This window comes from Haliotis asinina, chromosome 5, assembly GCF_037392515.1.
Source record: "Haliotis asinina isolate JCU_RB_2024 chromosome 5, JCU_Hal_asi_v2, whole genome shotgun sequence".
Lineage (NCBI taxonomy): Eukaryota > Metazoa > Mollusca > Gastropoda > Lepetellida > Haliotidae > Haliotis > Haliotis asinina.
In genome coordinates, this window is record NC_090284.1 from 66,194,275 (window position 1) to 66,338,453 (window position 144,179).

General features: G+C 39.9%; 7 protein-coding genes across 9 annotated transcripts; 4 read left to right on the forward strand and 3 right to left on the reverse strand.

Moving 5' to 3' along the window:
* Positions 1–2,714: 2,714 nt before the first annotated feature.
* Positions 2,715–31,379, forward strand: LOC137285082 (sodium-coupled monocarboxylate transporter 1-like). Its single transcript, XM_067817289.1, has 16 exons — positions 2,715–2,807; positions 3,171–3,770; positions 15,023–15,088; positions 15,380–15,431; positions 16,073–16,140; positions 18,532–18,686; positions 19,266–19,406; positions 20,302–20,431; positions 20,930–21,018; positions 23,934–24,049; positions 24,441–24,508; positions 25,292–25,378; positions 25,797–26,014; positions 26,738–26,838; positions 28,094–28,215; positions 28,861–31,379. The coding sequence occupies exons 2-16, from the start codon at positions 3,399–3,401 to the stop codon at positions 29,059–29,061; spliced, it is 1,986 nt and encodes a 661-aa protein (XP_067673390.1). The 5' UTR covers positions 2,715–2,807; positions 3,171–3,398; the 3' UTR covers positions 29,062–31,379.
* A 2,533-nt stretch (positions 31,380–33,912) lies between these two features.
* LOC137285085 (alpha-2-macroglobulin receptor-associated protein-like) lies at positions 33,913–43,694 on the reverse strand. Its single transcript, XM_067817291.1, has 7 exons — positions 43,436–43,694; positions 40,849–40,990; positions 39,917–40,075; positions 39,501–39,587; positions 38,789–39,021; positions 37,693–37,851; positions 33,913–36,622 (listed from the first exon to the last, which is right to left on the reverse strand). Exons 1-7 carry the CDS (start codon positions 43,595–43,597, stop codon positions 36,554–36,556), a joined length of 1,011 nt encoding a protein of 336 aa, XP_067673392.1. The 5' UTR covers positions 43,598–43,694; the 3' UTR covers positions 33,913–36,553.
* Positions 43,695–48,196: 4,502 nt separating this feature from the next.
* LOC137285089 (uncharacterized) lies at positions 48,197–52,580 on the forward strand. 2 transcript variants are annotated; one of them, XM_067817296.1, is made up of 6 exons: positions 48,197–48,319; positions 48,671–48,734; positions 49,260–49,291; positions 50,081–50,185; positions 51,011–51,116; positions 51,379–52,580. In XM_067817296.1, exons 1-6 carry the CDS (start codon positions 48,296–48,298, stop codon positions 51,519–51,521), a joined length of 474 nt encoding a protein of 157 aa, XP_067673397.1. In that variant the 5' UTR covers positions 48,197–48,295; the 3' UTR covers positions 51,522–52,580. The 2 variants fall into 2 exon arrangements, with proteins under 2 accessions (XP_067673397.1, XP_067673398.1); XM_067817297.1 differs by having other exon boundaries at positions 48,209–48,319; positions 50,081–50,158.
* A 1,775-nt stretch (positions 52,581–54,355) lies between these two features.
* On the forward strand, positions 54,356–59,172 carry LOC137285086 (uncharacterized). The gene is made up of 6 exons (XM_067817292.1): positions 54,356–54,462; positions 54,808–54,871; positions 55,394–55,425; positions 56,567–56,644; positions 57,496–57,601; positions 57,868–59,172. The coding sequence occupies exons 1-6, from the start codon at positions 54,439–54,441 to the stop codon at positions 58,008–58,010; spliced, it is 447 nt and encodes a 148-aa protein (XP_067673393.1). The 5' UTR covers positions 54,356–54,438; the 3' UTR covers positions 58,011–59,172.
* Positions 59,173–61,093: 1,921 nt separating this feature from the next.
* On the forward strand, positions 61,094–67,451 carry LOC137285091 (uncharacterized). Of its 2 annotated transcripts, none has more exons than XM_067817299.1 (6): positions 61,094–61,193; positions 61,529–61,592; positions 62,166–62,197; positions 63,293–63,370; positions 66,301–66,406; positions 66,683–67,451. In XM_067817299.1, the coding sequence occupies exons 1-6, from the start codon at positions 61,170–61,172 to the stop codon at positions 66,823–66,825; spliced, it is 447 nt and encodes a 148-aa protein (XP_067673400.1). In that variant the 5' UTR covers positions 61,094–61,169; the 3' UTR covers positions 66,826–67,451. The 2 variants fall into 2 exon arrangements, with proteins under 2 accessions (XP_067673400.1, XP_067673401.1); XM_067817300.1 differs by having other exon boundaries at positions 61,115–61,193; positions 62,149–62,197.
* Positions 67,452–136,680: 69,229 nt separating this feature from the next.
* Positions 136,681–137,097, reverse strand: LOC137283986 (uncharacterized). Its single transcript, XM_067815652.1, has one exon. The coding sequence runs from the start codon at positions 137,095–137,097 to the stop codon at positions 136,681–136,683; it is 417 nt and encodes a 138-aa protein (XP_067671753.1).
* Positions 137,098–137,253: 156 nt separating this feature from the next.
* On the reverse strand, positions 137,254–139,959 carry LOC137283987 (uncharacterized). The gene is made up of 4 exons (XM_067815653.1): positions 139,871–139,959; positions 138,983–139,175; positions 138,044–138,743; positions 137,254–137,687 (listed from the first exon to the last, which is right to left on the reverse strand). The coding sequence occupies exons 1-4, from the start codon at positions 139,957–139,959 to the stop codon at positions 137,254–137,256; spliced, it is 1,416 nt and encodes a 471-aa protein (XP_067671754.1).
* Positions 139,960–144,179: the final 4,220 nt, after the last annotated feature.

Below are 144,179 nucleotides of genomic sequence, written 5' to 3' on the forward strand. Positions count from 1 at the left end.
ATAGCACACCTGGCAACTAATTGCATAATGTGCGTCATTCTTTTTAACAAGTTATTTACTTAGACAATAATGAGCTAACAATCAATGTTAATTCTTTGAAAGAAGGGGGTTGTTTTACATAGACACAGACACGACAGAGTGTATTCAGTATAGAATAGTAAATGTACATACATAGACACTATCGTTTGACAAATCCCCCATTTAAATCCCCATAAAACTAATTAATCAATCAGCGTGTTAATTCTTTGAATGTCATTTAGAAGCGTGTTATCGGTTAATCCTTTGATCGATCCAGACAAAAGAAATGCCAAATGGGGGCCTTTTGTCGGGTAATCTAAGTGGCGTTACCACTAATTATACCTGTTATAAATTCATTAACTGAGCATCAAGTGAATAATGACAAATAACGTGTAGGTTTATACCACCTAACACGGATTACAACCTAGCGACACCAAGTGATTTTGACAGAATCGTCTATGAAAACAAGGGTTGTAACTCGAAAACTAGGCAAAGCAGGAGACAAAACTAAATGATAGTAGATTGTGAGAACAGGTAGCTTTCATTTTTCTCAACAGCTTTCGCGATTTCAGGTTTGTACAAACCTGTAAACGAAATAGTTTAACCCCTGAAATGTAGATGTATACTGCACAGACCCTCATTTCTATACCCTATTACGTCACGCCGCTCTGATTGGTTGAAATTTCGTTTGCGGTTGAGAATTGTGCACTGTTGACAAAAAGGTCGAGTTAAGGTAATTAAAGATCGAAATGAGCATTTTTAATGACGGGGTTTCATTTATAACGATGTCAGCAAATGATTTTGCATTTGTACCCTATTAGAGTATATGTGACCTTTAAATATGGGGATTACAGCGATGCGATGTGACAGTATTGATTGAGTTCATTTACATCAGTGCAAAAGTTTTCTTGATGTGAAATCGAACACATGTAACACAAAAAATGTTAAGATACGATGAAATTGTAACTATTGAACACTCCAATTTTCAGTAAATGAGAGACAGGCATTGATATGTAAGATGCGATCAATACCGGTCAATGTTCTGATTTTACAGTGCTTCCAAAGATTTAACAGCTTATGTTTTGAATACCATACAATGGAATGTAGTGCAAAACCATCCATAGCCACACTGATACGATGCGTCAATACGATGATGCCAACGTCCATAAAAAGACGAGAAGGTCAAACCTAATTTTTATGAAAATCAAATGTTTTTTTTACATTGCAGCAGTCAAAATTCAAATGAATGTCTTTTCAATGTAAGTAATATAGTTTCTTGCGTTTATATTTGAACTATTCCATTGTAATGTGTAGGTAAACAGGTCGTGAACGTAACGTTTGTTTTAAAGCGTCTACGAACTGCCTGTCTGCGTAATGGGAGGACACCGTGGAGATTTATCGGGAGGTAAACCCTGGAGATATCGAGGACGAGAAATTTCAGACCAGTGTCCATCCTGTCATTCGTGTCAAAATTGGTAGAGAAAGCTGTCTGACACTTTTTATATTTTCATATTTTCAGAACATCAAGAAAATGCAATGTCTATGGGTATTACAGTCAGCCTATAGGCCCAGCAAAAGAAGACACTACCATGCTCACAGTGCCGACACTGGAAATGTTGCACCCTTGGCTCTTCTTGATCTCAGAGCAGCCGCTGATACAACCGACAATAAAAGCTGAATATACACATAATGGCCGAAGCTCAGACATAAGAATCTCTTTTCGTGATTACATACAAATAAAAATAATTTTGCATTAAAAATTAGGGAACATGTTTCTGATAACTTTCACCCAGGCATTTATTGCAACCTTTTGCTGTCTAATTGTCTGGAATTATTTGTTGGCATCAGGGAAACTAAATGCCATTCAAATGCCATTCAAAGACCTGCTTTGATGGACTGAATCACGTCCTCCTTGAGGGATCAAAGGTTAGTCAGTAGTCAGCTTGGATGTGGAGTTCCTCAGGGCTGTGTTCTTGGTTCAGCCGTCTTCACGCTCAGGGTGAGTGAGTTAAAATTTAACGCCACATCGGCAACATTTCAGTCATATCGTGACGACTTCACCCTATACACAAGACCCACCGTGAGGACATTCAGACCTTGTGGCAAGCAAAGGTTTATATGTGTCAGATAAAGATGTGAATGCGTCGGACAAAAGGTCTGATTGGGTCAGACAAAGGAGTGAATGCATTAGGCAAAGGTCTGAATGGATCTGATAAAGGTTGGGTGATGGTCTGAATGTGTCATGTGAAGGCCTGAATGAGTGAGGGGATGGTCTGAATGTATCAGGTTACATCTGAATGTACCAGGTGAGGGCCTGAATGTGTCCGATTATATCTGAATGTGACACGTGAAGGCCTGAATGCCTGAGACAAAGATCGGAATGTGTCACATCACACAACAAGAATATGACAGGGGAATGACTGCCAGTGCGTTCATGCCATGTGAAAGGGACGCAACGAAAGCTTACTAGAATAAACTTGTCGGAAACGAGGACATACAATGATTTAATATAAACAGGCTGCCACATCATTCAAGAGGTGAATTCGATAGCTGGGACCCACTGGCTCCGATACTTCTCGGCTTGTTCCGCCGAAACCGTCACTGGAACGTATGTCTATAATTAGAGAGCGAGAAAAACAAGCCTAAAATGAGGTCACGAAGAGGGAGCTCACAGCAGGTTAATGTGTACAAGCGACATTATTCATTGGACTTACCAAACCACGTGCACGTACAATTGTCAGTGTGCTGGTGAATACATTGGACATAAAACGAAGACTTTCAGGGGCACAGTGAGTACTCATATGTTCCACTCTACTAATAAATAAACATTGCTTGTCACAGTGGTGTTAGCTCTTAAGGAACCATCTGCACCATATTGTTGCTGTGGTTAGGTTAAGGTTCTTTGTGTATAATGATTGTCGATCTGAAAATGTTTTTCTAACGTAATCCAGAATTGTTACATATATACATGCAAGCAGACATTTCAATTCATCGCAACACGCTTGAAAGCGACGCTGTGATTATACATTCGTGTACAACTGAAGGATTGTGATGACAGATTCTACATGGTCGGTTACGTTTATCAAGCCTTGGCAGTTTATATATACACGGTGCATTGAGTGTTAACCCATCGTTCTTTGTGTACCTTCCAGAGGAGTTTATATAACAGGCCAAGATGACCGTTTGACCGCTACCGCATCAGAACGCATTGGACATGCGAAATATCCCCACCCAGCGTTTGATGTCAGTGAACTCGTAGACCGTTCGTGATAAGACGCTCAAAGGGTTTAAATCTTTTCTCTGACCCCTGACACTTATTCACGGACAGTGGCCATTGAAGCACCACATGTGGAGTTGACTGTATACAGGAAACACACAACATGGACGAGGAAAGAAAATACAGCTATCAAACTGGCGAGAAAAGTACGTTCGGTATCATTGACTATGTGCTGTTTGGAGGATTACTGCTTGTTTCGGCGAGTATTGGTTTGTTTTATGCCATTAAGGACAGAAAGAAACACACAACGAAAGATTTCCTTCTTGCTGGAGGGGACATGCACGTTGTGCCAGTTGCCCTTTCCTTGCTGGCCAGCTTCATGTCAGCCATCACCATCCTCGGGACGCCATCCGAAATGTACAAATACGGCACCATGTACGGCTGGATCGGATTGTCGTACCTGTTCGCTGTGTTCCTGTCAGCTCACATCTACATCCCAATCTTTTACAGAATTGGCATCACAAGTTCCTATGAGGTAACACAAGACAGGTGTTATATATAGATGGTGGAAGTATTGTTTTTTGCATGTGTTTGTCAGTGATTGACAGATGGGACAGTGTCAGAATTCATGCTGTCGACATGGGAAGTAAGTGCTGCTACTTGACAGCATGCTTGTTTATCTATTATTATATGCTGCAAACATCTGTGCTATCATACATGCGAGGAAATAGTTATAAACTTCAAATAACGCATATATTGGAAAGTAAGCAGAAACTCTGTAAATATTGTCAAAGCTATACATAATATATTACATTACCATTCTTCTAAGGACGGACCTTATCAAACATGAGTTTCAGTTATCATACATAACGATATCAGTTCATGATAACACTACACTTTATTACTCTATAAGCGCAAACCCTATTTCTGAAACAAGATATACCGTAGGAAACAAATAAAGGAACATCACCTCATGGTAGTGTTGCTTTATGTATTCTCAGATTTCCTCCCACAGCAAGGCTGGTGATGAAAACGTGAAAAATAAAGGAACGCTTGAATTTCCATGTGTTCCTCTATTTGTTTCTTTCAGTATATAGCCAAACCGGTAATTGATGTTTCTATCAGCATTTATTGTCAATATGTTTTGTAACGTGGTACCGATTCTTCCATTACTACAATTCTCATTGAAACGTGAAGTGTGCCAGTTGTTGCTAATACCTAAAGACATGAGCACTTGGAGCATGTGGCATTAGTGAACGACTCCTTTGTATCTGGTCCCTACGAGAGACCAGAGGGGTCAAAATAGTTTTTTGAATTTTGTGAAACTGGTAATTACAACTTTTGAAACTGGTAATAACCACTTTTTCTGCTAATTACCAATTTTTGAAACTGGTAATTACCACATTTGAGTATCCCAGAGTATTTAAGAGAATGATTTAGAATTTGGTTGGAGAAGATTTTCCAGGTTCCAGTTTCAAAAGTGGTAATTTCCTGTTTTAAAAATGCTAAATACTAGTTTCAGAAGTGGTAATTTCCAGTTTTAAAAGTGCTAATTACTAGTTTCAAAAGTGGTAATTACGAGAAAAAAAGTGGTTATTACCAGGTTTAAAACAGAAAATTAAAAACCCCAACATTTTGACCCCTCTGGGCTTTCGTAGGTCCCAGTCGTAACTGTTCAACGGCAACTCGTGTTGTTCAACCGTTCAGGCACAGCTTGTGTTAAATTGTTATATCAGCTGGCGAAAGAAATAGTAGTCAAATGTTGAAATATGAAACCACCAAAATATTGAAATCGCAACATTTTAAAGGCTGAACTTTTTTAACGAAACGAAACTGTCTCTGCAATTAATGTTGCCTTTCATGGATGTAATACAGGGTGCATTCGTCGAGGTTTGGGTCGCCCTGAGGATTGAGGCCCTGCGCGTAAAACGATTTTCAAAGAGGGTGTTACCTAATTTATGAGATAATTGCCTCCTGTGCATATGTTTTAGTATTTTGCATAGTTGACTTTGATATTGTCACACGACAGTATGGAGACCATGTAACAATATTAACTATTACATTTATCCTTGATGAAAGTAAATAGCTGTAAACGATCAGCTGACTATTGGTACTAAGCAACAGTGCACAGCATTTCCGTGTTGTGTAAACGCGATGCCTCATGTGAAACATGTTGAGTGAGCGAATTCACTATAACGCCGATCAGTTCCGTGATATGCCAGCATGTCAGCTGGACGTGGGAGGTGATATAGGGTCGAGACAAGTCTGTCTTACGATCCCCGAATCATATTATTTTCCCAGATGACTAGTTCTGTTTGCAATGCCAAAGCCCTAAATGAAGCAAGTCTAAATTTCTCCAAGTTCAGGCTGATACTTTGGCCTCCCTGTCTTTTCATTTGAAATGGGTTTATGTGTTACAATCAAAATTATGCATACTCTGAAAAAAGAAGGGATAATGAACTTTCAATTTGGATAGGAAGTGTAAACGTTAACAAACGTTTCAAGGACAGACATCTTATGAACGCACCACCAATTTCCCTCTGTTACCACCCCTAAACGCAACGAATGATATGCACGTGCACAACCCAGTAGCCTCATACACGTGCATGGGTCCCATTTTTGATTTTGACGAAGGTCGGGATATCACTTATAACATTAATTTTGACAATCATCTTGCATCACACATTTGTTAGTGTTTGTTTATAGTCGTTTGTTTTAAAATGAAAATCGTACATATGCAAATCACATGCCATACACCAATCATCTTTCAAAAGCGACTGCATATTCTTAATCGTAAATAAAAAAAAAGACGAAGATCCCCTGCTTTTTTTAAGAGTAAATATTCACAGACTAAGCGTTAGTCTAAACCTAGACGGTTAGCTCTAGTTTAACCCACGAACGATTACATGCTTCTGACATAAGCGCATGATAACATGTATACATAGTGGAGTTACTGTACAAGCAGATGCAGTCTGACAATCTGAAATGAACATGAGTGTACATTTGTGTTTCCTCATCGCTTTCCTTTATTAGTCCTACACTTCGACCGTCTTTTTTCGACATTAAAATGAATTCGAACCAGCTCAGTTGGTAAGAACGAGGACAACTCTATTGATAACAATAACCGCGTAATGCACGTGTATTCCAGGCGATGCGTACTACGTGTGACTGTTAAGGACCGCGTAGTGCACGTGTATTCCAGGCGAGGCGTGGTGCTAGTGTTTGTACAAGGACCGCGCAATGCACGTGTATGCCATGCTAGGCGTGACACTTGTGATTGTTTAGGACAGCGTAATGCACGTGTATTCCATGCAATGCGTGGTACGTGTGATTGTTCAAGGACCGCGTAATGCATGTGCATTCCATGCTAGGCGTGACTCTTGTGATTGTTCAAGGACAGCGTAATGCACGTGTATTCTTTGCAAGCCGTGGCACTAGTGATTTTTCAAGAACCATGTTCTCTGTATATATTACTTATTGCAAACCATTTCATAAACAATACGTCAGTCTGTTCCATTATATTCTGTATTGTCACAATACGTCGGTGTTATATACGTGTCCTTCCCAACTGAATATACATATCAATCTTTGTATCGAATACATGCGCACAGTCCTTCAAACATGGGATCTGTGATGCATATTTGTTATTCAAATGATCCCCGCGTGTTAAAAAGAGGATATACCAGTTGACAAGAGGTTCCAGCTGTTCTTGGACTATCGGAAACCAGTTGAACAAACATAAAAAAAACTGTCGTTGCGTGGTTTCCCCGACAACTGACTGAGAATCGTGAACGAGGTCATGGGCAGGATTTTTGAACTAATTCTGAATGTTGTCTGGCTTGTTTGTCAGAGTGTTTGTGTAAAGACTGCACGAATCTGTGACAAATACGAGCACGGCACCACGTTACATCGTTAATCACATTATGCATTGTGTCGATTATCCTTGAAGAAGTTTCTTATGGTTGCCATAGAAACAAATATTACGTTTGACCCAAACCTAGTTGCTAACTGAACTGAAGCTGTGAAGCAACTCTTTCCATTTAATCACTGTTTGAACTCTTTTAACCGCTTTTAATCTGCGTGCATGCAGTTCATGCAAAGCAAGGTCAAGGCCGCATCGCGTCGTGAGGTATTATATGACGCTAGTAGAGGACGTGGAAGCCGATATGGTCTCGAGGAGGGGGTGTTTTTCATGCACGACGGACTCTGTACCATATGGGACACTGCCATGGAAAATAATCATGATTTAGTTTGTTGATATAACCCACGTGTCTGTCTTTACATTAGCGTAAAATTCCATAAAACCCCGCACCATCGTGTTATCTATACATATATGTTCATGAACTCATACACATAAGCGCTCACAAAATACTCTTTCATTCTTTGGCGCCCTGTCTGTCATTAACGGAACTGAATGTTGAGCAGCGACACTGAAAAGAGTTGCGTCCCTTTGGTTTGTAAGTTCGGATACCAATATTTCTTCGAATATGATCCGCTTTCCGCGTTTTGTTCCCAACAAAATAGCTACCCACAACATATACTGGTCATTTGTGATATTACCTTAATGCTTTCAGATAAATATATGATCTCAACACTGTACGTCCCTTATATAATGGAGACACTTTTGATGAAGGACCCCGTTGTTCCGAGTTACTCAACTTCACTATGACATGATCCGAAGTGTTGCCCTATCGTAACTTTGGGCTTATCAGCACCGGCGGGTTAGGGTCTGGGTTAGAATTGATTGTCAGCAATCCCACAGGGTTGGGTAGTCAAGCTCGCTGACCTGGTTCAACTGGATTTATCGATGTTCGTGATGTCGGTCACTGTATTGTCTGGTATTGACTTGATTATACAGACTGCCGTCAAATAGATGGAACATTGATGAGTGTGGCGTTAAAAAAGCAAAAGCATTTCCTTTCTCTAGTGCTGAGATCCTGTCAGTGACAATATATGCCTTGGTGCCAGGCTATGTTTGCGTTACAAGCCACTTTGAAACAAGTCTTTGAATGTCATTTAGAAGTGAAAATACATAAGAATGAAGATTTTTATGGATATCAACTTCTTTATGAGAGAACACAACGTTTCGGAGTTAATGCTTACTCCTTCATCAGGTGATTGAGAAAAATTGATAAATTAATAAATTTAATTGATAAATTAATCTCATCTACCTGTGTACATTCTATCTATGTAATTCATGTATAGCCTATCTACCCGAGTACATACTTGTGTTTGTACATCACCAACCCTCATGTAAACATGCTCACCCCCTATCGTGTGTTATGTACATCATCCTATCATGCGTAATGTATCACCATTGGCTTCCATCCTTATCCCCAATCATGTTATGTAAACATATCCAATCAACTGTAATGCATTACCATTGGCTTCCATCATTGTTATCTTAACTATCGGCTTCCCATCAGTGCTTGTTTATACTAGCTTTCGTTAACTCATTCCACTTGTTACTTTGTTATTGTTTTACCTGTACATATAAATACACCTCTGTATCCCTTTCTCAATCACCTGATGAAGGAGTAAGCATTAACTCCGAAACGTTGTGTTCTCTCATAAAGAAGTTGATATCCATAAAAATCTTCATTCTCACTTTGAAACACTAACAGACTCTTCACATGGTTTAGCTTAAGAGACTTAAAAAAATACAGAATACATCTGTCAAATCACGTAAGTCCAGTCCCCACCTCACTTCATTGGTTCCCCATTGTATCACGTATCAACTTTCAAGTTCTCTACACCATTTATAAAAATGTCTCCACAACCAAGCCCCATCTTACCGTCACTGACTTGATCACACCAGCCAGAACCAGTCAGAACTCTTTGATCTCAGAATCAGCTCCTACTGACTGTTCCAACGTTCTGACTTTCTTAATTTGGTAAACGATCATGTCTTTCATGCAGCCCCAAGACTATGAAATTCACTGACAGTCCACATCAAAGACTCTGGTTCCCTGACAGCTTTGTAATCACAACTGAAGACCTTTTCTTTCCACTGCGCTTTTAGCATGCACTAGTGTGTGGATTATAGCGCATGGCAAATGGCCCATACACATTGTCTATAAAAATAAAAAGAAGCATTCTCTCTTATGACAGGAGTAGCCTCTCTAGGAAGAGAATGAAATAGAAGTTGTTATCCATAAAACGAAATTCAAAACTTCTAAATGCCTTTCAAGAACCTGTTTCGTTTCGTAATTATGTCTATATCTTTATCATTTTCATCGTTGCCTGAACCGGAAGAGTTGAACGTAGGTAAGCGCGTTGTTTTCTTTACACAGGAGGATCTTTTGCACCTAATTCCCTCGCCGTTGTGAACTTTTCTATGCCCGATCTTGTCATGCGCTACATTTCCATGTACTCTAAACAGCAGGTCATGGATTAGACAGACTTAGCTTCTGAAAGTATATAACTTGGATACAAACAAAGAACTTCATTCAAAATGAAAACAAGTCGCAGCCAGGCGAGGGATTCGGAAGAGTTCCTTGAGCCTTATGAGACATCAAGACAAGCTTTATTTAGGGTATGACAGTGATGGCTGGGTGTAAGGGGAAATAGTATGGTTCAGGCACTGTGAGGCAGATGGATATGTACATATGCATCACTATTCATGTCTCTCTTATCCTCGGTGAAGGTCTAGTGGTGTTCTATGATGGGTGGAAGGGATAAATAATATGGTTCGTCGGGGTTAGTGTTGAAATTGCACCAACCCGTGCTTCTCCTGATGACGATGCTGGTAATCGTGTACCACTTAGGAACAGTGGTGCCCATGATGTCAGTCGCTTGTTGTATGGTCTAGACACTATCATTGCAAGCCATCATCTCGCTGATGGAATATTGTTGAATCAGCCTTAAACAACAACTAACATGTGAACCACAGCTTCGGCTTAAAGGGTATTGCACTCATATAGAATGAACCCGCGAATACATGTGTAGAATTGGTCTTCACTAACCAATGCTTGCCGTAAGAGGCGGCTAACAGGGTCGGGTGGTCAAGCTCACTAATTTGGTTGACATACGCCATCGTTTCCAAGTTGCGTTGATCGATGCTCATACTGTTTGTCACAGGACTGTCTTGCACAGACGCGGTTATTTACAGACCGCAGCCATATCCCTGGAATAATGCCAAATGCTGTTATATCAGATACAAGTAGTTGCACGTGAGAAACGTGTTATTTTAGCAGGCATGGGAAGGGTTTGAGTGGGGAGTGGCAACTGGGACAAGCGCTGAGAAACATGTCGTGTCCTGTGCACCAAGGATGTTGAAACTGAAATGATTCATAACAAGGACTAATTGTTGTAATTAATCAAGATAAGAACAGGGTGACGTCAGTAACCAGAGACACGGTAACTTGCGAGAGTATATGGTTTTAGATTCTTAGATTTCAAATTACTATTCCTTACTTCTGGCAATTCGTTTAAGTTATCTCCTCCTCTTGACCCTCATGAAATTTGTGTATCAGATCCCCGCGGGCGACTATTTAGGTTGTCTGATTAATGTCACATGTTAATTGGGGTCACAATATATTCTTATCACTCAAACAGCGTAACAATGACTTCAGTCTAAGCCGATTTGTGTCGAGACGATAGTTTCTGATAAAATGCTTCTCAAAATGTGTGTTAGCGAAGAGACAACTGAGAGGCGTTGACTTTCACGTGTCGAAAGACTATAATTCTCTATGTGATGTTGCAACCTGTTGGAGCAACCTCTGCATCAACGTACACAGCACCAGCTGTCTGCGTCGTCACCGTCAAGGAAGAGTGTCTGTAGCTGATTTAACCCAAACAAGCATGATAAATACAGACAAGTGTTGCTTGTTATATCCCCACGCGTTAGATTGAAGATAGGTGCAGTATCACAACATATCTTTAGGTCTGTACAACGTCGTTGTGTTAAGGGAGTCTAGTGGGTAAAACGTTCGCTTGTCACGGGTTCGATTTCCAGCGTGGGTACAATGTGTCCATTTCTGGTGTCCACAACATGTTATTGTAGGAATAGTGTTAAAGCGGCCTAAAATCGTACTCATTCACACTGAACTACGTCTTTATTTCGCGAAGGGGTAGTCAAGTGGTTAATGCGTTCGCTCGGCTCTATTAAGGCCCGGGTTTGATCTCCAGCATGGACTTAATGTGTTAAACCTATTTCTGGTGTTCCCCGTTTTGGTGTTGCTGGAATGTTGCTAAAATCGGCGTAAAACCCCAAACCCCAATTCACTCAAGCCCTGACTTATTTCCTTAAAATGTGTCATTTCTTGATCAAACAATAACAGATCGGACAGTATTATGTTAAACTGTGGATTGGTATCTTAATTGTCTAGCACTACAACTTTTGTCCGGATTGGTACAAGCAGACAGACATGCTCGCACGCGCGCACACACACACACACGCACGCTCGCTCGCGCGCTCGCACACTCACACACACAAACTACGCAAACAAAACACAGACATAATCCTCACTACATTAGAGCTATAGTTTTGAATGCGATGTGAATTCCCCTTCATCTCGTCCCATTTCATCTGTTACCTTGGATGTCGTTCTTTCATAAGTATTTTGGACGCTTATCTACCGGTAACATTGATTCCGTCTGGTAATATCGGCAGTAGATGTACGCGTTTCAGGCGGTGCCAAGCACAGAGATGTAAACTAAGGGACAAACGAAATGATACTAAGTCGAAATCCCTGATTTGTTGTTGTTACAAAACGACAAATGCTCATTGAGAATAGGGAAAGTGAATTTTATCAATAAGAGTTGTATGGGTAACATGCATGTTATACTTACTAATTCACTCTCCTTTTTCACAGTGTTGGCAAGCACAAGTGCTCCCTTGTTGCTTTTCCAGGTTTCTTCACAAGCTATGCGATTCAACATTTGTGAGGAGACCTTGGAAACAAATAAAGGAACACTTGTCCTCACATCTGATTCCACATTGTTTCCCCTCAGTATATATTTCATACCACACAAATACTAAAGACTACATGTTCTATCGTATGCAAAGCAAAAACATTTAAAAATCAGTGGTAGTCCTCTTCAAATCGAGTATAAACCACAATGTGTACGTGTAACTTTTAGCAATATTTCAGAGTACCACCAGAAATGGGCTTCACACACCGTGTCTGGAATTAAAACTAGGTCTTCGAGCGAAGGAACGCTTTACCCACTTGGCAACCCCCCTGGCCTTGCGCAGCCAGAACAGTTACAATAGGATACCACTTGTATCAATGACGATTATATTTGTACATAGTAAGAGGTGTTTTGCTCTGCAAATGTAGGTGTGTATCTGATGTTTCTTGGTGTTACATCTATTGTAACCCAAAGCACACGATGTGTATAATGTTGTTTTATGCCACAACCAGGAATACACACAATAGACACAAGAGTATAATATTATTATGTATTATTATAATATGTGTTTATCGTTATGGGTAAAACAGCACGGTGTTATATATCATTCCCGTTTACAATGACGAAGTGTAAGTTATTATTGTCGCCCATGATACTCACTGAAAGGACGCAAGAGACGCTGTAACCTGGGTTTCACACTGGTGCATGTTTTCACGGTGACTCACAGGACACGAAATCCAGGTTTATGGGGTAAATATTGGCAGCGAGTGTGCAAACAGCAACCTCAAAAAGATTAACATGTCACGAGTGACGTTTTTATATGCAGGTTTGTAAATAATTGGTAATATAGTAGCACATTCATACATAGATCGGGTAGTCTAGTGGTTAAAGCTTTCGATTGTCACGTTGACGAGTTCGAGTCCTCTTATATACGTGTGACGAGTAACGCTTTATATACACTTTTGTTATGATAATTTCGTTTTCCAAAGTTGATTGTAGTGGCACATAGTAATGGGCAACAGAGTAGCCTTAGATTCAGAGCTTTCGATTGTCACGCTGAAGACCCGGGTTCGATTCCCTGCATGGGCTCAGTTATAGTGTATCTAGTCCTGATACTGCAGGAATGTTGCTAAAACCGACATACTCACTCACTGTTCCCTGTGATGACTGTTTTGCAGTTACGTTTAGCTAGATTCAGGGTCCTAACATGCCATCGATGACTCATCCGTAATGGGTTTCTGGGTACACATGTGTGAACCCCATTGCTGGTTTTCCCAACAGTGTTATTGCTGGAATATTGCCAAAATCGGCGTAAAACTAAACTCACTCACGCACTAAAAGCTACACTGAGACTTGCATTATTTCGGGACTTCCTCCCACACAGATCTGCCACACATTGGTGTCCTTAAAGTACGTACAAGATAGAAAACTCCAAAGTCTCACTCAGTTTGGTTCATTTGAAAAGCAAGGCAACCTCTGTTGAAAGCTGCTGATATAGCTGAGAAAGACTAACTGTTAGTCTCTGTATAACAAATAAATCCATTTACATTGAAAATGAGCCCCGGGTAGACCAGAGCTTAAGGCCTGTAATTGGGGAAATCCAGACATGCTTTCTTTAAGGTTTTAGCACTTCATGGAGGGCTAGGCTGTAGTGAAAATAATATGGTTCAGGGACTGTGAGACAGACTTCAGGGCTGGCCACATCATGCGGTTTCTGTATGAGAGAGCACAAGTGCTCCCCTCGCCTCAGACACTGTGCTCCATAGAGCATAACGTAGTTCCATGGACAGGCCAGTTAACCTGTGGAAGGCCAGTTAACTTGTGGTCTGGAGTTCATAATTTAACCTGACATACAACTGGAATACTGCAAGAGGCGTTAAACGAACTACACGCATTCACCCACACACTGGATTGTGCCAGGTTTCCTGTTTCTGATACGAAAATATTATATTTCTCTCTGAGGAATATTACTAACTTTTTGTCAGAGTATATGTTTCAGTAAAATTCACGGTGAGTTGGCGTGCGCGTATATCATGAAAAGTTTGCGTCAATAGTTTTGGCTTTATTTTATAAGGAAACGTGTGGAAATGCGTGTGAAGTGTATCATATGAATTCCATGAACGCAGAAATATACTTAAGTCAGCTGGAATATGCAACGAGTCAGTTCGTGAATGAGTTTAGTTTTAAGCCGCACCCAACAATATTCCAACGATCTGGCAGCGGTCTGTAAATAATCGAGTCTGGACAAGACAATCCAGTGATCAATACCATTAGCATTGATATACGCAACTGGGATGACACGAGTCTTCCAAGTCAGGGAGCCTGAATACCCGACCCCCTTGTCGCCTTTTGCGACAACCATGGATTACTGAAGATCAATTCTACCCAGGATCTTCACGGATAGAATCTATGCACAACGAAACGTCACCTCTTGTTGCAAGAAGAATGGTTCTGTAGAATCTTTCCCTTCTTTCATGGGTTAAGTGTTATGAAGGGCGATGGGCCGGTGTAACATAGTGGTCAAAAGCGTTGGCTCGTCACGCAGCCACATGGGTACACTGTGTGAAGCCCATCCCTGGTGTCCACGCAGTCATGTTGCTGGAATATTGTTAAAAGCGGCGTAAAAAAACACTCGCTATGTATCATAATAAACGATTTACAGCCAACACTTGACGCAACTCCAAAAGTGTTTTGAAAAGAAATAAAGTACTACTTAAAACGGATTTATAACAAATAGACCTGTTTGGATGTTTTTGTACTTAACCTGGCAGCTCTATATTCATACATATAGTCTGGGTTCGAAGCCTGCAGTGGGTACTTATTTCTGATTGCACTGTGGTATTACTCCCTGTGCGAGTACCGGGAGAAGAATCTGTTAGTTGAAACTGGTGCACAATCAATGGTTAAAAGCTAGGACTTTCTTTGTTTCAGTATCTGGAGTTCAGGTTTGGTCCAGCGGCCAGATTGGCCGGTGCCATGACGTATATTGTACAGATGGTAAGTGGAGATATTCAACCAGCGTTCTGGTTAACTCTAACGGATACAGAGAACCAACATGTGTTTGTGAGAGGTAACAAGAGTATGTACAACTGAAACATTTCAGTCCAAACATGAAACCGTCGTAAAACATAGTCTCCGCCTCTACACAGTCTTTATGGATCGTGGTTTATGTATTTTACATTTTGCTTTCCTCGACTAACAGTATATAGCTTCACATCACATAAAATAAATGTTTCCGCTATCCTGTTTCACATTCACTAATCAGTGTTTCATCTGCGACTGTTCCAGACAATCTACATGGCTTGCGTGCTATACGCCCCCTCACTGGCCCTTAACGCAGGTAGGTATTCAACTGATACATGCTTCATATTCCTCTCCTGGGGAACGCTGAATGTTAGTTTTTGTAAACAGATTTACTCTTTACCTCATTTGCCCAGAAACTGAGGTACACACTATTTCACTCGCAGCAACCCCTGAATGCAAGTTATCTTTATTCCTTTCACCAAATTTGAACACGGATACGTATTCAGTGGTTATCCAATGTTTATAGGTCTCTCCAATCTTGAACACACATACGTCTTCAGTGGTTATCCAATTTTTATACCTCTCACCAATCTTGAGCACACATATATGTTCACAGGTTATCCAATCTGTATTCCCCTTCACTAACCTTGAACACACATACGTATTCAGTGGTTATCCAATCTTCACATGTACCTTGAGCACAGATACTTATTCAACAGTTAACGAATCTTCATTCCCTTCACCTACTCTGAACAGAGATAAATATTCAAGGATTAGCAAAACTTTACGTCTTTCACTTACCCTGCACAGAGATAAGCATTCAAGCATTAGCAAATGTTTCTATCCCTCACTAGCGAATCTTTTCTAGGGTTAACCAATCTTTATATCCATCACTAACCCTCAACACGACAAATTCCATGTGATGTACATGTATAATCATTCCCTGTGCATTTGCAGTGACAGACTTCGATCTGTGGGGATCGATCTGGGCTGTGGGGCTTGTCTGCACCTTCTACACCTCCATTGTAAGTACTGTATCCTATCTGTAGGGGCAGTGGGGTAGCCTTGTGGTTAAATCGTACGCTTGTCACGCCGAAGACCCAGGTTCGAGTCCCCACATGGCACAATGTGTGAAGTCCTTTTCTGGTGTTCCCCTCAGTTATACTGCTGAAACTAAGTGGGCGATTGTAAAAGGCGGCGTAAAACTAAACACACTCACTGTATCTGTAATTGACCTGTGTGTAAATATTTACAATCGTGGCTTATTGTTGGTAAACGATTCTTGTTTGAGCATAACTATCCCTCGACCTAACTATAGAGTACTTGGTCAGGTCTCCCAAGGCACCGTAAGTTGTTGTGTGGAGTTCCCTCCCTTAGACGTGTCAGGATAATGGTGATCGTGGGTTTGAATCCACCAAGCGGTCTCATCACTACGACAATTGTAAGTCTGTGTTAGTGGATGATTGTTCTGGTTGTACTTGTTGCCTGGGTTTACCTTTCACAGAACGTGTCTACTCTTGTAGACCTACGGTAGTCGCAACAGAAACACAATCACGATGATACTCGCAAAGGTATATTTGAAATAGCAACATTTGATGTTAGGGGTACGCTACTTGATTTAAACAGTGTTCGTCTCATTGTTCAAACTATGAAAAAATGATAAAAATATCCCCAAAACAAACAAACAATGATAACAAGAACAACAGAAACACAAGTAAAAGTGGAAAGAGGTTATACGAGCAACGAAACATTTTTTATTGCGATAGCAAGTGATACAACAACCACACGTACGACACGAGGAACAAACATCAGCGTATATCAGTATGATTCCGTGTAATGGTTTCATAAATCTAACAAAGGATCAAGATTATTTCATAGCCCATTTCCGGTGTCATCCGCCGGGATAATGCTGGAATATTGCTAAAACGGCGTAAAACATTACTCACTCAAAGCTATTTTATGATAATTTGATATCTGAAAATAACCTTCCCACCAAAGTCTGTGATAAAAAGATAACAACGTGAATCATCATGCGATTGGAAGACCGTATTTTTACAATATGGAAAATCACACCGAAGCACAAAACTCCTAGAGTTTCAAAATGAATGTATATATAAAGCCATTTATACAAAAAGCAAGTTGCATAAAACGAAACTGGTTGGTAAGGATTTATAAGGATTTTTTTTATTATTTATAAACTTATATCTATAATGCCTTTCACTCCCTTCAATTTCTTAAAAAGACTGGTGGTGACAACCGTTATTGGTATGAGTATATACTGAATGTTCAACTATCAGACTGTTTTAAAGAATTCATTAATCTCGTTAAAAAACTATTCAACATATGAACTTTCGGCTATTGATGTTTTATTTAGCTGTAATAGCATCCAGTTTCTCAATCACATGATGTTAGTGGTTATACGCTCTATATTTGTGATGAACGTAAAGATGTTTCAAACCCCCTTTTATTATCTATAACGCAGTATTAAAAGATGTTGAAGATACTGAAAAATATACCTTTTCGAAAAAGATCAACAGGAATTCATTTAATAGACTATGGGATATATCACCAGCATTGTCAGTGTTAGGACTTTACTTTACTATGATAAAGTATTTGCATTTCATTGTTGTTGCACAATCTTGCTCTCAGACTACTGTTCCCAGCACTTAATGTAATTGAATATGTATGTGTATCTTTGTATATATGTTTAAGTCTCTTAAATTGATCTTTGTGTCGAACTGACGTGAACAAAACAACAACAAAAGAAAAACAAAAACCAAACCAGCAACCAACCAACCAACCAACCAACCAAACAAAAAACTACAACAATGAAAGAAGAAAAAAGAACGCGCCCCCCCCCCAAAAAAAACCAAAAAACAAAAAAAAGCAACAGAAAACACCTATAAAAATGTATATTGAAATAATCGACAAATTGAGTCTTCTGTAAGAACGACTGCGTTGCTATTTACAGCGTATTGACGCCGTCTTTTCGAAGTTCTTTTAACAGTGTTCCAACTATTTTCACCCCAGTCATTTCTTTTTGAAGTATGAAGAAAAGAGTTCCACACAGTATACAAGAAAACAATTCCGGAAATATCAGATTAATCATCTCGACTGTAAGCAATGGTAGTACCAATGCAGTTGACTGCATTGGAACGATTCTCGGTGACTCCACTCACATACAACCAGATTATGTCTATATCATTGCAGTCCTTGAACTTGACGAAACTCGAGTGTAGGAAACACATAACACACAAACACTGCCATCCAAATTAGATGCTCATCAGTTGAAGAAAAAAGCAATGTTTAGGGATTAGTCTACACACGTTTCGGTATGAAAATAATTTTCCACAAACAATGAGATAATCCGAATGTGATCGTTGTATAACTTTAACTCAAGCGTTCCATGTCCTCAGGGTGGCATGAAGGCCGTACTGTGGACGGACACGTTTCAGACGTTCATGATGATTATTGGTCTTCTGGCAGTGCTGATACAGGGTTGTCTGGAGATCGGCGGCTTCGCCAGGGCCTGGGAGATCGCCTTCAATAACTCTAGAGTGGAGTTTCTGGAGTAAGTTGGTTGATAAGTAGCAGTACCATGAAACGATGTCCGATGGTCGCTGTGTGGAGGCTCCAGTGTCTACTTGTGGTAGATTTTTACACGTTCTTTTTCTTACACGATTTACTCATCCTCCGACAAACCAAACGTAATTTGTAAAAATTAAAAAGCAGTGTATGAAAAGCAGTTGTTATTATCTGTATGAATGCAACACGTTATGAATCAGAACTGTATTTACTATCGCAATCAATATGGAAATCCAGGATCAAAGACCTGTGATACAGTAATACTATAGACCTGTGAAAAAATATATTGAAAAACTTATGCTGTTATCCTGTTTCTCTAGGACCTAATTTCTCCCAAACCACACAACATTTTGTGAATATCAAACAATGTTTATATTGCGACCTGACAACCTGAATTCCAGGATAAAACTCCTGACAACCTGAATTCTAGGATAAAACTCCACAAGTGAAGAGGTCTAGCTTTAGCATTGATTTTTCTTAATAACAACAATCCGAAATCAGATATGGAAAGATGCAATATAATACAAGTCGTTTATTGATAAACGTTAAAACCTTTGAACTCCAGATTCAGTCCTGACCCCAGCGTCCGGCACAGTGTCTGGTCTTTAGTTATTGGAGGCACATTCCTGTGGACCTTCGTGTACGGAGTCAACCAAGCCCAGGTGCAGAGGGCAGTGGCCTGTCCTACCCTCAGGAAGGCACAGATGTAAGGATGTATCTTACCTATATGAACATATTGGCTTATGTCCGCATATATCTCGTGTCAGTTAGTTCTTTCGCCCGTAAGTGTCCCATACAGGAGGATTTATCTTACCTCACACATAAATACCGTTTTCTGATTGACTGAGCCAATCAGTGTACCCCGCTTACAAGCAAAAGACATTTTCTATGTTACCCTCTGGAAATGCCGATTGTTATTATATATTCATTTGCTACTCCGTATATTGCTTAACTCCTGTACTCCTTATTGTTCTCCAATATCTACGCTTAACATTGAGGTGTTAGGTAAGACAAAGACTGGTCTACTGGGCTGGTCGTCTGTTAATGCTACTACTACTACTTCTTCTCTCTCCTCCTCCTACTTCTCCTCTCTTCTCCTCCTCCTACTCCAACTACTTCTCTCCTCCTCACCTCCTACTACTTCTCACTCCTCCTACTTCTCTCTCCTCCTCCTACCACTTACCCTCTCTCCTCCTCCTACTTCTCCTCTCCTCCTACTACGTCTCCCTTCTCCTGCTACTTCTCTCTCCTTCTACTACTGCTTCTCCTCTCTCCTTCTACTTCTCCTCTCTCCTCCTCCTACTGCTTCTCCTCTCTCCTCATACTTCTCTCTCCTACAACTACTTCTCTCCTCCTACAACTACTTCTCTCCTCCTCCTCCTACTACTACTTCTCTCCTACTACTACTACTTCTTTCCTCCTCCTCCTCCGCCTACTACTATTACTTCTACTTCTACTACTCTCTCTTCCACTACTACTACAAGTACTACTACTACTACTGCTACTACTATAAGCACTAACTCTATTGCTACTACAACCTCCACTTCTACAGCGTGCTCACATCATGTGTCATGCGTTCCTCTTCTGACCTGTTTTGACAGTGCCTACTGGATCAACTGTCCGGGACTCGCGATCATCCTCTACCTCACCGCCATGATCGGCATCGTCATCTACGGTTTCTACAGCAGGTGTGACCCACTCAGCCTTGGACTCATATCGGCAGGTGATCAGGTAAACATTACTCCACATACATCAGCTGAGGATACCGCGTTTAAGGATACGGGGGTGGTTGGACTCAAAATGAGTTAATGAAGGATGAACTGGGTAGAGATTGTAGACTCACCCAAATATAACCTACCATATCGTACTCGATAGCCTTCAGTGAATGAGTGAACATTGTTTTACGCTGCCCGTAGCAACAGTCCGTGAGAATGGGCTCACAATTTGGACCTGTGTGACGAGGGATGCTTTTGCCACTAGGTTTGTGAAGCGCCTGTTGTTATGAATTAATATAACTGGACAAAGTTTCAATTGTATTTTTCCCACATTATGTAAATCGTCAAAACTAAGTTACAAAATTTACGCGTAAATTGTTTCATCATTCAGAACTCCACGGAATAAGATCAAAGATTTTCTTTTTCCACTACCTATCCAAAGACTTTGGACGAAATTTGTTTGAACATCAGTCTTTAACACTAAACTGCTTCTTTCGGTAATTTGAATTCACAGCTCCTGCCGCTGTTTGTGATGGACGTCCTGGGAAAGATACCTGGAATACCTGGGTTGTTTCTCGCCTGCATGTTCAGTGGGGCACTCAGGTAAGATGCGCAGTAATGCAGTAATGCAGTCATGCAATCAAGGTGTTCAGTGGGGCACGTAGGTAAGACACGCAGTAATGCAGTCATTGTGTTCTGTAGGGCACTTAACTTCACTAGCAGTAATGCAGTCATTGCGTTCTGTAGGGCACTTAACTTCACTAGCAGTAATGCAGTCATTGCGTTCTGTAGGGCACTTAACTGCACTACCAGTAATGCTGTCATTGCGTTCTGTAGGGCACTTAACTGCACTCGCAGTAATATACAATCATGATTTTGTGTGGGTCACTCACGTAATGCAGTCGATTGCGTAGATCGATGCTCATGATTTCAATCACACGGTCGTCTTCTTCAGACTCGATTGTTGTCATATACCTGGAATATATTGCCGAGTGCGGCGTTAGAGAAACGACATACTACTACTACTACGATTACTACTACTACTACTACTACTACTACTACTACTACTACTACTACTACTACTACATTCTCCACACCGTACAGGCTGATTCGTTCCTTGTCTAAACATATTATTCTTACCTGTGTACTCCCGTCACCATCCCACCAGACGCCCTCGCGCATGTTTTCCCATTTATTATGTATTTTATGGTGAACTGCTATATTTATCTGAAATAAAACTTTTCTCTCTCTAGACATGAAAAATGCTTAACTGTTTTCGGATTGCCTCAAGTTTTCAGAGTAAGATCACAAAGATCGCTCATACCATGCATTACAAATACAACACCTATGTATTCATGTTATATACTATCTCATATCGTGGCATGACACGTGGGTCATGCCACATGACATTGGGTCATGCCACTCCCTGGCGTAAACATGATACTAGATTAGAAAACACAACTCCTTTTCTTTTTCGGGGTCAATGAATCCCTGACGTGACTCCCAGACGATGGAGAGCTACATGCGCAGACGTGATGCAAGGATCACTTTATGCATCCCCGGTGTTAAATATAACGCGAGATTCACACTTCCAGAGAGGCCAATGGCCCGGCCTCGTGTTATCTGTTATCCACGACCTCAGTATGATAACCGAAAGCTTAAAATATGTGATGCTAATATTCCGTAGTATTCATCTCATAGCTGAAAAACACCCCGCTGATACGGCTAAATATAATCTGTAAATGTCATGAGCTGAAAGATAAGACGTTTGTTAATATGAAACTTGCACGGGAAAGTATGTTGTAAGGAGCGGGCATCATCACCACCACTCTTCTAATCCCGATATAACGGCTCAGACTATTTGATATACATATCTTGTAAAAAATCTGTCGTAACCGTTTAGTTGGTCGGTTAGAATACGCATACTTTCAATCTTTTTCTTTTTTTCTAATACTATCTGGAAAATATACTACACACAACAAGCTGATGATCACCGTCTTTGATATTTAAGTGTACTTAGGTGACTATAGTACTCAGGTTAAGTATGGTAACATGAAGGTGATCCTGAACTGTTTTAAAGTAATATCGTTGTTCCGGGTTGTCAGTGTACAGGATAAAAAATATTTGCTTAATCGGCGAAAGATGTGATCTGTTTATAGAATACCATGTTCATAGTTTTACGTCGATCATAGGGGGAGGGGACAGTCATCTAAACGTTGCGCCCATTGTACATGCCAGGAACATGTGGTGGCCGGTTTAAACCCCAGGTGTTCCCGATCGTGTTTCTGGGTTTGTCTGGAACCTGAGCTCGCCAAATGTCCAAACTGGATGCATCAGTGACGACAAGTATGTCCATGTAATTCCATATTTGGCTCATACTATACGTTCCCGAATAATTTCAGGTTAGTAACTGACTGGACATAGCGTATGTTTATGATGCATGGGCGGATGAAAATTCCTTGATCCGCCCATGTGATGGGTGCCACCGGTGGGGAGGATACACTCACCTTTCGCGAACACCTGGTATTACATGTCATAATGATTCATCGTATCACATGGTGACAATCACTGGACGGTCTGGTTCTGATTCGATTTGTCTACAAACACCATCGTGCAGCTGTAATACTGCTTAAACAAATATGTGCTGATGATATAGTCAAAACTGAACATCGATTTCTTATGAATCCGGAAAGGTTTTCTCGCCTCTATTTCCACGATATCGGGATCGGCATCATTCATTCCTCCCTCATTAAGATGACACGTCATGAAGTAACTGAAACACTGTTTATAGCTCACTCATACGCTCGGTTCTGTTGGCAGAGAATACTTGCTTTAAGCATAATGTATATCAAGGTAGGGCAATTACATGATATTCCTTCAAAATATGACACAGCATGTGTTTATATGTGTAACATACCTTGAAACAATTGTCAAATCATATTTTTACCCAATTTTCCAAGAATCCAATGGAACTCTTATGCCTCAGTCTTGGAATCACTATAATTATAATAGCTTGAATATTGCTGAGTGCAGCGTAAACTAAACTCACTCACTCACTATGGTTTTTAATTTCACAGAGAATAACCTTTCATTTGATGCTGAATTATTTTGAATGGCGTCAATAATTCAAAAAATATACAAAATATTTAGCAATATTATGATATTTAGTGCTTTTGCTCCCTAGTCGGGTTTTACCAGAAGGTTTTTTACACGAATATTTCCACACGATCTCAGTTGTTATTGTATAGGTCTTGATATAGCGATCATGCATACCTCTCAGTTTGACCACATCTTCCCCAGATGGAGCTGTTTCCAGCCCCAGTGGCAGTACAATATAGTTGGTGTGGCTTTGTTGTATCTTTGTGTCTGCATCGGTATAATTTCAGGTCAAACACAAGTAGAGAATTGAACATGTGCAGATCATTCGCTATCATTTCGTGAATGCTTTTGACTTTGACCAATAGAATACGTAAACCGTTAATTTAAAACGTCGCCTCAGCACGTGACTTGTTCCACAGCACCATCTCATCAGGCCTCAACTCCATCTCCGCCGTCATCCTGACCGACATCATCAGGAAGTACTGCTGCACCAGGATTAATGAGAAAAAGGCGACCATCATCTCGAAGATTCTCGGTCTGTCCAACATACAGTTTACAATTTACATTGACCTATGTGCACAGCGTTTACGCAGCGGGCTTTAGGTTTATAGACAAGCATGGTATAGGCAATAGTTTGGAATAGACAATAGTCTACTATAGACAATAATCGTGTACAGGCATTAGACTCTTATAGACAATAGTCTGGTACAGACAATAGTTTCGTATAGACCATACTCTGGTAGAGTCAATAGCGTTATATTTACAATATTCTAGTATAGGTAAAAGTCTAATATAGACAGTAATCTGGTATAGACAATAGGTTGGTTTAAACAATAGGCTGGTATAGACAATAGTTTGGTATGAACAATAGTCTAGTATAGACAATAGTCGGACTTGTAATACTCTTGCTATTCCATCTCTTCCAGCCGTGGTGATCGGGTTTGCTGCTATCGGTTTGACATACGTGGCCGCAATGCTTGGAGGAATTCTAGAGGTAGGCATTTATATCAGTGTAAAATTATGTGGGGCTGGGATATGTAATACAGTGACACTTATGCACTCTTGAGCCGTGATGAATGCACAACATCCCAACCATAAATAATCTGCGCTGTTTTATAGCCCTTGATGTCTAAATGCAACATGAAGACTGTGCATGTAAAACCAGCCATATTATATCAACTTTTCGACATCAACTATATGACCTCGTAACGTCATGTTAGTACCTCAAAATACGGCGTTATAATAAAAGATTCACTTAGTGTGCGGGATGTTGGGGGTAAACCTAGTGGGTGAAGCGTTTGTTCGTCATGCTGAAGGCCCGGGTTCGATTCCCCATATAGGAACAATGTGTGAAACCCACTTCTGGTGTCCCCGTGATATTGATGGAATATTGCTAAAAGCGGCGTAAAAACATACTCACTCTGTGTGCTACCTGTCACAAGGCTGAACGATTTGACAGCCTGTGCTTGTTTAGAAGGGAACCGGATGTTGAACTCCTCTTACGTGGTTTATTCATGTTATCATGTATCAACTGCAGTATAATGAAGATAACTCTTTCACGTTCTCTACGTATATATACGTATCCCGTGTCCCACGAGTATCCCAATTCGCTAAAGGTTTATCTAATTATAACGTAGTTTTCTGTGGACACACCTTTTCCAAGTAGGAAGTCGCAACCAATAGGTCTTTAGGGGTTTACTGTCTCATTTATATTTTGTTAGCTAACTCGTAGATATCCAGTTCATTCATTCACAGTTTTAACTATTTTGCTTTGCAGGCAGCCCTGGCGTTGTATGGGATTCTGGGAGGGCCCTTACTCGGTGCGTTCACGCTGGGGATGCTCTTCCCATGGGCCAATCAAATCGTGAGTCTCCACACATGTTAAAACACACATCATCCAGATATTACTATCTAAATACAACTTTAAAAGTCAGGGTATCTTTCGTGAGTTAATTAACTTGTTACGCAAGATAGTTATTGCTATCTACTTTCATCTGAGTTGAAATCGCCGATGTAGTTTTGTAATGGAGGGGCTATTGCATGGTATGCGTTTTGCACAGGATGCCATTATAGTCGTATGAAAACCATTTAGGATGTTTGTGATAAGGAAAAGGTCATTAATTATCTTTTCATGGGAGGTAATAATAATGAGGCATAAAGACGGCATCCTTGCAGTACTTGCAAGAGGACATGGCGCTCACACCAAGCTGCATTGGTTTGTAAGGGCCAGGACAGACCTTTGACGGCGTATTTACAATTCTCTCACTCTGTTTCTCTGTCAGGGGGCCGTTGTTGGGATCATCGCAAGTCTTGTGCTAATGTTCTGGATCAGTGTCGGCTTCCAGATCTACAAACCTGCGGTAGCAACTTTGGCACCGATCAGCATGGTGGACTGCAACTTTAACATCACTGGTGTTGCAGCGACAGCAACAACCACTATGACGACATTGACAGGAAATGCATCGTCGGTGATTTCCAACGTTACTGCAGAAGCTGAAAGGTAATTTCTCAGTCGTAACACAGGTGCGACAAGTGATTGAAGGAAGTTATTGATTCCAAGTTGTATAATCACTGTTTGGAATAATAATATCGATATATTTATTGGAAGTATTTTTATCAGCGACCAAAGAGCTTAAAAATGGCGGTGAAGGTAAAGATGAGCGTAACACGCTTGAGAGAGGCTATTTGTGTATATCTAGTCGCTGTTTAAATTTATTTGAATCCCATTAGACAGAATAGATTGGCTCCGACCTGACTAGTCATTGTTCGATTTCCTAAATGCCATCCTATGAGGTATTTGGATATGAAGTGGCTGCCCAGAACCTCCATCTACAAGACCACAGTTGCAATCCCCATAACTTTAAATATCAACCCATTGACTATCAACCCATTGACATCCAGCATAAGGCAGCGCCACCGGCTCGGTGGTTTCACAATTCCTTCCCTCGGGACATTTAATTCCTAGTTACTCGTTGTTCCCTATCTGAATAATACAATTTGGCACTTTTTCAAAACCTGTGTAAGATATCTACCATTAAAGATACGACAGGACAAAGAAATTGCAAAGGCTTTTGCTATATTACTTCCGCTCCAGAAAAAAATGACATTAATCTGGAAATACACCGTGGTCCTAAAAGTGCTTACTGCCTTGTATCATATTATCATGCAATGATCCTTACACCTGTAGTGTATATATATTGTAAGGTCTTCAATCCCATTACAGCAACCCCCTGTTGGGACTGTATACGCTGTCGTACATGTGGTATACAGCCACCGCCGTCGCCACTGTCGTCGTAGTTGGGCTCATTGTCAGCTTCATATCAGGTAAGCGTTTGAAGCGCAGTCCCATTGTATATGAATGCTTCATGAATAAGCAAAACGCCTTTCGTTATCACTGCTGCTGTCTTGACATAATAGCATGTCATTCAAAACCAGCATGTCTTGTCGGAATGTTATAGCAATATAAATGAAACTTGAGGCGAGGCCTTTACACTTATAACGAACTTTTCGGGACGACTGATATTCTTTCGTTATACACGCATGCTTATGTCGAAGAGTATATTCAGCAGCTTAGCGGCACGGAAAAGAAAAGGGTTTGCTTTATCCGTCACGGTGCCGTTGTGTCAAAAGAACCTTAGAGTTACCAGTACCATAGTCAGTTTTAAGGTCACCTAAGCGTTAAGATCGTTTTGTATAACGGCAACCAGCTCGTCATATGAGCGTTCGTCATGCGAGATTCGGTGCATTCAGTCGTTTCTGATTCAGATAATTCACCAAAAAATCAATAGTTTTCTACACACTATATTTTATTGAGTACGGTTGAAAGCCGCTTTATACATTTTGCAAAAACAGATAGATGTTATCTTCTTGCACATGTTTATATCTTTAAAACCTGATGGGATACCAAAATAGCACTAACCTCTGATGGGGTCATTCTCACCTGACGCATCACTCAGGTAGGTCTCGTCTTGCCAAGAAAGCTTTACAATATATTATGATAGGATATTTATATAGCGCACTTATCCACGCAAGTAGTGCTTGCTGATATATTTCCCTCATTGGACGACAGTATCAACGGCCCATCATATTATCAGTCTCAACTCCTGTTGCCTCCTGCTGCCTCTATGCACACCGAGTTACTTGTAGCTGTCTCATCCTGTCGAGGTGCCTATTCACAGTTGGGTGGACTGGGACACATAGTCACAGTACTTTGTCCATGTTTCCTGCACGTAGCTGTACCCGCAACTAGGAATTGCCCAAAGATTATTTTCAGGCACGTGCTTAAACATAACATGAACTGTGTGTGCGCATGCGTGCGTGTGCGTACATGCGTACGTTCAGATGCCCGGAATACATTAGGCTCATGCCTTAAGTGCCTAATGTCAGGTACTACTACTGTTGTATATAAAGCAAGTTGTTCAATATTGTACGTTCCAACTTCTAAAATGCCACTCAAACGTCCTCACAACTTGACCACACCCGAAGCATTGATAGCAATATGACAATATTGACATATGTACCTATATTCTCCAACGATCCTGTAGATTTTGTGAATAATGAGTGTATTTATCTTTGTCAGGAGCAACGAAACCTGAAACGGTGGACCCACGGTTGATGAGCCCATTTTTTGACATTGTGTTCCCTTACCTCCCCGAGAAGATCCTCAAACCGCTTAGATTTGGAGTCAGATACGAGAAAATGGTAAGTTGGGAGTCCTTCTTAAATACTTGTTAAGGAATACGCCAATGCATTTTTTTATTATGTAGATTATGTAAGAATTTTAACTTATTCCCCTATTTACTCATTTTTCTCTGAATATTATTTGCACATATGGGAGAAATCCATAAATTTAGAATGAAATTCGTACATCCCAGTGTGCCATAATTTAAATATCACCGTCAAGCGACAAAACTCTTTCCATGGTCATAAAACAATATGTTAAATATCAACACCAGTTTCATAATAAATGTATACATTGAAAGGACTCAACAAAATAATCAACTTGGATGCCCTTTGCCATAGTATGTCGCCAACTACATGCACAATCTCTGTAATCCTCATGTCTGTAATCTCCACCGAAAGTTACGCCTTTACCTGCATGTCTGTGATATTTACACCACGCCAGGTCTTAATCTTCAGAGGCCGGTAAAGTTGTCTAATGGCTAAGGCGATTGTTCGTCACGACGTTTCCCCCGACGTGATATTGATCGAAAAAAAAAACGGCGTAAAACCACATTCGCTCACTTACGTAATCCTCGTGGCTGTAATATCGACCGGAAGCCAGGTCTTAAGCACCATGTCTGTCTGTTATGTTCACCGGAAGTCAGATCAGATTTCTCATATTAGTTCCAGGGAAAAAGAGACAGTATAAGACGAGCGTCCACGAGATCGTCAGTGAACCCCCATCTACAGAGCCAGAATGAGAAGGAGGGTGGAGTCGTAGACTGGACAATCGATAATCCAGATGTAGACAAGGGGGTGTCCAATCCAGGCGCAAGTACCAACGCCGGAGAAGAGGGTGACACCTCTGTGTCTACCAGACTCTGATACTGTGGATTACACGAGTGTGTGGTTACACGAGTGTACGCTCAGGTGCCCACTATTCGTTGCAGAACTATTTGAACAGTGGGGAAATACATATCAATAGCTTGCCGAAGATGCGTAGACGGTGACGTTGAATGTTGTAAAGAACAATCTCCCTGCAATAGATCAATCCAAGGCTTAACATGTGTAGATAGTAAATGTTATGATACAGGATGTGAGCAAATCCAAAACTGTTCATACAATGATGACAGACTTAATTAGAGGAGACATATGTAGTGTTACGCTTTGATTCCGACATAGTAGTTCAGAGGTCTGCTTTCACTTTACGGATAGTTCTGCTATAGTGTTTGTCTTCTGACGCCTTTGTAAGCGCGCGAACAGTCGATGGTGATGGACGTTGTTACATAAGGCTTAGTTGTAGTGTTGTAGCTACCCAGCTTCTGCTTGATTACCTGTACATACCTCTTGTTTACTGACTTCGGGCTCACTTGCCCCAAGGTTTCGTATACCATATGTGTCAAGATCTATCGTCATGTTTAAAAAAATTGTCCACTAAAGTGTCATACATTTAACTGTATGAAAACTGTTATCGGTAAAATATCGACGGTTTTTTAAACTTTACGTATCACCCAACGACCTTTTTGTATTTAGAGAGAAGGTTGTTTGATGCTATACAAAAGTTTGTTGGTTGATCGAAGTATGGTTATCTATGACGCCCCAGTAGTTTAATGGAGAACTGCCATAACACAATTGCTTGGTGAAACGTCATCCCAGAGTCCATTTCCTGTACAATTATGGCTGGATACGACTGCTGAAATCTCTCAGCTCGATTTATGCTTTGGGGATATCAGATTACTGATCTACTCTAACTTACTATCAGGTTTTCTTCCAAGGAACCGAAATTACGTCTGCAATCTCCATGCATGCACGCCAATATATGTCTGCAGTCGACACATTGTGAATTCGGTCGTAGACCCTGGCTCCACGTTCTTCTAGTGGTAATGTTTCATTGGAGCGGGAAATGCTACAATGTATGCCACACGCCGTAACACTGGTGCTCGTTATTACACAATACCTCTTTGCATACGTCGGAGAGGAATCTTGTCACGAACGTTTCCGAGCTGGTTGTGTAATTATGCATCTCTGACAACGAGTTGATGTCTCAGCTCCCAGTTTTTATAACGTATTTGTAACGCTTTTTCTTGGCAGTGATAAGCTTTCCATTGGAATGCACAGCTGGATAGCACATTTGCATTGAGTCTGTTTGTGTTGTTTGTGTGTACAATGGATGAAACGCAAACAATAGGTGGTACAAGTGGCCATGCTGCCAAAGGTACGGTGCATTCGCTGTGCTGTGTAACGTTCTGGTCGCAGGTTCGAACCCCATTATCGCCGTGATAATGATATTTGACAAAGGTGGTCACAGGACAAGAATTGCACTGCTTCAGCTATCAGCTATCCGAAAGCCGAAATAATGTGCGGCTTACAAACAACTCACTCTTGATATTCAAACGCATGTTGGCTGTTTTTTATGATTGCAGATGTAAGTAACAGGAAGAAATGTTTGAGAAGCGCTATGCTCATTTTGAAACATTGCCAGGTGTCTCGAAGCAACACCAGCAAAACGCATGAACAAGACGTTTCAATATTTGTCATCCTCTCCACACGCTGTAGTGAAAAGAGAGACTGACATCAGTGTGTAAAAGTTTATGAATGCATGAAAGCATTGTTCGAACATACGACTCACGCAGTCATCACCACAATGATCCACCCTCGGCCTAAATGAAGACACGTTCAATCTATCCGTCAACTACTTACTCATGTTTTAGCTTTGACGATGTTCGCATTTAGCTTAGTGGCTCATTTCTATACTCCCAATTTTCTTGAATTCTTGAATTGTATTTTTTGTCATTAGATTTGTTTGACGTTCCGATTCTGCCCTGCAATTTATCCTTTTCTCACCGCAGTGTATGACAATGTTCTGAATGTTTTTACTTTCTACTGAAGAGTGTTAAAAGGAAATTTGAAGTGTGATTTTCTCTTATAGTCCATCACGCATGTAGACGACTTCAACAAATTCTTGTCCGATTTAGCACTTTTTGGTAGTGTACACAGTTTTGGGTTGCGTTTCAACAATTTCCCCGAATAATAAAAATAATATTCACGGTTGTATATAGCGCATCATTCACAAGTAAATGCAAGGTGCGCTTAGGATGGAAATTGACAGATATGTATGTGTTGAGGGCAATCTTGAAAGATATTTGGCGTTCAAGCGGTAGCACATTCCATTTCATTGCTGCATTAAACGTGAAGGACTTTTTTGCCAGACTTGGTTTCGATGATTTGGATTGTCACAAACCTTGATTTTGTGATCTCAGTGAGCACGAGGGCGTATTACAGGGGCAATGACTCTGCGAGGTAGTCAGGGGTCATTCCGTTGAGACGCGTGTACGTCATTACAATAGTATTGTAGTCAATTCTTGAGGCGATTGATAGCCTGTGGAAATTATTCTATTTCTCCTAAACCCACCTGAAATTGGTATAGTTTTCGTAGTGGACTATATAAGTTCAGTCAAACTGGGATTCCCAAGTTTGATCCAAACTTTCAATACACTTTCCGTGTCTGCTAACTGTTGTGGTTGGTATTAGTATAACAACTATGTTCAGTATGTTTGAAGTCCATTTCTCTTGTGATACTGCTGGAGTATTACTGACGCGCTCAATAATCACACGACGAAATCTTGATGTGACACAGAGGGCTCTGAAACGTCATCATTTGGAGTGTCATTCTACAAAACTTTTAACACGGAAATCCATTTCATTCGATTACACAATGCCATTTAGAAAGTGGTCAAATGCGACATATGTCATATTTGTGATTTCACTTTCTTAGTAAAGTACACATTCTAGTACCTTTGTCGGTTGAGTCCCATCCGGGATTCGAACCCGCACCCTCACAGCCCATCCGGGATTCGAACCCGCACCCTCAGAGCCAGGCACCTAATCGCCAGCACACAAAGTCAAATTCGAATCCCGGATGGGACTCAACCGAAAAAGTACTCAATTTGTAGTGCTGATAACTGTTCGTATTATGATGATCAGTCATTTGTAACTTCTGGCATACAATCAAGAAATCACATAAGTATCAATAATATCAAATTCAGGTGTCACCTCCACCAACTGATCAACTCCACCAACCAACTCCACTGGCCATCTTCCTCACTGACTGTACCACACGTTGAATTTGACCTTGAGTTTTTGCGTTGCTTTAAGGATTTATTCCAGTTCATCACGTTTGTGTTCTGAACGATATCTCTGCTGTATTCTGCAACCCACGGAAAATGATCAGTGGGATTGAGATGTGGACTCCCCCTGCTGATGTAGGAAATTTCCAACGACGTGTGCGTGATATATATGACCTTGAACTGTTGGTGATGGCCGTGTGTTCAGAGGATGGACATGGAGGTGTGTGGTATAACAACCATGTCTGGTATGTCAGTGATGTACCCTTGTCCATTCACATTTTGTCTGATGAAAGGTCAAATCAGGCACCCCAACACGACCAATGAAACCCCACCAAACGGTACTGGCTCTAGGATAATCCGCTGTAGATATGTTGTGTTGATGAGCAAAAAACGTCACCATCTGCCATGACTCAAACAAACCGTATTTCTGGCCAATCGACTGATAGTCGGTGCATAAAGACCAAAATATACCGAGGGAAAAAAATATGGGATCCCATCCAAGCACAAGTGCTTTTTCCAGGTTTCTTCAGAAGCTCTGCGATACAAAGCTTGGGAAGAAGCCGTGGAAAAAATAAAGGAACACTTGTGCTTTCAAGTGATCCCTTATTTTTTTTCCTCAGTATTTATTATAATAGCATGGCATGTCAGGATTCCGCATAACAATAACGTGACATCCGTGAACTAATGCCAGTTGAGGTACCTTTGGATGGAAATGATTTTTTTTCAAGTTATCGCGCTGCAGGTAGTAAAAGTGTACTGGAGCTTGATTAATGACGTGTAATTCGCTTTTTGTCGTAGGATGTGCATATGTAAAACCAAAGTGTGGTGTGTCCAAAGCGTGAAACTAATTATAAAAACATGACTATGATAAATGTCTAAATTGGGGTTACAAAGAAACATGTCTTGCGATATAAACTTCTTCCATGAGCATATATCATAGCATCTCAGTGTTCAGTGGATTCAATGTGTATATGAACAGTATAACTTTCATATTACAAATATTTTGTCGAACATCACTGTACAATTCTCATCGGTTTATATCCATGATTTATTGAAATGTACCTGAATACAAATTTTAGTAATAAATTCTGCATTTTGTGGACTGTGTAGTTTTCTATGCGGTGGGGTAGTTTTGTGTTTAAATGGTGCCTTGTACGGAGATGTTGCTGAATTATTGCTAAAAGCAGCATAGACCAAACCCACTCACACTCTCTAAACACTTGTGCAATGTACGAGCCATGGTACATGTGTTTGACTTTATTTTACTCTACCCAACACTGGTTTGTTTTTTGTGAACCTACCCGCGAAGATCCGGGTTAGAATTTGTCTTCAGTAACCCAGCCTTAGTGTAAAAGGTGACTAACGGAAATGAGTGGTCTGGCTCGCTGACTTGGTTGACACATATCGTCATATCCCAGTTGCGTAGATCAAAGTTCATGCTGTTGATCACTGGATTGTCTGGTCCTGATTCATTCGATTCAATTATTTACAGACGGTTGCCATACTGATGAAATATTGCTGAGTGCGGCATAAAACTAAACTCACTCATTCTTTAGTGAACCAAAAAATTCGAAAATACATAAATGAAAAAACACAAGCAAGTAATAAGCCCTTTTGCGGTTTTATTTCAGAAAAGTCACTTTGTGTCAAACATATGGAATGTAAGAAACCTAGCTACACATTGCACAGTGCCACCATAACTACAGTCTACGCTACCAGGTACATCAACTCATCACCCACTGCTTAATCATGATCATCATCAAGGTTGCACTTTATTAACACTCTACTCTCAGAATCATTCTCTAAGAGGAACAGTACACAATGTTGTATTAAGCCAAAAAATAAACCAAACAGAAGCTTCCAATCCTCGTATGTAAATGGCGGCCTGGCAGTAATAAGTAGCCAGTGCTTGATATTTCAATTACCATGTTACATACGCTAGAGTCACTTATAAATTCTTCACTTAGGCTTTTATGTATGAGTAATATATTTGAGAAGGAATTTCAAATCTCCTGACACATGTCATTTTTATGCTGCATCTACCCAATACTTATTGGGGGTTACTGGAGTCATACCCACTTTGGTCACCTCTTACTACAAACATAGCCAGTTGCTGACAACTTTAAATGTTTCAACAGTCAGGACAGAACAAAAGAGGATATTATAATTAATTGACGAATGGAATAGGAATATCAAGTCACATGGTATCAAAATACACAAGGAAAGTATGATTCATAATCTTTTATTCCATGTGTTAAGATGATGATACTCTGGAGGATGATGCAAAACAGCAATATTGTATTTGGTAGAGATTATGAAATCATAGTTACATTTTTGAAGGTAACCATTTATCTGAAGAGCTTCCTTGTTTTCTAAGTGTGTGTGCCTGGTGTTTCTGTGTAATGGTTCTCAAAGAGGGGGTCACAACATAAAAATAAGCTCACTTGCATTTTAATTTGAAACAAATGAAATTAATTATTTCTTTTCCCCCAATAAGAATGGCTTACAAATGACACAGTCTTGGATGACTTTTGTCACTGGTTATTCAATATCCCCTACGCCATAAACCGCGGTCATTGTCATGAATATGTCACAGCATATATCAGGATTAAATTACGATCACATTGCTCTGTAACAGTTATGTACAGCCCTCCTTGATATCCCTCCATGAATACACTACATGAAATATCTATCACCATGCCTGACAGACGACCCATGACCACCCTGGCCAGCCTCAGGCAAGATGGTGAATTAGCACTACACTTGTCAGGTTCTCAGCTAACAAATATCATAAGCTTTGACTGCTTACTCAAAGCAAGCTTTGTCCTTGACTGTAATGAGTTATTGCTTAACCTTTTGTTACATGACGTAACCAGACATGCCTACACACACTAACAGCAAAGAGTCTGTTGTACTCGGCATGCATCTAATCACTCCAAGTTACAGTGACAGTGCAGTGGGTAAATAACCATATATCACCATACATGCCTTTGATGTAGGCCAAATATTCCTGGTACTCTCTGAACATAACACTATCATAAAATTTTGTAGATTTTTACAACCACATCCTTGTAGAGAACAAGTGTGTACCACAAGAAACTCACGGAGGACATTTAACATAGATACTTCTGTTGTGTGAGTTGTGAGGTGCTATGAAATATATTACTAGGAATTAAGGAAAATTAAGTCTGTGGATAGTCGACTTCTTTACTGTAATGAGTGTGATGTTTTGGTGTAGGTACTAATGCCATTATCAAGCTAGTGATGTAAAGTGTGTTCCCATAGAACTTGCTTTTCTTTCACCTAAACAACCTCTAATATACCTCTCAAAGGAGTAATGTGGAAAAAATCTGAAAAAGAGGATGTATCTGCCACCCAAAAATCCAATCAGTAGACATTAACAATGAGAGAACACCTTCTAGATTTAGTTACACAGGGTAGTACAGACATTTACTTGCTCATACTGAATTTGAGAAAAGTGTATAACTAAGCCAGTAGGAGTTATCTCTCCTCCCAACTAGGACGGGGAGGACTTGAAAAGCATCATTCAAAAAGGGAGGAAAACTTTGGATTTGGTATGATAGTCATCTGACATGTTCACACAGATGAAAAATATACTTTGTACATCGCATCTATTCCAGAAATATGACAAAACAAAATAGGCAACAATAAAACAAGTTCTTCAGGGACTTATTCTCAAACATTTGAAAATGATGACATTTTTCACTCAAGCTGTTAAAAGACAACACAAAAACATGGTAAAAATAATTTGGGATCAGACTTTTGTTCATACAAATAAATATTTTCATTTGGAGTAGGATATTCCTCATTTACACTTGCCTGAGCAATATTTCATGCCAGAAGTCTAACATTGGCAAGCGTAGGCAACAAAAGACTGGATGGGAGCTGTTTGAATATGTATGGTACTTCTCTACCAGTATTCAAAACTGTTAAAGAACTTCTAAAAATTAACACTTCCAGCGGGTGACAAAGATCCTTTTCCTACTTCATTCAACTAAACATAATTTATTTTAACCATGTCTAAGCTAATTTGTGCAAAAATCATTGTTTCTGTGAAGATAAACATAAATGGCCAAACAGATCTATCGATTACAAAAGTAACTATACATTGATGAAGCCATACATTTGACATCTCATAAAACTCTGAAGATTCTTACATTAGACTAGTTTCAGTCCTCCATGAACTAAATGCCTGTTTTCACATTCACACCTATTCATGCCTTCATTCACTACAACTCTGTATGTCTGTTGAAAGCTTTATCAACTTGTTTTTTTAAATCAGCATGGATTTTCTTCACCTGAAAAGGAAATTGATCAAAACATTATAACAACACAATGCTTATTACAAGTGGCAAAACTGTTAAAAATCTATTCATTTTTACTATTAATCCAAAAGTTTTGATATTCCACATATTAAGCTATTCATTTTTATTGTTCAAATTTCTGAACATATGGTATACTTTACCATGCTACCCCAAGAAGTAAAATCAGAGCTTCCCAGTTAGCTGCTAAATATTTTATGCCTGTCCAGCTGAAGTATTTACTATCTGGGCTGGCAGACAAATGGTTGATGTCATGAACAACAGCACTACAACCAGGTCACAAAGACACCCTACTGGCTAGGTCTGAACCCTTGACTACATGCTGTTGACCACAGAGCTATGATGATACATTTTACAGTCGATAATCACTATATATTGTATATTGTATCACTATATGTATCAATGACATTAAAACTGTTCATTTTCACTTGAAACTGATGGTTACGTGAAAATTTACACTATTACTTTCATCAAGGTATACAATCTTAAAGAAAATCATTAACAATAACATATCTTAACATGCATCGATCATAACTTATCGTTCCAAGATATCGTGATATGTATTGCATCATGAAATTTCTGCAACTTCACACCTCTAGTTGGCCATCACAAGCATCATGTACTGGGTCCTGTTGGTAGTAGTACTAGCCATGTTAGTGCTATTTTAATACTGAGATGACATCTACAAGGACTTTCTCTATTAATGATGTAATGATATATTAGCGATATTCCAGCTATATCACGGGCGACGAGGGGAACATCAGAAATAGGCTTCACACATAATACCCATGTGGGGCATCAAACGCAGGCATTCAGCATCCTAAGTGAATGCTTTGACCATTCGGCTATCCCATTGCCTTGAGCCTTGTGAATCATAAGATTTCCAGTATGTACAAGCAGGATTCGAGGGGGATAAAAACAGCCATACATTTCCTGTATGTACAAGCATGATTCGAAGGGATAAAAACAGCAGGATTTGGCAGCTAGAACTATGATGTGAGACTATCATGACTAAAGATGTGAAGGTCTTTACACAGAGAACTTACTTTTCTGCCATATTCATCAGCCTTCTCTTCTAATTTTCTATGTTTTTCGGGATATTGCCCATCTTTCACTTCCCCTCGCAGTTCATGTTTGGACATTAATACTTGGTCTTTCATATATTCGTGTTTGCTGATTCGATGTTCGAAATGTTTCAATTCATTCTGAAACAAAAAATGACAGACATGACACAGTTGAAAGAGAAATGACACCAGACTGAAAACTAAACTATTAAAATACATTGGAATCTGTCAGCAGAGTTCCACTAAAACTGGACTTGTATCAGATATCACTCCATCATTTATTCTTCAAGACTGTATTCCTTGGGATATATCACAGGTGGAGATTGTGGACTCACTAATCAAATGACATTACTAATCTCTCTGCAGTTGAGTGAGTTTTACGTTGCTTCTAGCAATATTTCAGCAGTTTCATAACAGTGAGTGAGTGAGTGAGTGAGTGAGTGAGTGAGTGACTGAGCGAGTGAGCGAGCGAGTCAGTTTAGTTTTACACCGCACTCTGAAATGTTCCAGCTATATGATGCCAGTCTGTGAAAAATCGAGTCTGGACCAGATAATCCAGTGACAACAACGTGAGCATTGATCTGCACTATTGGGGACCGACGACATGTGTCAACCAAGTCAGCAAGTCTGACCACCCGATCCCATAAGTCGTCTCTTACGACAAGCACAGTTGCCTTTTATGGCAAGCATGGGTTGCTGAAGGCCTATTCTACCCAAGACCTTCACAGGTTGGAATGGTAACACAATGCTTTGAGGACGCACAACAGATGTACAGAAAAATAATTATTGCATCAAGTGAAAAAGCTCAATAACATCCTATACACACCTTTACAATTCATGTTGATCACTGGATTGCCTGGTTCGGACTTGATTATTTACAGTCCACTGTCATATAGCTGGAATATTGCTGAGTGTGGTGTAAAAATAAACTCATTCACTCACTCACTCACTAAACCAACACACTATCAAATATAATCCTACATATATATACAATCTATTGAATAAAACTAACACAAGTGCCGATGACTAAAAGATCTGGACTGAGGCATCACCAGTTTGTTGACCATTCTAATCATACCTTAAAAGATGTGAGTTCATCCTCGGACATATTAGCTTTCTTGGCCACTGCCCACAGCTGGTAGACCCGAGGGTCCTCAAACTCTAGATTCTTATTGACGGATAAACTCTCCAGCTTCAAGTAGCCATCCTTGATCTGTTTGTGTCTCATCTTCAGATCTTTGTTCTTTTCCTTTAGTGACATGGAGTCCAAACTATCTGTCTTTGTACGCCCCAGAGTGTTGCTGTCCATCTCTGCAAGGACATACACACCATTACTTGTCTGTATGCAGGGAAGGGACAAGTGGTTGATTACTTGTCTGTATGCGGGGAAGGGACAAGTGGTTGATTACTTATTTGTATGTGGAGAAGGGACGTCCAGTTAATCATGTATCTATATGTGGGGAATAGACGTGCAGTTAATCATGTATCTGTATGTGGGGAAAGGACATGTGGTCAATCACGTGTTTGTATGTATGGAAGGGACGTACAGTTAATCATGTATCTGTATGCATGGCATGGACAAAACAAACATGTAATTACAGGATGTTTGTTCGTTCACTTTAAGCTTGCATGGATATTGTGACACTGAACTTGATCTTTTCACTCTGATGTTCATGGCCTCTCCTTAAAACAGAGAGACATGTGGATTCCCAAATCTTTTCCATTAACAGAGTAACAGAGAGCAAAGGGGAGTAACTCCTGCAGTGTGATCAGGGGAGAGAATCACCTACCACTCAGGTCATCTCTCACTGAATTGTATTCATCTATCTTCATCTGCTGGTGCCAAAACTCCATCCTTAACTTGTCCAGTTCTTCATCTGCACAAAAACCATATGTCATAAGACACAGTGGACACACTGTTCAACTAGTGGACAACTATGAGCAAAGCATGGTAAGCACATTCTTGTTCTGCCCACTCCTGTACACTAAGTGTTACCATCAATACTGAGAAATGGAGAACACACTGTTACATAAACCTGAAACTTTAAAAGGTCTTTAAAATCTATCCTTCCCGCCCACCAGTGTGCAAATAACATCCCAGCCTCCAACATTTGTCTTTGTTGATTACACTCACTCCCTGATGATCACATTCACTCGCTACTCTCTACAGTTTAATCCAACTGACTACAATTCACCAAAGACATACCACTGAATCCAGACATCAAGGCTTTCTTCCAGATCTTCTGCAGCTTCTTGTCACCCAACTCCATTGTCTTGTCAAAGTCACTCTCAGTTGGAATGTCATTAGACATCTCAGGATCAACATGCTTGAACTGTTCCAGCATTCCATACTCCTTCACAATATCTGTTGGATAAAACAAGACCATATGGACATGATCTAGCAGACATTAAAGAAGTCAGTGTGTAGGGCTCAATTCAGTGCTTTGTTACTTGCACAGGTGCAACCCAATATCAGTATGACAAAGTAAAAACCTAGTTATTAGTCCAACCTGCACCAAGATGCATGTCAACCTCTGGATAAAACATCTAAATAATTCAAAAGCCTATTTCTTTCATTACACATTGCATCTGGTATTTGTCTGGTGTGGCTTGGTTTTCACCATAGTTTGCACCTGGTTCAAGTAGGTTAACATCTCTTTAATAACTGATTCCTGATGTGTATGGCTCGGACTCAAATAAAGAACATGCAAACATCATATTTGCACTTCCATATCTTAAAATTACTTATAACACAACTTGTCAAGAGTTCTTTTAACTGCACAGGTTTTAACTATGACAATCATAAGTCACTGTAAAAGATGAGATTTATGGATGTGGACAACATCAACTTGTGAAACGTGGTGGAATTATGGTTACAGAAATTAATCCAGTAAATTGTAATGTGAACTCACAGGAAGGGAATAACCATTTTATATTCAGTGGAATTTCGAAAAAAACATTTCATGTCTGTGATACTACTTGAAAAAGAACATTGCACACCTGAACATAGCAAAACCACAAATAGAACAGAAACATTCCTCATCCTCAAAACACACACAATCTGAAGTGTTTCTATATAAAGGTTTAGAACTGATGAATTGAGGTACGTTATCATGGGCTCGTTCCTTGACTACTCACTCCTAAAACGGAGCCTGGTCTCTGCCTCCTTCATCCCATCTTTGTCCAGATCGTCCAGTAGGTACTTCTTCAGCTCCATCTCATACTTATCATGGACACGCAGATCTGCATACAAGTCCGCCAGACGGGGGCCAGACAGTCGCTGCAGACAACATGGACAACGGTCTTACAAGGCCCAATTGATTGTATGACTATATGAGAAATGTGTGGTAGTAATTCTCCTTTGAGACTCTCAGTAATTATTTCTGGAGATCCTATTGTGATCACTGATCAGTTTGATGGGATGAGTGCTGATTTACTGACCAACAGTATGTGGCACATCCTACTGAGGATTTCAGTCCTTACTAAACATTGCTGATACTCTCAATGAACGTTGTTGTTTTTATTATTCTGTTATAATTCATATATAACTTACATATGACATTAAAAAACAAAACATATCACATCATTGGGGTTTTGCAAGGTTCTAACAGATACACAGATATATAAAATATCTTTTAAGTTTCTCATGAGAGTATATAAGATTGAAGGAATAAGGTTGACTCGTGTAAACGGAGGGACTAGAAAAGTAGAAATACTATTATCAACCGATATTGCAAGAACACTTCAGTGCTCAACCCATAACACAGTAAATACATGTTTCCACTTCCTTATGCTGGGATCTAAGCTATTGTTTTTCCTAGCAATATATTTACATATACATATATAATATACATATATGCTTAAATAACCTAAGATATCCCTCAAAAGAAAGCTCAAGTTGTTTCATACTTGAAACATAAAGGAATCTTTTGGCTAGACATGATAATGAATTTTGTAAAGGAGACATTACAATAGAGGTGGGTGTTTAGAAATTGTTCTACATTTTGCCAAAAGTTTTTAACTAAATCACTGTAAACAAATATATGTGATATGTCTTCTGATGTATTTTTACAAAAATTACATGCATCAGTATCAACCAGCTTCAACTTCTCATAGGTTAATTAGACGGTGGACTTCAGGTAACTTCTGTGTTTGAAACAAAGGGATCAACATGATTAAATGAAGGACACCTGACAGGAGGAAACAAAATAAGAGCAGCTCTTATCATTGTATCAGTTCCATTATCTTGCATGACAGGCTCTACCATGTGCACCTTACATACACAGCTTAATTATTCATGATATTCAAGCATGCCAAAGGGCACAGTACTAGTGTACGTAGGATATTCTATTCGTATATATCATTTAAAATCATAAAAAAGCTATACATGTGAATGTTACTTTTGAACTTTGTACTCAACATGTTCATAATACACTTTGAGAAATCCAAGCAAGTAGATAGACATGACCTTGTTATTCAGAGCACAATATCTCATATTCAGATTTATTTTCGCATTTATGGTTCTCCAAACCATTAAGATAGGCCATGCCCTACTAGTTTTCTGACTGGCTGAATCTTTGAAGCTATTACCGTTGACTTCTTATTTATAAGAATTGATGTAAATATGAAAGTGACAGATTTTTATATGGGTGTCTTTGTGCCCTTGTGGAAGTAAGGGCATACCTTTGATAATACAGTTATACTTAAAACATAACAAGTATGTCCTTTCAATTAATGTTCAACAAATCAGACAACATCGTACAAACCTGAGGGTTGGATTTCTTCCACACTTTCATGACTGCAAGAATAGTTCAGTTGGATCCATACACTTACCCACAAACTATGGTATCATCTAAAACAGGATTTCCTGTAATCCGCACAGGCATTCAAGATGTCCATATTATGCAGTGTGATTGTATCACTGGTTATAAAGTAAGATTTGGGTGTACGAAAATAGGTTTTGAATCAAATAGTTAGTCAGATTTATCACATTTTCCTTCAACATGTTTAACTGTTGAGCATTAAGTTTATCATTTTAATCATGGCAGCATGGCATATTGACAATAGTTCAAGTTTGCACAATTCCATTTTGCCATGGCCTGGAAATTAAGAACTATTTCAGTCCCTGTATGAATTTGGCTTTAAAGAGGTATAAACATGAAAAATTGCTGTGCACATTTTGCATAAACATACATTCTATCTCCAAACACAAAGAAGATATTGGCTTACACTCTAAATTATTTGGTAGTATTTGTTTTCAATAAAAAGATCACTTGAATGACTAATTATCTAACAAACACAAATTAAAATGAATTTAATTTTTTAAGTGTACCCAGAATTAGCTGTAAACTGTACTTGATTTGACCACAACGCCGTGTTTGCACAGGTAACCCCTCCCCCTAGAGAATTATAATAACGTCTAGAAGTCCGAGCTGTATGCAACTGTATCCAGTCGTCCGTATTCTGCACCGAGAGCAATACCATGCTTAAAGAATCCATGGTATTTCTATGAAATATTAAACATTTAACAAATTAGTCGTTGTGATTAGTTTGTTAAATAAATTTTCTTCAGATAGTCGTACAGACTTCAGAACACGTAATGTCAATGTGAGTTAATTTCTGTCCTGCATTCTATTGAAGATAAGAAACTAGCGTGTAGTCGTAGAACAATCCCTATCTTGGCACTGACCTAGACTATCCGATCCAGTTCCAAATGAATTCTTACCTTTTTGGCCTTTTCCCAAAGTTGATTAACTTTCAAACTTCTGAACGGATTAACTTCATCTTCGTGCCATTTCTTGTTCAGGTCCTTTGTATATTTATTGGCACAACTAATCGTCAAAAGAGAAATCGCAAAAACTGCGAGACAAGTTAACTGATACGTCATCCCTCCCGATTTTCTCTACAATAATCCTCTCGCGAGTCACCAACAAAGGGAGATCACTCGCTTGTCAGTTCCGTTGAAAGAGGAATCGAAATATAAACGAAGCGCGCACGGTAGCAAAATCTGAACAGTTTAATTTATAATGAGAATCAGAAACGTACTCTTCCTTTGTTGTCGTTTGATAGAACTGAATGAAATAAACGTACTACCAGTTAATCTCCTGATGTTTCTTATTGTGTTTCACCTTATGTTTCTGCGCCTCAAGAAACTGAATGTACTGAGGACTTCGCCTCCCCTAATGAGTTAAATACAATTTATTCAAGATTTGATTCTGTAGATTCCTGAGGTGATAGGAAAGCCGTTCTAGACTCTCTTCCTCCAGGTGATATACATATTTCAGTCGAAGATGTTATTATTGCATTCTCCATGCATTCTCCATGCATTCTCCTGTGGTCCATATAATTTCTGTGGTATTGTACTGAAAGCATGCAAAGGGCAATTATCTCTCATATTTAAAAAAAAATATTTCAAATTTCAGTTTAAACTGTTCCCATTCTTTGGGAAACGTCCAGTATTGTCCCTGTGCCCTGAAAATCCATCCATGAACAATGCTTACAGGCCTGTTGCCTTGACTTCTATCGCCATGAAATGCGCTGAACGTTGATTAAAAATGTATTATTGAATCAAGTAAACCCGCTTTTAGACCATTACAATTTGCTTACAGAGCCAGTAGGGGTGTAGAAAATGCAACCATTACACTTTTGAACAGGATTTATCAACATTTAGAAAATTGTGGTACTGATGTAAGAATCTTGTTTGTTGACTATAGCTCGGCATGTAACATCATTCAGTTTCATGTATTAATGAAGAAACTCTTAGATATGAATGTTAACCCACACTAAAATATTGTAATTAAAGAAGACAATGCGATATGAAACACATGCTTTAGATCGCCACCAGCTCTTACTCATACATGTGTTTATTATCTGATATACCCGTGAAGGTCCCGGGGTAGAATAGGCCTTCAGCAACCCATGCTTGCCGGGAGACCCGTGAAGGTCCCGGGGTAGAATAGGCCTTCAGCAACCCATGCTTGCCATAAAAGGCGACTGTGTTTGTCGTAAGAGACGACTAACGGGATCGGGTGGTCAGGCTCGCTGACTTGGTGGACACATGTCATCGGTTCCCAATTGCGCAGATCGATGCTCATGTTGTTGGGCACTGGATTGTCTGGTCCAGACTCGATTATTTACAGACCGCCGCCATATAGCTGGAATATTGCTGAGTGCGGCGTAAAACACTTCTGTTTTTATGTAAAACACACAGTTGTTAACTTGTTGTATGATAACGTATATCATGTTCTGACTTAAATGTGTGTACATATGTTATAAAGGAGCGGTGCGGTGTTGACTGTTGATTGACTAATCCCTATTCGTCTATAATTCTACATTCTACAAGATATATCTTTAGCGTTGACGCTCTGCCAGTTCGATGGATTGGAATTCTACAAATCGTGTATTCCGCCCAAAGATGTAGTTGAAACACATAAACTTCGCCGAATCTGAAAGAAAACATCAGTCGTTCAAGAAGAAATAATAGTAAAGTTACAGATGTCTGTGAATATATGACTGGACATGAATATTATCATGCGAGCTAAATCAGATCAAATTCTTCTATATGTTAATTGTATGTCGTGAAAGACACCATACAACAGTACTGATGTAAGTCGATAATTGTTATTGAATTATTTGTATCAAATTTACCTTCAAATTTACGCAACTCATTCACTCATTCATTATTGATTCAGGTATACACCAGCACACAGCCTCGTTTAGGACCTCTGTGGATCGTCCTTTTCAAATAAAGGATGTGCGGCTTCTTGTTTCCATTTTTGCTATATACAACGACATGCCAAAACCAGTGAATTAAAGAGTGAGTGAGTCGGGTTTACGCCGCTTATAGACTATTCTTGCAATATCACGACGGTGGACACGACAAACGGGCATCACAAAGTGTACCCTTGTTGGGAATCGAACCCGAACCTTCGGCATGACGAGCCAAAGCTTTAACCACTATGGACCCCACCACTACTGAATGCAAAGAGGCATAATGTAAACTGATAATATGTTCTTTGTGGGAAGTCTGTGGTATTGATGTTGCCACTGCAATGCCCATATTATTTTAAACACACACACACACACACACACACACACACACACACACACACACACACACACACACAAAAAAAAAAAAATAAATCAACCAAACAAAAAAAAAACCAAAGCCAAACAAACAGAAAAAATACCCCCCCTCAAAAAAAGCCTCCCTAAACCCCAAACAAACAAACAAAACAAAACAAAGAAAAAACAACAACAAACAAATACCCCCCAAAACAAACAAACAAACAAAAACAACAACAAAAAAACCCCCCAAACAACCCCCCCACACCCACACACAAAACAAAACAAAAAAACAAAAAAAAAAAAACAAGAACAAAGAAACAAACCTTAACAAAAAACAAAAACAAAGAAAAAAATACTGTTGATCTTGTTTTTGTCTCCAAGTTAATTCTTCGACATTTACATGTTTGAGAGAGACTGGGAGAAGAACACCACTTAACTGTGTTACAGCCGCTGTATTTGTTCTATGTGAGATGCCAGCTTTACAGTATTTATACGTTCTTCCTGTGTAACATGAAGTACATACTTATACAAACTACACGTTTCCTCGAGATATAGCGATCAGCGGCATTTGGTGTACGGAATTTCCTTGTTGTGAGTGCCTTGGAACCAAGTCTGCTTGGTTGTCACCAGCCTTCCGATTTCCATGAACAGAGATGTTTACTCATGCATCGTCTTCTTGTAAACCTATGCAGTTAAACTGTGGATATATTCCCGTATACGCTCATGATATTAACCACAGGTTTTATATTGTAATACAACTAACAAGGTCAGTCACTCCCAATCGACCACTGGCTACGGTTGCCCTTTCCGTTGTTCTGTAAGTCAAGTTCAAGAACTAGGTTTCCATGAAATGTGTGATTAGAATGAATCCCGCCAGCCTGCAACATATATGCCATATCCTATTTATCATATTTTTATTAATATAATAACATAGTAAGTGACGCGTTAGCTTTCACAACAGGGATCAACTTTGTATAACTGACATCCAGTCTGAAACACCTCAGTCTGTTCAAGCCTGTTCATCCGGGTTGTTAGTGTTAGGAGTGAGTGAATTTAGTTTTACGCTGCTATTTGCAATATTGCAGTAATATCAAGGTGGGCTACACCAGAAATGGGCTTCGCACACTCTACCCATGTGGGCACTCGACCTCAGGTTTTCAGCGTGATGAACGAACGCTTAAAAGCTGGGGTACAAACATATATACACAGTTGGGGTGTGGCTTCCTTGCCTTGTCAGAGCTGTCGTTTGATGCAAAGCAATGCAGTATACAAGTACATTCCGTGAAATATCACAAAGCTGACTGAATGGTTCAGGTTGGACAAAGAAGTATGAGGACTCACAGCAAAAGGTGACAAGAGGAGGTGCGTTGAAACAAGCCCATGAGCTGGGAAAAAAGTTTTTTATTGTGCAGGCAGGCTGGGAGAATGAACACCACCCCTCTCCCTTGACACCATGGTGTACAGGGCTTTGCTGATGGCTATATTTTCAGAAAATAAGTAAAGATGTTTATTATATGCCAATCAAATTATCAAAACACGTTTTGAAGAGGTTGTTGGACATTTACTATATGTTAATTCTTTTGGGAAAAATCCAACCTTTTCACTCTCAGTCTCTTGCCAGGCACCCATAGACGTTACAGTCCAGTGACACGAGGGCAGATCACATCTACAATGCTGAGAAGCCAGTGGGAAACTAAATGGAAACACGTGAGTTTTATTTGAGGTTTGTAACCCTGCCTTTAACCAGTAGACTACGCCGCTGCCCTTTTAGTGATATCTGCCCAAATACTTGGTCGGATCTAATCTCCATTGTATTTCTGAGGACGTCAACAGGCTCTGTTTTCATCCTTAGATCTGAATAAATTGCTATATTTACTGAAACATCGTTTTCTGAAATGACAGCGATGAGCAGTCTATAGAGATTGAGTAAGTGAGTGAGTTGAATTTTACACCGCATTCAGCAATATTCCAGCCATTTTGCGACGGTCTGTAAATAATAGGGTCTGGCGCAAACAATCCGGTGATAAACAGCAAGAGCATTGATCTGCGCAACTGGGAACCGATGCCATGTGCCAACCATGTGCCAAGTCAGCGAGCCTTACCGCCCGATCCCATTAGTCACCCCTTACGACAAGCATAGTCGCCTTGTATGGTAAGCATTGGTTGATGAATTCGTATTCAACCCCGGGCCTTCACGGGTCTCAATAGAGATTGGAAATGGGAACATTTAACATGACGTTTTGTGAAATACCCATGCTGGACACAACAGGAAAGGCGCTGCTCTTTCTGTCATTCTTTTTTTTTGTTCATTCTTGTTTCATAAAAATGTCAATCTGACGCTTAGTGTTTGCGCATTTGTTGTTAACCAACATCAGAAAACTATTTGCAAACTTTACGTCCGCTTCACACACCTCCTTTCACGTGCTGTGATGAAGGGGAGATAACTTGGTAAACATTCTTCTACACAAAATTAGACCATGACGAATCTAAGCTGATTTCACAATTCCAGCTGGGAAGCATGGCTATGAAGCGAATATACAAGGTACAATAATCTATGATGGTAGTACTGTTACCCAATGTCTTTATTAATTGCTTTTTACATACATATCTAGGCCAATTTCTTGATCTCTATTTCATGGAAGCAGCGAACGAGCATATTCACTTCCGCATTGTCACTTCCGCAAGTTTGTGGTTTTGTGTTATGAAATCGGAGATTTAGTCAGGGTATATAGCAGTTATATGATAATGTACATAAATATTTACCACAGCAGATGTTTAGTGAAGTAGGTACATTATTGTACAATGTATATCACTATTGTTATTACCGTTTGTCATCCATTCACGTTATTGTTGCTATAATCGATTCATGTATTAACATGACCTATACATACAGGAATGGCAGGATTGTGTGGAACATCCTACAGAAGGAATATCCTTTGGACCTTTCGCAGACAACGGTAGGTAAACGAAATTTATCGTTGTATTTACCATTTTATTATTTCCTAAAGGAGAGTTTATAAACGGATTTATGACAAATTGGCTTTGAATGTATTTTAATCTCATTAGTTCCACACGTTTTTCTCAGCGGTAAATGAAAGACAATTAATCTCCCTCTGTTACTGATTGTTTGAAATATACCATACCTTTGACGATTGTTTGCTAGTCACGTTCGCTAATGATGGAACTATGTGCGCACTTATTAAAGATTTAGAAATGATTCCATTGAACAGTTACGCAATTTACTTTGTGGTACCAGTAACTGTGTTTGGTTTTACATCTGTCTTAAACAAAAAAAAAGGATAGTCGATAAAATTAGCTGATAAATTTCAATAACTTTTATACCACACTCGATTCAAATTAATTACGTTTAAACGAAATACAGATCAATGCTGTAAGAAAGGTGAGCAACGACCGCGGTTTGCATCGACACTTTAATCGCGTTGTTTTGTTTTTGTTACCATTTAGAATTTGGTCTGTTGCAGTTTTTAAATGGGACGCCATGATAGAGGGTCCGGTATGTATAAATGTCAAAGTATTCGTCTTCACATTTGTCAATGAAATCTAACCACTGAAATCAGACCACTGCCACATATATAGCTGGTATATTGCTGATTGCGACATTAAAAAGTCCACAGCGGCTTGTATCGCTTAGAAACCGTGTTAGAAAGACACGTCGGTATATAGACCCCACCCCATGCTATCTTTTTATATAGTACTAGAATAGAGTTTATACACCTTTATGTCTTTCTAACACTGTTTTTAACTGATACAAGCCCCTGTGAAAAATGCAACCAACAAACAGTACATATTATGCTGACTCCCACCAGTCATTTATTTCCGTAATGCCGAACACAAGGCTGGGTAACAAGCACAGTCTTTAATCCCCTTTACGCATGAAACGGCCCGGGATCGAACCCTTAATGTACTGCTCTCAAGACAATTATTCCATCCACATGAAAACGATATGCGTGGCCTGTACACACTAGGATATAATAGTCTATCAGTCACCTATTGTTTTCAACAAGCGGGGAGATGGTGATGTGGTGAGGCGGTGTACTAGAGAGTGTAGTGTGTAAAGTCCATAATTTTGTGTCCCCCGCCGTGACAATGCTGGATGTTTCTTTTGCTAAAAGCGTTGTAAAATCTCCACCACTCACTCAAACTAAATTAGCATTATAAATACTTTTATCCTCTGGAGTTGACGAAGTGACAAGGATAGACTGAGGACACAGTAACATGCATGTTGTGGGTCACTGCAGTCATAAACGTTCCTGCTACATTTAACTCTGACTTCCCTTGCCAGGCTGGTACACCCTACGAAGGTGGGAGTTTTATGTTGGACGTGGCGTTTCCCATGGACTATCCGTTTAAACCTCCCAGGGTGAGAAACCAGTCTAAATCTCCTAAGGTAATATGTCTGTCTCTGTATTAACCAAAGGTAAGATATCAATATGACCCCATTCCCCATTCAGGGTAACAAAATACACCCTTGAAACCACTTACGTAACCTTTATACCCACAACGATAAGATTTGCCTGTTAATTCCATATAGCTACAAACCTGTTTCTGCCCCCTTTAAGAACTCCTAAAAGTTACCTTGAGTTACCGCAAGAATGATTTTTTTCACCTCCCTAAAGTAAAATACCCCTTTTAGCCCCCTTGCTTAAAACTCTTTAGGTCCCCTACCGACAGAAATACCTTCCAACTGTCTAAGAATAGGACCCTTTAAAGCTTTGGTAATGAAAGATACGATGTTTGGCTTTTCAACAGTTTATGATCAGCTTCCGTATGAACAATTTATACAGCGTGCATAATTATAGTGTCGACCCCAGTGGCTGGTGCAGGTGCAGTTAGTGGAGTTTCCAAGTTGTATGGGAAACTAAATTAGTAATGGTGAATGGGACTGTTAGTTGTCGAGGCGTCTTGGTTATTGGGTCGAGGGTCTTGTTGATGGTCTTGTTGACGAAGGGACAGACTATTCATTGTATCTAGAGAAAATTATTAGGGAGATAACCCTTTCACCATCAATGTTCCATACGTTGGTTCTACTAGTCATCACATCCGACGACTCTTGAAACAGTCATCTTTGTCGAAACGAATAAAACTTTCCCTGAATAATAGTTGTATATCCATAAACATTGACACCATTCTTAAACATATCGGCATATGTGTGACACTAGAAAATGCGTGACATTGTGCCTGGAAAATCTGCTGTTTATCTGTCTTAACACAGGTGCAGTTCAAGACACGTATCTATCATCCAAACATTAGCATGAACGGCTTGCTCAACCTTGACATTCTCAGAGATGCGTGGAGCCCAGCACTAACTATAGCCAAAGGTGAGAATGATACCGTCGTCTTACCCAAGACAGTGTCCAACAATAATTGTTGACTTCGTACACGATTGAATCTTCTGGAGATAAGTTTAAAGATCCGGGACTGATTGTTTTCCTTGACTGAGACTAGCAAACTATAAAACACCTGAAATACGTGATATCAACGTCTGGTTGTATTTACATTGTAACAAATGTTAGGTAGGACAGTCTACAGTTTTTGTAACATGGGTTGGAATTCCATACATATTAAATTTCATCGTTCCAGTTTTACTGTGTGTGAGATGCTTGCTGGTGGATGACATCAATCCGGATGACCCCTTAGAACCAGACATTGCCCGCCTGTACATAACTGACCGAGCGAAATATGAGCAGACCGTCAGAGAATGGACGAGGAAATATGCCATGTGAACTCATCGCCACAGCTCACCATATGAAATCATTGTCACAACACACCATGTGAACTCATCTCCACAACTCATCATGTGAACTGATCATCGCAACTCAAAATGAACCTATTTCCACAACTCACTATATGAACTCATCTCATAACGCACCATGTGAAATTGTCACCACAACTCACTGTATGAACTCACCATCACTAACTGTAGAAACCAAGTTAGGCCTCCATTCCATGGACAATGGGGATTTACCTGCCTCTCCTGCCTGCCGGGTACCCATGCAGCAATCCCTCCTTCAGTCAGGCTGCAGTTGCTTCACATGTTGATGATAAATCTCGACGTGCATTTATTTGAACAATGGAAAATACAATTCTTGGGCTCGGGGATAGTCTAGTGGTTGAAGCGTTGACTCGTCACGCGGAAGACCGGGTTCGATGTGCCGCATGGGTACAATGTGTGAAGCTCGATTCTGGTGAACTCGCCGTGAATACTGGTAAAAGCAGCGTAAAACAATACTAACCCGTCACTCACTCGCCCTAAGAGATCATTGAACAACGTATCTGGGAGTTTCTAAAAGGTTGTCCCTTTTTAACATATGTATGTGTAATATCTGTCTGTTCAGCAAACACCATATGTTGTTTCGTGTCTATGCGTCAGATGTCACTTTAAACCAGCGAATGCCCTCTAGTGCCGTTTGTTTTTCTGACTATCAAGTAGTGGTGGTGTTTCATTTTTCGGTGGGATATTACAATTTACAACCCTTTGATATTTTCTACTATATTCCGACCCAGGGAGTTGAAGAATCACCACGAGTCATTTTCTTAGGTGTATAAGGGGAGTGAACTCTTGCATCCCATCTCACATTCCTCCTCAAGTTAACACCAACGAAAACAACTGTGATAAGATCGTTATTTCCCTGACTTTCTAGCGTGTTTAGGTAAACGTGACCAGTGTTGCGGTGAGGTGAATATTACCATTATAGTAATTATTGATCTGTTTTACACTGCTTCTGTGATACCTCTGTGATGACTTGTGTTAATTTGTATTCTTACAATACAATTGATAATTATACCCTACCACTTTGTTTTTTGTCGGTTCCATACAATCAGTTTCAACTGAGCAGTCAGCACGGTACAACAGTATCTAGATTGGCTGTCTAAAGATGATAGATTTTCTGAATTTGCTTCCCACAAACCACATCTGTATTTCTAACTTGAATTTGGTAAAAGAGGTTGCCATTTATCTATTAAGGTACCCCCAAACGTGTACAGTTTGGAACGATAGGATTGTATTTCTGTGCCAAACGAATCACAGTGTCATTATTCCGAACACAGCAATTCTTTTTCCTTCATGTTACCTTCATGAAACATGTGTAAGGTTTATTGCATGAAATTTGCATGTTTGAATGCATGTTATTACCAATCGGCTATTAGTATCATAAATGAAATGCATGCATCGATGGATCTGGAAAACACCTAGACGAGTTAGAATATGTTCCTTCCATGCATAATAATTCATGAAATACATAAGTTACGGCACTTCTCTTCAGTGGAGTGGAATGTAAACGCAAAAAATAAGATCAAACTTGATTAGTAATAAATCAACATACGTGGCTCTGGTACTAGACTAGACTAGATAAACTAGACTCTGTTTATCAGCTGTGGTCATAAGTAGGTATCAAAACGTAGAAAGAAAAATAGATGGAGAGAAAATATTAAGAAGGAAACATGGCTCCCGTTATTTAACCTGACGCAGATTTGTGTCATTTGAATAGCTTGTCGTGCATGGAGTATCTCCATGAACAAATAGAATTCATGCGACGTGATTTGTGTTCTGTGTAATATGAAGGTAACGACAATTTTGACGAAAACATCTTATACAAAGTACACGTATCAGTAGCATGTGGTGTAAAGAAATATCCTTTGAATCAAGTCTATATCATTTTCGTCACCAGCCTTCTGATTTATTTGAACAGAGATATTCACTCGTACATTATATACTGACGTGCAAAAGAAACTTTCTCCTCGTTCAATTTGATCTCACTGAAAAACAACAACTAGAAATCGAGAATGCCAGCATTCCGATGGCCCTCTCTTGCTCTGCTGAAGTTGACTTCGACATTGTAAAGTGGTTTCCTGGTGAAGGACTATGTGCCCGATGTGAGGTTAGTTTTTATATCGTGCATTTTACCCTTACTTGCAAAACACGTGCATTTTACTGTTTTCGATGCAAAGTTGTCATATAACTCAAAATGCTTATGAACTTGTGCGGGTAGAATGTGGATCTGTTTTACGCATGTGCATATGATATGTAAAACGGCTTTTATATTGTTACACAGCCAATGAAGCCGCCCCAAGCACAATGGATCTCCAATCACAGAGGTAAGACAATCTCCATTTTCATCGTTCTGTAGGAACTAGAGCATTCGAAGAATAGTGTGATCATAATGAACATATCTAATTCATCATACTACAGTACATAAATGATGCTTTCACTTGCAGTGTTGACATGTTATTCATAAGATCAGTTGTATATAACAGATTTCCAGTAAACCAATACGTCCATTCGACTTTCCCCATCCGGCTTGTTATGAACATTTGCACATATGTGAGGCAGTTCTAATCTCCATTGTATTCAAACAGGAAGGACACGCTCTGTTTTCATCTGTGAATAAATTGCAATATTCGCTGTGAAACCCTGTTTGTGTGAGAAAATGAATATATAACTCTGACGCTCTGTGATTACACATGTGTCTTCAAACAGCATCAGAAAACAATTAGCAAGCGTCAGGTGAACTATAGGTTACGTCCGCTTCACACACCTCCTTTCACGCACTGTGATGAAGGGGAGGTAACTTGGTAAACATTCTCTACACAAAATTAGACCATGACGAATCTAAGCTGATTTCACAATTCCACCTGGGAATCATGGCTATGAAGCGAATATACAAGGTACAGTGATCTACGATGGCAGTACTGTTACCCAATATCTATATCAGTTTCGTTTTAAGCTACATATCTAGGCCAATTTCTTGATCGCTATTTCATGGAAGCAGCGAACGAGCATATATATATATATATTCACTTCCGCATTGTAAGTTTGTGGTTTTGTGTTATGAAATCGGAGGTTTATTCACTGTATACAGCAGTTATTGGGCATTGTACATACATATATACAATAGCAGGTGTGTATTGAAGTAAACAAATTAATATTGTTATTATTGTCGTTTTTCATCCATTCACGTTATTGTTGCTATAATCGATTCGATCATGTATTAACATGACCTATACATACAGGAATGGCAGGATTGTGTGGAACATCCTATAGAAGGAATATCCTTCAGACCCTTCGCAGACTATGGTAGGTAAACGAAATTTATTGTTGTATTGGCCATTTTATTATTTCCTAAAGGAGAGTTTATAAACGGATTTATGACAAATTTGCTTTGAATGTATTTTAATCCACACGTTTTTCTCAGCGATGAATGAAAGACTATCAATCTCCTTCTGTTACTGATTGTTTGAAATACACCATACCTCTGACGATTGTTAGCTAGTCACGTTCGCTAATGACGGAACTATGTGCGCTCTTATTAAAGATTTAGAAATGATTCCAATGAATAATTACCCAATTTACTTTGTGGTAACAGTAATTGTGTTTGGTTTTACATCCGTCTCAAACGAAAATGATAGTCGATGCAAAGGAGCGTAATGTCGTTGATAAATTTCAATAACTTTTATACCACACTCGATTCAAATTAATTACGTTTAAACGAAATACAGATCAATGCTGAAAGAAAGGTGAGCAACGACCGCGGTTTGCATCGACACTTTAATCGCGTTGTTTTGTTTTTGTTACCATTTAGAATTTGGTCTGTTGCAGTTTTTAAATGGGACGCCACCATAGAGGGTCCGGTATGTATAAATGTCAAAGTATTCGTCTTCACATTTGTCAATGGAATCTAACCTAAGAGACCCCAGGACTTAAAAGCAAATCATATTTCATATATTGCTTACCCCTACGTTTTATAAGAAAAGACATAAAATAATTTTAGTCGAGTTGTTCTCATTGCGATATGGCTACAATATTGCCGATGCAGCGTAAAATTTCACTCACTCACTCACTTTGTTCAATAAATATCGTTTCATCGGTGATCAAAGCACTCCAACAAACTAAATCAGTGGTTTGAGGGATATGTGGCTGAATTATTGTCCCTATATGCATATGTCCATGAGTGTATGTAAATGTGTACGCGTTTGTCACAGTTTAAACTGAATTGCATCAGACGGAATATTTCAGTGGATATCCGGGTTAGAACTAGTTCTCAGCAACCCAAGCTTGTCGTTAAGGACGACTAACGGGATCAAGTTGCCAGGCTTGCTGACTTGGATGACGTATCCCCAATGTGTACATTGATGCTCATGCTGTGGTCCACTGGACACATCGATGTATAGACCCCACCCCATACTATCTGTTTATATAATACTAGAGTAGAGTGTATACACCTTTATGCCTTTTTAACACTGTTTCTAACTGATACAAGCCCCTGTGAAAAATGCAACCAACAAACTGGACAGATTATGCTGACTCCGTAATGCCGAACACAAGGCTGGGTAACAAGCACCGTTTTTAATCCCCTTTATGTATGAAACGGCCCGGGATCGAACCATTAATGTTCTGCTCTCAAGACAATTATTCCATCCATATGAAAACGATATGCGTGGCCTGTACACACTAGGATATAATAGTCTATCAGTCACCTATTGTTTTCAACAAGCGGGGAGATGGTGGTGTGGTGAGGCGGTGTACTAGAGAGTGTAGTGTGTAAAGTCCATAATTTTGTGTCCCCCGCCGTGACAATGCTGGATGTTTCTTTTGCTAAAAGCGTTGTAAAATCTCCACCACTCACTCAAACTAAATTAGCATTATAAATACTTTTATCCTCTGGAGTTGATGATATGACAAGGATAGACTGAGGACACAGTAACATGCATGTTGTGGGGCATTGCAATCATAAATTTTCCTGCTACATTTAACTCTGACTTCCCTTGCCAGGCTGGTACACCCTACGAAGGTGGGAGTTTTATGTTGGACGTGGGCTTTCCCATGGACTATCCGTTTAAACCTCCCAAGGTAAGAAACCAGTCTAAATCTCCTAAGGTAATATGTCTGTTTCTGTATTAACCAAAGGTAAGATATCAATATGACCTCATTCCCCTTTCAGCATAACGAAATATACCCTTGAAACCACTTAGCTAAACCTTTATACCCACAATGATACGATTTGCCTGTTAGTTCCATAAAGCTACAAACCTGTTTCTGCCCCCTTTAAGAACTCCTAAAAGTTACCTTGAATTACCGCAAGAATGACTTTTCACCTCCCTAAAGTAAAATACCCCTTTTAGCCCCCTTGCTTAAAACTCTTTAGGTCCCCTACCGACAGAAATACCTTCCAACTGTCTAAGAATAGGACCCTTTAAAGCTTTGGTAATGAAAGATACGATGTTTGGCTTTTCAACAGTTTATGATCAGCTTTCGTATGAACAATTTATACAGCTTGTATAATTATAGTGTCGACCCCAGTGGCTGGTGCATGTGCAGTTAGTGGAGTTTCCAAGTTGTGTGGGAAACTAAATTAGTAATGGTGAATGGGACTGTTAGTTGTCGAGGCGTCTTGGTTATTGGGTCGAGGGTCTTGTTGATGGTCTTGTTGACGAAGGGACAGACTATTCATTGTATCTAGAGAAAAGTATTAGGGAGATAACCCTTTCACCATCAATGTTCCATACGTTGGTTCAACTAGTCATCACATCCGACGACTCTTGAAACAGTCATCTTTGTCGAAACGAATAAAACTTTCCCTGAATAATAGTTGTATATCCATAAACATTGACACCATTCTTAAACATATCGGCATATGTGTGACACTAGAAAATGCGTGACATTGTGCCTGGAAAATCTGCTGTTTATCTGTCTTAACACAGGTGCAGTTCAAGACACGTATCTATCATCCAAACATTAGCAAGAAGGGCTTGCTCAACCTGGACATTCTCAAAGATGCGTGGAGCCCAGCACTAACTATAGCCAAAGGTGAGAATGATACCGTCGTCTTACCCAAGACAGTGTCCAACAATAATTGTTGACTTCGTACACGATTGAATCTTCTGGAGATAAGTTTAAAGATCCGGGACTGATTGTTTTCCTTGACTGACACTAGCAAACTATAAAACACCTGAAATAACTACGTGATATCAACGTCTGGTTGTATTTACATTGTAACAAATGTTAGGTAGGACAGTCTACAGTTTTTGTAACATGGGTTGGAATTCCATACATATTAAATTTCATCGTTCCAGTTTTACTGTGTGTGAGATGCTTGCTGGTGGATGACATCAATCCGGATGACCCCTTAGAACCAGACATTGCCCGCCTGTACAAAACTGACCGAGCGAAATATGAGCAGACCGTCAGAGAATGGACGAGGAAATATGCCATGTGAACTCATCGCCACAGCTCACCATATGAAATCATTGTTACAACACATCATGTGAACTCATCTGTGCAACTGACCCTGGGAACTCATTGTCAGAACACACCACGTGAACTCATCTCCACAACTGACCCTGTGAACTCATTGTCACAACACACCATGTGAACTCATCTCCACAACTCATCATGTGAACTGATCATCGCAACTCAAAATGAACCTATTTCCACAACTCACTATATGAACTCATCTCATAACGCACCATGTGAAATTGTCACCACAACTCACTGTATGAACTCACCATCACTAACTGTAGAAACCAAGTTAGGCCTCCATTCCATGGACAATGGGGATTTACCTGCCTCTCCTGCCTGCCGGGTACCCATGCAGCAATCCCTCCTTCAGTCAGGCTGCAGTTGCTTCACATGTTGATGATAAATCTCGACGTGCATTTATTTGAACAATGGAAAATACAATTCTTGGGCTCGGGGATAGTCTAGTGGTTGAAGCGTTGACTCGTCACGCGGAAGAGCGGGTACGATGTGCCACATGGGTACAATGTGTGAAGCTCGATTCTGGTGAACTCGCCGTGAATACTGGTAAAAGCAGCGTGAAACCTAACTAACTCACTCACTCGCCCTAAGAGATCATTGAACAACGTATCTGGGAGTTTCTAAAAGGTTGTCCCTTTTTAACAAATGTATGTGTAATATCTGTCTGTTCAGCAAACACCATATGTTGTTTCGTGTCTATTCATCAGATGTCACTTTAAACCAGCGAATGCCCTCTGGTGCCGTTTGTTTTTCTGACTATCAAGTAGTGGTGGTGTTTCATTTTTCGGTAGGGTATTACAGTTTACAACCCTTTGATATTGTCTACTATATTCCGACCCAGGGAGTTGAAGAATCTCCACGAGTCATTTTCTTAGGTGTATAAGGGGAGTGAACTCTTGCATCCCATCTCACATTCCTACTCAAGTTAACACCAACGAAAACAACTGTGATAAGATCGTTATTTCCCTGACTTTCTAGCGTGTTTAGGTAAACGTGACCAGTGTTGCGGTGAGGTGAATATTACCATTATAGTAATTATTGATCTGTTTTACACTGCTTCTGTGATACCTCTGTGATGACTTGTGTTAATTTGTATTCTTACAATACAATTGATAATTACACCCTACCACTTTGTTTTTTGTCGGTTCCATACAATCAGTTTCAACTGAGCAGTCAGCACGGTACAACAGTATCTAGATTGGCTGTCTAAAGATGATAGATTTTCTGAATTTGCTTCCCACAAACCACATCTGTATTTCTAACTTGAATTTGGTAAAAGAGGTTGCCATTTATCTATTAAGGTACCCCCAAACGTGTACAGTTTGGAACGATGGGATTGTATTTCTGTGCCAAACGAATCACTGTGTCATTATTCCGAACACAGCAATTCTTTTTCCTTCATGTTACCTTCATGAAACATGTGTAAGGTTTATTGCATGAAATTTGCATGTTTGAATGCATGTTATTACCAATCGGCTATTAGTATCATAAATGAAATGCATGCATCGATGGATCTGGAAAACACCTAGACGAGTTAGAATATGTTCCTTCCATGCATAATAATTCATGAAATACATAAGTTACGGCACTTCTCTTCAGTGGAGTGGAATGTAAACGCAAAAAATAAGATCAAACTTGATTAGTAATAAATCAACATACGTGGCTCTGGTACTAGACTAGACTAGATAGACTAGACTCTGTTTATCAGCTGTGGTCATAAGTAGGTATCAAAACGTAGAAAGAAAAATAGATGGAGAGAAAATATTATGAAGGAAAACATGGCTGCCCTTATTTAACCTAACGCAGATTTGTGTCATTTGAATAGATTGCCGTGCATGGAGTATCTCCATGAACAAATAGAATTCATGCGATGTGATTTGTGTTCTGTGTACCTTGTAATATGAAGGTAACGACAATTTTGACGAAAACATCTTATACAAAGTACACGTATCAGTAGCATGTGGTGTAAAGAAATATCCTTTGAATCAAGTCTATATCATTTTCGTCACCAGCCTTCTGATTTATTTGAACAGAGATATTCACTCGTACATTATATACTGACGTGCAAAAGAAACTTTCTCCTCGTTCAATTTGATCTCACTGAAAAACAACTAGAAATCGAGAATGCCAGCATTCCGATGGCCCTCTCTTGCTCTGCTGAAGTTGACTTCGGCATTGTAAAGTGGTTTCCTGGTGAAGGACTATGTGCCCGATGTGAGGCTATTTGTATACCATGCATTTGACCCTTACTTGCAAAGCACGTGCATTTTACTGTTTTCGATGCAAAGTTGTCATATAACTCAAAATGCTTGTGAACGTGTGCGGGTAGAATGTGAATCTGTTTTACGCATGTGCATATGATATGTAAAACGGCTTTTATATTGTTACACAGCGAATGAAGTCGCCCCAAGCACAATGGATCTCCAATCACAGAGGAACGACGACCTCCAATTCCATTGTTCTGTAGGAACTAGAGCATTCCAATCAGTGTGATCATAATGAACATATCTTATTCATCATACTACAGTACATAAATGATGCTTTCACTTGCAGTGTTGGCGTGTTATTCATGAGATCAGGTGTATATAACAGATTTCCAGTAAATCAATACGTCCATTCCAGACCCGACAGTTTCGAGCCTCTACATCCGGCTTGTTATGGATATTTGCACATATGTGAGGCAGTTTTAAACTCCATTGTATCGAAATAGGAAGGACACGCTCTGTTTTCATCTGTGACTAAATTGCAATATTCACTGAAAACCTGATTTTATAAAATCACTGTCATGGGCAGTCTACAGAGATTGAAACAGGGGATAATATTAACTGTAATAATGCTAAATATTTACATTGAATATAGTAGAATGTACTGTACGATTGTTCAGTCTTAATTTTTGTGAGAAAATGAATATATAGCTCTGTCACTTTGTGATTATGCGTGTGTCGTTAACAAGCATCAGAAAACTATTTGCAAACGTCAGGTGTACTATAGGTTACGTCCGCTTCACACACCTCCTGTCACGTGCTGTAATGAAGGGGAGGTAACTTGGTAAACATTCTTCTACACAAAATTAGACCATGACGAATCTAAGCTGATTTCACAATTCCACCTGGGAATCATGGCTATGAAGCGAATATACAAGGTACATGCCCACTGATCCACGATGGTAGTACTGTCACCCAATGTCTATATCAGTTTCTTATTAAACTACAAATCTAGGCCAATTTCTTGATCTCTATTTCATGGAAGCAGCGAACGAGCATATTCACTTCCGCATTGTAAGTTTGTGGTTTTGTGTTATGAAATCGGAGGTTTATTCATTGCATATGGCAGTTATTTGACATTGTACATAAATATATATCATAGCAAGTATGTATTGAAGTAAGTATATTAATATTGTTATTATTGCCGTTTTTCATCCATTACCGTTATTGTTGCTATAATCGATTCATGTATTAATCTGTACTATTCATACAGGAATGGCAGCACTGTTTGGAACATCCTATACAAGGAATATCCTTTGGGCCTTTCGCAGACAACGGTATGTAAACGAAATATATTTCGGTATTTTATTATTTCGTAAAGGAGATTTTACAAATGGGAGTTTGACAGATTTACGTGTATTTCTCAGCGGTATATGAAAGACTTTCTCTCTACTGTTACTGAATGTTTGAAATATACCATACCTCTGACGTCACGTTTGCTTATGACGGAACTATGTGCGCTCTTATTAAAGGTTTAGAAATGATTCCAATGAACAATTACCCAATTTACTTCGTGGTAACAGTAATTGCGTTTGGTTTTACATCATTTAAAAAAATGATAGACGATGGCAAGGAGCGTAAATCAGCACGTTGTTGGTGAATATCAAATATCAATAACTTTTATACTTTCATGGATTGTTACTACACTTTGATCGTTTTCCTGTTGATTGTGTAAATTGTAGTCACGTGTGTGTGTGTGTGTGTATGTGTGTGTGTGTGTGTGCTTTCCCTTGACGAGTTCTATAAAAACATTTCCAACAACAAACTGGAACTATGATAGCTTTGTTTTATTTATTCGAATCAAAGGTTTTATTTTGTTTTGTTACCATTTAGAATTTGGTGTGTTGCAGTATTTAACTGGGACGCCATCATAGAGGGTCCGGTATGTATAAATGTCAAAGTATTCGTCTTCACATTTGTCTGTGGAATCTAACCTAAGAGACCCCAGGCCTTTAAAGCAAATCATAATTCATATACCCCTACGTTTTATAAGAAAAGACATAAAATCATATTAGTTGTCATTGCAATATGGCTACAATGTTGCCGATGAAATGGAAAACGACAATTCACTCACTCACTTACCCAGATTTGTTCAGTAAATATCGTGCTTTCCTTTACCCAAAGTGTTCCAACAAACGACATCAGTGTTTTGAGGGGTATGTGGTTGGACATGGCTTTATGAATTATTATTGCTCCTATATAGGGACGTACATGAGCGTGTGTGCACCGTTGGTACAGTTTAACGTATTACACTACCTGTGAATACCCGGATTAAAACGGGTTTTCAAGTACCCAAGCTTGTCGTTAACGGCGACTAACGGGATTGGGTTGTCTGCCTCGGTAACACACGTTATCGTATCTCAGTTGTGCTGACTGACACTTATGTTGTTGATCACTGGATTGCCTGGATTGGAATATTTACAGACCGCCGACACAAAGCTGGAATATTGCAGACAGAGAGTTATAATGACTCTTACCAGTCCTTGTTTTTTTTATTGTTTTTGATGCATGAACGGCAGTGGATCGAACCGCCAGTCAATATGTGAAGCCCATTTTCGTTGTCCTCCGCAGTGATAGTGCTGGATTAGTCATTTGGCTAAAATCGGTGGCAGACTAACCTAACCCATTCGAGACTAGCGGTGTAAAGACTGAGGGTTCTGGGAGAGGTGGTTAAAGCGTTCGCTCGTCACGCCGAACACCCTGGTTCGATTCCCCACATGGGTACAATGTGCGAGGCCCATTTTCCGGTGTCCCCCGCCGTGATATTGCTGGAAAATTGCTGAAAGCGGCGTAAAATCAAACTCGCTCACTCACTCACTCTGGGGGTTCTGATGTGACAATGATTTCACATCGTCGTTAAGGTTAGACCGAGGACGTATTGCCATGCATGTTGTTCTTCACCGCATTTTGCAACACCACTGCTACATTTGGATCATACAAACTTATGCTGCATTATGACACCGATTTCTTTTGCCAGGCTGGTACACCCTACGAAGGTGGGATTTTTATGTTGGACGTGGCGTTCCCCATTCTATATCCATTTAGACCCCCCAAGGTGAGAAACCGACTTAAACCTCCTCAGTAAATGCGTGGCTTGTATATCTGTCTCCATGTAAGCCACAACAACCCATGAGCTGCGGTATTAAAATGGTAGAAAACTAGCATAAAATGTAAAATGATTTTATAAAGATTGTAAACTTGTAATTATATGGTTTTACAAATATCTGGGTGGATACGTCGCTGATCAATTATCATTGTCATTGCATGCAAACTATGCAGCAATGCAGACAGAGAAAGTACTCCTAGGTTCCCTAACATGAATACATATTCTTGGTGACCTTAGTATGAATTCGTTTTTCAAAATATTTGATGTAAAAATCCTATTCTTTTGTATCGCTCAGACATTTTGGGGATCAAATACACTAAAATTAGAAATGGTACATTTGTAATCCTGTAAAAGGGTTTTGGGTGTTAAATAACACACTCCGAACATCATGATCAATGGAGAGTGTGGCAGGTTTCCTGTATTCAAGGTAATACCCATGTACGAAATACCTATCGCTTACCGAAGAAATATTATAACATGATAGTTCTTATGGTAGGAATGGATAAAAAGTAGATGAGAAAGTATACAGTAAGTTTAACACGGTTCCGATGATCATCTCATGAATTTTCAATTTAAAAAGGTCAATAGAAACATCAATAGAAAACATACAACTTGTCAATTATGTTACTCAGATGCAATCTTGTATGCCCGAACTACACTAATCTTTTAAGTACATTTGTACACATATAAAAGAAAAAATATTATGCCCATCCAAGTAGACTTACGTTTTCACTACTGCTAAAGTTCAAGGAAATGGTTAAACCTGACCATGTATATTTTCTACGCATTTGTACATAGAAAACGCATTATTTCATGAACGTGTATGGAACAAATACACATTTTGTACTATAGGCATGAGTCCTTTTGAGTTCCGGGTAAAGATTAATTGATTGAATGATAATTACTTTTTTCGCGTTAATGCAAAAACCTGCGTTTTTCACGTAAAGAAATAATAAAAGCATGCGAAAGTAGTTTACGTGCATGTTTTGGTCACATAGAATCTGATCTACTTAATTTTAAATGTACCTTAAAACAGCAACATATATAAAGCATTAAATTTTGAAAAGATTCAGCAATTTAATGAAAATTTCACGTGACTAAAGATTTGGGCTACATCTGCACGCACTCGAACAAACCCATCCACGAGCACTGTTAATTATAACCCTGACGTATGATACGCCCTTGGAAACACTTTGCAAAACCTTTATAGTCACTTAGAGAAAGCGTGTCTGTTTAATATTACACAATTAAGTACCCTTTGAGAACCACTTCATGTGGATTTTCATAGCTAAAGAATAATATTTTACCTCTCCAAGGTATCATTTTAACCCCTTCGCGTTAGATACAGTATGGTTCAAAATTATTGAGAATAGCTAAAGCATTTCATATTATTAAACGAGAACAAATCAGATAAAATTGAATGTATTGTGAAAGTGAACTGACCTTTTCATGTTGTGTAGGTAACAATTTGATATTTTATCAAGTCTCCTTGAGCTTCACGGCACAGTCTAAGACGGGTAGGCATACTTCCTACCAGAGAGGTTAGTGTCTCGTGAGTTATGCTGTCCCAGTATCGGACCACTTCTCTCTTCATGTCTTCAATTTTTGTCAACCCCTTTTGATTCACACATTCCTTAATCATCCCCCAAATGTTCTCAATGGGATTTAAGTCAGGACTAAATGCAGGAAATGGTAATGCAGTCACATTTTTCTCCTGAAACCACTGCTTGGCATGTTTTGCGGTGTGTTTAGGATCACTATCTTGCTGCAAAATCCAGTCATTTCCATAAAACACATGTGCACTTGGAAGGAGAAAATTATCTAATATGTTAGTGTAGCGTTGACTTGTCAGATTTCCAGCGGAAACACACACAGCGGGTTCGTTCCTATTAAGGATATCCCTCCCCATACATGAAACTTTGGGCTGTATTTAGGTCGTCGATACAACGGTGCTGGCGCATACTTTGTCCATATTTTCACATTATTGGGATATACCCATATTGAGCTTTCATCAGTAAAAATCACATTTTCCCAGTCAAAGTTTTCATGTGCCAAACACCACTCAACACGCCTGTCTTTATGTTCTTGTTTCATGAGAGGAGAAGGAATTCCAGTCTTTTTCTCCCATCCAAGATCAATCAAATTTCTTCTAACTGTAGATTTTGATACAACTGTTGATCCCCTTTCTATCATTTCATACCTGATGTTGGAGATGCTTGCCCTTTGCTTTTTAGACGCTAAAATTCCCAGCCGGACGCGATCTGAGAAGTCCAATTTTCTGGGTCTCCCTGCTCCTTTCTGGTGCCCAAAATCCTTTCCCTCTTTAAAATTCTTCTTAATCCTATACACAGTAGAAAGAGGAGTTCCTGTTCTCTCTGCCAATGTATTTACATCATCAATTCCTTGATTACACAACTCAAAAATCAACCTTCTTTTATCTTCAGCAGACATTGTTGACAGTGCTGAGGAAAATGACGTCTGCTACAAATTCAGGGGAGGTAACTCTAATTGTACTATACTCAGTAGGCCAAGATGAGTTACTTCCCTTATACCATTACTTAGTTTTAAGTATCAGTGAATCAGTTGAGGTGTTAGGATAGCTCAAAGTAAGAAGAAAAATTCTCAATAATTATGAACCAGACTATACGACTTGAAAGTCCCCTACCGAAATAAACCCCTTTCAACCTCCAACGATTAGGTCCCTATCTACCTTCGGTGGCGTCACGTTTTTCCATGGTCTGTTATTTTTTTTGTGCGAACAATACATCTGTTGATAGTGCCCATCCAGAAAAGCGTGCATAGATAGTGCAGTTCCTCGATTGACGAGGTCCCAATTGAGAAGGGTTCGCTGTTTATCTGCCTGTGCTGTCTTAACACAGGTGCAGTTCAAGACAAGTATCTATCATCCAAACATCAGCAGGGACGGCTTGCTTAACCTGGACATTCTCAGAGACAATTGGGGCCCGTCACTCACAATATCCAAAGGTGCTAATGATACCGCCTTCTTACATGAGACAATGTCTACGATTAACTGTTGGCTTTCCTTCTTGCAGGACTGAATCTTCTAGAGATAAGTTTTAAGATCTAGGAATGATTGTTTTCCTTGGCTGAGACTAGCAAACGATCAAACAACTGAAATGACTGCGTGATATGTCAACGTCTGGTTGGAGTTTCATTGTTACAAGTGTTTGGTAGGACAGTCTACAGTTTTTGTAACATTTTTGGAAGGTGTTCCTTACATATTATATTTCATCGTTCCAGTTTTGCTGTGTGTGAGAAGCTTGCTGGTGGATGGAGTTAATCCGGATGACCCCTTGGAACCAGATATTGCCCGCCTGTACAAGACTGACCGGGTGAAATATGAGCAGACCGTCAGAGAGTGGACGAGGAAATATGCCATGTGAACTCATCTCCACAGCTCACCATATGAAATCATTGTGACAATAGATTTTCACAACTCTCCCCATGAACTCCTCTCTACAACTCAACATGAGAAACCATCTGCACAACACATTACATGAACTCATCATCACAACTCACCATGTGAACTCATTGTCACAACTCACCACGTGAACTTATCATCACAACTCACCTTGTGAACTTATCATCACAACTCACCATGTGAACTCACCATCACAACTCATCATGTGAATTCATCACAACACACGATGTAAACTCATCATCACAACTCCCCATGTGAACTCATTGTCACAACTCACTATGTGATCCTAATCCTCACAACACATTACATAAACTCATCACAACACACCATGTGATCTCACTGACAAAGCATGTCATGTGCACCTCAGCAGCTGACACGTCTATGTATCAGCTATAATGTGGCTTAAAAATGTACACGATTCCTGAAATCAAGCTAGTCTTCCATTCTATGGTCTATCAGGATTTACTTGCCTCTCCTGTCTGCTGGGTACCAATGCAAAAATCATCTCTCAGGCTACAATTGTTTTAAACGATAAAAAGTTATGTATAATTCATGAATATTTAACAAAAAATAAACAAACGAAACTCACTGAGTATTTTTCTTAGAAACATGCACACCATGTAATAAGCACCAACGATAAGGTCTTCGCTAGTGGCCGTACAGAGTAACGGCTCGCTAAGGCTGAATAACATTGCGACCGGTACGTTTTGTACTTTATACGCTATATTGTAAAACTCCTGTCAATAACGTATAGCCAGTACTTGGAGCAGGTATTCGAAAATGAAAATTTGTTCAAATAAATTGTTTTAAGTGTGCGTTTACGAACTCATGAATCTTTGATTCCAGAGCTGACGCTTTCGATTTCATCTGTTTATTATTATCTAAATTTGTTGTAATGAGAAACTCAATTTGAACATTTATTTTCAAAAACCCATTACCATAACATGATTATTAACTGCATTGACCGCAATATGTCAGAAAAGGCAATTATTCATGACATTTTATAAGTGTAATCCTACGATCGCTAATGGTAAACCATGTGCGTGAATACGGTCAGCTACTGTGTCTGTTACCGGTTGCTAACGGCCCCCACGATAGTGAAATCAATACATTAACAAATATTGCAGTTGGTAAAACTCTATTTCAGAGCTGAGCGTTTCAGTGCTCAAAATAGCAAGAACATGATCTGTGATGATTGCTTATAATGTCATGAGGAATTATTTCACAATTATTTGAATTTAAAATATTCAGACTTGGTTGATTCAGCAAAGTTGATACTTGAGGAAGATGGATCCGAATGTCCCAGTGTGGAATCATTTCCAATATGTTCGTCAGTGGTCATATTGGGTGAGTCCGAGATGTTCGCCACCTACCAGAAAACGTTATGACTTTCATCATCACAAATTCTTTCATTATAAAAGCCGGTCGGTCTTATTTCTCATTCTGTGTCACTGCTTGTACTTGTTCCTGGCTGCGCACTTGATTCATCAGGTAACGGAACTACCTCTTGTCCGTTTGGCAACTTTGAGATTGTTGGTCACATAATGCAATTTACCCGTCACTGGCGACAGACGTAGTACTCAAACTTTCACTTCAATTTCTGGATGGGTGTTACAAAAATTACGAAAAATGTCAAAATTTCAGTTTTTATATCGCAGTCATCTGTGACATCTGTATTTCATGGACATGGAAGACCGAAAAAAGCAAACTGTATCATCAAAATCAATGCTCTGAAACCGTATCGAAGAAAACAACTTGTCACTAGCAAACGTGTGTCTCCACACGAAGCCATTCTGTCTCAATTCGGGTGTAACTTCATTATTTAACTGAAATTATGCACATCCAGTCACAAACACACATATCGTAATACTTGCCACTTGGTATCGCATTGCTTTGTGAAATTGTGTTGTTTTGACAATTAACACCAATTCCTTTTCATGCCAAAACATACCAAATAACATCGAGTTTTTTAACACAATTCTTGTAACATTTGGTCCGAGTTTTAGATCGAGTTAATATATAATCATTAAGTTATCAAAAGACGATAAATTTGCCACGAAAAGCAGAACGTTTCTCTTTATTTAGATAATGTATGCGACAAGGCCACAGGGTGAAAAGTTTCAGCTGTAGAGAGCCGTTATTCGGTACATAGCAAGCCGCAAGGTTACTCGACACCAAATGTTTACCATAGGCTGATATTGTAACCCTATATATATATTAAAATATATAGGCTATCAACAGCCATTCCATGTACATAGGGGTACGGTCTGGGCTTTAATCTACAATAGAACACAAATTCTGTCTAACTTGTCCGGCGATTTCTCCCAGTGCTGGAAGCGGAACACATCAACCCTCCATTCCGCACCAAATGTCACCTACTTGGAAATACCTGTGCACACATAAGCCAAAGTCATGGTGATAAAAATGACAGCACTAAATGCTTGAAATTGTGGCCAGGTTTAATTACTGGATGAATGTGCTTTTAAAACACATACACGACTTACACTATTTCATCCAATCACAGCTGTCACAGGCCACTGTCCGTTTCAGTTGTCGCTCAGGGAGCATGTGATTCTGATTTAGTGTAGTGGAACGTCAAGGCCACATGCTGTTGCGCATTATAGGGTGTGATGTAAGGGAGATATAATCTCATCTCACATCTCATCTCAAGTTACAACGCCAGCAATAGCGTTGCGATCCTCGGCCTGTTTCCATAAGCAGAGCATTGCTGCTGTTATATTTCGATGCTGGTATTTATGGCTGTGTTTTATGCTTCCTCTGTGATACCTTTCTAATGACGTGTGTTATTTTGTAAGCTTACAATACAATACAAGTGAAAAATACATCAAATCTCTTTGTTGTTTGTTGGTTTCACACATTCACTTTCACCTGGGGAATCAACACGTAACATCAGTCTAGCTGGCTAAACATGTTAGATTCATTTATTTTTCCATGAACAAATTCTGTCAGTATTAACAACTTCACTTTAGTCTCTTTATAAAGAATTAACTTTAATTGTTAAACATTAAAATGAAAATGTTGAGAGTATGAAATAATGGTTTCACGTGGTGTGGTGCTCTGATGAACGCTGAAATGTTGGGCAACTGCAGACTGCGACTCCCCAGATTCACAGCGGCCCGTGAGATATACGTGGTTTTGAAACTTCTGTCTATGTTCATGACATATCACAACGTAATTTCAACTGCATTATATCTAGGAAGAATAACGATCGACATCAAACTATTCAGTAGGAAAGCATGGGTAATGTTATGTAAACTATTATCGGAATAGCGTATCTTGCATGGACTACATTGTATCTCTACTTCTATTGTAAACAATTAATGCAACGCAATTCTGTTTCTGCTTAAATTACAAAGTGAACACTTGAAAACCTTTAAAGATAATTATCTGGAAAAAAACATGCTGTATGGGATGGGCTGTGATTATTTTACCCCGATCCCTCAGGATTACTTTTACAGAAGCAGCTCAAACCTTATTCACTGTCTGTCTGTCTGTCTGTCTGTCTGTCTGTCTGTCTGTCTGTCTGTCTGTCTGTCTGTAGGGCTTTAGTGCAACCTTCGACGTCAAACGACCTTTATGCGCCCAACATTAAACCAATTCTTACAGTAATGCTCAGTTATATTATGTCATACTTCCCTGTTTTAACGAGGAAGTCTAACAAAGTTGTTTGTATGCAACCATACACTACATTATCGCCAAGCATTGTGTTCGTTGTTACAATGTGCTTGGCTTTGTTAAGCACAGTTTCTTTAAGAGCCCGACGTGGTGTTTCATGAGCTGGACATTCAGTGAAATATAGTGCTGAAATGTTTCTGGGTAGTGTTAGTTACAGAATTCACACAGAGGAAAGAGGCCACTTAGTCCTAACTATGTGCGATGCCACCTCTGACCAGCAGTATACGAAATCAAGTTACCTCCCTTGTACTGACTGACTGTGAATATGAAATGAATAATGCGTACATAAAATATGTCTGCATATCCATAATGGTGACCTTACGCACCAACAAAACCAAAACCGACTACTTCAAGCATGCACTCGTAAACACAGATTATTCTCGGCAGAATATACATTAGATATGGAATACTGATAAATGTAGGTCAACAATCATATTTCATGCCACTAATGTTGCTTCGCTCAGCCAACCTCTTTGTCGTCCTGACATTTAATTCGCAACTCTTTCCACCACAGTGGACATTATTACACAATTTTACAAGAAACATCTAAGCATCTCAAGATAACAACACGTTTGGGAAACGTGTTTTCCATATCGGTGTTATGTAATGTGCAAGATAATACTCCTGTAGGAAATGTATTTTTCTAATCCAACTCTAAGTGTTATTATCCAGAAGTCAACGTTCATCAACACGATCCTGAATAGCTAAATCCCCATGGGTTATACAGAAACTGATCACTCCGTCTCTGTTACGGTGAACCGATGAGGAGTGTAATAATTGAATACATCATCTGCCAGAGTAACTAGGGATGATCTCGCCAGTGAACATTGAAATCCGATCCATTCTAGCTGTTTTGTGACGCTGATCTGTCAATGACGAGAAAGCTGATATGTAAAAAACCCTCATTATTTATTTCTGTATTCCTGTTTAATGGAAATTCCAAGTATCAGATGAAAAAGCGAGTGTGATGTTTGTTTCTTTACTGTCTCAAAATAATGAACTTGAAGAATTCACAAAACATCTGTCTGTCTGTCTGTCTGTCTGTCTGTCTGTCTGTCTTTTATTGTGTTCCTGTTTAATGGAAGATCCGAACATCAGCTTAAAAAATTGTGTTTGATTTCTGTATCTTTACACTCTGAATATATCGGACGTCATGGATTCACAAGAAATGTGTGTCTGTCTTTCGTTGTGTATTCTAAATGGAGGAAGTTCCATGTATCAGAAACGTATTTGTGTTGGATGACTATGTCTTTACACTCTGAAATTTCGTGACCTCACGAATTCGCAAAGTATCTGTCTATCTGGCTTTCAAGCTATGTTCTAAATAACGGAAACCCCAAGTATCAGCTCATACAACCGTCTGTCTGAAATAGATTTGTCTTCCCGAAACCTGTTAACAAGCTTGTTATGGCTGATTTCACGGCACTGTAGACACTGTCTCGCAAAGGTATGGAGTTCTTTGATGACACCATGAAAGCCTACATCTACGTTGACAGCGTCAACGCCACCGATGTCGTAAATAGCGGTGTCAGGTGTGTCGTATCTGAACAGAGACTGGTAAATAATAGCCATTGTGCAAGGAACTCAGTAACACTTGTCTCGCCGGCTTCCTTAATTCAATCACATGTCAATCAATCTGACTGTTCTGAAATTGATCGCCGCTGTGTCGATTTCATGCGACACGTGCCCTGCATTGAGTGAATGTACTCTGTCTGATCGGGTAGTGAAATGGTTTTCAGTGGGAGTTTAGTAAACGGTCGAGGAGAAATGATTTGATAGTAATGACGCATCTAATTTCAGCTGAAGCAGGAATTAATCTCTGCTGTTTACAGAAACCAACGCCCCTCTCATACAGAATTCAATGAAAATATGTGTCTGTGCCTTTTAACACAGAATGTCGTATCGTAGCATGGTCTCCCTAATACACTTATGATCATGTAATGAGCCGAGAGTGCAAATGGTACCCCGATGCCATTTCTACGCCGGAATGGTCTTGAAATGGAGCCTTTATCCTGGCCAGAGTCTTTTGATCCATTTCCGGAGTCAAGGACATATTTCCGTCGAGGTTGACCGCCATTCCGTCATTTGAAAGGACTTAATCCACTGAATATACATACTGCCACAAGATAGCTAGGGTTGGTATGGACGTGAAACAGCCACGTACGCGTCGTAATTGGCAGAATAATACGTCCTGCCTTGAGGTATGGCGAACACATCCTGTTCAGTGTAAATGCATCACGGCTACCATGGTGTCACTTGAGAAGAGACAAAGACCGTCGTGCAAAAGGTTAGTGAGGAAAACATGTACACGAAGGGTCTCTGTGCTTGCTTGGTCATCCGTGGGATATCAACGAGATCATTGACTATTGCGTCTTCGAGAATATGGACCGTTGCTGATCTAAGCAATCGGATGTGATCAAAATGGTAAATTTCGCATAATTCAGTAATTTAGTGGGGTTAAGTATGTGGATGATCTGGTCAGAGGGCATAGTGTGACATCGTTTATGTCAGTACCTCACCCAAATAATACATTTCACGAAATGTAAGCACTTGTGGAATCGAACCAGGGTCTTTCAAAGAGCCAAACATACCCCATCGCCAATAATGGTTGATGAACGGCTGACTCTGTCGAAATAATCAATATGAGTCAACCATATTCTGCATTTCAGAACCGACTGGAAAGTCTTCTTACAGTGTTTGTCAGTTTCCGGATCGTTGGTCAGCTGTTAAAATTCCGTACTCATTCCAAACTCATATTGATTATTTTGATTTTCTCTCTTTCCTTCACATATATTGGGTCATTTTGGGCCAAACTGATCACTTACTCACTCATGTACCCACGCACGCACACACACACACACACGCGCGCGCGCACACGCATTCACATTTTTATCAAGAGGGAGGAATGTATGGGGCATGCATGGGGATACTGCCCGCACATATCGACCTTCAGACCCTTCTGGTCCAATATTAGTCTGTCATACAGTCCCTGAAACAAGCATATCCAAGAAAGCACATTCAAGTCTAGATAGTGTGGTAAGTCTAGACCAGTTCATTATAGTTTATTTCTCTATATAATGAACTTCCTCACTGTAAAATATGTAAGTTAGAGGATAGCTGTTGAGAAATGTGTAAATTGGCTCAAACATCTCATAACATAATGTAAAATGTGTCTTTTCACTTTGAACATATTGAAACCCTGAATTGTAACGTTTGTACGTATAGCAGCGTATGAAAAGCAATATTATTAAGCATTTTCGTTCCGAGCAAACTAGTAAGAAACAGATAAAGTTCATGAAGCTATTTCTTCAAGAAACGTTCAATTCGTATATTTACTACAAGTTACAAAAGTTAATAACTCGTTTTGATTACTTTCCCTAGAGCCTTTTACCCAATTTCAATTCCTTGAAAATTGACCACCGATGAATTAACACACGTAAGCGATCAGACGCACTGTACATCTTAATAGCCAAACAGCGTAAGAACTTTGTCCGACAAGGATTTTGTAAGTCAGCCTCTATAGTCTATCCTTTGCAAATGTCCTCCCCTACAAGTGAATATCCCCAGAGGCCGAGGACGTGGGGAGGTGGGGGTGAGGCGATATATCCGTCATTGTCGTCGCCAGTGGCACCAATCAGCGCTCAAAGACTCTGCAAATGCCAGCGTAATAGAAAGTCACTCTAATTCAGTCTTGTCACGAAATGCTTTTCTCTTCAAATTCCGCTGGTGTTAGGCTAGTCCGATATATTGCAGGCGTTTCGTGTTAAGTTGAAACAGGTCCCGCTTTGTATTAGGATCACAGAGGGGTTTGTGTGGAGACATGGTTACGGACAATAATTGGCAATAGACGATCGCAAAAATGCATCTTCCCCACACGAACATGTTACTAGTGGTTCAGTGCCCTGCCGTGGATGGTCTGGCTATATGTTGGTGCGTACACACATTTGTACGTAACAGTTTTCCATCCTGTGCACAGGAGTTCCACCAGCAAGACAATGACAAACAAACAATAAATTATTACAATAATACAATAATTAATACATTTATATACGTGCGTTCGTTGTTATTGGTGTGTGTGAGTGTGTGTGTGTGTGTCCATCTTTGATGGTGTGTGTGTGTCCATCTTTGATAGCGTGTGTGTATCCATCTTTGATGGTGTGTGTGTATGAGACCATCTCTGATAGCGTGTGTGTGTAGGTGTGTGTGTCTGTCTCTGATGGCGCGCGCGCGTATGTATAGGTATGTGTGTGTACGCGTATTGTGTGTGTGTGTTTCTGTTTACACCTCGCGTTCTCTTGCCCGCCCTCTCTGTATGTGAATGTCACGAACCCATCCTTAATGATCAAAGTCGAATCGCTGCTTTGATCAGTCCTAAGACGAACCCTCATCAGAATCTCTGAACATGGTGAACTGACTATCTCAGCTCTTCCGACAAGAAGACACTTGTCACAATGCAACAAATATTTCAAGAAAGACACATTCAAGAAAGACACCTAAAGTATGTGCATATGCGCCCTCTATTTTTGTAGGCCGAGCTAGATCTTTTGCTTCAAGAAGACATCTGCAATTTGGATCACTTTCACCGTCAGTCATTTTCCACTGGTAATACAATTTATCTGCCGATCGCACCAGACGCCCATGCTCTATAACGGTATGTGTGGTAAGGATGCATGGCGTACTTGTCAATATTCTAATTTACGAAAAACATGAAAGCCTTGTGGGGAAAGTCATTTGACGTGTTCACTTCAGCTAACATGTTTAACGCTTGCAAGATTTGGACTTACACGACGTTGTAATAAGCTGAGAGTTGTGATCATGTGATCGATGATGCTATCTTTACAATGCCGTGATACTGCTTCACAAATAAATATTTCCCTGCATGAAAAACGCCTCAAAGTCCATCCTTGCAGATGTTAGCCTTCTCTGTACTTGGAAGGTTTTTGTCAGTACTCCGGATGGTGGGGTAGCATTGTGTTTAAAGTGTTGCCCCGCCGAAGACCCGGGTTCAATTCCCCACATGGGTACAATGTATGATGCTCATCTCTGGTGTCTCCCTCTGTGATATTGCTGGAATATTGCTGGAAACGGCGAAAAACTATACTCATTCCCTGTTATCATTGCTGTCCTCTTGCCTCATGGATCGTTTACTTTGTACTTTGTTAGGTCGATGTGGCAAAGATGATCACATCACATTGTGGTAAAAAGATCAGATCATGGTATGGCAATTTGATCAAATCACAGTGTGGCAAAGGTGATCCAATCCCATTGTGGCAAAGATGATCAAATCACACTGGGGCAAAAAGGTTATGCTCCTTACTTGTACTCAAGGCCTGAGGTCCTGAGTTCGAATCCATTTCACCCTAAGCTTGTCATCACCATATACTCAAACCTTTGATTTTTACCAGAATGAAGAACGTCTAACCAAGGTACTTCGCATTCTTAAATTATGCGACGCTCCGTTGTGGTAAAAATTATAACCGTTGAAAGCAGGGTTGTGCCAAAATCATCAACCATGAAGACAAACTGGACACACGGTAACAAGCCGGGAAAGTCTAATGACCGGCAGATATACAGACCAGGTTGCTTTGACAGGGTCTATGACATTGACATCTTCGCCATTGAACCTTTACTCCGTGATGCTGGAAGCTGATACTTCTGCCAGGATCGTGCGAATACGTGCCAAAAATACCTTCTTTGAACTTCAAACAATATATTACTCATCAGCTACTTGTTTGTGATGTATTCCAGAATGACACTAAAGTCGTAATTACAAGAGATGTCTCCATCTAACTCTACACATGTCTTGTAGACAATTCGTCGTGTCAACATAAGACCCCGCCATATCCAATATCAAAGGTTACTGTTATTTCTGTGTTGGTGGCTATTGGCGGTCGAAATGTACACATGGACGTCATGAGATGTCAGTAATTTTCTGATACGTTGCTTCTAGTTTACCTAAAGCTCAGTTTCAGCTGCATCTATATCAGTACAATGAGCTTCAGTGAGTTAAATTCTGGACAAAAACCTCGAAATGCGATATTGACAGGGCCAAGAATGAACAATAACTTGAAGCCTTCATAAAATATTTACTGAATCGTTATTATACAAACATACCTCATCAAATACATGTTTGTACATGAAGAGAAGCAAAAGTACAGAATTCAACACATAGGTATACTATACCTGTCACAGTTTGGTTATGCAAAAAAACGTCATTTCGTATCTCCACTGGAGGCCACGTAGCCAAGTGGTTAAAGCGTTCGCACTTTCGGGTTCGATTCCCAAAATAGGTACAATGTGTGAAGCCCTTTTTCCTGGTTTTCATAATGCTGGAATATTGCCAAAAGCCTACTGGCTCACTCTTTATATCTATCAGTAAATCAGCAACTTTTTCATTTTTTCATTTCATTTTAATATTTCATTTACGCATGACTTAATATGTTTTTAAGCGTATCTTATTTCAAAGCAATGCATTTGCTGCGAATTATACTGTTGATTCATAATTATTAATTTGGCATTTATTGAGATGAACTAAAATACAAATTACTGGATTACTGAGAAAGGATTAGTTTCGGTCAGAATATTTTCTGTTAGCTACTCCATTGGTTTTTCGTCTTCGAAATCACTCGAAAACTGTTTGTAATTAAGACATGTGAATGGGTAACAGCTGAAAAGACGGTAAGTGAATCCACTGTCATCCTCCGTCAGTGTGAGTAAAGTTTTACACCGCTTGAGTAACTGTTTCAGCAATATCGCTAATAAGACATAAACAATTGGTTTCACGCCCTGTACCCATGTGGGGAATGGAACACGGTCTTCGACATGACGAGCGAACGCTTTATCCACTTGGCTACCCAACCACCTTCCCGTCCGTGTGACATGAGAAATGAGGCGTCATAGTTGCAGTCATAGAGTGCAGTGTACTGTAGATCTTGAATTGATTAATTTTAGAATTACATATCGCTGTCGGGGGTATGCAGGCTTTATTAATAAAGATGACATTTAGATATAAATACATATATATACATATACTATGTATGTGAATAACAGCAGAGATATCTTGATATTGAAGAGATATGTATCAGTCTAACCAGAACCCAAATGGAGAATGTGATTAGCTCATCCCTATATTCCTTCGGGCTTTTACATTTAGAAACCAATCTTGTTTTTATGAATCGTATGACAGAAATAAATACAGTGGATTTACTGCGTACGTTTTTGTCATGAAATTCCAGAACTATCAGACATTTAATGAAATAAAAAAGGTACTTCACGAAATGACCCATTTGTTAACATGCCTGTTATGAAGACACACAATATAAAGTGTATTTATACTGTACACAGCCCTGAGCTAAGGACTGGCCATATACAAAATTCATCCAACAAACATAAGATTGAAATACCCCGATTCGCCATGGCAGAGAAACGCTTATAAGAACACGCCAAGATGAATAATGCAGTCATGGAGGGATGGATTCATAGAGTCATGGAGTCACAACGTCATGGAGTCATATAGTAATGGGAGTCATATAGTAATAATGTCATGAGTCATGGAATTATTGAGCTATAGTCACGGAGTGATATTGTCATGCGTCATAGTCATGGAGTCATAATGTTATTGGTCATGAAGTTATGGAGTCAGAGAGTCATTGAGTCACGAAGTCATAGAAACGTTGCACCTCATCATCGAATATCAGATTCCCTAAAGTTTGTGTGTGTGCAACCCAATGCACCAATGCTCCCCAAGCGTCATAGACATCTTTTCGACGATCAAAGAGTTAGGCAGATGCATGGGCATGCCGGAAATTGTCATCACAAGGTGACGTGTCATGTGTGTGATCAGTTGGACATGGACCGCTTTCACCTGCCTGCAACAACATGCCAGAACTGCGCGCAATCAACACGTCTACTCGCACACGAGGATAATCTGCTCATTGACTCTGGTCTGTGATTATGGAGGGCATGCGTTCGCATCCCCGGACCCGACACAATCGGTAGACACGTTTGGAGTGGACAGAAGATCACGTCAAATCCGGACTGGGTTCCAGTGTTCTTCTACTGATGAATTAAGATACTGTCAAGTTTTCGTGCCAGAATGTGGCGTAGACAAGATTTCAGGATGCCAAAAGGATTTGACATGGAAGGCTGAAAAAAACCCAATCTCCATACTCTATCCTAAGATTCCAGTGTATGTTACACAGATAAAATTCTGGATTTAGACAACGTCGTTGATGCCAATTTCAATCGGGAGATCGGTGTCCACATAGAGTGGCTAGCTCGGTCACCAGATCCCAGCCTTATAGAATACGTATGGAATGATTTGGTTGGTTGGTTTGTAGTGTAACGCATATTCCTCCTATACGGTGGCGCTCTATAAATAATCAAGGCTGGACCAGCGATCCATTGATCAACAGAATGAGCATTTATCTATACGATGATACGTGTCAGACAAGTTGGTGAGACTGACCACCCGATCCCATCAGTCGCCTCTTACGACAAGCATTTGTTGCTGACGACTAATTGTTGTTGAGGACAATTTTCAAGAACCCGTCAATACTGAAGAGTCAAAATATCTTCCCTTGGCAACTCTTAAGTTCCTTTATTCGGTAATAAGGCCGTTGGCCCACGTACAGAATAATATACACAAAAGGATGCTTAGAGCTGCATGCTTGTAATTATGTCACAAATCTATTTCGAATGTTTAAGGCTTCTTTCACAAAATTTGAAATGGACATCAAAACAGACTGATTCTTACTTCGAAGATTATAGATCATGATGTCTTCATTTATGTACAAAGGGATATTATCAAAGTGTTTAATTCTTATATCATTATACAATGGACATTTATAGAGGAAGTGAAATTCATGACAAAGGCGAAATTGACGCGGAATACCATGTTATCGACCAATATTCTTATAGATAGGTAATTCACCTAGTCTAAGCAAAGTAATAGTGCGCCTTGCTTGCTTCTTTTGATTTCATGATTACACGGTAACTTTCAAAGCAGAAGATTTTTTGAAGTTTAGCGTATATATGCAATGTTGAATATACATGTATATCAGCCATAATTGATTGAGCATGACAGTTTCCCATCCTTTCCTTAAAAGTATGTGAAAACACATCTTTAAATCCAACTCATTGATTCTCCCACACAAAACCGAATCCATAAGAAAACAAAATATTCCTAACATGATAAACCCAGGTTTTACGACCAACTTTATCTGAATTATACATCATGAGACAGCACTGCTTAGGATATCTATCCACTGGCATTTCAAGCAATCTTATCCTATATGTTATAACATTAAACAAAGAATTAACGTTTAATTCCTGCCACATTCTGCTAAAACAGCAACATTAATACCTCTGTGTTTCAGGCCCAAAACAAACTTGCAAAACCTAGTATGGAATTGCTCAACTGATGACCATTTTTGATACCCCCAAATATCAGAAGCATATAATATCATTGGTTTAATCTCTACATATTCATTTTGAGCATAACTACAGGAGAGATATTCCTAAGTTTAAAAGCAAGAAGTTTAATGGATTATAACGCATTGTTTGCTTTATTAACCCAATTTTGGACAGCCTTTGACCATGAAAGCCTACTGTAAAATAATATACCGAAGTAATTATGACAGGTTGAAATCTTCAACCTTTGATCCTTAAACAACTAAGCTTCGTTTTTCCGAAGTTTACCACCATTTCTGAACACTATAATTTCTGTCTTGTCACAATTAACAGTCAGTCCCCATCTATGACCAAATTTAACCAACAAATTAACTTTCCTCTGTAAACCAATAACACTGTCTGAAAATAGACATAAATTGTTGTACATATGCGTACAACAATAAATATAGCTCCAGAAACTCTGGACCCAGAAAGTAACCTCTATCTAAGCTCTCCATTTCACCATGAAGCTGATTTACAAATAATGAGAACAACAATGGACTTAAAATACAGTCAGTCGCCTCTTACGACAAGCATTTGTTGCTGACGACTAATTGTAGGCAGCATATTCATGAAATTAATTGCAGATCACACTTTTAAGGAAAATCTTCAAGAACCCGCCATTACTGAAGAGTCAAAATATATTGCCTTAGTTGACAACCATTCAGACACCTATTGGGAACAGGAGACCAGTATGACCAATGTGATGACATGACGTGAATCACACATTCTTTACTGAAAGCAATACAAAGATCTGTGTCGTGATTTTAGACAGTTCGGGTTATATCATGTTGTGATTTGACTGACTATGTTGTTTTGTGTCACATGACTACGTACAGTTTACACTTGTCCCCACTCAGCAATGTTTTGAGATATTTGTGCTGACAGTCAATTGAAACACTGAAAATTCAGATCCAACACGCAACTCTCATACCCAGTCAACTTCATTTGCAACAACCGTCAGTTTGGTTCTGATTCTCCATAACTGTATACTTCCTATTCCCTGACAGTTTTTGGATCAAGAGACGTGCGGATCAAGAGACGTGTGGATTAAGAGATCCATATGCTTTATGATGTCTGTTGTTGATGATTTGGCGTCGTCCGGAAAGATTGGGTGTTCGGTTTCTCAAGGCCTCACTATAATTATGCAGTACTTTGGGACGATACAACTGACAACAACACAATGTAAACTCTGTGAGGAAAATGCGAGGGTCACTAGCCAAACATTTGTCACAAAAACGCTGTGATTAGATGGAGTATCTGTGCTGCCGTGTTGTCGCTTGTATACAACGTGATGTGTCTCTCCTCCCATCACTCACAGATGACAATAGCAATTTACTTAGATTAATGAAGCTGGGGACCCACGTGGTTGGCTGGTAAAGCTCTGACCAGCTGATTAGTCTGATGGTCAATATAACACTGACCTTCCAAGACACAAGAGGAAAGGTTCGTAATGACCCCAGGCTAACAGGAATTGGGCTTCGATCTTTCTTAAATCTTCTAAACGTTGAGTAGAGTGCATGGTCTTTTCCCAGCTTTGAACAGCCTTGCGTGACACAGCTGTAAGTTGTAGGGAAGACAGTTCAAGGTCTCCTGGAGATGTCGGACGACCGAGTGGGTGGGTGAGTGGGTGGGTGGGTCTGTGAGTGAGTGGGTGAGTGAGTGAGTGAGTGGTGAGTGAGTAGGTGGGTGGATGAGTGAGTGAGTGACTGGGTGGTTGAGTGAGTGAGTGAGGGAGTAGGGATCCACACTGCTTTCATCATGTATCATCCACAAGTATCACAGGCGAATTGGTAAAGTAAGAATGGGCTCCACACATTGTTTTCATAGGGTAATCTAAGTGATATCTACAAGCCTATATTGTGTCACTGCACTAGTTCGACCCAACAAGCAGTTATGTCCTTCAACCTACGTACAGTTCTGTAGGGTAGATATCAGTTCCTCCAAGCAGCTCATAGTGATCTCCATGGTGACCCTTCAAGCAGGAAGAACAAGCATTGTAAATTGTAACTGATCCCTGCTACTGATTATTCGTTTTAACCGGTGTGCATCATTAAGAACAGTTTCAAACATTACCTTGGAATATTTGACAACCGTATTTTGTAGTTTACACAGACATTTTTCGCCGAAATATCACAGTTGCGGAGAAGAGAATTAAACATAACACATACATACAATGAAAATATATTTTTGTTTCTCAGTGCATGGCGCCATCGTGAGCTGATAACACAGGAAATGGCATGTCACTCTGAAGCACGCAATTTAGCCCCGTGATTACGGTTACCTTCATAAAGGTATTCCTTGTGTATTTGGACATTCATTTGTCGTCTGTTATTTCAGTTTCATTTCAGATTTCATTCAATTTTATTTACCTTAATTTCGACGGAATGATGTATGAAAAGGTGAACAGATGCCACCACCTCACTCCTGCGTGCAGCAGTCCTAATCAAAGGCTCATGACACATCGAAATGAACCTTAGTAATTAGAGATAGAATGTCTTGCTATCATTGCAATCAGATTTGGTTTCAGTCATGATATTAGGTTAAGTTTTTCATGAATTACTCCCAAATGTGTTATTTCCGGCGTATAATCCGAAACAAATTGCGCACAGGAAATTTAATCTCATAATATAAAACAATGACAGGAATACGGCAAATCAATGCAAATGCTCTGTAAGCGATGGTGACCTTTCATGATTAGTCAAGATTTATCATCAGTAAAGATTTATCACTAATTTCACATTTTCTTTCACCAAGCTTTCAACAATACAATACTACTTGCTCGGTATACTGAATGACTTATTTTCTAATATGAATCACAGCATTTCACAGCCGAGGTAGTTTTGTCCGAGATGAGGAATAGTTCCATTATATTTTTCCCAGTGTGATGGATGGTGGTGCCAGAGAACTAAGGCTGCTTGTTCCATTCTAACAATGACCATTTTCAAGATTCCTTATTCCTTAACCTTACAAACGTACCATATACAAAGGATCGTTTTCGAAAAAAAACTTTCATACGTACATGAATTAATTGATTATATTTCCTCGATGGAAGATGGCTCATTGCGAGTTATTCAACGAAAATACAAAATCATACAGACACAAGAAAGCCACCATTGACTTCTCTCCACCCATTCACCAACAGGCCTTCCGTTTTTAATGCATGCATGTAACTCGTTATAAACACCTATATTTAACTCTGTCTGCACTATTTACTCTTAATGGTTTCAAAGAACAGCAAGGGAAGCTGTATTCGCCCTAAAGCACGAGAATGAACTGCGTTCCCTTTCAGTCGGATGCCACGAAAGGAATCGTTACAGCGACACCTGCCGGAAATGTATTACGATAACTCTTGTATACGATTCCCATGAGGCTGTAGCGGAAGTGAACAAACAGCCATATTGAATCATGTGCAATCGGAGCAGAATGGTGATAAATCAACATGGCAGCGGGTTTATAATGAAGACTTTAATGCCGCGAAGACACGGACTGGGAATTAAGAAAAATGGTCGTTTCGCCGTGCACACTGCAATTAGAGACTTCAGTGAGCTTTCAATCACGGTCAGGTGTATTAAGCTTGAATTTGTCAAATAGATTATGCAGGTCGTAGCATGTGGAATCTTTCTTATTCAACAGCAATTTGCGCTGTTAAATCACCGTTGAAAGCTACTTGGTTTTGGCGTTTACAATTTAACGTTTGAAAAGTGTGTTTATATCACTCTGCAACTTTCTAAATGAGAAACGACTTGTGTAGTTTGTCGCTGTCAGCTTTATTGGATTTCTTTGTAGTAATAACTGCAAGGTCAACATAATAATATCATGTTATTGTGGACCTTCTACAAGTCCTTGTTTCGCTCCACTGCGACAATCGCAGGAGCAGTTATTGTCTCGGTAATGTGACCATCCAGTAACGAATAAAGGTAACGTTGGTATGCGTATGGTAAATACCACTACAACCCACAAGTCCGTAAGTTTCAATGCTAAAACATCGTACTGGTAAATACTGAACCATTCTCGTGGACGGCTTCTTTTTAATACTTAATACGCAAGCATGGTCGTAAGCCATTTCGTATTAACACCGATGCAACATCCTTTCAGTATCAGCACTGAACGTACTAGGCAATATACTGAACCCGTCTCTCGGACGCTTCTGTGGAAATACTAAACCAGTCTACAGTACTGTTCAGTATTAACACTACTGCAACACCCTTACCGGTACACTATCAGTACTGATCCCACGTGCAAGACAACAATGAACACATCTCTCAGACGGTTCTGAGCGAATTCTGAACCAAACAACAGTACAGATCAGTATTAACACCGCTACAACTCGCGGACAGGTACAGTTTCAGTATTGAACCCACGTACTGATCAATACTGAACCAATCTATGGACAGTTCACCAACAATACTGAAAACTACTGACAGTTTAGTATACATACATAAAGAGCACGCTATACACCCACTCAAGGATGGATTACTTCAGCATGCGTATCTTTGTCGGCATACTGGACTCTTTCTGAAACAAGTGCTCCTGTGTCTCGGTGGCGAAATGCCGATTATACGGCAAACATTACTTCCTGGAAGGCCACTTAACGTTACAGGAGGATGTTCGGGCTTGGTGAGACCTGTCCTGCAGAATGCAGAAGACATCAAGCGGATGACTATCAAAATGCCTACAAGATGGCGGCTTCTTTCACAACCATTAATAGCCGACACTCAGGGCCGCGTCAAAACACCTGAGACATTCGGAAGCCCTGGGACTGTAATGGAAGCTCGTTCACGTTCAGACCTGCGCGCCGTTGATTGGTGCCGTAGGGTTTTCAGACAGTATTAATGAGAAACATCGCCAAGTCGCTGCACCTTAAAGTCTGCCCAGAGTTTCCGGTCAAGACTATATCCCTTGTATGAGGTTCACCTGGTTTCAGACGGTCCAACGTTTTCCGGCAAGATGTATTTGATACACTATACGGCTAGCACGTTTGTTCATGATGTTGTCAATGTGTAGCTCACCTGGCCATGGAGTGCCCGGTCTTTCCTGTCCAGAACATATCCAAAAAATGTATCACTTATTGTGCACATGTTCACTACCTCAATAATAATATAATAATGGCAATTTTCCATGTTTGTCACGCTCAAAGCGCAAGACATAGAAGTATATACACTTATGTGTAGCTCATCTGGTCTCAGAGTGCCTGGTGTTTCCTGTCCAGAACATATCCCTTAAATGTGTCTCGCATTGCGCACGTGTTCACTCTTAAAATAATATAACAATAGCACGCCTGTAAAAATGCGCTATTTTTCATGTATGACATGCTCAAAGCGCTAGATATAGTCGTACATACAAAACAGACACTAAGATAGAACACCAGAATGGAGATACATGGAACACAAAGCAGTGAACTGAACTCAAGAAGCGAGTCTTTACTCAGGTTTTAAAGGTAGAAGGTTATGTACAGTCAATAAGATACTGAGGTAGTGAGTGCAGTTGCAGAGGATGCACACGGAAATGGCCTTTCACCACATGTCCTCAAAGAAGGGATAACGAGAAAACGGAGAGAGCGAGATGGGCGGTGCCCTGTGAGGCACTGGGCCAGACACGACATTTTCTAGACCTACCTGGGCATTCTTGGACACAATTGGTTACATTTGCTTCAGGGTCTGTATCACAGACTAGGAAAGGCAGAGCGTCTGATCACTGCACGTGCAGCGGCGTTATGAATACGCTGTGGTTTCCTGATCTTTGTCTTAGAGGTACCAACGAGAAGAGAGTTGCAGTAATCAGTCCTGCTCATAACTAGACACAGGACGAGAGTGGTGGGCAGATTTGGTGGCAAGAAAAGCGTCGGATATGTCCATGCAAAGCAGCTCTGAATTAGAAGTACAACATGGTTATCCAGTGACACATATGAGTCCATAATCACACCAAGGTCTTTGACCTTGTCAGCACTTTAGATGCTTGTATTGTCAAACTCGTAAGATGTAAGACCACACCGTGATCTCCTTTTCTGTGGCACTGGAACAACGCATTCCGTCTTATCACTATTCAGTTCTTGATTATTGTAATACATCTATGCCTGACGTCGACACAACCTGTGCTCAGTTCACGCAAAATCCTGTGTGTCTGAAGTAGCACTGACTTTTTGCAATTTCTTGTGTAATTGCTTTGATCACCTGTTTACATTTTCTGGCATTTACCGTTCTGAATATATCTAGTATATGTAGATAAAGTGTGGCTGTTTCTTGTCCACAATATGCCATTCTTTACTAGCTCACCTGAGATAGAGACGGTCAGGTATTTCCTGTCCGGTATTTGGCCTTTGTGCACCACGGCAGTACAACCCTGTGAGTTTCCCTGTAACAATATGTTTCAGACTCACATGAGTGACGATTGTCCAATGGGAACTTTATCAACTTGAGGACAGTTTATTGACACGAGGGCAGTTTATCGCCATAGGGACAGTTTATTAATACAAGGACGGGTTCTCAACACGAGGTCCGTATATCAACACGAGGACAGGTTATCAACTTGAGGGAAGGTTATCAACACGGGGAAATTTTATCAACACAAGGACATTTTAGCAACACAAGGACAGTTTATTAAGTCGAGGACTGGTTTTCACCTGGAGGGTTGATTATCAACAATAGGACATTTTAGCAACACAAGGACGGATTATCAACTAGTTGTCCACAAGAACACAGTTTATGAACACGAGGACAATTTATCGACATGAGAACAGGTTATCAACAAGAAGAACGGTTATCAACATGAGACAGTTTTTCAGCTTGAGGTCTGGTTATCAGAACTTGTTAGGCTGTTTAAAAATAATTAAATGTTTTTCGGGCGAGGGCAGTGGGGCTATTTTAAAAACTTTTTGTAAGATTTTTGCATTGTTTTAGTGGACAAATGGATGATCGGGACACGTCAAATTGTTCTGTTTTTTCAAAATGGTAATAAAATATTGTTAAGCGCACAAATATAATTGACGCGCCGATGCCTCAGAAACATTTCACTGTTTATTTAGCTTTATCAACAAAAGGACAGTTTTCCAACTCGAGATCAGGTTATCACCATGAGGACAGTTTATCAACAGGAAGACATTTAAGTAACTAGAGGACAGTTTATCAACTCGAGGACAGGTTATCAACACGAAGACGAGGACAGGTTATCAACTCGAAGACAAGTTGTCAACTCGAAACCAGGCTATCAACACGAATACTGGTTATTAACACGAGTGCAGGTTATAAACACGAGGAGAGTTTATTGACACGGGGGCAGGTTGTCAACTTGTAAAGGTAGTACAATATGGAATTATTTTTAAGCTATCCAGTTTTGTCAAGTCTGCCAACTAACGTTATTCGATCCAGGTAAGTCTAAACATAGACTGACGACACAGTAACAGCACAAGGAACTGTCTAGACCGGACGTGAGTCACTCGCTGTAAATCGTCTTTATTCTCTCTTTACGCTCATACGACCAACGTACCAAACTGGACAGATTCGTCGTCAAAGAGTAGAGGTAAACGATTCTGGTACGTATGGGGTCCTTTACGACAGTTGTGTGAAATATGCCCTTCGACGTCAGTGCCTTCTGACATCTACTCAAATATCTTATTATGTATGAATAAATCTCCGACAGATCCATCACAACAATTCCTTGTCGCAATATTCACCAGCCTCAAAATACACCAGACTTTTACCCTTGGTCATCTGTGACTGGACTGGACAGCCAAGGAATAACCTGAGTCAGACTCTGCCCCAAATGCTCTCAGCGCCGTGTCTGGAATTGAGACAATGCCCAAGGGTCTTAGATTAGGACAAGAACAACAGCTGGGATTAAACTGTGCCAGGAACCTTGGGTTACTAGATAAGTCCAAGCGTCGATGTCATGTCCCGAAAACATTCGTGTCAAGTTCTTCCATCGCAGCTAAGATTATCAATCAAGCTGCTCCGCTTTGTAAAACTAATTCGAAAAACCAATTTCCATAAAGAGATTCCAATGTCTGGTGGCAGATATCTGTTTTCGTTAAGAAGCTGTCATTAGTGTCTCAACCCTTAACACAGTGGAACTTGGAGAGTCAGGAAATCTATAACATGGCTATGTCTGCAGTGAAGATCCCGGTTAGAATTAGTATTCAGCAACCTGTTGATGTCGTGAGAGGTGACTAACGGAGAAGGACGGTCACGCTCGACTTGGTTGATGCAAATCATCGTATTGTCTGATCCAGGCTGTGTAATTCGAGGCAGACGCTAGAAAGCTTGAATGTAGCTGGAATAAACAACAGGCGAAATCAATAGTACCTGCATGCGCCACTGTATTGTCATTCTGGACAATTGTCAATCCGGATTAGATCATTTCGAATCTAAATTTCTAACTTAACTACCTAGTTTAGAATGTATGTATCTTCAGACAACTAGCTATTTGGTAAATTATGTCAAAATCATGAAACTAAATTAAAATGAGTAATGTTTTGTATAATGATGAACTGACACTCCCCGAACACCTCACCCATCCTTAATCCACCTTTGTCCACGTCACTGTATACGACATCGTCCAATATGGATCGAAATGGATACCGTATACACATTTGGTGATATCATCAATGCTTTGTCTTCACTGCTTTCGCAATTTCGCCAGACATTGTGATCTTGCAAGATATACTCACGGGAGCATCATAATATGACAATAGGCTCTGCAAGATCATTAATCGACTCGCCATATTTCTACACGTCATCTCGTTATAGCCATTATGATGACGAACAAAATATACGTTTAATAATTATTTTACTTGTCATAATTATTTGTCGAATAGACAGTTGCAGTTGTGTTGTGTGCCCTTGTAACCCCTTACTATAGATTTTCAAGTTTGTATCCCTGTTTTGAATCTCCCTAAAAATGTCACTGTGCTGTTTAAAACTGTGCGAACCCGAAATACTTTAATTAAAAAAAGTATTTAATTTCCTTCAGCAGTTAAGTAGTTTAAAAGGATTTATTAATTAACACCGTACTCGCGTATTTTCGTTGATTGATTGTTTGACGTGGCACCCAGAAACATTCCAGTTATTCGGCAGCGGCCTGTAAGTCTGGATTAGACAATCCAGTGATCAAATGCATCGATCTACACAACTGGGCTACGATGACATGTGTCAATCAAATCAGCGAGCCTTTACCACCCGATCCTGTTAGTCGCCTCTCACAAGCATGGATTGCTGAAGACCAGTTTTCAAACCCGGATCTTCATGGATCACTCCCGTACCCACAAGCCTATAGTAATCCCGGGTGAACAGGATGATGTCAGACACGGTGACTCGTCTTCATATAGCGTGGGCCGTTCTTCATCATATCAATCACTGAATTGTCTGATCAAGTTTCAAATTATTCACAAATATCCGTCATGAGGCTGAAATATAAGAGACTGCGTATTTAAAACAAGAGCCCAACCAACCAATCAACCACCTGTCTGTTTAACGCTGAGGAAGCGTACTTATAAATACCCCTTCAGTATAGTCAACCATTATCAACGGCCATCAGTTCCCGCGCAGAACCGAGAGTTAGCGATAAACTGCTTTAACGTCTGAAATTACTAAGTTAAACTAAAACGTCAAAATCATTTCTGGGTAAAAAATCTGTTTTGATCCGACTGAAATATTTGATCAACTTCTTTATATCAAAATAGGATCGAATCGGCTTAAAAGATAAAGTCATAATTGAATAAATATATTGATTTATTGCTATATGGTTTGTCGAAGAGTCAACAAAAACTGGGTAAACTGCTTTTCGTTTTCCTAACCAAATCACGGAATGGGTAACGTTGTCTATTTGCACTAAATATTGAAAACTCATGCGGCATTAGAGCTAAGAACGTGTTTGGAATTAAGGGTTTCTTTTCTGAATTTGAATTCGAGGCATTAAGGATCCTTCAAACAAACAACTATGGAAAATTATTCTCGGGGGATTGAATTATCCCGTTAATCGCTATGAAAGCAAACACCGACACCAATACTGAACCACAGAAACGAGACTACTGGGAAATGGTTTTCTCTTCTGAAGATAAAATGTTCAAGTTTTTGTGTAATTATATTATTTTTCGATAAAACTGAAAATTCAAAAACATAAAGAATTCGAAGAAATGGTTTTCAATTTTCAGTGCTTGTTGCGAGATGCTTAACGTTGTTTTTGAACAAAACTGACCTAAACCATGTGTATTGATACTTGACGAGCATGGATAATACATTCGTGAAGGTCGGATTAGGAAATAGATGGACACAAAAGCGAAGTGGGGTTTAATGAAACAATTTAATCAAACTAAGTTGAGTTTTCCTTTATGATAAGTGGGTGCATTTCAGTAATATTTAGGGAGAACACTGGGGTTCACCTGCACCCATGTGATGATTCGAACACGGTCTCCTAGGTGCGCATCACTGTCCATTTGACGACAGCATTCCCAAATTGGGTTTTCCTCATACTTGACCTTCCAGTTCCAAATTAGTCTCGACATATATTTCGGGTAATATAAGCGATGCACGTTCACCCTGTAAATATCAATTAGCACAGGTGTCGCAATTAACACAAAATTAAGTTGCTAGTGTATCAGGAGTTTCTGTAATGAGTGAACAAAGGAGAGACGCCATTGTGAGCAGTATCCTCAATGTAACTACACAAAGTCAACGCTTTGCGTGAGATGTTGGTCCAATTCAACTTCCGCGATTATTGCTTATTGCACACAAGCGCTTTTTTCCCATGCCCCACAAACAAACTATGAAAGGAAGAACATAACAATATGGCTGGTTTCCATATACTTGAGGGTAAAACAAGCAGACTTGCATTGCAAATTAGTGCTATTTGTCGTTCCATTACCATAGCAACGTCAAATGAATATAAATTACAGCCGGACGATTGTGCCCCGATATATGTGACAGGCTGTAGTTTTCAATCAAGCGTCTGACACCTCTCACCTGTTTTTATGAATGAGCTTCTATGAAACCAGATACAATCAGGCAACTCTGGCAGACAGTTTCGTACGCAATCAGCTGATTTCATCAGTCGTCATGTCGGTTGCACTTTGATAGGTCACGGTGACATCAGCTTTGATGACCACCTCAAATAATACCAGGCTCTTGACTGACTTCAGACTAGTGGTCACTTAATGCCATGATAGAGCTTTGGTTGAATTAAAGGAAGTAGTCTGATCAGGTGTCGGGTCATGAATCGGCTATTGTCGATTTGCATTTTGGATGAGGTTTCATTCAGGGAGAGGGCGATGGATTAGATGATTGTTATTTTGGTATAGTATACAGAGCTGTTGTAACCTAACAATCAAGAATGTTTTAATCTCTTTATCATTTCTCGCCCTGTACAGTTCTGGGACACTGAGGGAACACCGTCACATCAGCTGTTGTAATTTCATGTGACACAGTGAGAACATCGTCACATCAATTCTTGTACTTTCAGGTGACACAGAGAGAACACCGTCACATCAACTGTTGTACTTTCAGGTGACACTGTGAAAACACCGTCACATCAACTGTTGTATTTCGAGGTGACACTGAGTGAACACCGTCACATCACCTGTTGTATATCGAAGTGACAAAGAGAGAAAACTGTCACATCAATTGTTGTGCAATATGACCACAATGGGACACATTGTTGTATCTCGGAATGTACCTTGAGTGACAGTAAAAGAACACTGTGATATCAGCTGCTGTACTTTGCGGTCGAACATTGCCATATAAGATTTTGTAAATGTGACCATAATGTGATGTCTTGTCAACTGTCACCATTACTGGGCAGCGATACGTGAAAGGAGCTAGTTTATAGTTGGGGTTTCAATAATTAGTCTCAGCTGCATAACAGTAAGCACACCCATACAGTATACACAGATGTGATCTGTTTCATCGATTGGAGAACACTACCCAGTCTCGACCTCTACCAATATCAATTTCGAAACGATCGCAAGTGCTTGGAATATTCCACTCAAGAAAACAACAGTGTTGTGTCTCCTACTCAGCTGCCCACCCCACCGACTACATCCGTGCAGTCTAATATGTTGAGAATTGTAAAGCGTACCCACCACAATCGCTCCAACCCGACAGACATCTAATCTCACCGCATCGGTTTTCCTCGACAAGGATGTGCGGCTCTCGGTCAGCTGATTAATTGCCATGTCTGTGCCGTTATCCTTTTAACAGATTTCCTCTGTCAACTCAACGACAGGAACTCTACGTAACTCACGGCAAAAGGGTATCAGTTTCGCATCAAGGGTTCGACCCCGGACTAAGCAATATGCAAGTTGAAATTTAGTCCGATACCAAATTGATTTGCAATTAGGAATCTCCGAGGATAGCAGATGTGGACAGTTGGGGCTGATATGGATACAGGTAATTATACTGAATTCCGGGTCAAGTCTTAAATGTCAACATGATGGGCTCTGTGAGGGTGAAGACAAGAAGATTAGAAGATGATAGAGTGCATCCTTCCAGAATAACTAGTCCAGCACGCAATCATGTTGGGTTAAACTCAGAGTCACCATTATGACACTGGTCATAAACGAATCCTTGGTTCCGTTCGTGTTCGACCAGTGTATTTTCGGTTATCGGATGAACAGGGTTGTTTGACATTGTCAGGAAGGGTAGACCGAACGACCATGTAGTTTTAGAGATATTTGGTAGGAAGGGGACATAACCACACAGTTAAACGGGTTCATTTTCTGTCAACGACCTCTCCTTTGACAATGAAATATCGACGGTCAAAACTCTCCATGCATCAGCAGATGTTGTTACAGCCTTGGACCATGTTGCCAGGGAAAGAAATGGTTGGCTGGTTGCTAATCCACGCTGTGAATGGGTACAGAATCAGCATTGTCTCCCTTGGTGATTGTACATTTTAGGGCATAGTAAGAATAACTGTTGTCACACGTGACATCCTTTTGTTTGTTGATGCAGTGTCTATACATATAACACAACTTAAAAATTTGCAAGCATCCAAAACGTTCCAGTAATCGGATTGGATGGTTTATTATTTTACGCCGTACTCAGCAATATGCCAACTATATGACAGGCGTGTGGACCAGGCAATCTAGTGATCAACAGCCTGATCATCAATCTGCTGGGAACCGATGACATGTGTTAAGTCAGCGAGCCTGAATACCCGACCCCGTTAGTAACCTCTTACGCCATGCATGGCGTATGGAATGCCTTAAAGCGATTGCGTAAACATATGTTCTCAAAACGTCCAAAATTTAATACATGTTAGAGATATTTTATCACAAGTAGGATTTGCACTTGCGCTTAGTGTGTTAACTACAGTTGCATGGTGTAAACAGTTCAAATACAATTTGTTTTAAACCATAACATATCATAGCACAACCGCTGATGGGTAGATATTATTATTATTATTTGCGGCGTAAAACTAAACTCACTATTATTTTTAAAACAAGGCAGATGTGTGTGTGTGTTTCGAAATTCATTTATAACCTAAACCTTCTTTGAACCGATTTATTGGCACATTTCACGGTCACAGATGAGTTTTTACAAATTATTGAGACAATGAATAATTAGCCATAATCATATTCAACAAAATCACGATCATATCCAACAGTAGTAACCTCTATGCCGACGAAAGTGAACGAACGACATAAGTCATAATGAAATGAGTCACAGTAATGAAGTGGCAGAACGCTAAGGCTCCCTGCTTCATCAACTGAACTGTGGACCAGTGTAAGACCTTTGGGAAGCGATCCACTCCAAAAGCTGAGTGCATGAGGATAAATCCTGATACGCATGTTTGGGTCACTTCGGTCAGCTCTCATTTACTGTGTCGTAAATACTGCGCTCTATGCTGTCATTTGAAACTAACATGATATTGACGTGTTGTTCCGCGGTAATATATTGGTCCCTTGACAGTAACATACAGAAATTGACACATTATGACTACCGACTGAATGTCTTACAGGGGCGTGTTCTACTTCCGGCTTACAATCTGCAGGGCCCCAGGGACACGTATATGTCATCGAAGCTCGGTGCACTCATTCCGGGCAACAATGTTAGTTCAAGAATTTAGTAGTCGCTTTAGGGCCATTATATTGATATTATGATTTACAGATTAAAAATACTATGCAGCAGAGAGGGTTCGGATGATCCTGGCACAGTCAAGTTGGTAAAGCTCATCATCAGCTCGGGGTCCTTGCCCCCTCTAAATGCAGCCAGACAGCGAATGGGACTTCTCCCAGGGAACGCTGCCTAGTCGAACCCATCAAGAACTTTGAGAATATGATTATTACAGTTCCCCCGATATAACGCTGCGTGGGTGTCCATGTTTATTGTTGAGTTTTTTGTGATCAAAGAAAGTAATGGTGTATTTACGTTTGCACGTTTTAGCGAATATCCTTAAATAACAGTTTGGTCGTTTTAATTATAGGCAATCGATATTTTGTTTTGATTTCTCTTACTGCTCACAGTAGAGACTGCTGCCGACCCAAATGTATCGGCACTCTGGACAATATTTCACTAGAGCGAGACAGGGTCATGTGGGAGGAGATCCCTGTGACGCAGGTAGTGGGTGTTTACGACTTCTGTGGAGGTCACGACTACAATGACGTCACAGATGCGACGTTTGTGGAATAGTCAGTTAATAGAGAGAAAACTGCATCTGAACGGTCCTGACGGACCGTGTTTCTGTTTTCTGATTTCTGTTTTCCTTCCTGTATGTGCTTCTAGGTGCTTGACCACCATACACGTTGGTTGCTTGTTGTTTGACGCCGCACTCCATATAACTATTCCAGATTAAATGGAGGCGATAGACCAGACAATCCAGTGATAAACATCATCGTAACACATGTTATATTTGGGATTACACTTTCTGGGTAAAGTACAAATTATAATACTTTTTGAGTTGAGTCCCATCCGGGATTCGAACCCACACCTTCTAAGTCAGGCAACTAATCGCCAGCACATAAAGTCAGCCGACCAACCCGCTCAGCCACGTTGTATGTGACGGACACCACAGATGGATTTCAGACATTGTACCCACGTGGGGAATCGAACCCTGGTCTTTGGTGTGAGGAGCAAACGTTTTAGCCTCTAGGTTACCCTAGTATTAGGAGAATTTAGCAAAATTACCAGGTTCACAGAAATTAATTAAATGAAAACACCGAACTGTCGACGATCGCCTCTTCGACATAGCCTAGTGGTTAAAGCGTTCGCTCCCCAGACCGGAGACCCGGGTTCGATTTTCCACATGGGTACAATATGTGAAGTCCCTTTCACGTGTCCCCGCCGTGATATTGCTGGAATATTGCCCAAAGCAGTATAAATTCACTCACTCACTCACTGATACGGAGAGAAACCAGCCCAGTATTAATCCGGTAGATTGCGCTACCAATGAAATATATCCAGGATGAAATTGACAAGCTATTGACCACATGTTGTGCGATGAAATTAATGCTAAAGCGTAAATAAAACTGTTAAGTATTCTAATTGCTTCCGTATGATTTTCCTCTCAGCAGTGTTTCATGGAAGTGTATCAATTGAAGTGAAATAATGCCGTTATACCAAATGGGTTCTGCTGCGTAGTGTCGATAAATTGTATTATCCGTGGACAATGATTGATAGTGTGATCGATCCGTTTTGCAGATATCTTCTTAACAATTATAACAAATACAAAAGATGGACCTCGACCTGCAGTAATTCCGGGTACAGATTTTATATGGCTTTCTGGAATATTAGTTTTAGCAGTCTGCTGACAATATATTGAGAATGTTCGGTGCAGCCAGTTCAGTGCTTCTGTTTAGGTTCATCAGGTTAAATGATCAGTAAGGATTGGTTCGTGGCATCACTAGTTTATTTTCGCACGTTCTGACTTGGCATTACATAAGGACACAAAAACAAAGCTGTTTAAAGAAGATGCGTATGTGACACAGGAAAACACCCACGCATACACAGATACTCACACACGCACACACACGCACACGCCAGCTCTCACACATACACATACTCTCAGTTCTCAACAATCAACCCAGAATCTGATACCTGTAAATGGATATACATGAACAATTAATCTAGTTCCTCATATTCACGATATTGATTTTTCCCCCACAACATTTTGGAGCCAGATTTCTCTGCAGATAATCCCCACTAATACGTAACTCACACCTGCGATCGGAATATGAAAAAAAAATCACATTAGATATTCTGCCATTATCGTCTCATTTTTCGAAACCGGAAACGGGTCGTTCTATATCACACAATCCCTGCTTCATAATTGATATCGAGGTGTTGTAAACGGAAATCAGTGTTGTTTTTCCCCTGATAGTGCTGCCTCCGCCTCGCCATCTTCATAAATTGATAACAACGATAACTAGTCCAACAAAGTACGCAGTATTGTACCTTGATACAGCTGGATACCGAATGAATGGATGGATAGAGACAGATCATTAGGAACCCTATAATACGCGGTTCATTCTTTGTGTTAAACATGTTTGTTATTTTGTATTTTCCAGATGCACTGGTAATTGTAATGAAAGTAGAAGTAGAAGAATACTGTATAGGGTCGAAAGTTTTTTATGCTAATAGTAGCAGTTGTCTTTTGGGGGATTTTTTGCCGTTTTTTGTAATATTCATGTCAAACTAACACTTGAAGTATGCAGCATGCATTATACTGCGAAACACTGAAACTATGAAAGCAATATTCTACCAGATATTTCTTACAGAAATATATAAGAAATACATACACTGGTCCTTTAGATAGTCTAAAATATTATATAAAAAATTGCAAACCATATTTTAAATAAGGTTAAAGAACTTGATGTTTTTCGTACCTATTTAAAAGAAATGTTTGAAAAATTGAAAATGGACTATAGATATGTTTAATACATTTGACACACTGGCATGAATCAATTTTTTTAAATCTGTGATTTGAGCATTAGAGTTTGGAAACACTAACAATAATATCATTTCTATAAATACAGTCAGATATAGTCGAAGTAGCATCACGAGTGATTGTCATTGTTACATGTCATTGTCACTGCAGTCGAACTGACAAAGCGTTTACACTACTAGAGTGCTAATAACAATTATTTTTGGTTGCCATAGGGACACTACCTCCAGGTGGAACTAGAAATGGCTTCCATGGAGAACGTGCTTTGGGTTAAAACCTTCAGGTGAAAGTAAACGCGACACCAGCAATGGAAAAATGCAACACCAGAAGTGGAAAGCATGTGTCAATTTTATGTAATTAATAATGGTATACAAGAAATGGGAAGAATTAATAAAATGTGGAATTGGTCTTTGAAATCATATTCAGTGAGTGTTTTTTTGTCACGGTAATGTGGATATTGCATATTGTCACGCCGTACTAGCTTCATGTTGAAAGGAAGGTTCAACCATAAACGGTTCTATGTGTTGTCTGACTGGAATGTTAGCAGATGTCATTTGATGAATACAGAGAATTATCTGAATTTCCTCGACTCGATTTTACCTTATGATGGGACAAGAACAAACCCTGAAACGTATTCAAGAATAAAAAGAAGACGAAACTCAGAAAATTCTCTGATTCTCTAAGTTTGTTTGTTGCTAGAGGCGCGTACCTTAGCCGTGGACGGGGATCTAACAAGGACTGGTTCGAATCCAGAACACATTGCGAGACTTACAGAGTTCCTCTCCTGTTAGATGATTTGGGACAGCTATCAAACATCAATTTTAATCCACGGTGATGTAGTACATAACGAAGCTAAATCTGAGATAAAGAAACGGAAGTCAGAAAACAACTTAACGTGACAAAACGAAGATTGATCGATCCAGAGTATTTGCAAATGTTTCATTCTAAAAAGACAAATTCACCTTGATGAACGAGAGGCTATCATGACAACTGACAATATTTCAGCCTGACTTGACCACGTAAGACGGATTACTAGAAGCATCAGCAACAGTTATTCATCTTGCCATGTGTAGAAGGTCAGGGCTAAATGCAAAATATAACAGTAGCACTTGAAAGATAGATTGACATACTTGTTATCGTGCCGCTTACCCTCGCTATAAGAAACGTTCAACACGAGCCGTAGTGCACGGTAATGGGGTTTCTGTTGTACTAACCCCAAATTGATAATAATCACACAAAAGTCAAGACAGCAGTTTCATTCCGTCATTGACAGATGAAAGCTAGATTAATTAACGCTTCTAGGCAGTACGTCATGGAAACACAGCGTAGTGCTTGAATGTAAAGCTTTATATCTGTGAAATCCCGAAGATGTTCCTTGCAGTTACCCTACATCACTGTCAGTTTGAACGGTAAAGTATTGAACGTCAGTGAAGTTACAAATACAACTGCCGCATCAGCACTGACGAAGGAAACGTATGTAAATATTTGTTTGTGTTATTGTGTCCTTTTCTTACCCTTAAAAACGTTGAGAAACCAAAATGTGAAAGTTTTTTCTTCAGCCTGAATCCACCAGACTTTGAACATACAAACAAAGATACACACTATTTGCGAATGATAACATCCAGGTAACGTAAGTCTCAATACATCACCCATTGCACACAAACATCATCCCGAATATTCACATCAGGACAACAGCCAGCATACATCACTGTTTGTATCTAACAGCCAGCATACATCACTGTTTGTATCTAACAGCCAGCATACATCACTCCTTGTGTCTAACAGCCAGCATACATCACTCTTTGTTTCTAACAGCCAGAATTCCTCTGTATATTTTACAGTCAGATTGTGGAGTCATGTCATTTCGTGAAAAGACTAAAATGTTCCGTCACTTCATGGAATGACTAACAACGTCAGCCATTTCGCGTCTTTCTGTGATACAACAATGAAGACACTCCAGTCATTTCATGAAATTTCATTTCATGTGTGTGTGGTGGACAGGGATTTGTGAGGTGTGGGTGCTCTGGACATTGCAAGTGTCAAACAAACGGGTGTAAATGTTAAAAAGCCAAGCTTAAGTGCAACAGTCGTTGCCACAGTAGTTATAACTGTTAGTGACAATAAGTGGTGCTGCAATAGTTAGCCAGTTATGTATGTAAACCTATTTTGTGAAATTTCATAAAATAAATGACCAAACTGGCTGGCCTTCTTAGCCATTTCAGGAAATGACTGATGTCACAGTCTGACTGACATATACACCAGTTAGTATAACTTACTATTATACACTATCCAGAATACATCACTCTGTATACACCAGTAAGAATATATCACTGTATAAACCAGCCAAAATCCATCACTCTGTATACACCAGATAGAATATATCACTCTGCATACATCAGTCAGAATATATCACTCTGTATACACCAGATAGAATATATCACTCTGCATACATCAGTCAGAATATATCACTCTGTATACACCAGATAGAATATATCACTCTGCATACATCAGTCAGAATATATCACTCTGTATACACCAGATAGAATACATCACTCTGTATACATTAGCCAGAATACATCACTCTGTATACACCAGTAAGAATATATCACTGTATAAACCAGCCAAAATCCATCACTCTGTATACACAGATAGAATATATCACTCTGTATACACCAGATAGAATATATCACTCTGCATACATCAGTCAGAATACATCACTCTGTATACATTAGCCAGAATACATCACTCTGTGTGGACGTCACGTACACCGACCAGAATTAATTGTACGGTACATGAGAAGGTATGAGTACAACACGCCCTGTACATATCAAACTATTTCAGACACTGTCTTGAACAGCCGTAAACTACAGCTAACGGAAATGACGCTTTACGAACACCAACTTGTATACATCACACGCTGTATTTTACAGATTACTGTAGGATATTTAAACTCACTATGGGGAACGTAGTATATTTTAGAGAACAGGTTTACAGAAATTGGCCTTACACACTGTGGGGAATCGAACCCGGGTTCGGCGTGGGGAGCGAGCGTTTTAGGCACTAGACTATCTCACAGGCCTCGAAATTTGCACATTTAAAATTTAGTCGTTTCAAAGGAGAATTATGTGACCCAGTATCATGACTAAGCTGCATCAAATAATCCAGCTTCGCTTGCAGAATTCCTGTGATCACTGAAACAACAAGTAGGCGTAGGAAAATACTGAGTGCTGATTTCGTCACGATCCGTATCCACCTGAGACACTCTGTCACCGGAATATAGGTATAGGGTTTCGTTGTATTTTGGGTTGATATGGGGAAATAGCTCAAGAAGGAAATAGTTCAAGGAGAATCGAAAAAGCGAATCCTGACGGCTAAGGGGAAGTAAACGTGGAGTCTTATTATTAGACAAATTGGAAAGAAAACATATGCCCATCCTAAATAACTATGACCTAATTGTGGAACATTGAAGTAGAAACCTGAATGAAAAAATGAAAAACGAAATAAGTAAAAACCGACATCGCCGAAATCAAGGAAATGCGAGCGCTTAAGAACAGCAAGATCGTACCTTGCTTAAGATCTTGACATTCCGTTGTTTGCTATCAGAAGATTCCTTTTACCGGAGATAACCAAACATAGATTTATCGCTCTGAAAACACTTACGACAATATGAATAAAAAATTTTCACAACGACGACAAAAATGTGTATTATCTGTAAGAAGGCGGGTTGAGGATATTACTAGTCGACACTTATCGTGTCCTTCTGCTTACCGGATAATATTACTAGTACTGAAAGGTCAACACCACTGGATTTAAAAAAATCTTGACAGATGTGTTCTAAAGCGACAAATGTGCAGAATTAATGTGACACCTGTTACATCAGTTACACCGTGCATTTGGGTCGTCTGATTCTCCACTTTGGGAGACTTTTACATCAAGACATCTTTGAACCAATCGTTGCCATTAATTATGCTTATATTCTGAAGGGACAGTCAGTAAACATCGTTAACCTTCGTATTTTCTCCGGAAGATGATAGTTTACGAATGTTTATATGTCGTCTTCCAGCAACAATAACTGCAGTCACGGACGCAGGCAATTAGATTAATATTATTCTTTTCCAATATGACAGAGCGAAATAGAAATGTTCAATTCGAAAATGCCGCTGTAATTGAGAGATTCAAAATGGCTGACAGGTTACAAGAGCTTTGAATGGTTGTCCTACAGAACGTTCGAAACGTCAAAAGTCGTGGGTCAAAGACTTTACAAATGCATCAATTGCAATGCATTGTTATAATCGTTGATAATGCTTTCATCTTCGTTCCATATTACACGCACACGCTTGTCAGATGTTATTTAATAATTATATTATGAAATACCGCTTCAACATGAACTGTTCTATGGTTCATGGCTAGTCATGTATTTTAATCAACCTTGATTCAGTGCCTCATTGCTTTTACACGAAATGGGTTTTATACTGCAATTCGTTCACATATCATTTTACGGAATACATGTTGTTTACCCGGCCAATCGAAACAAGCTAAAAAGTTCAACATTTAATGATAACGTATTTATAGTGGGAAATTCGAGTCATGGCAAACACCAACCCAATATGACGAACACCGAACTCAATGCGCGTGTAGAGGCATTGACGGATTTGCTGTTTGAAATTAGCCGGATTTTATAACACTTTATCACGTAACGGGATCCTCGCTCGTTGGTGCAACGCCTACGGTTGCTTTTGACCTCGTTTTCCTGAAACAGTCAGCAGTTTATTATTGATCCGAAACCGGGCGGATTTATCTCATTTAGTTATATTGTCTCAACAGCCATTGTTGAAATACACATATGTTCATTTCACTCTAAGGTGTCGTAAAATAATTTATTGCTATAGATTAGAGACGGACAGCTGCACTGCAGAACCACCGCCATGTTTACAATCACCGACACCCACGTCCATTTCATAATATCAAAGGATAAACTTGGTTTATTTTTGCATTACGTTACCACACACCAGTGAACATAACCAACATAACAACTAGATCGCTAATGTTACAGAAAAGATAAACTGACGTTGCATATATACAGGGAATTAGACTTTTTGGTATTGGGGAAATCAGCTTCCATATACACAAAAATACAGTGGGCAGTTGGCATCCAAATGACATCCTATCTACAGACAATGACTGAAAGTCATCCCTTTATTGGTTGAATATCACCACGATCAACCTAATTCTTGGTCGCTGGTGATTCGTTTCGAAATTACAGATATCAATCAACACGAGGTTCGAAATAAACAACATATGCTCTGTTTTGAATACAGTGGAATATTGATCAAGCAAGTGTGAGGTTTAGCCGAGTCTCAAAACAGGGTGCTGAATGATCACAACACCGTGAATGGTGTTTGGAAGCGGGACAAGTCTATAAGCTCCACATAACGAGCGCGGGATAACCAGCGGACGCTTGTTTGGCCCACAGCCACTGCCTGTGGGTTCGAACCGGCCTGTGCGGGGGTGACCATTCATTCACATGCAATTAATTGTGATCAGAAGGATGTTCCACAACAGTCAAGCACACAGTTTAATGTCGGTGGTTTTATACTGTGAAATCCAGGCACGTAATGACATTTTACTCCCACGTACAATCCACTCAAATTCGTCAATATTGAATGACCTGTATTGTGAGAGGTGCTCGCAAGAAGATGCTATAATATTTCCAGGTTGCCATGTTGTATGTATGTATGTATGTTGTATGTATGTATGTATGTATGTATGTATGTATGTATGTATGTATGTATGTATGTATGTATGTATGTATGTATGTATGTATGTATGTATGTATGTATGTATGTATGTATGTATGTATGTATGTGTGTGTGTGTGTATGTGTGTGTATGTATGTATGTATGTATGTATGTGTGCATGTGTGTGTGTGTGTGTGTATGTGTGTGTGTGTGTGTATGTATGTATGCATTTGTATTTTTGAATGCATGCATGTGTCTATGTCTGACTATATGCATGTAAGAAAGCGTGGATATTACATTCCATGAGCTTGTACATCGTTGGCTTCTACTCCCCTCCCTCCATTATCTACCCACTGGCTTCATCACCTCAGTCCCTACCTTATTGTGTTAATTACCTTGTTATCTTGTTGTCTTTTTAGCCTCACTATATATACTTTGCCACCACTGTATGTTTCATTCCTGCTTGACAACGGTGCAGGAATCTGTACCGAACGGTCGCACTTCGTAATAAAGAACTTGTTATCCATAAAGTGTGTCAGTCTTGTACCATGGACCTACACTATTCCTCAAGGAGTTGTAAAGTAAATTAGACGGTGTTCGACATAGCCATATGTGGAAGTCAAATCCCCGTCTGACTTCTACATTGATGAAGCCGTGAAAATCCGCGTTAGAACTGATCTTCAGTAAGCTTAACGTCAGAGGCGACTAGCGGGGTCGGATGGTCAGTCTCGCTGACCAGGTTGACACATCTCATCGAATCCAGGTTGATATTCCGATAGATGGTCATGCTGTTGATCATTGGATTGCCTGGTCCAGACCCTATTATTTACCGACCGTCACCTTAAAGCTGGAAGATTGTGTGACGTAAAATTAAATTCACCCACTCACTCCAAAGCGATGAGCTGCAAATGCAAGACTTTAAACTGGGATGTCTAAGGACTATACATGTTCATATCATATTGTGTAAACCTTCTTACACTTGACCACCCATTTCATAATACTGGGCTGCCGGCAATGTTTAAACAATATCAGCCTCCACAGATCAGCAACGTATAATATTTAAGGAAAGCCTTATCCGTATAAAAACCCATTGTAAACATTTGACGCAAAATTGACTTCAGAAATAACAGCCATGCACGTAATGTTTCAATTCCGATATGTATATTTAGTCAAAGTATATACGCACTCGGAATTAATTTCACCGAAAGCACGATTTCCAAACAGAAGCTCATGCGTATCAGAACAGCATCGTTTCCCGTCTTGGACGCTGAAATAGACGGCGCACAGTATAATATGAAAAAAACCTCAAGGGATTAGCTCATGAAACAGCGTTGGCGTGCGCCAAGATGAAGGGTATATGAAAATAGATGACATTTGCATTTAGACAAACTCAATTCGATCCCAAGATAAAGGTAAAAATGTTTTGTGTTGAGAGCTCTTAAGGGTGTAAAAGCGACGAAAAGGTCATTCGTGATCATTTGGCGGAATGGAGGGAATTATTTAATACTGAAAAAGATTGGGGGATGAATTGGGGCTTTTCTCTCCTATGTTCTATTAACCAAAGCATCAATCATTGTTTTTGGGTTCTGTGTCTGCTGCAGTGGAACAACGTTAAAGATACACAGAGGGCACAGATGTTGCTTGCTCTACGTGCACGGGCTTACAATATCTTGGCAATCACTGAATATCTGATGCACAGAAACCTTTTCAAATATTTATTCTTATAAATATTCGAATCCATCGGAAATATTTCGGATTTTTATTAATTACTGCACATGGTGTCTTCAACTAAATCTTATATTCTAGACAACTGGGATATTTTACATGAAAAAAAAATACCCCCCCCCCCAAAAAAAAAAAAAAAAAAAAAAAATTAAAACATAAAAAAAAACAACAACAAAAAACACCCCGTTCATTATCCCACCAGACGCACATACGTGCACACACAGAGATACACACACAAACATACTCACACCAAACGCCGATTTCTCCTCATGATTTTCGCACGTAGTAATGTCGTGTACTTGCCTTTCATAAACTTCTTGCCTTTCATAAATTACCATTTTGTTCTTATTAAAATAATCATTATTTCCTATTTGTTTCCTTGTTTTGCCCACAGACATTGCTGTTTTTCTCTGAGCACATGTATCTACAGCAGATGGCAGAGTATATTCGTGTGGGACACAGAACAACATGCAAACTGCTCCATGCAAATACTTAATGTGATGCCGGAAAAGCAAAGGATCAGGTTAGTGTACGATGTGAACTCCCTTATTATGAGAGTACCCCGAAACGTTGTGCTCCTCGTGATAAAGACATTCACTTCCACAAAAAACTCTTGCTTATATGTATCCCTTCTAACTGTCATTCAAAGGTCTAGTACTATCACGCCAGGCTACCAACTCTAGCACGGTGAAACTGCGAATGGCTCATTAGATCAGTTATTGTTCCTTAGACGATACACTCCTACTTGGATAACTGTGGCAATTCTAGAGCTAATACATGCACAGTTTTCCCTGGTACCAAAGGGAGTTAGAGGTGATCTGTTATTCGACTGTTATTGTATGAAATGAGTAAACCTATGTAAACCTATATACCCACAGTCAACATATATACAAGCTGTACCAGCTGTTTGCTGAGATGCTCAAGGGAGGCTTTTGAGTAGAGCCCGTCTGTTACGTTAGCCATCGATCCGTCACAACAGGTTACGAATCGTATGCACATCATAAACTTACATTAAAGTACTGCTTCAATAAAATATAAACGTCACATGCTAAACTGCTTCATATTGGCCAGTCTTGTACATAACGTTTGAACCATTAACCTCAATAAATTATATAGATAATGGAAAATACTGGAAAGCTCTGCATCATATACAACACATGTGCTCACTCACTCACTCACTCACCTACTCACTCACTCACTCAACCTTGTTTATCACGTCTGAATAATTCCTTTCAGCAAAAAAGAAATATAAATCCAAAACCAAACCAAAAGAAACAAAGGGCAAAAAAAAACAAACAAAAGCCACCAAACAACAACAAAACAAACAGCCAGTCAAACCCCCCCCCCCCCCAAACAAACAAAAAAACAACCCCCCGCCCAAAAAAACAAAAAAAAAACCGAAAAAATCCCCAAGAACCCCCTAGAAGAACCCCCCCCCAAAAAAACAAAAACAAACCCAATTCCAAAAACCCAAACAACGCCCTGTTGTCATCGTGGACAATCAACCATGTCGCATGCTATCGGGTACCCATTTTGTCCCACTCCGGTAATGACCATTGAAATGGTCTGGTCGTTTTTTTACTACACACCGGACAGCCATTCTGACTGTTTGAGAGTACTTATCTCTGCGACACACCCCTTTATACATTCAGATCGGACAAGATATTTGAATCGACAACGAAACTGATATAGCGTGTTTTGCTTTTGAAATCCAAGCAATAATTTATACGAATCAAAGCAAAATGAAAAGAACCAAAATAGAATAGAATAGAATGGAATAGAATAGAGTGTTTTAAACGGCATTTGCTATTTAAACGCCGATTGCTATGTACCTTTTTGTCAACTACGATAAAAACAAAAATTCGTTCTGCATCTGGACTTTAAGCCAAAGGTGTCATGCATCAACTCTACATATTCACCAGTCACCTGTTCTACTGTTCTAATCTGATCCTTTTGGTTTCCGGCATCACACTGCAGCCACCTGTGTGATGTACTCTGTGTGCGAGACAAATGTATTCTGATTGTCACTTGCTGTAGGTACTTGTGCGGAATGAAAAACAGCTATGTCGGCGGGCAGAACAAGGAAATGGTGGTTCTTTTAACAAGAATAGAAGGGTAAATCCCTGAACTATCTACATGTATGGCATTAGTTCGTGCGAAAATCATGAGGAGATATCGATGTGTGTCAACTGTTTGGGTGTGTGCGTGCATTTAAGTTTGAGTGTGTGTGCGTGCGTATGTGTGCCTGTGGGTGTGCGTGCGAGCGCATGTATGTGGTTTGTGTGAGAATGTGTTTATGTAAGTCAGGTTTTCGACCCCAAAGGACACCATATCCTCGATCGCCATGGACAACATGTACCAGATTTCCGACCCTCATAGACAGAATATACAAGTTTTGAGCCCCATGGGCAATATACACCAGTTTTTCCAAACCCATAAACAATATGTACCAGTTTTTGAACCACGTGGACAATATATACCAGTTTTGTTAACCCCATGGACCACATATACCAGTAGTTTATTTTAACCCCATAGACAACATATGCCAGGTGTTTGAACTGCATGAGCAATAAATGCTGGGGTTTGTAATCCCATGGACAATTTGTACCAGGTGTTCGAACCCCATGGACAATATATTGCAAGTTTTCAATCCACATGACAATAGGTGTCAGGTTTTGGAACCCAAAGTACACCATGGAACAGGTTTTTGACCCCCATGGACAACATATGCCATGTGTCAGACGTCCATTGTTGAAGTGCCAACATTTTCCTAGGATATTAATTTCAGTTTCAAACTGAGGTAAAAAATGTAACGTTTGTTAGCAATAACTACTGCAAAGTTAGCTTGAAACGTGAGAGGGTGCTGCGTTGTACAATATCCCTGCAGTTTACTGCCAGTTCCATTTTGGAATCACGCTGAAGATGATGTTTGAGGTGAAATTCACTAGTATGCTGATGACAGAAGAGGAATATTTATCAGGCAAGTTTGTGTTTCAAACAAATTACACTGGATGATGATATGATTACAAAACGCAACTCAAAACAAATAATTATTGCACATTTCCTGCTATAACACCCCCGTGTGTCTTACTGAAATAACAACGTGTATTATTATCCTTCCCACACAACGGTGAGATATTTGAATATTCGTACAAAATGTCATTTACTTGATGCAATCCAGATGAACAGCGAGTGCCTGGGTAATAATGAAACCTTACATGATATTGTGACGCAAGTTGAGATATTTGTTAAACATTACACGCCGTTCAAGTGATGCATGATACCATATCCCAGCTGCATGAATTGATATCCATTATGTCAGTTATTGAATTGTCTGGTCCAGATTCGATTATTTTCAGACCGATGTCAAACAGTTGTTTTGGATGAATATTAGAATACAGCAAGCAAACAAAATAAAATAAAAAACAACAAAAATCTGACTGAGCAGTGAATCTGAAGAAGTAATCAAATGTTATTAACAACATATTTTTGTAACACGCACTGTTGACAGATGAGAAAGACCGCTGTGTAGCACGCCTTTCGAATTTCCTTTCATGCAACCCACACCAGTTGCATAAAACACGTTGTTCCGATATACATCCTTTGATTTAGAATAGCACTACTCATGAACATTATCCATCTTCTTAGACGGGCAAAATCCCCTGGTATTAAATTATTACTGCTTGCAAAATATAACGTACACTAAAATAGACACATCACCGAAATCATATCTCATTTCTGTGAATGGCATTTCATCTCGCTACCATTCACCGCTGCTAACGATAAAACGTATCAACTGGAACAGCTGGGGACTCCATTTTGCCTTATCGTTGCTGTCTAACATGGGTGACAAGCAACTCTCTGAAGAAGGGACGCTATTGACATGCAATAATGAGATTTTCCCGTGATAGAGAATGGAAAGATCTGATATTGACAAATGAAAGATGATAACAGAATTACGTGGACAGAAAATGTATTGTATTCCGGTGTACTATGTAACAAGCAATAGCTGTGGCTGTGATAGATATGGTTTGATTGTTAATATCTATCAAGCACTTCCTGCCTAATAGGCATAATATATATATGGTTTCTCTGATGATCACAAGCATTTATTGCCATCTGCTATGCTATAGCTAAAATATGTCATTCATTCAATGTTAGCAGTAAAGGATCTCTGAAATTAACAAAGTGAATTAGATGAACAACAGCGGCTGGTGTCACTATGTTTCTTGTGACGGCATATGTGGAATTATATTATGCATTTACTGACTGGTTGCTAACTGGTGATATTGTAGGATCAAAGATTCCTTCGTCCCAGGAATTGAATTTTGATAAAACAATCTTCAGGCATACTAGGTGTAGAAACATTTTAACTCACATTAGTGTAAAGCTCAGTGTATGAATTGTTCTGCATATAGTGGCAGACGATCTTAAATTCAAAAGACCTAATTTTTCTCACTACAGTTAGAGATACAGGTTATTTTTGTATAGTCTAGCCAATTTTGACTGGTTTGTCATACACCCATGATGACAGATGTGCAGTGTATGTGTCACCGTCGACTCGTGTTCGTTGTCCGATAATGGCGTTTTATTTGCGTGGTCTGGTTTCTAATGGATACCTAGTTAGTCCTCTTTAATACAGACCTCTCTGATAACAAAAACACCAACAGACGACAGAACAAATCAGCATCATTACGTTTAGGTCACAGACGAAACGCAGCTGGAGTCTTTTATTCCCCTCGAATCTTTTTTTGGTCTTTAATTTAAAGTTTGTGTTTCCTATGCATGAAGCTCTCAATATACGCATCTGGTTTCCCATCGCGTCTCATCTCTTCGAAAGAGGGCGCTACAGTGAGCTTCCGGCTAATCACCGGAAATTGGCCCCGCAGCCAAATATCGTCTGCTCTTTTCATTCCGCCATCTTTGAATAACAGCGGTCATCATTTCATTGCCCGGTAACGCGTCGACTGAACACGGCGTGAGGTCAGGAGAGAGTCCGTTAATAGACTTCCAGAAACTCTGCGGTATAGCTATTAACAATGGACTTTGATGTCAAATCGAGTTGACCTTAGAGTTGCTGTATCTTGCCAGTAGTAGCGCGGCACATTGGCGGCCAAACTTTGTTGCTTACGGTGTATTTTAGCACAGTCGAAATGTTATATGCTCTTTACTTTGTTTACTGGCGACGTGTCCAGAAGCCGGGTAATATATCTGTCCGCCACTTTCATGTTTGTCTTGATACCGCCTCCATGTTCGATTGTTGCTCCTAATCATAGCACCCCCGTGGGAATGTAAACCATCATGTCTATAGGCCTGACATCAAAGTAGCCGTTCTATAGCCACCAATTTGGCAAACCAGACTCAGTCCTCAGATCCAGAGGGCGCCATAAAACAAACGCCTTCACTGAGAGGTCGATGAGTTTTTTTTCTGAAGTCCCTTGTCTACGTGAGATTTATTGTCACCAGAAGGCTACGAATCTGTAACTTAAAACTGTCCAAAAGAAGTCATATTACATGCGAATCATTTTAGAGATCTGTCTTCCATTTCAGTATTGAAGATCACTGAACCTCACGGCGTTATTTCAACGGTAATTTCAGAAGATGCTTTTCGATCGTTATAATTGCCGAGGGACACAATATTAGAATCGGTCCTGTGAACTTTTGTGTATAACGTCGTTTATGCTGACGCCACTGCATATGAAAAACACCCGACTTATGGAACAGGCAAGAATGGGCTTGATTATTACAAAGATTATTCAGGAACAAGAGCCATCTCGATCGGCACCACAGTTTCGTTGTAAGCAAACATTATCGACATTTACATGCAAACAATGCCAGTGAATGCTCCTTAATATTTTCCGTTATATTAATCCGTTGATTTAGAATCCCGTTATTAACTATCTTCTGTTAGAATATTTACAGTGTCCACACATGAAACAAATATTTGTTGATCAGGTAATTAGTGCCTAATTGGAAGCAATTTGAAAGATGCCTATTCGCTATGCTTACAATGAGCTCATTCCGTTGTCATATGGGGCTATTCATGTCGAGCATTGTAATCACTTAACGTATTTAAACCGATGATTGGCAGATATTTACATGGATAACTTTACCCCCGGGCATTGCAGGCGGAAGGAGATGTACGTAATTGTCTGTCAGCGATATTCATCATCGTGCTAGTTAAGGAACAATAGAAGCACTGCTGTTCCAGTCTGGGTTTCAAATCACCATGGCAATATTTTCCTGTCATATACGATTTCGCGAGGACGTTATAATCCTTAAGTGATATCTATTGTGGATGTGATGTTTTGTGCCATGCCTATAACGTAATATCCCTTTGGGTTGAATGTCGTTGATATTTGCTGGAAAATGTTCCGTCGGTGTACGGTAAATGAAACGGTAGTTAATGTTAGAGAGGCAAATAACAGAAACAACTGATACGCCATATTGGGTGTCTTGTCTGATTTACTGCTGGATATAATGATGGCAGCCTCTGTACCAATCTATGGGACAAGACGGATGATGTCAAATTTATCCTTAATGTCGCGCAACGTATCATCAACTCAGGCTTATTAAGTCTAGATTTCGCAATTTCTCAGGTACTGACATGTATTGTATTTAAATGTCATGGAAAGATACATTGTGCTTTATACTAAGCTTTTACTCACGGCTGCGCCATAAAAGGTCGACTCAATTCGGAACCGGAATAGCTATTATAGTAGCTATCCAGATGAGATGAACAAATATGCTGTCCCATATGCAACCGAATACTTAGACCTTTGCATGGATTCGTCACGTATCTCCACTCACTTGTACCTACTTAATTATTGACTGATTGGTTACTGCGGCTCATAGCAGCTGAGGAGGTATTGATTGCCATTTTCAGAAAGAAACACACAATCCGTTATTCAAATGATGCTGGTCAAATGAGTGACTGAGTGAGTTTCGTTTTACGCCGCACTCGACAATATTCCAGCTTCTAGTATATGGCGGCGGTTTGTCATTGATCGAGTCTGGACCAGACAATCCAGTGATCATGAGCATCGTTCCACAGAACTGGGATACGATGACACGTGTCAACCAGGTCCGCGAGCCTGACAACCCGATTCCCGTTATTCGCATCTTACGACAATCATGGGGCACTAAAGATCAATTCTAAATCGGATCTTCACAGGTCAAAAGATAATAACACTTGGTAACACTGAGTCTTTGACAACAACTGCTAAGTGAACGGTCACTGACCACTTGGTGTTGCCTTCACTTGTATAGAATTCAGAAGCACTGACAAACCATTCATGAGCTTGATAGACAATTCAAATCCCAACTTAAGAATATCTTTCAGAGTAGGTGCATTGAATGCAATTGAATTGACTTGAATTGACTGTAGTACTCACGGTCTGAAAGGTCCAGAATCCACATGCATGTGATGTTAGCGCTACATTCTCCAACATAGGCTTAAGTCGTAACGCCAGGATCGCTTTGTGCAAGTGCTGTCAGGTCAGCATAGGTCTTCAGAAACCCATGCTTGTCGTAAGAGGCGACTAACGGGATCAGGTGCTCAGGCTCGCTGACTTGGCTGACACATGTCATCATATCCTATCGCCGGATTGTCAGGCTCGATTATTTACGGACCGCAGCTACAAAGCCGGAAAATTGCGACGTTAAACAACCAACCCACCAGCTAACTCACCAAATTGATGGCGTATTGGGTGGATTCAAACCGGGTCTCTTCGCCTCCGAACGGACATATTTATCTCGCTGTGACTAAACTTATGCACAACTAAGCTGTCTATGATCCCAAAAGTCAAGCAGAGATGAAAAATATGTGAGACATTGTAGTCATGCCTGGACGTCTTCGATGAAGACGCATTTGCGTATTGTCAGACGTGTGCGTATTCATTTTTGTAAGAATACGGTATCATTGACTTTCTTAGAGCTACAAAAATGTACTTGTTCCCCTGAGCAAAACATGAAAACTAGTTCATGTAATCAAACATAACGTGTTCCAATGGCCGCGAAGTGGGCACGTCAGAGTTCCTATCACTTACATGATTACAGATTTTTCTTGTCTGAGGCGACACTACGAGGAAAACAGAAACATACTTTCTGCTAATCAGGGCTGTACTCCAAGACAATAGTCCGTGTAGATTGAGAAGGTTTAGTGAGTAATGAGCATTTGATAATATATTGACTTTCTCAACTGTTACAGACCAGAGCCTTTATGGCTGCTGATGTTTTGTTGTTTTGTTTGCTGCTAAACGCCGCACTCAGCAATTTCTGTATGGTAAGATGGCGGTCTGTAAATAATGGACCAGACATTCCAGTAATTGACGTGAACAGCATCGATTTTCGCTATTGGGATACGATAACATGCAGCAGCCAAGTCAGACAATCTGACCACCCGATTCCGATCGTCGCCTGTTCTGACAAGCAGGGGTAGCTGAAGAACAATGTGACCCGAATCCTCATGGGTTTTTTCCACAGCAAAGTCGACGTATTTTTTAATATCTTAAATTATTACGAATATGAAAGTCGCCAATTCACAAAACATTTCTGGTTATTTATTGCCACAGGCTTTCCTGGCTCACAAAATCTATTCAGTGCGACAACTAGAGCTTTTCACACGGCAGATGCAGCAGGTGTTGTTTGCTTAAAGCGTCTCGGTCCCTGTCTGTCTGGTAGGTCATGATGAATGTACTGTGTTACGTATTGCGGAAAATCCCTCTCACAAAGACTGGTTTCTGGCAGTTTTGCGCTTCATCATCTTTTGAACATATGAGAACAGTGAGTGAGTGAGTGAGTGTTCTGACAAGATATCAGTTGGCCGGAATGTCTGGTAAAGCACTCTTTGTCCCCTCATTTATAACTGAATCCAAAACATTTCAAGACGTTCGTCAATGAAAAAAATCAGCTTTTCTCCATGTCTGTTATGTGGGCTAAAGTCAGTGTAACATGTCATATATACTGTATTGATTTTCCGCCCACGTCATAAATAATGACAACTGACTAACTTTATTCAACGTTTGCACGTAAAAGGCACCCATTGATGCCCTGTGGCTCTGAATTCCGTATGACAAAGAGTTTAATGTCGCCTATCAGTCTTTCTCAAGAAAATATTCTGACAGTATTCCTTCAAAGCAGGAACCAGCTTGTCTTTCTTCGCTCAATTGAAATACGGATAGTCAAGAAGTAATTTGTTAGTCTGTAATTTGCCGGCCCAGTTTCCTGTTATCATAATAATATCGATCGCAAAGTATATCAGGAGGAACCGAGCGCCAGGTGACACTTTGCCGACACAGCATATATTTAAGTAGGTTATTTCGCCCACCTGCCTCCATGAGAGTTCAGGCTGGTGGGTTGTAGTGTAACGACTGTAGGGAGAGGGGACGTAGGAGTCCTGAGAGAAGGGACCAAGAGATTGGAGGGACGGGGCAAGGGAAATCGTTCCAGGAGGATTAAGGCATTGGGGTGAAGGACCACGGGGGAAAGGGTCTCAGGGTTGTCGTTTAGGGAAAGAGTGTTAGACTTAGATAGGAGCCGGTAGTAGAGGAGCAGGCATTTGAGCAATAGATCAATAGGTGCTGTTTGGATCAAGGTATTTGTTTAGATTGTTGAAATTTTGTCGATGTACATGTATTGAGTTCCTGGAGTTGCAGACCACTTGAGGTGTCTAGAGTTCATGGATATCATGATATTATTGTGGTTAGTCAGCTGTCCCTCGGGAGTGATGAGGACAGCATTATGTTTTTCTTTATCCACACAAGACATACACTGTTGAGTGATCGTCGCTCCTCCTGTGGGGCCATTATCATGGAGCAGTTACAGCACTCTTGTCAGTGTGAGGAGTTTGTAAGGGTGTGGTAAATGTGCACTTATTGCAAGAGCGTATTACAACATAGACGATAGCACTAAAGGTCGCACAAACTGTTCGATACCACTAACGCTATTGGTATTGTGTGTTAACATGTGAACACTAACATGTGAACACTAGCTGTAGCGTCGCTGTTGTTGTGAGAGTCAGAGTGAGACGAGAAGCTGAAGCATTAGTATAAGCATTAGGTATAAGTGTGTTAAAAAATGTTGACAATCTCTGTAAACCTACAATTATTGAAAGTGTATCAAAGTGTGAACAATAGCAGTAACACATCAACGCTTTGTGTGGTCTCAAGGTTGCATGTCCACAGGAAAAAGTGTCCACATTTGACCGGCAACAGATGGCTGTATTCTTTTCAACCATAAATTCTCTGTACTTTCGATGGCTACTGTCACGTAAGTCATGAAATAAACGTTGGTCACAAAATGGAAGTTAGGAAACAAACAGAAGAAAACAAACAAGTGATGTCACAGCGCGTGAAAAATGAACACTGTCGACACAACATAAATGTTCTCTCCGATTATTTCTGTGATGTACAGATACATGTACTCTATTTATCAGTCTCACCATTCCGATAAGATGTCCACGTTTACAGAATGATTTACAACAGTACCAACCTATTCACTCTTTGTTTCTAAAATGACCCCTATTTCCCATTATTCTCAATGTTCCTCGTTTCGTTCCCATAAAGGAGCTAGCATCAGGCATCAAGGAAAAATTCACATTTTCATATCAACAGTGACATGCATTTACCCAAGACTACTGTATGTATGTAGTCATGACGGCCACTTGGTAAGGAACTAGATTAATATGAGTGGTGGTGGAAAGAGAGAGAGAGCTGCTCCATGTACACAGAAAATGTTGGCGCCGTACACCAAGTTAGCCATCACCCTCTTCAGGTGCGTTAAAGACCTGCAATACCTATGCTTGGGTCTGTATTGATAAGGGGCCCAACAGGTTCATTTATTGTTGTCAATGCAAAACTGATAACATGTTTGGGTTCGATATCCCGACACTACTCATGCAGTCAAACTCGTAGTTTCTACAACGCCATCAATGCAGGTTTCGACCGCTCCTGACAAATACGACCATCATCAACTCACAAAGAAACTGACGCTTAATAACTGTTTTGGATGGAGCGGATTCATTGGTGAAATTTTATTGATTAATTGTCCTCCGCGACATTAAAAAAATCCAATAAACTGTTAAATGAAAGAAGAATATATAAAAACAAACCTCAGTTTTTTCATCTCTTTTCGAAAAGACAAAATTATCTGTCTGTCAATAAGGTCATTAAAATGGCGTTTTTCTCTCTGTCGTTCTCTAGCAGTTACTGACAGATCTCCCTAACTGGATTAACCGATTCACCGAGTATGCTACTGAGGGCTCAACTCCAGAGGGTTATTTTCGTCCAAAGACAGACCAACTGCACGGCGAGGTACCACGCTGGCTTGTGCTGTCGAAGATATACTTCGCGAATACTCACACTTTATGACACAAAAACTGGGGAGAGTTCATCATCTCAACACATAATCTTGTCAGTTGATTGTGTTAAGCATCTAGACTGCGCACACCAGGAGAATGGGCTATTTTGAAAGTTGTGTCTTTGGTATGCTATTGTTTGTTCAACGGAAACTTACGTTATTTCCGAATGTGAAATTCCTGCTGTGACGGTGGTGACAGCTGCATGCGGACTTAGCAACATGCTGACAGTTGCATTTAGTTGTTGAAGAGACGAGGCGGTATATCTGGTAATTGAGTTAGTGGAAATGAGTAAAATCTCGGAATCTTGTATTGAAATGTTCTTATGAGTTGTGGGGAAGTGAGGAGGCCAGGGGTCATGATTTGGGGTGTGGTTCGGTGATGTGTAGTTGGACATTATGAGGGACGATGGGTGATGAGATGTGGTCTTTATTTTAAAAGGGGACGGTGAAGTAGTGTAGTGGTCAAAGCATTGATAGGATGTAGGTGATGCGAGACTGGATGGGTGTGATTAGCGATGGGTGATTTTTGATGGTGATGAGGTGAGGGTGTTGGGAGATGGGATGTGTGTGATTAACTGATGCGTGATGGGTGATGGTGATGGGCTGTGAGTGATGGGATGTGGGGTGGGAGGTGATTAATGAAGCGTGATGGGTGATGGTGATGGGCTGTGAGTGATAGGAGGATGAATGTATGTGATTAGTGATAGGTGATGGTGATGGAATGAGGGTGATGAGAAGTGGGAGGTGAGTGATTAGTGATGGATGATGAGAGGAGGGATATCTGTGATTAGTGGTGGTTATGGTGATTAAATGTGGATGATGAGAAGTGGAAGGTGTGTGATGGATGATGCTTATGGTGATGGTGATGTGAGAAGCGAGTGATGGGTGATAGAAAGCGGGATGTCGGTTGTGGGTGATAACATGTGGGTGCTTTGCATCAGTTGTGGGTGATGGGTTGTTGGATATGAATTGTGTTTTGAGTGTGAAACTAACGATACAGGGTTTTCTCAAGTGGCAGGTATTTGGACATGCAAGTGTTAGGGTTTTGTTGATGGAGATACTGTTTACTGTTTAGCTATCACCAAGAGAGGTCGCCAGGTAAATCTAGCAGGTAACTTGAGTATGTTGATAATAATAATATTCATTAATAATGGTTTCATTCCTTTGCATTCCATGTAAGTAACTCTGGACATATTATGAGGCACAGACTTTCATGTCGAGACTTACAGAGGCCCTGAGTAATCTCACTTGTGCATAGTTGTGTTAATCTGGGTGGGATTACGTTAATCACGGGTTCAAAACCACAATACTCAAGCCTTTCACAGTGAAATCTAGGATTTTGAAATTCGTCACTTTTTGCTTTGAGTATAAACCATGACCTATACGTTTTGGCTGAATAATGTCCAGCTATTACAACCCAAAGCTCACAAACAAATTGATTGCAAGAATTTGATTGATGAGCCCTGTATTTAACAGTCCCATATCAGCTAATATATTTGACATTTGAGAGGTCAGTATAGGTCAGTGTGACCCCTAACATTACAATGACCCAGGTCACAGAGCACTGAATAATCTTTGTGAGTTGAACCATATACTTAACTGAATGAGCGACTATCGTATAATATTGTTTTAGTAATACCAATATGTCTCGCAGAGAAACTGCGTTAACGTTGACAGCTGCAAGTCGTGCAGTGCCCTGACAGCAATAGCAGCACGGTGACTGTTGTCGCGTAGCAATATAAATATACCAGCAATATCAACTTACGGGAATATCAAAATTATGCCTGTAGAGAATCGAACCCCGGTACACGGCATGTCGAACGAATATCAATATGTCTCTCGAAGAAACTGCGTTAATGTTGATGACAGCTGTAAGTCGTGCAGTGCAGTGACAGTAATAGTAGCAGAGTGACTGGTGTCGCGTAACTATCAGCTATATAAATATACCAGCAATATCAACTTACGGGGATATCAGACTTATGCCTGTGGAGAATCGAACCAAGATTACCTGCGTGCCCAACGAATAACAATATGTCTCTCAAAGAAACTGCATTAATGGTGATGCCAGCTGTAAGTCGTGCAGTGCAGTGACAGTAACAGCAGCAGTGTGAATGGTGTCGCGCAATATCAGCAATATACATACACCAGCAATATCACCTTACAGGAACATCATAATAATGCTTGTGGGGAATAGAACCCAGGTCCACGGCGTGCCGAGCGAAAGCTACAACCACTGCCACACCCTACCAGTCTGAATGGATGCACACAAGCAGGACGTCAATACGGCGACAGGATTCGAACTCACAATCAACACGGTTGAACATAACGCGCCAACAATGACTGTCCAGTGTAGGCTCTATCTAAGCCATTTCTCGGGACATAACCATATTTGTACGCAACTGTGACATAACTAAGCCTTATTTTTCTTATCCACGTTTGCTATCATTCAACCAAACCATAAACATCTATAGATATGTTACTGTCTTGGGCCTCCTTTCACAAAGGCGATCGTAAGTCACAAAGGCAACTAAGTCAGAGTTAAAGAATGGGAGTTAAGGTTATAATTAGTAAAGGTTGCTCCGTGTATGTGAGCTTGCGGACTAATATGTAGGTTATCCTTAGTAAAGGTTGCTCCGTGTATGTGAGGTTGCGGACTAATATGTAGGTTATCCTTAGTAAAGGTTGCTCCGTGTATGTGAGGTTGCGGACTAATATGTAGACACGAAGAATATTTTAACGAAGCAGTGATAACGCTTGCACGAAAAAAGGTTCAGGTCAAAGCATAGATGTATCAGTCATGCCAATGACACGTCAACCGATACTTTACAATCAGTTGTCACCGTAACGTCTTTGATGATGGGAATTTACTGTTTAACAATTGCCCCTTCCCGACACAATTCAAACTCAACCTCCTCTGTTCCATGTAGACACCCTTTACTGAAGCGATCCATCATGACGATGGATGTGATTAAGAGATCTAGTTTTTGGTCACGTTACTTAAAAAGAAACCATATGTAACATAGATATTTAAGTTCCAGTGATGTATTGTCTCGCCGAAAGAATACTCCATTGATGTCACTTAAGATATTGTATTCTTTGGTAAGAAAGGTCTGGATAAAAAAAACCCGTATGTACAGGCAAAAAAAAATCCAATATAATTGTGATTCAGTAGTTCTGTCCCATCGCTTGGTAAATGACGTTCCCGTTTTGTCATTTTTCAACTGATTTGGCGGACAAACAATGTGTTATAACTTCCAGTGTCGTTATGTCTACTGACTGAGGTGAGTGAGCGAGCTTAATTTTACGCCGCTTACAACAATGTTCCAGTAATAACACGGTGGACACACCAGACATGGGCTTCACAAATGTGCCTATGTGAGAACTGAACCTGGACGAGCGAACGCTTTAACCGATAAGCTACCCCACCGTGCCCCAATGATTGATGTTTGAATTGTACTTTAGTTATATGAGTAAAACGTAAAACGTAGGGGAAATCTGAGACATTTGCATTTGACCATGTCGATACCAGATTCGAACCCACGAGCAGCGTGCAGTGATTTATACGACAGGGTCAGCGATGGTCCACCAAAATAAAGTGTGTGAGTGAATGAGTGAGTGTGTCAGTGAGTATTTAACGTCACATCGGCAATAGTTCAGCCATATCGTGACAAGAGTGAGTGAGTTTAGTTTTACGCCGCTTTTAGCATTATTCCAGCAATATCAAGCCGGGGGACACCAGAAAATGGGCTTCACACATTGTACACACGTGGGGAATCGAACCCGGGTCTTCGGCGTGATGAGTTCGTGACAAGAAGATATTTGATATTGAAATGAAATATGTAGAAATTATGTCGTCAAAAGACAGTAAAACAACTAGAATATCACAGTTACAATTAAAACTGCTGTGGCAAGTCAAAACTGTTATCACTATTTGGACAATACAATACAAAATACGGGCTATACATCACCAACAACTTAAGTTAGATCACCATACGTGGCACCATGGGGACTTACAGTAGATTTGCTTCCTGCATGTACCCTACCTGGATTTACACCATCCCTTCAGATGTCAGCAATATAGACACATCTAGTCAAACATCAACAAGGCACACATTCTACAATTAAAAATGTGGAAGGTTTTAATTTCTTTTGAATGTTTGTGGGCGTACGTACCTCCTCAGGAGGACAATAATGCTACAGTGCATTCTATTCCCAGAAATGCCCACATGGCTGGGTACCCAACAAAAGACGATGTTGCATTGGTCAATAGCAGATCATTATACACAATTCAATAATTTCAATTACAAGTGGATGTTTACATGAGGTCTTCAGTGGCCTGAAGGCAAGACGGATTTATATGTATTATATTTAGTACGTAATTGACTAAATTCTTGTTTATATTGTAGTTCATTAGTTTCTGATTTTTTAAATGTGGTCAGTTTTAGTTCCACTTGGGGCCTAACCAGCTGCAGTTACCAAGGAGGAGAAGAAAGAAGACAGGAAGGAGCCCTATTATCCAGCTCAATGTCTGCAGCGAAAATATGTGGTTATTCTCTTAAACAAGAGAACAATAGAAGATTACGTTTTGTAGAAAACCTCATAGAGAGGATTGAAGACACATTTATATGCAGGGTTTGACTCGTTTGAATATAGTTTTGTTTTATACTGTAAAGCTAATTTTATACGGAGCTGCTCAAGAGACGGTTCAGGTTGTGGACGTACAGGCTGTCAACAGGTGAAGGAGCCAAGACAAAGTCTTTCACCTTGATGATGTACAGAATCTAATAATTTTAGGTTGTTTTGGCAGGCTCCACCACACACAAATAAGCCATAGTCAAGCTTCGAACGGACAAGTGATCTATATAGGAGTAAGAGGATAGTTTGATCACTTCCCGACTTTGAACTAGACACGACTTTCAATAAATCAAGTGCCTACGGGCATTTAGTGTTTAGGGATTTGATATGAGGAAGAAAAGTTAAATGGGAGTCGAAAATCAGACCTACGAACCTGGCACATTTAGAAACAGTTCTGGGTCCTTATGTGGTTTATATTTACTGCCTGTTGCAGTGTCGTGAGGTTGACCATGAGCAGTATGGAGCTCATGAACAAAAAATAGTTCATTATAGTGTCCCCCATTATCTGAATTGAAATTAATTTTCTTTCCTTGATGTTTTTGATATTGTTGGAATTTAGGCACATAATTAGAAGAGGTATAGTGTTTATCGAGAGGTTCGTCCAGTTTATTTGCAATATCTGATTTCTAATTAGATTAATTAATTGATCTCCATGTTTACGATGATGGACACTAGATTTGGTACCTTTACCTTTAATTTTACCGACCATGCCCCATACCTTGTTGACTATGGCGTGAAAGGACATTCACTCATATTCACGTACATCTTGGGTCAATATGTTTCACTGAATACATCGGACATACTTAGTCTGCAGTGACAAACGTCTGAAGTGAAGAACGCTATGTACTTAGTCTGCCAATGCAATCGTCATGTATATAACCTGAAGTGACGAGCGCCATGTGGTTAGTGACGAGCATCATGTTAACAGATTGTCGTGAGTATCATGTACTTAGTGTGAAGTAAAGTGCGTCAAGTATGTAGACTTTCGTGGAGAGCGGCATGTACTAAGACTGACATGAAGAGCGCCATGTACTAAGACTGAAATGAAGAGCGCCATATACTAAGACTGAGATGAAGAGCGCCATGTACTAAGACTGAGGTGGAGAGCGCCATGTACTAAGACTGAGATGAAGAGCGCCATGTACTAAGACTGAGATGAAGAGCGCCATATACTAAGACTGAGGTGGAGAGCGTCATGTACTAAGACTGAGATGAAGAGCGCCATGTACTAAGACTGAGATGAAGAGCGCCATGTACTAAGACTGAGGTGGACAGCGTCATGTACTAAGACTGAGGTGGAGAGCGTCATGTACTAAGACTGAGGTGGAGAGCGTCATGTACTAAGACTGAGGTGGAGAGCGTCATGCCCCTTGCAAGAGCTTGAAGTGATCACACAGAAGGCTGGTGAGAAGCAAGAGTTAGCCCCTTATATACTTCTTTAAAGTGGGTGATTCGCGAAGAGGTTCCTTGTAGAGCGTTCCAGATCTTTCCGTAACGTTTTTTTTCTAATCTGGCAAAGTCTAAATACAGCACACCACCGTCTTCTGCCGAATCTCTAGCTACAATGTATGAAAGTACGCAAAACATAACCAGCGTACGTCATGCCTCATAACATGAGACTATTTATATATGATTCATAGATATATTTTAAAACGTTTTGCAACTTAACAACTGCTTCCTCTAAACAAAAACAGATTTAGTAATGTGTGCATGCACGATGTTTTACTGATGCCGGGGGATATAAAACCAAACCTTGTGAAATTCAAAATATTTCATGGTGTACAATGATATTCCCCGTTTGCCTTAACTATCACCGAACACCATCCCATTCAAACCCCTCCAGCACACTCCAAACACAACCGATCCGCGTTTCGTTCTTAGCTCAACAGGGTGATGCTGTAATTTCGTCATAATTAGGCTGAAAATGCTGATTCCTCTTCGTAAAACCAATATCCTTGTTCCTAACAATACTCATTCGCTTTGGTATTCTCATTTGCATGGTGAAGAGTACAACGTATTCCCCTAGCGTCATGGCAAATGTACCTATGATCTGCCGGTCCCTTGTGAAGTTCCCCTTGAAATAGAAATAACATATACATGTATGCTCATGGGATCTCCTGGTCTACGGTGTTAATTTAGATTTATCTGAACTGTCGCTGCTCATTGTGCGTGTACTACTTCAGCTGCGATTGCAAATGATTAAGGAAATAACTTCCTCTCTACAACCAGGCATTGATTTACAAATGCAGCTAGAAACAGACACCTGATGTCCCTTTTCACTGTTATTAGCAAATTTGTTTTTCTGCAGGTCCTAGGACCACAGTACGATGCATTTCAATTGTTTTAATGCAATGCCAACTACAGCTGCTCTCGGGGTTGGGTGTCGTTTTGCAGGCCTGTCTCCGCCCTTCCATGTTTGCTAAAGATGTTACGGTAATTAATTCGTGTGTCCAATGTGAAGTCTTTGAGTGACGAATGTCACTGATAATGTAAACGTGTTTCCTCTTCCTTGATCACCTGGTGCCTTCACTGTGTTCCAGTGATCCATCCATATCATTTCCAAGGCCGTGTTGACGTTTTGTGCTCAATGGCGTTTCGGATAATTGAACCAGTTTTTTTCTTTGGCATTTGCGTTTTACTTCCCTTTCATGATATCAAAGTGAACATTAGTATTCTTTAGGCATGCTAGACGAACTGTTTGATGTCCCTCTTGTCACATGTATTTGTTGTTTATGTGAATGTACACACAGAACTGTTAATGTATGACCTGTGCTGGGTGTTCATTATCACAGTATTCCGTTGAGAAAATGTAACTTTATAGTCGCGGAAGAACCCTGGCTGCATGCATGGTGTAATATCGTTACTCCCTTGGTTGCGATGTTTGTGTGATCATGGGTTTGTTCATTTACTTTCTATTGCCGAGGTGGAGCCGTGCTCTGGCTACAAAACCATGGTTTGCAATCAGGGCGTGTCTGGAATCGGAGCCTGGGGACAACAGTGGCAACGCACACCTCAACTCTGCACAGCGTGATACTGTCATGGCTTGTCGATCAAAACGGTAAACATTGAACTCACTCCAGAAATTTACAACGCTGTAATATTCACTCTGCTGTTAGTATTTGCCGGTTATGTCCGGAAGGACAGCACTTTCGGTAATTTCTCGACCGAATCAATTCTTGCTGAAAAGAGTCTTCTATCTGGCACATGGATTGAATTGTAAACAAATTCTTCCGTTTTAGAAGCATTCGACAAAGTCTTCATAACATATCTTTTTCCAGAATGGGTTTCTAGCCCTGGTTGGCGATGGGACTATTTTCCACAGATACTTCGCGGTTACCAAAGCTGGAGTTCCAGGAAGTGGTGGGACTCATTGTGCTTCACATAGGAACTAATGCCAATGTTATTCACGCTTGGGAAGCACGAAAGCAATACGTAAACAGTAACATTTAACCTTTGAAAACTGAGGTAAGAAAAAGTTACACATTGACACAAATTAGAACGAGTGAAAGTTCCATTTCAACCACAATTAAGGACACGTGATCAAGACATCAATGAACAAATTAGGTATCTTTTACATATTATTAAAATAACACAACGACACACGTGGTATATGTGGTACCACCATAAACAAGTGAGTTTGTTTGCCGAGATTGCCACTGTTACTATAGAAATGAACGGGTACCCGTTGGGATAAGTTATATGACTATTATCCTTCTAGCGCCTCCCAGACAGCATTTGTTAAAACGGGTAATAGTATTCATAAGGCCTGTTTTCAGCGCCATATAAGTTGCCTTATAATTATTAAAATTATTAGCTTTGTTCCTCATACGTTTGGGTATGACTGGGGGCACAACGGTGGCGGGCTTGATGAGTGGAATAAATCGGAACAGCGAGTTTGAGTGAGTGAAGGTTTTCCCCACTTTCAAAAATATTCCAGCAATACCACGGCGTCGAGACACCTACAATGATTTAATACATGTAGGGAATCGAAACTGGACCTGTTTCAAGCCATCAGGATATCCTATCTACCAATGGACCTTTGTTCATGCTTTGAAATATAAAGAGCCCCAAAAACAGATACAACTGAACGTTAAAACACTTCATCACCGGAAATTGCAACTGAAGACAGTCAACGCCCATTCCATCACTTAGTGGCATATTAAAGTTTACATTGACTTTCTTGTGACTGAGACTGTTTTCTACTGAAATGTTCTAGCTGTGAATTACAGCTGAATCGACGTAGCTGAACGTGGGAAAATACCTCCAGTTACACGATGGTCGACTAAACATGAGGGCCTAATATCTACTAGGTAGGAAACAGGCTTTTACATCGAGACAACCCAGTTTGAAAAAAGTTCGACACAGTGATGTTTTTTATGCTTCGTTCTTTTTTCGGTGTGTCATGCCATTTTGTTCCTTCAGTGATGGGTTGAAGTGTTCATGTCAGAACCACAGATGGAATTTGGCAACGTGTTATACAGATGCTTTGATAATAACCAAAGCTTCATCTGTCGCGTTTAAAACATAATATAATTTTATGGAATTTGCAGACACTGCTTTTTATTACAGCCATGCATATTTACGTCAAGTGCAGCATTCTGATAGGGGTAGAAAACAAAATCCAAGAAGAGACAATGCTTACATTTACTTTGCCACCAAATGTCGATATTATTTAACCGCAATACTAGTTCGTTAAAAGCACCTAGTGAATACCTCAGATAATCACTATTTAGTTATTTAGTCGTGTGGAAAACAGCAGGTTATGTATAATTTATTTATACATAATGTTTCTTTGGCAAATAGTCCACTTTGATTTGATCAATAAAAGACGATCAATATAGACCCAGATTTGACCTCATCGACTTAATTTGGTACGAATTGAATGCTTTATTTTTCACCGTATTAAAGCCTTGCAAGTATAAAGGATTTCACACTTAATCAGATATATAATGCTGACTCGACATAGGTGGTTTTGTTTCCAGTATAAAAAAAACCCCAAAACAACAGCGGCAGCAACAGATGCCAATGCTTTAGAAGGGCAATACAGGTGTGTCTGTGTAACAGATGTAACATAGAGCATCGGTGAAGTACACCTCTGAACCTAGTCATTTTTATTCACCACAATATCAATATATATATATATATATATATATATATATATATATATATATATATATATATATATATATATATATATATATATATATATATATATATATATATATATATATATATATATATTGGATATTGTTTAGTATCGTAACCGGATCATCTGACTAAGATTTTCATTTCTGACCGTCTGATGGCCATACAATTTTGTTAGATGATTGGCCTAAGCTCTCCTTTGTCTAACACCATCGATCACCTTGTAACGTCAACCTCACTGATATTGCTACGAGGGATACCCCAGTCATATGGGCGTCGAGTCGGGACTGAGTACCAGGTGGTATGTTGTCCTGTTGTAGTTATTGAGTAACAATACCAGCCCTGTGTGCTCATACTAATATACACAGCGACGTCCATGTCGACAAGCAGATGGCGCCACGTTGTCACAATGGTGTTCCACAGACCCGTGTTTAACATGTAAACATGCTCAACCTACCGCATTTGGTTCACCAAACTTCATTACTGAGCCAACAAAAATACGTGTGTGTGTTGTGTGTGTACATATTATGTATGTGTGCATGTGTGTGATTTGTTTGTTGTTTAACGCCACACTCATGAGTATTCTAGCTATACAGCGTCTATGTGCAGTTGAACCAGGTAATCCAGTTACCAGCATTAGGAGCATCTATCTACTCAGTTATCAGTATCGTACTCACTCAACTTCCATAAATGTGACTTCAGAACCGGACTTTGGTAACTACTTTTCATCATTCTCACTTGAAATCGAGAATAATATTTCTGCGAACTTTGCAATAAAAGACATACGAATTGCTCAAAGTTTGGATCAGACTTGAATCTTCCGCATTCTTAGCGAAGTATTCATAAGGCTTTATGTCAGACGTGGAGGACATTTCCTACGAGTTTGACTCATCGATGACCAAAATAATGTTCGGGGATTACAATAATTTGTCAAGCACCATATTCCAGAACTTGTTTTCAGGTCAACATTTGACTTGCCACTGCATGTGTTTATGACTGGTACAACCGATGGGGCAGGATTCGATTACCTTTTCCCGGGCATCTGGCATCACTAGTGACGAACACTTTTAGTGGCTCACCAACACCCTTTTGGTTCAACTACCGCCATGAACTTGTCTAAATCTACCTTTTCACGAGATACAGATTTTGGTATTGTTTAATGATGGTTAAACGAGGAAGTCCCCAACTGCCAAGTATCCACTAAAACAAAATCTTAGGGGGCTATCTGGGTCACATCTGTGCATTAAATTATGATGTACGACATACCGTAACATCATGATGGGCGACAAGAACACACCTCAAGGATGTTTAACCTTCAACCTTCTCTATGTGGATTGGCTAGTCAGTAACACCAGCACTTGGGGATATGTGTCACACCGGTTGAAGTAAGCATCTTCTAGCAAGCATGTAACAAGACACGAAGTCACTTCTAAGAACTGTATCCTGCATACAACCTTGACACGTAACTGGAACAATCATGACAACAAAACGTAAAATACATAGGGAGAAACATAATAGTGTTCTCTCATTGCCATCTCAAAGTACAGCAATGGGTATAACAGTGACGATGCCATTACCTGGTTATAAGTTTGTGAGTGAGTGAGTTTAGTTTTAAAGCTTGTAGCAATATTCTTGCAATTAAATGGCGGGGGACACCAGACATGGGCTTCACACACTGTACCCATGTGGGGAAGTTGTGGCGTAACGAGCGAACGCTTTAACCACTAGGTACCCTCGGTAACCACTTTGTGTATTACTAAAATATCATTGATCAATTACAATTTGAAAAAAAAATTAGAAGAGGAGTAACGTGTCACAATACAATCAGGAGTAGACTATGTCTTTGTTGAAGGGTCTGTTAGTACGTTTTAGAATTTACAGACCTTAAAACCATTACAGATCAATGCAATGGATGGGAAGACGCACAAAAGACAAAAATGAGTTATCAGAAGCTTGAATGTCTGGATGCGCCAACTACCTGACTGATACACAGTGACACCAGCAATGTACGTGACATCCGATTGTAACGAAAGCAGCACAACATCCTATTGCATAAAAACACGAGCCAAACTGTCTAGAACATAGCGTAACCTTTAAGTTACATTTCAACGTTAAAATATCGTATATTTGAAAGTTCATATACTTTCAGGAAATATGATTTATATTGACAGTTTTAGTTAAATACTAGTACATATGTGCTGGTGTGTGCGGGTCGGTCTCTGTCTCTCTCTATCTCTCTCTCCCTGTATAAGTAAGATTAGGTATGTGTGTGTTTCATTGTCATCTGTGTCATAAACACTGTACGTTTCTTAATTTTGAAATATGATAATGCCGATTAAAGTGAAAGGTGAGGAATGGTGTGCTTGACAGAAGTCCATATCTTGTTATTCCAGCTACCGAATCATGGGAGCAGGACAACTGTCATCCAGACAATTGCCACCAAGGACAATTGCCACAAAGGATAATTGCTATCCATGACACTTGCCACATTCACTTCCCGTGGTCGCACGTTGGCCATTCTGTTAAATATCAATACATTCGCATCATAGTACATAAAATGCATTTTGCTTAAGAAGCTTAACATTTAAAGACCGAATTTGACCCAGCCAAATCTGAACCGTAAACTGTTGGCGAAACATGTGTGCAATCAGTTATATGTTGACATGTGATATTCATAGTAAACATGTCCGTGTTTGTTGCACTGTTTCATTCATGTAGTAGACGTGCTGGTTTCACTGCTCTGGTATACTAGCCCAATTCTAACCAATTGTGATTGGAGTGCTGCAATCCTAAAGTGGTTTAGGAAGACGTTTTGAAGGTTTGACCACTCTCGATGCCAGTCATTAATGATTCTGATAAAAAGACGCATGTTAAGAGGACGGAGCTGCATGCTGGGAGAGTGTACCTAGATAAACCTCAGGGGATTAACAGGAATGCCCACAGGTTTCTTGTTTTTGGAGCAAGGAGCGATGAAATAATGTGTAAAGTTGCGTTAAGGTGAGACGGAATAAGGTGTAATGTTGTGTTGAGGAGAGATGGAATAAAATGTAATGTGGAGCTGAGGGGGGAATGGAAAAAGGTGTAATGCTGTGTAGAGGTGAGATGGAATAAGATGTAATGTTGTGTTGAGGGGCGATTGAATAAGCTGTAATAATATGGTGAGCAGAGATGGACTAAGGTGTAAAGTTGTGTTGAGGAGAGATGGACTAAGGTGTAAAGTTGTGTTGAGGAGAGATGGAATAAGGTGTAAAGTTGTGTTGAGGAGAGATGGAATAAGGTGCAAAGGTGTGTTGAAAAGAGATGAAATAAAGCGTAAGGAATACTGTGTCTGGCTTAATAATATTTCAACAGCAAGTCAGGTCAGGGAGATTATATAGAGAGGGAAAAGAAACTCCTCGAAAAGGACCCGAACGTCGCTATGTAACCAGTATAGCCAATATGGCGGAAGCTTAGTGTTTAAGATTGAGCCCGGTTTATTTTCAACTGCTGATTAAATTCTCTTGGTGTTGTGACAACTGAAATCCTACATGTAGAAGATAAGCTACCTGTTAGTCACTTCAGTTTAAGTCAAATAATTGGTGTTAGTGTCCGTATTAGGACAGTAGATTTGTAGTAAAGTTTCAATTCGGTATGTTATAGCTCACTGGCTTCCATTCTCGATTAACCATGAAGACAGACTAAACTGTGCCGACAAAAACATCTTTCACACATTCGTTTTATTTTTAGAAGGGAAGCATACCTTTATCTGGAAGGTATTTGCAAGTAATAGTGACAGTTTTATGACTTTTATGTTCTGTTATGTTTTATGTTCTGATCCGCCATTGAAATACTACTCGCCGTTGTTTGAATGTTTCTTGTTATTTCTTCAAAAACATCTTTCACATACACCTTTATTTGTCATGAGGGGAGTATAAAATCAGGTGAAATGTGTTTGCAAGTAATAGCGGTAGTTTCATCATCTAAACAAAATGTTAGGGTGTATGTGATGTGTGTGAAAAATATGACATTTTGTCGATCTGATCCGCCACTGATGGTTGTGATGCTTGAGGGTTATAGTTCCATAACGTCTTTCTTTCTCTGTTGATTTTATTATTTGGCAAAGCTGGAAAGGTGGTTACAATGCATTGTGACAGTTTTACACTTTCTGTTTCTCAGTGTGTGTGACAGTGTCAGTTAACATTTTGTTAATATCCATGCTATTCCCGCCCCACATGCAATAAGATATCTGAAATAATCATTAACGCAAACAAACATGTCTCAAAGCAGATTTGTTTTAAAAGGACAGCTGATGTTAACACATGTGTTCTCGCGATACTTTTGCGTTCTTCAGCATGTTTTGGAAGGGAAAGCCGCGGCGTATCATTTGTTCTTTCATTCATTCACATATGCACTTCACTCATTTATTCTTTTTCTTTCTTTCTTTCATTCATTCACATATAAATCCTGCTCTTAATTCTTACTATAATTCATTTATTCATTCATTGTAAAATCCCGACTGATACAATAAACTGGCTAAAGTTCTGCTAACACAGCTGAAGTTGCGCTGGTAACGAGCCAAGTCACTGTGTGCGTTGAAGCATGACGAGGCACACGTTAATTAGTACAAATGGCAAAGAAAGCAAGCGAGTGACCTATCCCTGTTGTAGATTATCCCTGGTCAGGTATATCAAATCTTGACAGCTTGGAGGTGAGGGAGAGAGGGGCATGTACCACTGAGTGTAGCTCGACACACAACCAGGTCGAATCTGGGATTTGAAAGTAAGTACAATATTTCTGTGGATGATTACAGATGCTGCTGCTACTACTGCTACTGCTGCTGATGATGGCGAGGAAAGATATATAAAGAATATAGAAAACGAAATTGAGTTAAGACAATTTCGTAGTCAGTTTTATCTTTTCAAAATAACGATATTAACGTATGCGCGCTAACAGTTAACCTAATTGAGAAACACTCCCAAGAGCATGCACCGTTTTTTTGTACTGGAGACACATTCAACCCCGTTCGGGAATATTCAGAATGCATGTATCTTCAGCGATATGTAATATGCAATCGTGTGGTGCCAATGGTACCATATTCCTTACTTGATAAAGGTCAATTCGCCAAAGTAGAATAATTTTCAATATTTTATTCCAGGCAATAAACCACTCGCAATTATTGCCTCCCGAGGCAAGGAACTAAATCCATTTGGTAGATTTATTTTCCCGTATAACCGTCAGTCGTACAAGCCCTCGCCCTCGTGTTCTGTCACAAAGCGACCAAATCAATTTAATGCGGAAGACTCTTAAACGGCCCTTGGAAATGATATTCTTCAGTCTGACAGACCCAGGCAACCAAATTCCAATATATCGCGTCAATGAAAGACCCGAGATGTCTGTTTCTTGTGGATTTGCAATTCAGAGGAAGAAAATATACTGTAAATACAACAAGCCCTTTTTGATTCGCCAAACAGAGGGATAGATATTTGGTTCGTCAGAGCAAACTGTCACTTCTGTCCGATTGGGAAATAGATCATAGGTTGTACGTTGCTGTCGTTGTATTTCCACTTTGGACTATAAGGATTATGAGGGGGTTATTAGGAGATTATAAGGGGATTATGTTGATCATACAAGGAAAAAAGCAGATTATAACTTTTGATGATAATGTTTAATGTAGGACAGAAGGGATGGGTGTTTTCATCCTAAGAAGGAAGGCGTTTAATGTCATAAAAGAAACTGATTGGGCTAAGTTAACAGACATAACAGTTACATTAAGATATTTATGGTAAAGGTTGATTTACGAAAACAAAATCGATGCGAGATTGGTCTGAAAGAGGGAAACAAACCTGAATGTTATTTTACACTGTGACACCATTCATACAATCGGTGGAAATGTCGGCTGAAGTAGAAAAAAATAACAGCAGAAAACAGCATTCATTTTGCAAGCTATTTTTCTTTCATTACTACTCTTCTGATCTGCTCTCTTGTTACGACCATTATGCCTGAGGAAAAGGTTAGTTTGTCTCGTCACATTTCATCTTACATCTGGCATTTAGCATTAGTACTATATCATCAATGATGCCGAAACAGTACAACGCCATTCAGTAACAGCGTGTCAGTAATAATTGTTTTACGTTATGTAAAGTTACAATTAATGTTCTGGAATGCGTGTCGAAGTTTTCTTACTTGAAAACACAAAAAGTCGACAATCATAATAGTGAATCTTGATTCGTGTTTAGAAAACAGATACAAAGGAATTTAAATAACTGCTTTTCGATATTCGAGTTAGTTCGCCTTTTGACTGATATTCCTTGATGACTGCCAAGTTGCTCAAAACCTATTGTCATATCGATGTATTGAGACCTTTATTCGACAACAACCAAGTGGAGTAATTTTGCAGCACGACAACGCAAGGCCTAACACCGTTCGAGAATGCCAGCGCGTTCACCAAACATAAACCCCATTGTAGTGGGATTGTCACTTGGATCATGTTGAGGCAGCGCGTATCTCTTCCAGCACCAGACAGGAACTTCAACAGATCGTTCTGGACTCATGGAACAGGATCCCTGCTGACGTCATCAGTTGACAGGCGACGTCAAAGAGGAGACACGTCTTGGAGTCTGTGGATGCTCAAGGTGGTCACACTCCCTATTGATGATTCCTGTCTCCTTATATGTCTCTTTGCGCACTTTTGAAAGAACTCTGATTTGTGTATTTATAAGTCTGACCCCTTTCCTCTTTCGTAATGAATTTCAGCTAATGCAAGACCAGCTTTACGATGAATGTTCAGTCAAACTGTTGGAAAATGATTTCAGTTTATTGAGTAAGTATATTAATAAATCTCACCTACGTCTTTGTTTCTATTTCTTGGTCAAGTGAAGACGGTGATAGTTTCGTCCTGCTCTGTAGTTGAGATGTCCCTTCCATGCGTCATCCCTGATGTTTCGGAAACATTACTAATCTCGGCGTAGAAATATCATATCCACTCAAAACCAAATTTCAAAAACCGCATAGTTTGCTTAAAATATAGTTAGTCAGTATTCGTTTGTTGTATATTTTCATTTATCATACTGATATCTATAAATATTTTTCTAGGCTTGAATGAAATTATCATTGCAGCTTAACATTGAAATCTCAATATATTTGAGATAGATTAATAATCTCAAACTGGCTAAAGGGTAATATGTCAACAATCGGAAACGCAATATTTCGAATTGATTCCTCCACTGTGACAAAACCTCTGTACAGTGTAGAGGGTAAGAAGTGCAGCACTTTGCTGATTATTTTTCACCATACTGACAGTAATGTACAAGTACATATAAATCACGTATAGACGTCACCATTTAATAACCTGTCATTTTTGGACATGAGCCATTTAGCAATGTCTTTTGACGACAAATTATTATACCGTTCCTATAAAAGATACATATTTCCTGTGTCATCTAGTGTAAAAACTTCCTAAGATAAACTATACAATTCTTTTTCGAGCACGACATGACAGATAATGAAGACAGGTTAGGAGTATAAAAGCAGTGTTTTACGCCGCTGTCAGGACAGAGCAACAATCGCTTCATTTACCAATGGATCACGTTGCCACTGGGTTATAGTTAAGTGCATTTGAATGCATATATTGTTCTCAAAGTGGAATTTTCAACTAGTTTGAAAATGAACAAACTGATGCACTTGAAAACAAATGGTTCACCGTCTGTAGTGGAATTATTGACCATGAACTCCTTTCACAAAACACTCAGGTGATCGTAAGTCGCTTTGGCAACCTTAGTGCAATGTTAAAAATAGAAGTTGAGGTTAACTTCTGTAAAGGCCGCTTCGTGAAAGGAGCCCCGTATCGTCTGAGGTTGCGTGTCATGTAGCTCAGTTAAGAAGGTTCCATCTCGTCCCATGCTGTATATGAGAGATGGAGTGTTGTGTAGAAATGGATTAAATTGCGTTTATCTGCCGACGGGGAGAATCTGGATCCTGCTTTCCAGGTAATATCCATGTAGAGATTCGAAACCCGATGCCTTGTGCAGGTTATTAATGAAATCAAATTCATCCCATCATCTGTACATATGCAATCCCAACTATTACCACTCTACATAAGTTGAAAGGACTTCGAATATCTTTCTTGTCAGTGAACGTTCCAAGTAATTCCGGTTTAAACAGAGTATCCTGTACAAAGGTTTGATTGTAAAGAGCAAGTTGATATAGTTTGTTATATCGTTTGTCGTTTTCGTTAAAATTCATGAGGTGATATGTCAAGGATATGATCTGTTCTCGAGTCTTTTAATATGGATGGAATAGATAGTTTCCGGATTGCAAAAGTTAAAGTGTATTTAGTGCCAGGTCACCGCACCGTGCGCTGAAAGCAAAGCCTAAGTGTGGCTTGTAATTTAACCATACATTATCCTCTGTGGTGCCATAATCAAGATGGAACAACCTTTGAATGATCAAAATATGACGCCTGCTGAAATTAAAGAGCACCATTAGCACGGTGTAGCCTGGACATGGAGCGACATTCAAAATCATGCTGGTGCAAAGTGGATGGTGTTTCTCAGAAGTCAACGTTACACTCTGCGACAAACACGGTTATCAATGCATGACGACCGTCCGGAATTACTGGAATGGTATCTGCAGCGGGTGACAGCATGCCTCTGTGAGCGTGGCTTCGCTTTACGATGCTGGAAGCATTATTCGAGAAATATTTCAGCACTTTAGCATTACAGTATTGAAGGGGGAGGGGGTGGGTATTATAATGGACTAGACACACTGAATATATGCGGGCACTTTAAATTACAGCCCTCGTGTTTGACGTGACTTAGAACGTTTTCACTTCTAAACAACGCCATAACAAAATCGACGCTAACCGTTACAACTAATACCAACATCTATGAATAAGTGTACGTGCTGATTATCCGAGGCATAAATACTCGAGATCTAGTTAACGTCCTCTCGTCAAAATAGATGTTGTTTCGGTTCTATTTAATTCTAGAATCTGACAAATGTTTTTAGCCGTATCTTGCTATTTTAAATGATAAATTACCGTTTCTATTCTAGATCCTGTACATCCATATGAATTAGCATGGACAGCATAAATTCTACTACAGGGGTACATGACGACATATAATGTCACGTTGATTGTTACACATATCTTTATTATCCCCTATATCTAGACCCCTCACAGCCTGTAACATGCAAGTGAAACAAGCGTCATTTTCTATGAGGTCAAATGTTTGCAGTCAAACACACAACTCGTGAACAATTATGAACAATATACACATATATCCCGGAGAGCAATACTGACATTGACCTTTCGTAGATTACGCGCACTGGACCGTTTTCAAATATATAACCAAATGTTGCCACCGAGACTGGGCTACATTTCATCTGTATGTATCACCAAGTTATATATATGTTGTATGGCGTTTAATTAAGTGTTATATGCATGTTAACGAAATGCTTATTTCGTAATTAACAGTAAGCTGTTGCCAAGATTTGACTGGGCTTCATGCATTGTATCAATGCTGATATTCGAACCCAGACCATGTACATGACAAACGGACAGTTTAACGATGAAGATGCCGGAACACTACACACAATCTTGTGTTAGGTATGAGGTGCATGAAGCATTAACATGGCAGGACCATTGCAAAGGATCAACATTATACGTTGTTCACTGGTCATGGGGGCCATGGGCTCATGTACCCTCGAGGTTTGTTTATGTTCCCCGAGCCCAAAGGGACCAGTGAACAACGTATTTATCTTACCGAACACCTGAATTTTAATTTTGAACTGTGTGAAGCACTTCTGTTGAATGCGAGGTGTGTTATTTTGCAGTATGACAATTCAGTTACTACTGCCAGTTTCGGTTTTCCGCCACATGCTCCGTGTATTACATCCGGGGATTCTTACAAAAACATCTACTCGGATGCCGCGCTTCTCACAATACACGACACGACATCCCTTCCCCATCAGAGGAATGCAGTTCTTACTTGCCCAAACAAATGTTAACATAAACGGAAATTTGTGCAGAACAATAACGTCTGAACAAGTCCAATCAAATGACCAACATATCACCAAAACTCTGCTTTACAAGCTCCGGCTCTCATGTCTCAGTCATTATGAACAAAATCAAAACTGAAGCTGAACATTGTGAACCACTGAACCAGGTTCAAATAACATGAATACTTTAATATCGATGAAACTGAAGTCTCAGTCTTGCCTGAATAAGTGAAAACTATCAACTTAACAATGGTTATCCAATCAGATCTCCAGTCAGTCAAACATAACAAAGTCATCAAACTTCTTTGGAACAAACTTCTGTCTGTCAGACCTCCTGAGAGTAATACACCGATCAATATCCACAGTCTCTGATTGTCATCAACTTGTGCATCTGTTGATTCTGTCAGATTGTTCAGTTGTGATTGATGTGGCTTCAAACGAAATGTGCCTAAACCTAGCGCCATCCTCGCTTTGCACAGTCACCATATTTCCCGTCTTAGCAACAACTTCCAAAGGTGTTGGGAAATAAGGTGTATTTACCTTACTCATGTGCTCCCTTTTAAGCTTCACCTTGTCTCCAGGTACAATTTTAGACTCCGTGGCATGTCGTGTTTGATGAACCCTTCTTTTCGGCATCTCGGTCACGAACCTCATAGTCAATGGATTCAGGAATGAAAACAGGTAACTTAGTTCTCATGTTCCTCCCAAACAACAGTTCAGCTGGGCCTTTCCCCGTTACAGTGTGGGGAGCTGCACGGCACTGAGTGCACTGAGTGCAATGCCTCCTTCCAGTTTTCCCTTGTTGCATGATCAATCTTCAGTCGCTTTACTAGAGACTGATTTTGTCTCTCCACCTCACCGTTAGCGTGAGGTGATTACTCGATGATGTTCAATACCATTGTCCTTCAGATAATCTCTCATCACCTCAGATATGAACTGAGGTCCGTTGTCAGAGTAGATTGACACAGGCAAGCTATATCTTGAGAACACCTCTTTGAGAACATCTATAGTTTTCTTTGCCGTGGTCCAGTTCATCACCTTGTATTCATAGTATCGACTATAATAGTCAGTCACCACAAGAATCGAATTACCTGAAGGTAACGGACCAAGGAAATCCATTGCAAGCCTTTCCCAAGCTTTTGATGGCAGTCCTGTTGTCTGAATAGGTTCTGGAGGACTCAGCTTGCTGACCAGCTCACAACCATGACATGTTTTGCGGAACTTTATCCATATTCCGCATCCTTATCCATATTTGGCCACCATACCCTTGATCTCAGGTTCTGCTCTATACCGACAACTCCAAGGCGCCCTTCATGTGCAAGTGACAGAACTCTTGGTCGCAAACACTTGGAAATCACCATGCGACTACCTCGAAAGACCAACTTTCCTATTTTGCACAATTCAGAACTCACAATCACATATTGCGTCAACTCACAATGATTCCAATCACTAGAATCGATACACTGGCGCACAATTTCCAACTCAACATCACTTGTAGAAGCTCTCTCGACTTCTGGAGTTGATACAGCTGGAGGAGTTGCGTTCACTGCTACAAATCTCACATACTCTTCAACACTACTTGACACAACTAAAGGTTTCACTAACTGTTCTCTTGACAACCTGGACAACGGATCAGCCATGTTGCTCTTTCCTGGCGCTTACACAACCTTAAAGTCGTACTGTTGAAGACGCAAAACCAAGCACAGGGTTTAGACTTTGGTGAGTATATTTCGTCTAGTGGTTTGTGGTCTGTAATCAACTCAAATGATAACCCATATATGTACGTGTGAAACTTCTCACACTATAGCAAGAGCCTCTTTTTCAGTTTGTGAGTACCTGCGTTCCACATCACTGAGCGAACGACTTGCATATGAGATGATCCGCCATGACGTATCAGTCTGTTCCTGGGCAAGCACTGCCCTGCGTCCAACTGGACTGGTACCTGCAATAACTCTTGTTTTGGCAGTTAGATTATAGTAGCCTAAGGTTTCACTATTTCCAAGTGCAGCTTTGAGTGATTCTAATGATTCCACTTGATCCTTTCCAAACACAAATGGCTGGTTTTTCCTTGTAGGTTGTCTGAATGGCTCTGCTAATGTGGCATAATCAGGAATGAATCGAGAAGAGATGTTTACAAGTCCCAAGAAACTTCGGACCTCATTTGCATTATCCGGCTGTCTTGCACTCACAACAGCTTCAACTTTGTCTTTGGTGATATCAGTTCCCTGATCTGACAAATGGTGCCCCATAAATGTTAAGCTTGACTTCTTGAACTCACACTTGTCGATGTTCAAGGTCAAATTTGCTGATGTCTCTGAACAACTTGCTTAAGTCGCTTGTCACGCTCATCTGTGGAAGGACCATGGACAACGATGTCATCTGATATATTGGCAACCCCTGGAATTCATTGCAAGATTTTCTGGATTTCGTACTGCTATATTCCAGGCGCCGCATTTATCCCAAATAGCAGCCGCTTATACCTATACAGGCAATAATGAGTCACAAAAGTAGTAATGTCCCGGATCTCAGGATGCAACTCCAGCTAACGGAAGCCCCACTTCAGATCCAACTTTGAGAAGACCCTACTTTCACTCATGTTCTGTGACACTTCGTCTGTTGTTGGTGTAGGCTGCCTTTCTCTCAAGATAGCTTCGCTGGCACGTCTCATATCCAAGCATAGCCTTATATCACCCGAGGCGTTTGGAACGATGACAATAGGATTTACCCATGGGGTCGGTTCTTCTACCGGTTCAATGATATCCTTCTCAATGAGTTCCTTAACTTTGGCCTCAACCTTTCCACGCAGTCCAAATGGAACACGGCGCATTGGCTGAGCAATGGGCTTAACGTTTGTTTCAATCTTCAGCTTTACCTGCCCATTTTCCAGTTTGCCAAGTCCGAGGAATACTTCAGGATATTTGTTGAGGCACTCAGGAATCGCTGGTGAAGAACGCACTGAATTGATATTAAGTGCAATCTTCAGATTGCCAAGCTTCATAGCTGTTTCTTTACTGAGGAGCGGTTCTGCTGTACCATCAATCACAGTGAACGTGGCCTCTGTCCTGTGATCCCTAGCAGCTATCACTGTACTGAAAGTGTCAAGAGTTTTCAATGGAGTTCTACTGGCATACGGAAACTTCTTGCCCCCCTTCTGAGACACATACTTTATGTTCTTAGACTTCAAATAGTTCCACAAATCACCGTCAATAATGTTACTATCACTGCCAGAGTCAACAGTAATGCCAATGTCAACACCCCCCAGAGACACTGGAATGACTTCTTCATGCTGTGCACATTACTTCTCATACGGAAAGCATAACCTTGGCCTTCATTATCACTGCTATTTCTGTCTTTCCTCCCAGTTTCCAAATGTTTCACCACGGTCATGTGATTTCTTTTTAGTTTTCTTGCCACTGTAATCACTTCTGTCTCTCTTTTCTTTTGGTCTTGATGACTTTCTGGATAAGTCTGAATAGCATTTAGAAGCAAAATGGTCAAACTCTTTACACTTTGGACACTGCTCACCTCTTTCAACATCGATTTCAGTGAAAGTTCATCGCCTTTTTCCAGAAACTTGCGTCTCAAATGGTCCGACTTGCAGTTTTCAACCACCTGATCACGAATCTGGTTGTCAACATCAATGTATTCACAGCCTTCGGATGCATCAAGTAACCTTGTTTCATATTGTGGCACAGTTTTATCGCTCTGCTTCATCTTCCTGAAAATATGACGTTGTTACGTCACATTAGGTTTGACAGTTACATGATCCTTCAAAGCCTTTATCGCTTTGAAATATTCTTGTAGTGTTCCCCCTAGGGTTCAGAAAGGGCAGGGTAAATTCATGGAAAAGGGCACTTCATAACCTCAAAGGGCATGCTGGTGAGGATTATTTAAAAAAAAACAAAATGTATAAAAAGCCAAATTGTCTTATAACTTCAATTCTAAAGTTCGCTTTTTACTCTTCTCGGTTTTATGATTAGAATTTGAAAAAAGCATTTCAAATCTGGAAAATACACACTTGTCATAGTAAACGACTGCGATTGAGGCAAGAAAGGGCAGGGCGCAAAATAAAGAGGGCAGGGCGCTGCGCCCTCCTAAATGTGCATGGGGGGAACAGTATCTTGGGACGACCCCCGATCTTGCAAAGTCTTAAAAACACCAAATGATTTACTGTCAGCGTATGCCACAAACTCCTCTATCCGAGCTTTCCAACGGATACTCAGGCTCTCGCATCACCGGAGAGGTCGAATGGTGGCATCGCACGCACATCGCTAAATTCAGCCATTTCCAGATTTGTCAGTGAACAAAGTTGCTATTTACTCCTTTTCGGCTTCCTTGTGAGTTTGATATCGTCGTCGCCAATGTTATTTTGCAGTGTGACAATTCAGTTACTACTGCCAGCTTGAAATTTACCACACAACAGTTTCGGTTTTCCGCCACATGCTCCATTTAGTACATCCGGGCATTCTTACAAAAACATCTACTCGGATGCGGAACGACATACTCCGCATCTCACAATACACGACACGACAAGGCGAATCGCCCTTTTGCAGACCACACAAGGTAAACATATTTAGAGTTATCTCCCTTCCATCGATTTTCAATCGCAAAACATCGGTAATTTGCGTGCTTGATACGTGATTCAATGTTATTCGAGGTAAAAAAGTACTACCATGAAGCACCAGATGAGTTCGGAATTTCCAGCAGTGTACATTGAAAATAATACATCGCCTGTAAGTGGGGTACATTGAAAATAATAGAATAGCGCTTAGCCAATCAGAAGGTGACATTCATGTGTGAGGTAAGATAAAATCTGTTGTAGACATTGTCAGTTCTCATAACATCTGCAATGCATACGAAAAATAAATATTTCGGTTTTAGTTTGATCTGTTCTTGTCAAAATCTCAAAAAGCGATATGAAATATCATTTGAAATCTTAGTAGAAAGTCTCTGTGTAGATGTATTACATCAGTTAGAAGAAAAAGCTGTTCTATTTTACACTTTCAGTTGTCTCAATAAATGGACCACATTTATCCTTTCCACCAAGCCCTGTTGTACAAAGCCGTAATTCTAGATTTGCATAGATCCTGACTCTCACATCTCACTGGCTTCTTATTCAAATTAAATGTTGCAATTACTTCCTATCAAAATTAAACAATCTTTTCTCAGAGACTAAGGGCTAGTTTATTTAAAGTAGAAGATTAAACACCGCTACCTAACTGTGCTAACACAGAAGCAACTTATCACTATTCTGCTGCGACTTAAATGAATTGTTTTTATATGTCCCTGTTTTCTGCCCACGTATTGAGTGTGGCGATGTGCTCAGACGTAGTTCGCTCATTAATCGCATCAAAATAGGATTTTACAAAATCAAATCAGGTTATGCATTTTTCCAGTGTGACTGTAGACTGTGTTGAACAGTCGTCAGAGACCTATTACCTTGAAAGTGCTCACTCTTGGTGGTAATTATGTAAAGTTGTACAGTACCTTCACACTCATACTTTGTATTAAGTTTAAATTAAATAAAGACATCCACAGACTCATTTCTAGATAGAGTGGAATATATAAAAGCAAGGTTTGTAATGCCTAAGAAGGCAAAAGAGTATGAGTAGGCGGGTTTCCGCCATTTTGAACGATCACCTAGCGAGTCGCCCACATTCCTGATTCCACTCACTCACTGACTATTTAGATACTAACACGTGGGCTGATTTGATGTTTTAAAAGGTAACATTTCTTTTCATTGAGTTGTGTTATCACTGACACCAAAGATACTCATATAACCTATATCAACAAAATGAAAAAATACATGTATTTGTCAACAGTATTTGGATAATCATATACATAGGTATGTGAAGTTAACACAAATGATCTGAGTACATACAATTGTAACACGCACTTGGTTGATCACAGCGAAGACACACATTGCTCATTCCAAACATCTCCGAATACAGTTGACAGAAGAGGTGGTTCAATGGGGATCTCATTAGTTATACGATGGTGTTTTGCACCAACAAAACTAAGAAGTATTCTTTTCTGGATTCACAATAACGAGTTAACCTTATCCCCTATATTCATCATAGTCAGAGCACGAACCAGATCGCTGCTTAAAGCTCCAGGGGTGATTGTAATTTTACCTCACACACGTAGAACCATTTCTTTCTTGTCATTTGAATGTCAAATGAGCCCTCCTACATGCAAGTTGTCAAGTCAGCACCATATAATGCGCAGAAAGATTTATTTCAAGAACAACGCGAGCCTAGTATATTGAAATGCTTAGTCTCTCCAGTCAGGTGCTTGCCGCACTGTCTAAGAACTGCGCATTTAGTTTGATGAATGTGCTCTGCCCTCCCTCGGCGAGAGGCTATTCACTGAGATCGCTAGTCTATTAAGACAGTCATAACCCGTTGTCCGCTCCTCGTCCGTTGCATATTTATTTATAGCTCATCATCAGGAGTCTATTGTCTTGGAGACGCTGGTACCAAAGGAGTCATTTTTCGGCTCAGACATCGATGAAATTTGGCATATCTTAACACTTTGATACTATGGAGACTCTCGGGCAATAGATTACATTGGTGAGAGTTTCCTTGTCATTAAAGGTCAATGTTTATGTTCTGTGACTTTTTGTTGGGTGGTGTTTAATGGTTTATGGATATAGTGTGACCGTGTAGTTCATGCAGTCTTTGTCCTCAATATGCTCGCAGAATACAAGTGACGATGTATTTCCAGAGGGAGCGCACGAACACAGCCATGCACCATAATGCCTTCTTCGAAACTTATAGAAGAAACACCACAGTAAAAGGAGATTATATTCATAAGAAAATATTTCTGTTTACATGTAATCTATACTTTTAACTCACTCAGTTTCAGAAGAACACATATCCCAGTGCCAAACATTATGCCATTATTGTTTTGCATATGTTATTTTTTTACAAAAATATTTTCGCAGCATTACGACCTATTATCCATAATTTACAGAAAAAAGCTGGAATATTAAAAACTAGAAATATAACAAACATATGGGTAGGTTGATATGGCATTTTCCAAGTAAACAAAGTCAAAACCAGAGATTTTTTGCGGAAACGGATTCAGTTGAACTTGAAGACAAAAATAGTAGGGAAATATAAATGAACATAACCACAATAAATCTGTGTATTCTCGAAATGATTAAGCATGCCTCGCCCTTTTGGTAGCATCCACCACGCACGCAATTTACATGAATGAGTATTCAACCTACAAACATTCTGTGATAATACAATGCTGTAAGATGCAAAAATGTAAGTGTACATATTAGAATGTATTTTCGAATCCCAAAACCCTCATAACTGCACTTGAAGCTTAGCTGGAGCAAACGTTTAAGCTGACTTAAGTTGATGATGCTTCAGTGAGATATTTTAGTGCATCAATCAATGGACAGAACGGGATGGCGAGTTACCCATTATCTTCTAAAGGTTGCAAAGGTTGCATTGGTGTATAGAGACGACAGTGTCGACATACTTTATGTGTATCCAAGGATGAAATTTGTTTTCCAGAAAAAGCTTCTTTCTCCATTCCGGACCAACGACCGTCGCAGATTAGGTGAGGCATACAAGTAGCATGTGCCTTCCTTGATGATAATACGGACTGTCATTGCCGCGCCGAATGAACTAATCTGGCCGGATGTACAAATCTTATATATCTCTGAGATAACAAAGTGAGAACGTCTAGACAAGCACATTGGAGTCTGTGGTCCTTCGACGACGATGTACAGTACCTATAAATCCTAACGTGATTCTATTAGATATAGCTCATTTGATGTACAACGTCCCCTTCTACTACCCTTGTAACGAGACTAGCTGTTTCCAATAGGAGTCTGTTTGCTACAAGCTGCTGCAGTTATGGCCAGAGTACATGTCTATAATGGGAGACTTTCGGGCAAATTAAATATTTGCGTAGCCAGGGTTTTATTAATGTCTCTTGCCATAATTAACGCTAAAGTCATAGTGTGAGCCATAATCCCAGTAATGTCTCTGAATAACGTAGCCTCATGGCTTTATCTCCTTCAGAGCGTCACAGGGTCATTAATTTGCTCCGATGTTAGACACCGAGTATTTATACTTTCCAGTTGAGCTCCTACTTTGTGACTGAGAATAGTTTCCTTGAGAATGTATTGTCATATTTGAATTTGTATATTATACTTCTAACACCTTGCTTTACCTTTCTCTGCATTCCTTCCTCGCAATAAACAGTGAACTGTGTCGATATTTTAATGATGGTTTGTTAAATAACTTTTTTATTAGGACAAAACAAAAACCCTGCAAAAACCTCACAGAGTTGGTATGATATTTTGAGTATGTTTATTTATGTTATTGGTTTATTAATAAACATGTTATGTTTATTAGTTTCTGAGCTAGATTGCAATTCATCGATCATCGTTTAAGCCAAATGAACTATAAACTATAATCACATGAAAGGAGCATGACATGGCAGATTAACTGTAATCATATGAAAGGAGCATGAAATGACAGATTAACAATTGTATGAAAGGTTCATGGTGTAACACACTAACTTGTGTCATATTAAAGGAGCATAACGGGGCAGATCAACTGTAATCATATGAAAAGAACATGACATGACGGATTAACTAATAATCAAAAGTATTGCTATGGCTGATTAAATTTAGAGATTAATTATCGTTGTATGGTAGATGAATGTTAAGACAAATTACTTAGTCGAATGAAAGGTT

Excerpts from the sequence above, each read along its gene's own strand:
- LOC137285082 (XM_067817289.1), top strand. The coding sequence starts at position 3,399 with ATGGACGAGGAAAGAAAATACAGCTATCAAACTGGCGAGAAAAGTACG. Across the intron at positions 19,407-20,301 it reads ACCCTCAGGAAGGCACAGAT|TGCCTACTGGATCAACTGTC; the intron begins GTAAGGATGTAT and ends CTGTTTTGACAG. Across the intron at positions 21,019-23,933 it reads ATGTTCAGTGGGGCACTCAG|CACCATCTCATCAGGCCTCA; the intron begins GTAAGATGCGCA and ends CTTGTTCCACAG.
- LOC137285085 (XM_067817291.1), bottom strand. The coding sequence starts at position 43,597 with ATGACGTATCAGTTAACTTGTCTCGCAGTTTTTGCGATTTCTCTTTTG. Across the intron at positions 40,076-40,848 it reads GACCAGGCTCCGTTTTAGGA|ATATTGTGAAGGAGTATGGA; the intron begins GTGAGTAGTCAA and ends TTTATCCAACAG. Across the intron at positions 36,623-37,692 it reads CTGATGAATATGGCAGAAAA|GTGAAGAAAATCCATGCTGA; the intron begins GTAAGTTCTCTG and ends TTTCCTTTTCAG.
- LOC137285089 (XM_067817296.1), top strand. The coding sequence starts at position 48,296 with ATGGCTATGAAGCGAATATACAAG. Across the intron at positions 49,292-50,080 it reads ACGCCATGATAGAGGGTCCG|GCTGGTACACCCTACGAAGG; the intron begins GTATGTATAAAT and ends TTCCCTTGCCAG. Across the intron at positions 51,117-51,378 it reads AGCACTAACTATAGCCAAAG|TTTTACTGTGTGTGAGATGC; the intron begins GTGAGAATGATA and ends TCATCGTTCCAG.
- LOC137285086 (XM_067817292.1), top strand. The coding sequence starts at position 54,439 with ATGGCTATGAAGCGAATATACAAG. Across the intron at positions 55,426-56,566 it reads ACGCCACCATAGAGGGTCCG|GCTGGTACACCCTACGAAGG; the intron begins GTATGTATAAAT and ends TTCCCTTGCCAG. Across the intron at positions 56,645-57,495 it reads ATCCGTTTAAACCTCCCAAG|GTGCAGTTCAAGACACGTAT; the intron begins GTAAGAAACCAG and ends GTCTTAACACAG.
- LOC137285091 (XM_067817299.1), top strand. The coding sequence starts at position 61,170 with ATGGCTATGAAGCGAATATACAAG. Across the intron at positions 62,198-63,292 it reads ACGCCATCATAGAGGGTCCG|GCTGGTACACCCTACGAAGG; the intron begins GTATGTATAAAT and ends TTCTTTTGCCAG. Across the intron at positions 66,407-66,682 it reads GTCACTCACAATATCCAAAG|TTTTGCTGTGTGTGAGAAGC; the intron begins GTGCTAATGATA and ends TCATCGTTCCAG.
- LOC137283986 (XM_067815652.1), bottom strand. The coding sequence starts at position 137,097 with ATGGCTGATCCGTTGTCCAGGTTGTCAAGAGAACAGTTAGTGAAACCT.
- LOC137283987 (XM_067815653.1), bottom strand. The coding sequence starts at position 139,959 with ATGTCGTTCCGCATCCGAGTAGATGTTTTTGTAAGAATGCCCGGATGT. Across the intron at positions 139,176-139,870 it reads AAAACCGAAACTGTTGTGTG|GAAGATGAAGCAGAGCGATA; the intron begins GTAAATTTCAAG and ends TCATATTTTCAG. Across the intron at positions 137,688-138,043 it reads GTCACAGAACATGAGTGAAA|ATCAGGGAACTGATATCACC; the intron begins GTAGGGTCTTCT and ends ACCATTTGTCAG.